The sequence below is a fragment of the Thunnus albacares genome, chromosome 1 (genome assembly GCF_914725855.1).
Source record: "Thunnus albacares chromosome 1, fThuAlb1.1, whole genome shotgun sequence".
Lineage (NCBI taxonomy): Eukaryota > Metazoa > Chordata > Actinopteri > Scombriformes > Scombridae > Thunnus > Thunnus albacares.
The window spans coordinates 13259962-13404140 of NC_058106.1; the positions used below are offsets into that span (position 1 = coordinate 13259962).

The window sequence follows — 144179 nt, forward strand, 5'->3', positions numbered from 1 at the left end:
TTCTGCCTTTCAGTAAAGTGATGTAATCTCCTGAATTTACCAGACTGTTCTAACTGTTCTATTATTTGCCTTTACCCACTTAGTCATTATATCCACATTGCTGATGATTATTTATCAAAAATCTCATTGTGTAAATATTTTGTGAAAGCACCAAAAGTCATCCCTACAATATTGTTGCAATATCGATATCGAGGTATTTGGTCAAAAATATTGTGATATTTGATTCTCGCCCAGCCCTAAAAATGACGATATATACATAGACTAGATCAATGTCTGAGCTTATTCACTGATTTTTTTTGTGTTCTTTGTGCCTAAATATGGACTAAACTTAAGGGAAAGAACAAGTTTTAATTAATTTGTGTTTATTCCTCCTGTTTCTTTCAAGCACCTGACTTAATGAAATCCCGCGGCTATTAATCTTTTGACATACCTCTGAGCTACTTTGTCAGCAAGCCACCGTGAGAGCACAAACTGAGCCTGACATTTGACTAATTGCAGCCATTTGAGAATGATTACCGCTATAATGTATTGGAAACGCACAGCAGCATAACACAACATTCAGGCACCCCTCTCCGTCTGGTGACCCACTTTACTGTCAGCGTAAGGAGGAAGCTGTTGAACCACTAAAAACTCTACTAATTGGAGCAAGGTAAGTACAGTAGTATTTATTGCATTTCAAGCCTTTTTTTCTTTCTTTTTTTACGAGGTCCAGTCTTATCTTCGCAAGGATCGCAGAAGACAAGAACCAATCCATGGCACAATTTATCATCCAGTGCTGCAGGATAACCAAACCCCAACTTATTCCCCTCCCTTCTGTTTCATGGTGAAGCCTTAGAGGAATGACTCTTACCTGTCCTTGGCACCTTGTGAATTGCTGTGTGTTTGATGAAGACCTCAGTCACAGCCTCTTGGGCTAGAATGGAGAGCTCATTACAGCAAGAGGAGACATGTGCATAGGAAAGAATGAATAGAGAATAATGTGCATGTGTGTGAGAGTGAGAGAACGACATAGAGAGTATTGGGTGTAGACTGTGAAGAAAGTAGTAAATATGAGCGATGGGGAAAGCCTCTTGTAAGGTGAAATAAGGGGCACTTGGGGACTCGACTTGTACATTGCACCTGTCTTATCATCATTTAACTCTTATTTGTTGGTCTTACTAAACTGTCAGCAATTCCCTGCCTTCTTGGCCTTTACCTGTAAAATGCCATGGAAATGCTGACAGGCTGCCAAACCGGAGCTGTCTGGAAACGACTGCAGCTGGCTTTTCTTTGAATTCTGCTATTTATTGTCAGAATTAGATGTACATGTACAGAACTGCACTTAGCTGCATTTATTTTCTGTAGTCCATTTTAAATACATATTCACTTGGCAGCAGTTTCCTGTAACTGACTATTTCCTTTTACAACTCACCAGTAACTTAGTATTTTCTGATCATGCTATTCCCCGAAACATTCTTCATCCATTCCTGCAGTCTGTGTCAGTGATGTTTCCTGTAATTGTGTATTTTTCTGGACTGATTCAATTGTCTCTTGATGTATTCCTCGCTCAGCTGAGCATGTCAATACACACATCATTTGTGTGCAATTTAACACAGTATGCAACAAGGTTACATTTCTATGGTAGTTCAATTTGAGGACTCATAGCATTTCAGTTACAATTATTTCTCTCTCTGTCTCTTTTTCACTCTCTCTCAGAAATTGCTTTGGCAATGATTCTGCCATCCTCTGCCTTGCTCGTCATGCCACATTCTAAGTTCACATTGGGAGATATTCCAATTATTGGTCAGGTAAAGTGATGAAAATGATAACTTTCTCTATTTGAGCCTACGTGTGCTGATCAATTATTCTCAAGTGCACTGCATCATGAAATTCTGTCTATCTGTTGCTTTATGATTTTTTTTTTTCACCAGATGTAGTGGTTGTAGAATTATTATGCTTCCCATTGACTTTTAAAAGGTAGCTGTACTGAAGTGTGTTTTTGGTTTCTGGTGGGCTGAAATGCTAAGGACCATTGACCCCAGGTCAGCTAGTGTTAGCCCTTTCATTTTTACAATTAGTTTTACCTTTCATAGATGCCAAAAGTGGACAGTTTGCCACAGTAAAGCAAGTGCGACAGATTTGGAAAGTCACTATAAAGTAGTCAAATGTCAAGTGTGCATACTTTTTTACGTCCGTTATCTGAACTGCACTACCACAACCAAGGTCCAATGCAAACACTAAAAATGATTTGGTAGCTTTATATGATCAAGGCCTCATGGTCGCCTTCTCTTTGACCTATCATAAAATAATTATCGCCTGCTATTACCTTTCTTTGTTTTGCTTGACACACTGTTCAATCACAATGCCATAGTGTATGTGAAAGTGACAGGGTTCTCATTAACTTTAATTACTGTGTGCTAAGTCATCTGAAGGCAGTGTTTTGTCCCAGGAACCGCCCAGCCCCCCACTTGCAGCCACAGGCCCTGTCCTTCATCACCTGTGAAGGTCTAATCTTATCTGCGGCTGTTGCATGCCTCTTCATTAATCACTCCCCAGGCCCAATCAAATGGTGACTGATGGTTGACGTGGCCTTGTCCGGCCATCCCTCAGGTGCTGGGACCCTCTCTCTTGTTGACCAGGGCAAAATGCGGTATAGATCCTAGTAGCTGATTGTGACTGGTGTCTGTGTGTGCGTTAACACAGCGGTGTACTCTACATGGGGTACAAGTTGTGCCATGTAACCCTGTGCCAACTATCCACTGCACCTGAAGTTCAACACATTGTTCCACTGCTGCTGGCTTTGTCTCATCAGGAGCAGTGAGCTCTCAACCTGACTTTTATTTTCTAGCTGTTCAAGTTCAAGCTTTGATTTAGGTACCATAAATGGCCTAAGGTTACATTTCCGCTCAATGACACAAAACTTTCTACTCATTTAACCAAAACTGAGACACCAAATTATCTTCCCACCTCTTCATGAGCTCAAGAAAATTGGCAGTGATGGACTGCCAAATCCAGCTATGTCATGAATGGAAAGGTGTCAGTGAAAGGAGGTTTCAGGTAGGAAAAGGAGGGGGAAGATGGAATAGAAATAGTTTGCTCTAGTAACGGCAGGATATAAATGGCACAAAGATGAAACAAATCAACCTTAGGTAGCCTCAGCCGTTAGCCAATCCATAGTAATCAGTGAGACTGCATTGAGCTCTCCGCTTCATGGACCCTTACCAATCAGCAGAGAAAACAGAGATCTGTCATCTGTTTTCCCCTGCTCACTGATGGACGCAAAGGGCAGTGAGAGTGAAGTATGGTAATTATATATGAAGGGTGGATAAGGAAGGGGCTGGGGGCGTATGTTTGTGTGTTTTAGTGTCATAATCACCTTTTAAAATTGGTTTTGCTCCACACTATTTGTCAGTCATTCAACAGAGAGTGTCCTACTGGTGGTGATTAGAGGATTGATCAGGGATGTAAACTAATACATGCCCACCGGTGATGTCAAGACACAGATGGCATGACTCACTTTGTAGCCTTCTAAAAGAGATTTTGTTAAATCTCGCCTTATAGACATGTCTGGCCAAATGACTTCCAGGGGGATGTGCAGCATCTATTTGTATTGGTCTCCATTAATTGCTGTGACAGTGAAATATAAAATTAAACATCAGGCAATGTATAATTCAGAAAATATCACTTATCTCCTCCCACAATGTGCAGGCACAAGGGCAGTCAACATACAGACAAGAGACGCACATATATACACACATACACAAAGACACAACATCTGTTTTGTATGCAGTGGCATCACAAAATGATCTTCCTCATGGTAGGCAGATGATTTGGCATCGGTGTGCTCAGGTTTTCATAACCTTTGGATGCCTCTCATCCTTGTCCTACAGAGAACCGAGGACAGAGCTCTGCCCTATTAGAGATGAATAATGAGCCTGTTGGCAGAAGAGACGTTGCTAATGTTTTGTCCAAATATCTCAAATCTGTCCCCAATGATAATGTATTCTGCACCAGTGCCAAACAGCTCTATATTTGAAGAGGTGATTCATAGCAGATATGACTTATAAAATCTTTAGACTGGAAAAGGGTGAAAAAAAAATCCCTCTCACGCTGTAATGTCTGGCGGGTGTATAGGCATCACAATAAGGGCTTAGTTTGTTTTCCTGTAATTGATGCTTTGCCTGTGTGGCGGCATTGCTTTGTTTGTTTATGCTAATGGCTGTGATGACCTGTTGGTCCCCAATCTAGCAGGGAAATGGCAGCCAATGCTGTGGGGAGTGAGACATTGATCTCTCTTCAGTGCCTCTTTCTTCACAGGTACTTGGGATTAACTGAGCTAGAACAAGACAAAAGAAAACCCAGAATGATATAAAAATTTTCCATATAACTTCTGGTATATGCATGTATAGCACACCATCTTCAGGCTAATTGATGCTCGTGTGGCTTCTGTCAAGCTGTCTGGTGTAAAAGTGCCTACTCTGCTACCCTCATATCAGGCTCCTGAGGCTCAGTGGTGCCTAAACAGCAGAGCTGTAACTCCCCTAAGCAGTGTTCAATGCAATAACTATTATACAGGAACACACAAACAAAAACAAAGAAGTGGGCTGTTATGGATGTGCATCTCCAAAGTACTTAATAATCCACAGTGTTGCTGTGGCCAGTGGCAGAAGATTGGGCACATCAGAAACCTGTGTAAATGAATATGATCAAAGCAGGGAATCAGTGAAAAATAGCACACATGCTCAGCACATCTTCCTCAATTACCCATGCTGGGATGTGAAAATAACTTAACCAGTAATTCTCAACACAACCAATGTGATTGTGTAATTATATGAGTAACAAAGCTTATTTTTAGACACATTTTCTGCAATTACTGTAATTGCAAATTTGCCCAAATTGTAAAACCTGCACTGTTATGTGAATTGCAATGAGCGTAAAATAATCTTAAAACATGTCGACTGCTGCCAGCAAATGCTTTTAAATTTATACCGGTCTACATTAGCAGGATAGTTTCTTTTATACTTTATTAGTTTAGCATTATGGTTATTGGTGCTGACAAACCAAAGTTCCAAGCTTGTTGCCTTGATCAGCTCTATATAAATCCTTTAAGAACAATTCTGCTAACTGAAACTGTTTACATGAATTTAGTCAAATATTTTAATGATAATAAAAGAGTTAAATTACTTATTAGTTTCACTAGAAGGACAAAATGAAAATATATATTTCATATATGTATATCATATATATAGAGTTAATTACAACAACAAAAAGCTTGTGATTTGGAATTAAAAAGCTGGCTTGCTTGTATATATGCTCGAATATGTTTTACTGCATATAAAGATCATAACGTGTGCTCAACTGCCTGCGTCACTGTGAACACTAATTCACAAAACTCCCTTACAAAACATGGAAGCATTAAATATATTTCTTGAGTAGGATATCTCTGAGTAGAGTATCTCTTTCTGTGTGAATAAATACAATGCTACGACCATCTCTGCCTACTGCGGAAGGTTAAGTCCATGTTAGGTGATCAGAGGCACAAAGGTCAGCTTCACAGGAGTCGGCAAGGCTTTTCCTCTTTAAGACTATGACATTTTACTTTTTCTTTTCAAGCTGGAAAACACAACATTTAGGAAAGTAAGGGTGAAGGGACCAAAGGAGCTGGCTCACAAAGCCGTTCCCCAGGGTAGATTATTGCTCGGTAAAAAAATCTTTGAACAGGAACATTTTCTCTTTCCTCCATCAGCTCTCACTCTTGGACACACGTTTTTTTGAAATGTCAGTTCTTTAGGGCCACAGTTCTAATTTTTGTTCTGCTCAGTGTAAGTAAATAGATCTAACTGTGAGTTTTTGTTCACAGATCCCAGGAGAGTGGCATGCATGCTCAGCAGAGACCTCTCAGTGCAGCCTCCCTCTAACATATTGATCAGGAATGGCTATTGGCCTTAGCCCTGTGAATAAAATGCTGCTCCACTGAGTCCAATTTCCCACTGAGCAACTGAATGGAGAGACAAAACCCTTAGCACTTTTATGTGGACTGCTATTTAGCTCAGATCCTAAGCCTAATGACGTTACTGCCAGACACAGAAAATGAGAAAAATAGCAAATGTCACTTTTGTGTACCCCATATTCTCAGATAACTTTAAATATCTGTTCTTCTGCCTGCCACTCTTATGCTTCAGCCTCCGCAGCAGACCAAGAGGAGATCACATTGAGATGATTTATAAAATCAAGGGCAGGTAAATAGTGTTGTTTTCTGGCTCTTTGCTCAAAGTTGTTTGTTGACATCAAAGAGAGAAAGAGGCTTGACATGTGCATCTAGATACATTTCCCAGCTGAAAGCAATAATCCCCTTGACATTTGAAATAACTGGAACATGAAAAAAGACAATGTTTATACAGATTCAGAGTACAGAATGTGCAGCGTTTTGTATCCACATTATAGGAACAAGCTTTTCTCTTTTTTTTTCCTTATTTTGTGACTTATACTATTGTACAAGGAGGAGAAAGGACCTCCTCATACTCTTCATACTTCACTTCCAATTTTGAACACTTAAAATGTTCTAGTAAAAAGGATTGCTTTTGTAATCTCTGGCATTGTCTCAAATGATTACACATAGGGAATCCATTCAGTATATCTTTTAACATTAGAACAGGCACTAACCTTTTGGTCCACCAGTAACTTTCATCTTTCACTGACATAGTAATCTGCTTTGCTTCATTTCATCGTGTTTTCCCTGAGCCTCGGAATGACTTTAGGTAGTCGAGTGATTTCCCATATATCATTTATTTATTTAGTAATTAATTTATTTGTGTATTAATCTATGAGCTATGTATTTAATATTAAATAATGCACAGTCCTTTTCATGAGATTTATGATAAACTTAGGGCTTTCTCAGTGGTCCTTTGTTTTCTGTTTGGTTGGAATATAGGGCAGTACAGTTTGGGTGCTCTTGTCAGAGACAGTTTGTGTGCTGCTATTTCGTAACAGTTTTTTGCGGCAGCCGGGGTTTAAGAGACCTTTCCTGGGTAGTGTGTGAGCTCCTGTCATCCCTTTCACTGGCGAGGAGACATAGGAAGGGTCCAGACAGTTATGGAGGAGTGAGTGCTCAGAGGAAGAACGTTTGGGGGTGACCGAGCTGGCCAGGAGACTAGGCTCACTATCGCTGTCTGGTGTAGCACAGCCACTCTTGTCCTCCTGTAACTCCTCTTGCTCCTCCTCCTCCTCATCATCGTCACAGCACAACGCGTGGTACAGAATTTTGTCACTGAAGCGGACCCTCTCTCTTGTGCCGGATGTACGAGAAGTCTTGTGGCTGTGCGTGGAGCTGCTGGCCTCCTCGCTGGATGAATCTGGAGTAATAATGCGGGGCCCGTTTGGGATGGGCAGCCCGCCATTCATCTGGGAGTAGACAGAGGCAGTGGTGGGGGGCGGGGTGGGGGTCTGCGTCTGGGTGGGGATAGTCCCACGGCCCAGCTCCGGATGTAGATCTCCTGGTTGCTCACCAGGTCTGCGGGCAGAGGCGCCAGCGGCCTCCAGGTAGCTGCAGAACTCCCAGCTATCAGAAAGCACATCTGCATTGAGGAAGTCCAGCCTGAAGGCTTCTCCCAAACCCCGCTCACTGCTGGACGTGCTGCTGGCTGTGGCCACCGTCCAGTCATCTGGCTCCAGGTCAAAGTCAAAGTCTGACGTTAATTTATCGATCTGACCCACCACCTGCAACAGAAAAGCGAAAGCACAAGAAAGAAGATCTGATGAGATTATGGAGCGCAACAAAGTGCCAAATCGAGTCATTTTAGAGTTAGTTGGACAATAACGTGAGTGCAGGCAGTTTCTGGTCATCGTGGAAAGACATTTTTATATTTATTCAGGTATGACTCACATCAACATTTTCAAGCTGGTGAAAATAAAGCAGCTGTATCTCAAACCATCTGGACTTGTCTGGTTTCCAACTGGAGAACAAAGTACATAGCACAGGCACCTCTGGTGCGATTCTGACATGTCAGTATCAATAGTGGCACAACAAAGTCCAACCACTGCTTCACTTGATGCACACAGGTCATTCATTATTATTCATATTAAAGTAGTGTTACTAAAAAAAATAAAATCTTTTAAAAGCATAACAAATGCAGAATGCATGCTGATCCTAATTTTCACAGATACAGCGTTGGAATAGACTCTAATGATAAAAGTTCACTGTGTGAAAGAAACTTCACAAAGTACTAATTGTGAATCCCACTTAAATATAAATCTCTGTGACAGCTTACCTAGTACTATATTACATGAAATTTCCAGATGCTTTATATCCCGCTGATTTTGACACCCCAGGTGGGATTAACATAAGCTAAGGTTTATTCACAGCTGCTAATAGATCTGTGTTTGCCTTTACAGCTTGCCATTATGCTACTTTTCATCCATAAATCCTTAATTGTTTGCTCATCGTTTTAAAATAGTTTTTATTCCCACCAAGGCCTCCTGTGGACAGGTGTTGTAAATTAGCTTTATGCTACATCAAGACAAAATTAAATATCCCCTGGAATGAGGTTGTAGCATTTACAGACATGTCACAGCTCATCAAAGAGGATTTTTCAGCTCTGAGGGAGAAATCAAGAAAGAGGAACTGAAGAAGCCTCTTAAAGGTGATGAAACAACTTCAGCTGTACATCCTCAGTCCAGTGGATGATTCACTTTTTTTTAGATGTTGTTCTCTGGATGAATGAGTTGAACCTGCACAGACATAGTTTTATGGTACTAACACTTAACCCTGTGCTTTTGATTCTTGTACAGTGATGTATATTTGAATCCCAGTGCTATTGTAATGTCCATGTCAAAAAAAAAAAACAACCCTCAAATATTGACCTACTGCATGGAAATGTATCGCGTAAAAGTATTTCATTTATTGCTACCTCAAAATTAACCTCAATGCTTCTGTCATGAGCAGCCACAGTGTTGAGTGTTTGATGAATAGAAAGCACTTCAGCTGAAATCACACTGGTTTGCTGACAACACCTAAAATCCAAGCCCTTCTATACTTGACATTTTAGCACCTTCAATCAGCATGTTTTGCTCTCAACAACAATCTATTGTAAAATGAAAACACTCAGCATTCATGTACTCTGTAAATGATACATTTCCCCAAACCATTCAGCAATTAAGCCCAGTGTTTTGAACTCCAAAAAGTTTTGTAGAACATGTGCATATGGATTTGATACATAATTGCAGCTGAATAGCAGTGAAAGAATATTTTTTACCCTGAGATTTGTGGAACATGACCCTTTTTTCTGCCTCTGTAATTATTTGCAGTGTTTGCTTTCTGGCTCTTATTACTACAAATGAATATGGTTGTATCAACAACACAAAGCCATATTCCTGCATGAAAAATCGTAATTCAGTCTTTGACTTTAAAAGAGAAGTTATGAGTCTCAGACTTTATGTGAGCATACGGATCACTAAAAGCTCAGATGTTCTCCATTGCAAACATGGAAACTGACATCTATGAGCTTAATGATTTTGTGCAAATATCTCAAGATGATGATTTGAATGTAACATAAATTTGCTCACTAAATCCTTGAACACAGACCTATGTTACCAGCTACACATTAGTTATAGAATAAACCTTTTAAAAGAGAGTGTGGAGGATGACTAGATGCTGTTATTCTCATCACTACTGCATTTATATATCTCTTGAGTCCTTAGGTCTTAACAGATATGTTTGTTGCTGTTAAGTCAAACCACCTGCATTGGAATCTGGCTGTATACATCTGCATGCATAGCACTGGCTCATCTGTCAATGAGCTCCTCTGCAGATCTGCCAGCTGTGGCATCGTACACCTCACGAGTACCTGGACTGTGCTTCTCTATTGGCAGACTGCCCAGAGGGAATTGGGTTGTATGAATGCTCTAATCCTTACTCAACCTGTTTGCTGTGTGATTTGCCGACTTTTTACTCATGGAGTTGTTAATGTAAAATGTCTCTCAAGCCCAGAGGAGGTTGAATAGCTTTGTTTACTTGATTACATAACTTGGACAAGGGACTTAATTTAATCAGTGTGTTAAAAAATTATCTGTCAAATGTATTTTACCAGCCTGCCATGACACCAATACAGATTATTGGTTGGTTAACAGTTATTGCAATGAGCAGTGAGTCATTTTAAATAAATCTCATTTTCATTTATATCTAAAACAGTTTGAGCACAAACACCATGCTGTGAAATGGTGAAGGAAAGGTGAAATTAATACAAAAAATAACATTTCTTGGTTGCCAAACATCACCTTTACCTCTGCAGGGCATCACGACCGTGCTTATTTTCCATTTTAAAATGCATTTCTGAGTATTAGTGGTAAGCTGTGCCAGCTTCCACTGCTGGTTAACCTGACCCCTGCCAACCGTATGTAGGCTAATTTAGCTTGATAACTGTCTCAGCTTGAAGGGTCTGCTGAATCTTTCTAGGTCACAATGCAACACATGTTCAATGCAGCAACAATGAACACTAGTCTATGCTTTTTCTTCCAGTCAGAGAACGTGTGATGAAGGCGCTATGGAGTGAATTGGACAAGCAGATTGCTTTAGCACAAAGGATGAATGAACACATCAGGAACAAGTCATTAACAATGTGCACAATGGGTTTGAAATAGAAAACGCATTATGAAAATTTACAAGAGTCAAAAGTAGAAGGCAAAAGTAATTATGAGACTTTACAATAAAACATCTCATGCAGAAGAACACTATCATATCTGTACATCACTGAGGGAGATACCAAATGTCTTTTTAAGATTTTCCCACAGCGGGGCAAACAATCACTTAAAATGACCAAATTAAGCAGAGTAAACAGAATTAATCCAATGATCTTTCCCTATTCAATAAACCGCTTATGCTAACACTTAATGCCACTGTGTACATACATGTAATCAGACAGAATAAATGAAAACACCTGTGTGGGTGGACAATATGGAGCCCTAAATAACAACACACAGTTACATGCTTACATTGACTGATATTCTCCTCACAGCAGTTGTAATAGCCTCTTACAATATCCGAAATGTAGGCCTAAAAATAGTTAATATAACCAAGTAGGTTTTAGTTTTGAGTTTGAGACCGAGATTTGTTTTGTTTCCTTAAAATCTTAAATTCTGTATTTGCAGCTTGAGGCTGTGATAAACTTCTGGAGTTCTGCTGTGTTTCCCCCATGGACTTTAAGGCACCATCACTCTACAAAATTTATGATGCAGTGATGGCATATCCTTGTGACTGAAAAGACTCCATTTGCAACACAGTTAAGCAGTAATGTATAGTTTAAGAATGGATATAAATGCTGGGGATTTGAGTTTAACTTTAGTCTATATTTTTTTTATTATTTTCCTCACTGTAAATGGTGTCTAGGGCTACTCAGCTACTGAGAACTATGATGATGAATATGACAATATCTATGATTCTGTGTGTGAACAATGAAGACAAACACAAAAATCTTAGCAATAAACCTGCTAGAGTTGTTTTTTCCCCCATTAATATTTTAGAATATGGTCTGGCTATAGTCTAAAGAGACAGAATTGCCCAGCCAACACTAAGCGCATCTGATGTTGTTTATATGGTCCATAAAGAGAAATAAGTGGTATTGTAATTTTTTTTTTCTTTTTCATTGCACACTATCAGCTGGCAGCCATGAGTCAACTGTGGTCACAGCACCTGATCAACACAGAGTTCAGTCATTTCAGAGCTCTCAGAGGTGCTTTAAAAGAGAGGCTGCCTCGGCAGCATCAGGCAGGGTTTATTACTGTACCTCAACACCTGTCTGAGATGATTGGGCTGGGTAATTGAGGGTCAGGCTGAAAGAGGGCACTTGGAGCCTTGTCTGTGACAGAAAGGTACAGTGATGGAAAAGACAGGCAAGGATAATCTAACACAGAGTGATGGTCAGTAATGTAAAAACTCTCCGAAGAGCCTCTCAGGCAGAGTGGTGATTTGGGAAATAGATTCAGTACTGTCCACTATCATTACAAGAGTCCTTCTCACTAATATTCAGCTCCACCTGGTATCATGATTTATTTATCCTGAGTAGGTACCTGTTTCTTTTCCCCCAAGTGAGCGCCTTTCCTCTGTTAATGCTAATTGAAAATGTACTGGAACATTGGTAGTGGCATAACTTATTCCACTACTAATGCTTAATGTGTGGAAAAAAATGCAGACTGAGGTCAAAATCAGCAAATGTGAAAATGTGGGTGTAACTCTGATGAGGAGGGGGACATGTACCATGTAATCTAATCACACTGTTGATCTTCAAACAGATGTTTAACAGGAATAGCTTGTTTTGATGTGTATTGATGATTTTTTGTATGTTATCTGTGTAGTAAACAGATTGGATTACCATCCTTTGCAAATATTACACACGTGAATGAGTATCTTTAACATGTTCCTGATGATCCTAGTGGAAAGGGTATCATATTTCCCAAGTTTAAGCTGTCTTATATATATTCTAGTATTTATCAGCAAATAAAAACAGCTCTAAATTTTTGGCATCTGTAGCAATGCAGTTTGTACATATGTAAAAAATACATCAGGTGCGAGTTACCAAAATAAATGAGACATAACACCCTCACCGGGTTCATTTGAAATGCACACTGTATGAGTGAATTTTCTGTGAATCGCTTCATTACGCTGTGTTCAAGTGGCCTCTCTCCATCTGTTCCTGTGCCACCCGTTCTTCCAGGAGTCATTCTCAGAGTAGACTGAGAGAAGTTTGCAGTGCTTGTTAATTATGCAGCATCCAGCGTCTAGCATGGGTTTGCTTTTTTCATGGGAAAACCCGAAATATGTTCATGGGAGCCATTCAAACACAACACAAGTTTTATTTCTTTCTCAACATGTCACAATAGATTTCCAGCTTGCCCCCATGCAGCATTTCCAGCGCTGGAAGCAGTTTATACCAGTTATAAAGTTTCCGCAATTATCATAATGGCCATGCATGCTGGCATCGAAGTAAAACATTTGCAAATATTGTTTTAATGTGGTTAGCTCCTGCAGTTTGACAGTTCGTCCTTTCTCCGTAGCCCATCCTTATTTCCCCTCAATTTAATTCTCAAGACGTGAAGATGGTAGCATCCAAACCACTCACATTGTGGTGATATGGTTTATCTTATCCCCCAGAAGCTAATTTATCATCCCGGACTTCCTCTGAAAGAACTTATTTATTGGATTCACTAGAAAAATTGTCCAGTGACTCCTAAATCTCTTCCAGACATCTTATTCAAAATTGCATGAAACAGCATTTTGGGAGCTTTTTGAACCTCTTGTTACATACTTAGTATTGCAGATTTGTATGTGAACAACATGCTGAAAATTGAATATAAAGCCAACATTGTTGGCTTGAAAGCTTGGACCACATAACATGAAAGTGGAGGTGGGTGCTCTGACTGATATGCACAAACCAATGCACACACCTGCTTGCAATCTCGACAGGAGTGTGCATGACGATTGATACGGAAGCAGAGTATTTAGCCATATTTTGGCAAAAATATTAGTGTTTAAAATGAACTGTGCACATGGATGGACAGCAGATAAAAGGCTTATGTAGCAAGATTCAATTTTGATGCTGCTTTTCTATCATGATAACTGACCACAGCCTCTGTTCCTCAAGATGGAGCAAACTGCAAATTACTAACAGCCAGGTTTCAAGTGTGTAAAAAGTGAGTGTTTCATACTACAGACAGTACTTCTCTGTAAAAATAAAGATAGATTTTGTGTGGAGTATCACTTTAATATAGCTGCACATTTTTGTCAGCTCTTCAGCGCTTCAGAATCCCATTCGCCAAGCTGACACAAATTGTGTGAACTTTATTAAATCCAGAGGAATTCAGACCACACTTATTATACCTTCATTCTCCCCCATGTGTGTCTGTGAGTGTGTGCCTTAAGGAGACATGGCCACTTCACTGATGATTTGCAATGTGCAACTCAGATGACTGGGTGACACCCTTTCTTGACTGGTGTGCCTGTTGGACTGATAACATGCACATAGGCATACAAAACATCAGAACTACAAATAAGAAAAAAGTCTGTTCTCTATAAAGTGTATAATGTATTTCGTATATTCTTTTAGTACACATTTTCCATCTCTGGATTAATGCCCTGCTGATCATGCATTATCATTATCTTTGCTAACTCTGTGTGCTATGTTGCAGAATTGAAATAACACCGCCCGAATAGGGTAGGTTTAATATTTATGTGCTTGCATGTTTTCATATGTGTGTGTTTTGCTGTCTTCCTTAGTGCTGCTTATGACACCCTGTGACATACTATGGGACAAAAGTTGTCTATATGTTTCTGCAGCAACATCAGTGAGACTTATTCCTCTCTGCTTATTGTACTTGTCAATTACATTGAGTGCGGTTGTGATGTTAATGCAGTTGACTCTGCAGAGGTCCAGTGAGTCTGTGGGCGGGTGACATTACAAACAAGTCAGGGGGACCTGATTTAGGTCAGGCCATCTTGATTGGTGAGATGTGTTGCGTGGTGTTGGCACAGGGATGAAGTGTCCTTTGAAGTGCTCGCTGGAAGCATTTGGTGTAATTATCCTGTCATGAGAGGGGCTATAAGCCTGAGACTTCATTAGGCACATGCCTCCTGCTTTTTCATCTTTTTTCAAAAAACACTCATCTTTATGGAGGCCTTAAAGTGCTAAACAACGCTGTGATGAGCGTAGGGCCAATACCTCCTGACAACTCACTAATCAAAAGCATCATTACAAACTTCACCACATAATGGGCCCCATTTATCCCTTTGGGGCTTTAGAAGAGGTGGGCTTCTGCAGTCCTTGAGGCCTGGGAAATCAACCACTTCCTTAGCCAAATTTAGAAGGTTTATAATATTATCCTGGAGAGGTTATGGGTTGTACAATCAGTAAGGGAGCAAGATGGGAACTCTGTCTTCCAGCAACAGGGAGGCAGCAGATGCAGCATGCGTTGTTGCTGGCAGTGCACACTGATCATTTATTGAGGTTCTCCTTCATTGCTTCTATCCGTGTTGAGAGGCCTAGCGCCAGTAATGACCAGAAAAAGATGGTAGTGCCACGCTACGGGGCTCTTCGTCTGCTTCCCTGAGATAGCACTCGGATTAGACCTGAGTACTGTCAGGTCACATGCGAGGAAAAAGGTGTGCATGTGAGCACAGTCAGGCCACACTGACTCATTTTAATGACTCGATAGAGTTTTCATTAACAACATGGTGTCTTCCTAGAAGGCCAGTGAAGGTCTGAAGTGATTGCAGTTTATCAGAGCACAAGAAATGTGTGAGCGTTTATGTGTATGTGTGTGGTGGGTTGGAGGGTAAACGTAGTTGACCTGTACAGGGAAAAGGGGAGAATCTCTCTGGCAGGGGAGAATACTGCGCTACAGGAACCGGCTCAGCCAAATCCAGCAGTAAATCCCTCACCCTGACACTTCACACTGCCAGTTTGAGTACAAGCCAGACCAGTAAGCAGATAATCAGCAAGTCCACCCAGTCTTAAAAAAAAGAAGAAATTAAAAAAACAGAGTACAGTTCCATAGCTACATGGCTAACCCATGGAGTATTTAATAGTAATAATAGCAGTCCAAATGGTAAATCAATTGACAAATTTTGATCAGAATTGAAAGAGAATTTTAGAAACTGAAAGATTGGAAAAAACAAATGACAAAAACTGCAAATTTTAGGCAAATAGATACACATACACAAACAGACATAGGGAATTTGCATGTATGCTCTCATGTCACGTTACTCTAATTGAAACACATCCATCTACGGTCATGACTTCTAACAATCATTTGCAGTACACCTACATTTATGATTTATTTCAAGTTATTCAAAGAATGATGGAAAGAAAAAATAATGGATGCAGGGAGACGGCCAGGCAGCAGGGAAGAGACAGACTAGCAGGAAAGGATCTACATTTAAACATATTTGCAAATATTACTCAACACAACTTTTTAGAATCTCATTGTCAGCTTTGTTCCACTTTGGTATCTATGAGGAACATATTCATATCTTTGAAAAAGATAGCCTGCAATAAAATGTGTTTACAACTTTAGAGTTGATTTGCTACTCACTCACATAGTCACATTATCATTTATATACAGTCACACAGCCACAGCCATCAGTGCCTTTATCATAAGTGAGGATGAAACTGCAAACCCCCCACTCAGCAAAATATTTTGCTTTTGCCAGCCCCTTCAGCCAACAAGACCGAGAGTTCTATTTGTGGTTGTGGGAGAAATGATCCATGTCTAGAGTTACCATACAAAAGTTATCACTTGCTCTGTTTTTGTAATTAAAAAAAAACTATCTAGATTCCTTTTATGGCTCCTATTACTGTCTACACTGGGCTGGTGACAGATGATATTGCCTGATGGTAGTTTCCATGAGGCAGCACTGGGTTTTATTTCACAATTCCAGGGGTGTAAATGTATTTACACACACACCCCAAAATCAGGAAAATGAGACACAGGTGTAAAAAAAAAAACAAAACAAAAAAAAACTACCCTGAAGGTATACCATTTTTATCAGAGGAAAAAAAATGCTTTTACTGTTCTTGCCCACAAGATTCTGCAGTTTGATCTACCAGCTCTGTTTGTGATTAACAAAAAAAGGACAGCCTGTTGGTGGAGGCTGAGATATGGAAAACTGGACTATTGGTGTTAATCACTCAGGTAGTATACATGACAGCTGCCAGACTGTTCAGTTGTTGACATTACTGTCACTTCTGTCATCAAGTCGCAGTTGTTGCTTACATTTAGACACACTACTTCTGGGTAAGTAATAAAGGGATTGTTTTATGTGTTAACTGCTACATAACTCTGATTATACTGAGGAAAATAATTAAACCTTCAGATCAGTAAATATAAAGTTTTTTTCATAAGAATGAAGGTTCTCAAAAGGCCTGAATGATGTTTTGCGCATCAAGTAATGCATAGGTCATTTGTCAATGATTCCTAAAATAACCCAAATGACCATTATAAAAATGATCCACATCATTTTTTTTTTATCTACAACTATGGCTAAGTTCGGCAAAGTTCAGGCAATTAAAAATACTTGGTCAGACATCATTATCATTAATGCAGTGTCAGAGTTGTACACTTTGTACATTCAGTGATCCTTTCCAAACTCTAACCCTAAGCCTTTTTGCTGTGGTGTTGCAACTTCGCACTATTTCCACCATTGCTACTGAGTGCATGAAAGCAAAAGGTCACTTGTCAGGAAAACATGGACAGAGGTTGTTTAAAGTATTTGAACAAACAACCAATGCTGTTGTTTTGCTGGTTAGGGCAGCCTCTGCATTATGTGCCAAAATTTGTACACAACTGGTGTGTAGTGTGCAGTACTGTAAATATTTTAAGTAAAATTTACTAATAATTTGCACTCACATTAATATGCTTTGACATGTTACCTAAACTATTACATATACAGGCTATATCTGAAGCTGTGTCCCATATGTATCCCATAAGCATGTATTATACATGGGCTATTGTATATTACATGAACATTTCCCTCCTTTCATTCAAACTTGTCATGAACCTGCTGTGTCTGTCTGTAGCTTTTCAGCTGCACTGGTTTACTGTGCAGCATCTTCACATACAGAACTCCTATACCCTGCCAACAAGCGAAAGAATAAATCCTGCACTAAAATGTAAACGAACTACCCTTGTGAAAAAACGATTCCTGCTTGCAGGGAAGCTAACCAATGTACTCTTGGCTCAGGGGCTTGTGTTGTAATTGCTCCCTGTATTAGCATGCTCATAATTGATAATGCTAATTAACTGATACCTAGAAATACATATGTGATTATTGATCAGTAATCAATGTTAATTACCAATCATGGCACCTGCCAGAAATGATTAATTTTTGACTGCTAGGGGGTTTTCATGCTACCCTGCAATCCTGTACTGTTACACAGAGTTACTTCTACGTTTACCTACAAGTTTACACCTTGCCAGTGAAAACGAGTTGCAATGAACGAAGGTTATGATATTGTAACCCTAGTTCTACAAGCACAAGCAGAGCCCTCTACTGGACTCTATGGGTAATACTCTCCTTCAATCACATGTACACAATTGCTGACTGAAATTTGCATGTACATAGCCTGCCAATCAGGACGCACCTACTAATTCCATGTGTCCCAAACAGTATAAAAGGCTGCGCCTCACTGCACCTCCCATCCTGAAACCACAGCGTGGGAGCCGCATGGTCTCTAGGAAGAGGGCCCTGCCTGTGCTTGTGATATTACAATTATCATAACCTTTGTTCTATCTCACACAGGCGACTGGACTCTATGGGTACAGTAGGTGGAGCCTAATGAATGTTCACCCTGCCGCAACATGTCATCAGACTGCCTCACTGAGCTCGACCAGCTATAGGTTGGTCAGCGCAGCCCTCCCTCTACTTTATAACCCCAGCCACTTAAGTGGAGCGGTAGGGGGCCCAACCCAGCCCAGTTAACATGTACATGAACTGGGTGAAACCATGGCCTAACCCCGCAGGGGTCATACAACAGACACCCTGCACACCCCATTCCCTGAGTCATCTTGAATCATGGGAGAATGCAGGTGTATAATTGCTCGGGGTGGGGGGGTGTCAGGTGTAACACAGCTGACACTCACACTGCCCTTTTCACAAGTCCTGAGTTGTACCTGCGAGCACAGATCTTTAAAAGGAGCCTGTCATGTCCAAGAGATAGAACCTCATGAATGGACTCACCCCACTGAACAAGGCCGTAGATGCTGCCACAATGTGTGGAATGCACTCAGACACACAGTGGGGGGGGGTCCTTACCCGCCTGCCTGTGAACTTGGGAGATGCACTCACAAAGCCAACTAGCTAGACGCTTCTTGAATAGGGCATCCACTCCCTCTCCATAGCACATGAACAGTTGTTCAGTGCACCAAAAGGGGGGCATGCGTTGAACATAACATGCCAATGTACGTACTGGGCACAAGAGGTGCAGGCTGCTTCCCTGGCATCCCCATGGAGTGGAGGACAAAAATGCCTCTAGCTGAAGAGTTCTCGACCTAAATGAACTCCTTATGTTCTTAGGAACAAGGGAGTGGTTAGGTCTGAGGGTAGCACCACTGTGTTCACTACGAAGCAGCAAACAGCTGGGTTGAACTGACAGGCCCTGTTTACACCGGGCATTAACATGCATCTCGGGTGATCTGATCCCAAGTGGACAGCTCTAAGTACATCTGTTCACACATATTAACATGCGTCTCCACATGCATCTTGAGTGACCACTTGTGATTGGATCTCACTTCCCCGCTCTATATGCAAATACACATGTACATTATTTCCGTTTGTACCAAATTCGTTTGTTTTTAACCGGCAGGAAGACCCGGTGTCTGTGTACCCTCCGTCCAAAGTTGTGTTCAACTTGTTCCATAAAAGGATAAACAAATATACAATGCATTGTGCGCCCCCTCACAAACACAGCAATAACTTAATTGATTATTTAAATCTCTGACACGCCGACAGGATCGGTCAGGATCTAATGTTAATTAATGTTCTGTGTTCTTCTACACATCCAATAGGTCAGCTGTTACACACAGTCCAGGTTCATACTGTTTGGAGTAAAGCGGCCATCCTCTTGATAAATCTTTAGCTCATTATGTTGAGCAGCACAGCAAAACTAAAACATTTTTTTAATTCACATGAGAAATAGAAAAACAAAATAATGCATTTCTTTATTCTGTTATCAAACAAGTTTAACACAGCTTTGGACCAGGAGACAGCAATGCAACTCCTGTGCCTACTCTGCAGGAAAACAGAGGACATCAGTTGAGTAGGCAGTCCTTCAATCTGGCCCAGGACCCATTGCGTTTACATTGCTAAATGAATGTGGCTACATGCAGCCCAGACCACCTCTGAATGTGGTCTGAGTGATCGGATCTCAATGCGTCCTCAGTGCGTCTTGGGTGCGTTCACACCTGTACCTGATCACAAGTGGACTGTACTATAGGCAACCGTGGTGCAACACGTCTCCCCTAAACCAGAGTCAGGAAGTGTTGGAAAACCAGGAGCACTGCCTGAAGTTCGAGGAAGTCCAAAGCTATGGGAGCTCCCAGGAGGTCCTCTCCTGTCCTTCCTCTGTAGGGCGGTGAGTCCCAGCCACATGTGATGTGAGCCTACTGTGGCAAGTGACATCAATCGCCCTGCCATAGTAGCAACACCCAGAGCCAGGTTATTAATCTGACCGACGGTGCAGCCCAGAAAATCAGCCTGTTCTGCTGTGGAGGGGGCATCCAGCGGTGTGTGTGTCCAGATTATTTTCTGTGGCCAGCTGCATGCATGGAATATTTTCTCAAAATATTCCAGTGCATCCCTATCCTGCACCAGCGGAGGCTGCAGCTTCCTGCTCACTTCCCAGCCAGTCAAGTGAGGAATCAGGAGGGCTGCAAGGGCCTCTTCCAGGGTGGAAGCGGTTCCTTCCAGGATGCTTCGACGCAATGCCAAATGTCCAGGAGAGGAGGCAAAACAAAGGCGGGTTGAGCCAAATGAGCTGGGCTGTAAAAGTCTTAACGAACCCGGATGACTGGGCGGGATGGGAGTGGCAGAGAGAGCCCAACATGCTCCACCACCATGGCCATAACCTTAGGGAAATCATGGCGAACTGAAGTCGGCGGCAGATTTCCAAAGGTCAGTGAAGTTGCAGACACAGATGAGAGGTTGTTATCATCATCCATTGGTGAAGCTACTCAGAGAGTCTCAGCCAAGGTGTCTGGCGGCAGCGGTGGTGGCGGAGGGCCGGATGAAGCGATGAACTCATTTCGCCATGGAGATCAATCTCGAGCTCTGGTTTGCTCTCACTGCAGTGGAGTGAGAAGTCATACAGCTGAAAATGGTCCCACCGTTGCCAGTGTTGATTTGGAGAAGTGCCCTGCAGTGCATACAAGACAGTGGCAGCATCGTGTCACTCTCTGCATGGTCCCATCTGAGGCACTCGAAGCAGAAGAGATGCCCAGCAGCAGCAGTGATGAGACTGGGGCACGATGGTCCAGATGGACAAGTCCATCTGCAGACACGTAATTGGACACATGTAATCGGTAGGTGCGTCCTGATTGGCTGGCTACATACATGCAAATTTCAGTGGTCGATTGAGAGTATTACCCATGGAGTCCAGTAGAGAGTGGAGCCTGTGTGAGATAGAACAAGTTCCATAATAACACAGTAACCCCCTCCCAAAACAACCACTAGCAAACAAGCAACCACCAACATACTGTATGCCTATACAACATTTTTTGAAAAGAATATAACTGATGGTAGAGCATTACTTTTCACTCTTTTACATGAAGTTATAGTGATCATCCAATCATCTTGATACAATATCAAGCATGGAACAAACAGTGATCTAAAATGAAAATGAGTGAAATCAAAGATCTAAATCAACTTAATATTCCACCATCTGGAATAGCACTGTACTGTGCTGTGCATTTCAGTGAACCACAGTTGTCTTTTCAGCTTTTCAGCACTTGTACTATTTTTCCATTTGGGAAAAAACTTGGGGTTAGTTTTCATTGCTGCTCATTGTTGTTGGGCCATTGCTTTGGATGAGAAGTCCAGCCTGAGAGAGCAGCAGCTAACCCTACTATTAATACAGAGCATGCAATCAATATGCCACTGGCATTTCTAGGTTTCCTTGGCCTGCAGCGCTTATCTTAATGTGAGTGTGCTCCCATTTTCTTTTATTGTGTGAACCCATATATCATTACCAACCAAATATGGCCCGATCTACCATGCTGGAGTGAAGAGAAAAGGAAAAAAATTCTACAATTTATTTTTATTTTAACCTTCTCTTGGCCGCCTTATGGCAATGGTAGTAGACCTAAGGAATTTATCTTTAGCTATTTCATTTCTGCTCTGTCTTTTGTCTTTACTTTCACTTACTTTTTTAATTTCAAACAAACTATTGTCTGTGCTAATTATCCCCTTATGTTTGTTGCAGGATTATTCTTCATGAACCATACCATGTCGGTAGGAGATGATGTGCTATATATTAAGGGGTGGTTATATGGGTGGAAGCAGATTTATGTGGAGAGATATTTTCAGTCCTGCTCACCTGGAATAATCTTGAAATGATACACACTTAGTCACATGGTGTATTATCCTGCTAAAAGACTGTGGCCATGAAGAGATGAATCTGGTCAGCAACAAGGTTGCATAATACATTGTGGTATTCAAACAATGCTCAGCTCCTAGCAAGGCAACTAATACAGTATGTACCAAGAACGCCAGCAAATCACCTCCATCAGTTACTGAAGGTGCTATTTAAACGTCACAACAACCCTGAGATTATGTGATTCCCATATTTATTAATGATAACACAGCTACTATGTTCTATCTAGAAATTAAGATGGTATGTTTTCTTATATATTTATTGTTCATGGCTACACCCATTTATAAAGGGTTCATTACATTTACATTATATTTACCTGTTAACAACCTCTGTAGGAACAGTTTTTCTCTAGTGTCATGGTACATCTTCTTAAATACATAATGAAACTTGGGCTGTTACCATCATAAACTTTGGATAACTACAATTGTAACTTGAATTGATGGGTAATAGAGGAGGTGTTTCTAAGAAGTGGTTGCCTACTTTCCTAGGAAGTACACAATTATATTACCAGCCTAAACCGGTCACAACTACACGGTACTTAGTTGAATTGATGGGTAATAGTGGAGGTTTTTGTTAGTGTTTCATCTGTAGTTTCTCTGTATTTACCTGTATTTACCTACTTTTTACCAGTGGTAATTACCCAATAATAAACAACAATTTACCATATATTTACCAGGTAAATACTTATTAATTAGGGGACTGTAAAAGGAAGCGTTACCACTTACTTGTGGCCACTCTGTTAGCATGAACAGGTCTCCTCTGACCTCTCATCAACAAAGCATTGCTTCAGGCCTGTGAGTCAGTGTCTGGAGGAGAGAGCTCTTTAAAATAGGTAGTCTATCTCACCACGGTGGCGGATATGATAAGGTCTCATTTACAATGATGCATTACCCCAAGGCATTATTGACTTGCAAAGTTATACTCAACTTTAAAACCATTAAAAAAAACAAAACATCTGGAAGAAATGAAGACAATAACTGATGTTGCCTCATAAAAACACATTTCATTCTCTAAATATAAACTTCCACAGTAAATTTGCGATCCTTACAGAATAAATAATAATTAATCCTATGATCTTGGACACATATTTAATCATGAGCCAGTTTCTCCTGGGCTACAGATGGGAGAACCCTAAGTAGTGAAGACTTCAAGAGATAAAACCTGTGGCTGCTCTATTACAAAATAATTGGAGATTGAATTTGTGTACTCGTAAAATGTTTGTTTGAGCATTTACACCCAAATGAGCTTTATTTGGTGTGGTGCTAGCAGTTACGAACCAGAAAATGTGCCCATATCTCCGTGAAATCACTCTGGCTTCTGTTACTGTGTTCACAATGTTGTTCTCACACTCAGTCAGTAGAGCACATCAAGGATTGCTCTCCTGATGACATAAAGAGTCTTGACTCCTTTTTTTTGGATAGAATTATTGTTGTGAACATACATACGTAACCATGCTCTACTACATCAAGGAGATACCATTTTCTGCAACCTCTTGGAGCATTTCAAGCAAAATATGTGATAAATGTTATCCTCGCACTCAAATTATATGAGTCACTAGAGAATGCCATGTGTTATCCAATCTTATCATGAGCAGCACTCTTTGTAGCATACTTCAGGCTACATGTAGGTAGTTTAGTTAAAATTGAAATTGTCCAGGTTGCAGGGAGCATTAGCTTAACGATAAGCTCTTCAAATATTATACATATTAGGTTCTTCTCAATGCATTTCTTTCTGCAGAGAGAACCCTGTTTACAAAGGGTGATGACACCTACACATGCAAAACTTCTAACTGAAAACAAAAATCTTGAGTGATGGCGTGCCCCCCTACCCCACCCCTCCTCCACCAGCGTGCTGAAGTAGGCCACAGATATTGGCATGACTCGCTCTCCTACTTCTTTCTCTCAAAACAATTTGTCATTGCTTCCAGGGTTCTGCCATTTCTATCTGTGACAATCTGTGGGGCGGTCGCCTCAGAGAGTGACAAAACCTGTCACAGTGCGTCACTTTCACTCTCTCTTTGGCAAGCGGCAGGACATCTTTGAGTCTGCAGCACCTTTATCAGATATGGCAGTTCCTAAAGCTCTGCCTATAACAGCAGGCAAGTTGGAGGAGAGAAGACAGCGACTTTACAGAGACCTATTTGCAAACAAAATCACTGGGAGACATTCCCCACAAGGCACCATCTGGCTGCCACACGTACCTGCCTCCATCACTCCCTCACGATCACCGGCTTCTCTATTTATAGACGCTCTCCTGTCCACCCACCCACACACTGCATCTTGTAAAACAGCAACCAAAATCTAGCAAACTGAAGAATCTCCTTCAGGCAATCAATCATTAGGGTGACAGATGTCAACATATTTTCCCGTAATGTGTGGATAACATCTTCCCAACAATATGCCGTCGCTAACAATAGAAATGAACAATCAGCCGGCTCCTTGCCAGACCTTGCGGAGATAGGGAGGCCGGCAATGACCTTCTTTGTCATTATCTGAACTCTTCTCCTATTTTTAGCTTGGCTGTGTTAGAGTAAGTAGTGAGATGAGCTATGAAATAGATTGAAGCACCTAAGTGTGAGGTAAAAACTTACTGCGGTGGCTGATGGGGGCAGATGGTGAGGGTACCGGGTGCGATCTAATCTTTGTGTATTCCAGGTTGATACCGGCAGAATCTGTGATGATGTGGGATGTCAGCCGTGAACCACCAGTGGGCTATCAGAGTTATCAATAAACCGATTAGTGTCTCATTTCAGAGGGGAGTTGACTGAATTCTGATCATTGGTATTATGTTATTGAACAAGTATTCCCCAGCGAGGGAATGATATTGAGAGCCCTAACACAGAACACAGACGTGTGCTTGCAAGCTACTCAGGCATTTGCTGCATTTTGATAAGGTCCACAGTGACTATATTTTGAATGCTATAAGAACCCCTGTAGCAATGTACTACTTTGATTGCAATGCTAAAATGTCACATATAATTAAATTGAAGTAAGCAAGGGCTGAAAAATACTGTCTCACTAATAGATTCACTCTGCATCCAAACACAAATTCCCCCATATTTATGTGTGCACTAACATATCCTCTTTCCATTTATGCTCCATCCAAGGTTTTAGCCTCTCTGAGCAAGAACTGACTTTATCAAAATTCCAATGTAAAATACAGCCTTTGAATGTTAAATTAGTCATCAAAATCCAGATGTGCTGGCACAGCTCCCCATTAAGAAGAAGTAACAGCCTCTCTCTCTCTCTCTCTCTCTCTCTCTCTCTCTTTTTGGATGGATTTCAGCCATCTCATTGTGAGAACAATTAGTCAATGTGCATGGATCAGCTCCTTTAATTACATATTGAAATATTACTCATACGCTCAAAAACATTGATTACTTGGAGATTGCCTGAGATTCGTAGAGAATACATATATGTTCCCCTCAGAGCAATACCACAGCATATTTTCCTCCCAACAATTCTCTTGATTTGCGTTTTAATGTGTGTGTCTCTTGATAATTATAGGTTGTAGAGTTGGCAGGGAAACATGGTGGTATGTGGAGAAGCGCTACCTCACTCACACAAGCCCTTCCGGCAAGAGGAACCTGGTAAACAAATCTCACCAAAGTGAGAGAGAGAGAGAGAAAAAAACTATTTAACTAGGGCAATATTTTAATGCACTATTAATATTTTTCTATTACTTTCTGGACTCAGTTTGATAAGTTTTCTCCCCACTGTAGGGGGGGAGAGGTTGTGGTTGTCCAGAGGAAGGCATACCACCAGATAACTCTTCAGGATGCATAATCACAAAACCCAGTTTATTCTCATTTAAATAAAAACCAGTTGTTAAATATCCGTCCAGTGAGAGGAAAATAAGTACAACTCCAGAATGGATGAATCTGGATTGTCAGGCTCATATACAGATGATGCAAATGGGAAGTCCACAGTGGCATACCAGGAGTTGAGTCTATTGTAACATGCATCATCCATCCATCAGATTATCTCCCGTCTGCCACATTCTGCTCTGCTGTCTCGTTTGAAAAAACACATAACACAGTGGAGTTCTCTACCTGCATTCTCCTGGAACATTAAAAGAGCCAATTACCACCAACAAATAAGCAATGTACAGTGAAGGTGAAGGACAGGAGAGGCAATTTTCCTTCCTTTTCTCCTCTCACTTCATCTCTTGTTTCCAAGCTTTAAATTGCCAGTCCATAAACAGTGGGCCCATTGTACTGTGCTGTTGACACAAATTGGAAGGAGTGAAGAATGGAGATGTATTGTTCCATGTAAAGCATATTCATCTTTTCAATAAAGTTGGCATTTGTAGGGAAGAGAAAGTGTGAAGTCAAGCGAGGCATGTAATTAGCAGGTATAGAGGTATAGTACGGGCGCTTCATCGAGCCATCTGTGGGGAGCGTTTGTGAGGATCTCTGCGACTGAGCTCTCCTCGCTTCTTTGTCTTCTCCTGCATTTCTCCGTGACCCTCTCTCCTATATGCACAGCCTGCCAACAAATCACCTCCTCCAAACCTACTGTAGAGCCTGTTTGCAAGTCTGGATGATGCAATGACCGGTGTTCACCAAGCCACCTTCTGATGCAAGCTCCTCGCTTTTCACACACAATTCTACAACGTTCCTGGAAACATTTGAAAAGGGGCAGCATTAATAATACATGGAATCTGTGTCCGTGCGTGAATGTGGCGCCAACCTACAAGTGCAAGTCCTTAGCTGGCCACTGTTTAGACATCTTTCACGGTTTCTCCCTCTCTCTCTGGCAGCCCAGCTTTGATTGATGACAATAAAAGGAGTGGTGAAATCTGAGGGCTGGATGGAGAGATAACTGACTGGCTGAGAATGACTCAGTCTGTAGCAGAGAGTCAGTCTGCTGCAGCCTGGAGGAAAAGAGCGAGACAGGAGAGCAAGAGCGAGAGGGATCGGGAAAGGGAGAAGGTATCACGGGGTAAATGAGGCCTTGCAGTTTGGTAGTGCACATAGCTTCATCATCCTTGGCTCATGTTTGGGAGGCAAACATGACTGGGCGAATGTTGCTTTGTTTGAGAAGAGAAACATCGCTGAAAGTCAGAGTGATGTGACCAAACACACAGCGCGGCCTCGCCAACAGCATTATTTCTAATCAATCTACTGTGGGAGGACAGAAAACACACATACGCACAAACAATATGCACTCACGCAAGAACACGCACCCACAATAGGCACCCACAAAACTACAGTATACGCACACACACACACACACACACACGCTCGTACACACAGCCAATCTCATATCTTCTGGCAGATACTCATACACCCACTCAAACGCATGCATCAATCACTCTGTTTTTTTTCCCTCTCAAATAAAAACACCACTGTCATACACATACAACATATACATATACAGCACGCGCTGAATCAGTCAGACTCCCAGGCTGGCTCATGCTACTTTGATCCTGATGGGGAGCAGTGATTATTCTGATGGCAGCTTGTATATCTAACCTGAGGGTTATAGAGTTTTATTTATAGGCCAACAATAACCCTTAAAAATATGTACTGCAGCCCTGACTGCATCTCTGATATCATCAGGCAAATTCCCTCTCGTGTGACCTTGGCTTTTATGCAGTGAATCTACACGGATGCAGAAAATGTGCAACGTGATCAGGTCAGTCACGGCAGAGGAAAATGCCTCCTCCCCACCCTCTTTGTAGCCATCATTTATGCTTCATGTTTTTTTGTCACAAGGTGATGGCTGCCAATGATGTCATAGTGGCGGCGGGGGCAGTGTGGACACTAGCGTCAGGGGCTTTGGCGTGCTCTCCCTCTTTAAATAGCCCCAGATCTAATCTGCAGACAGCAGCAGAGTTCTGACAGATCCTGCCTCGGTGCCTCCTCCCACTAGGTGACACATTCTTTATTTATTTTTCCTCTCCTCCGCTCTGGTATTCACTCCGTGGAGCACTGGCCCCTCAAGCTATTGTCAGTTCCGTTCTCCTTCCATGTCTGAAAAACCAAATGGATTTACAGGGTTTACTGTCAACCCCTCCCTTTTTCTGGGCTTATGAATGTGGCACAGTCTCTTATTTCCACTCTCTTATTTCTACACTATCCATCCCTTTATGATGACTTGGTCACTCTTCTCATGGGGCCCTGCTGTTGTGGCACTGCCTTTTCTTTGTCTAAGCAAGTCTTACGACTTGACCTCTGTGCAATATAGTATTGTCTCGGTTCAATATAATGCAAGTTAAAAAGGTGGTCCTGACAGTTTCAAAAACAAAACACATTGAGCTGCAACTAACAATAATATTCATCATCGATTAATCTCCTAATTATTTTCTCGATTAGTTGATTAATCGTTTAGTCAATGAAATGTAAACAAATAGTGACACAGAGGCCACAGTGATTTCTTCAGTTTTCTTGTTTCTGAAATGTTAAGATATTCAATTATCTGTCATATATGAAAAGGAAAAACAGCAAATATTTACATTTACGAAGCTGGACCCATCAAATATTTGGTTGAAAAATGACTGAAACGATTAATCAATTATCAAAACAGTTGCAGATGAATTGTCTGACAATCTGCTTATTGATGAATTGACTAATTATTGCAGCTCTAAAAGCAAAGCTTAATAGTTTAACCTTGTTGGCCTCACTGCTTTTCCAATAAGCCTGAGGGAAAGTTGGAAAACCTGCTGCTATATGGATGACGCTGTATGACTGACAACAATTTGGAGCCTCTGTTCCCCGAACTCTTAACACTTAACAAATGCAGTGAACATGATTGTTCCCAAACTGATATCACTATCGACAATTTAACAATTAATACTATGTTCTATGATGTTCTATTCTATGATGTGGCTGCATAGTGGAAGTTATAATCATAGGCTTTCAATTGTAAGCATGCTAATTAATTTTTTTATTGTATCTACAAGACTGAAATAATGGCAAATGATACAATATCCTCAACCTTTTCTTATCTAATACTTTTGTGAAAGGTACTGAATCTGTAGCTACTCAAAGCTACTCTACCTCTGGCCAACAATAAAAAATGATACAGCTCCAATGTGAAGCTCATGCATGCTAACGAAACCTTCTCATCTCTTCAATTAAGGTTACAAATGTATAATCGTGCCAAAGCAGTATGTTATATGCCTCAAAAAGTCAAACCATAGGCACTGTGTTAAGACATAGTTTATCACCAGCTTTAGTAATAGTGCTCCAGTGATGCATTGAATCACCACAGGCTCTATCACATTGAACTTATATTTTTCACTGGAGACAGGGGGATCTCACTATGTGGCAATAAATGAATGTGGCTAAAAGAAATACATAATTCATGGGAAGAGGGTGATGATACTAATTCACAAAGATGGTTAATAGTGTTTAAAATAATGGTGCTCGAGTGGCCAGCACCATAGCTGACTGTTGAACCCAGTGTAAAAGTGATGCAGTTCTTCTGTTGTTGCTGGCTCCAAAACAAATGGCATTAAAGACAATGAGAAAACCCCAATTACCTCAGGTTCCCTGTCTTTGCCTAAATGTAGATTTTCTGGTTTATGACAATAACACTAACAATTAATTCAAAACATCCCCTCTGAAACCTATGAGTAACATCACAGATGAAGTGTCCATCTTTGGCTGTGATTCTGTTAGGAGTTAACACTTTTCATTATCCAAGAAAATGCGTAGCCCACCATCAATAATTCCTGATGAGTCTAACCTCACGACTGTATGTATCATGACTCTTAAGCATTAAGGCACAAGTAACCACTGCACCAACAGAAAACTTCAAAGCCACGGGATAATCCTAAGGCAGCAGTCTCATCATATGTTGGCTTGCATAGCCATTTCAATGTAAATGCTTTGCATACCACCCCTCTCTACACCGCTCTGACAAGCCTGGAAATTAGCTAATATGTAATCCCACACTATATCTCTGCTCTGTGTTCTGTATTCCAGTGAAGGCAGCAGCTGTGTGGACTCTGAGAAGAAAACAAGGGATATAGTTTTTACTTTCTGATGCTGTGTGATGACATGGTGAAATCCATTTCTATGAGATATTCTCTCGACCCTCCTCACTCCATGCACAATTAATTTGATACAAGCTAGAAGCATAAATCCTAGATGATTATGCTGTGTTCAGGACAACAGCAATGAATATTTTCATCTTCTCAGGACTCAAGAACAGCAGGAGACAGGGAAATTAGTTTTGTTGTATTATGTAGATGCTGCTGCATTTTGCAGCATCAACAGGATTCAGCGGCTGAAGTGTGTGCTGGTGTGTGTGTGTGTGTGTGTGTTGGGGGGTAAAGGTTATTAAAGAAAAAAAAAAGCCACAACTAAACATCATTTTATGTTTATATATTTTTAAACCAGCCCATGTTTTTTTTTTTCCTCCAAAAGAAATGATTACATTTTAACAACTGCAGGTGTTCCATCTAGGGTTTGTTGTCATCCTTTGTCTCCTGAGCGGTGATCCTGTGAGGCGAGACTCTTTGGTAATGATCAAAATGTAAATGTAATTGTAGCAAACCCCCCTTCCTTTCCCCCCAGAACACAAGCACAATTAAAAGCGCGCTCGTTCATGCTGGAAAGTGGCCAGCTGTTCTGGGTTAATAGATGGGCTTGGCCAGACGTCTGCGAGGTGACCGCTAGCTGGCAGCCTGCTGGATAAGGTTGCAGATTGTAAGTGGACATGTACTTCGCTTCCCTCTGTGTGCAGTTGTCACTGGAGATGATGAAGCACACTGAATCTCCCCCTTCTCTGTCTTTAGCTCCCTCATCTAGCCCTTATTCTAACCTTCCGAACCCTTCTTTCCCTCTCCAAGGCCAAAACAAGTATAGCGCTGACACAGGGGTAGCATCATCCTAGCCCCCTGACTTAAGACCCCAGAGTGGAGTGTCTCTATTGACTCAGAGGAGTTCAAGCACTAAGAGACCATGATAAAAAGAAAGAAAGAGAGGAGGAGGAGAGAGACAGCAGGAGCCACAGACCATGCCCTTTGATAACCCATGCCGCATCTCTGAGAAAACAACACACATTGTCACCAGCGCATACTTAGCACTGCTGCGTGGACTGTTCTGCTGTACTTTTACATTACACTTCTGCATGAAACCTGGAGTTGAATCAGTGCAGGCACAGGCGTGATCGGCTTTGACCTGGAATGACATGAAATGGCATGCTAAAATATGTACATTGCTCTAAATATTCACCCAGTGTGTCCCGGTTACAGCTATTTCTTATTTCAGCACTGCTCTGCTTAGTGGTTTCATTTGGCATCTGCTCTCATTTCCAGAGCAGAGGAAAAAAAAAAAAAAGAGAGAAAAAGAAGAGAGAGCAAGATGGGGGTTGATGTGCTCGGTCAGCCACAAATGTTACTCTAGCTTTTCCTGTAGTCTTTGGAGTGGAGCTGTGTTATCGATGTTGAACAGAAATGTTGGTCATAAATGAGCTGTAAAACTCCTGCGGACATATTCCTTCATAAGTACGTAGGAAAGCCTCCCATATAAGCACTTAAGGTAGCATGAATTATCAATGTGTGAGTTGTACTGTATGTTTATAAATGTCAAAGATTGGAACATGCCATGTTTGATTGACATGTTTATATATAAATATATATATAAAGGCTACCATTAAATCATAACCTAATTCTACAGTATTTTTTTTAGTATGCTGTGAAAAGTTTTTCTACATCGGCAATGTTTTAAATATTGCAGTAAAATAGCCTCTATTGTGAATATTATATATTTGATTGAGAAGCACACAAAATGCTGATTTTCCATCAACAACTCAAACTCTTCAATTATGTATATGAATATACCATATCTACTCAATAATTTACTGTATATAGTCAAACAAATCACTGATTGGGCCTCAAAAGTGTTCCGTCTCTCTAATGCAAAATGGACTGAAATCAGAGTTGGTGAGCAGGGCAATAAATAATAGGTAATGTTTGCAGAGTCTCTGATAGTTCCCATCAAAATGCATATGAAATATTCATTTAATGGGTCACACTTTATTTGGATAGTCCAGTAGTGAAAATTGGTGTCCCATTAAGTGGCTTTAATGTGTCACTAAAATGCCTTGAATGTTTCAAATGCTGCTCATAATTGCATGAGAAGTAGACAATATATCTCTGGGCTACAGTTAAACTTGTGGCCAGGGTAAGTTCAGTAGAACAGTGTCCTGAAAGCCTGGAAGCTTTAATGCAGTAGAAATGGAGGAGGGATACAGGAGTATAGGGTCTCTTGCAACTCTCTCATTGGCTTTGCACTGGCCTGATTAGTATTCTATCTGCAGCACAGGACACTGGTCTAAATTTAACCAATAAAAAATAAGGAACTGGACTGACCCTTCCAGCTCTGAGAGAACAGAGGAGACCAGACTTGAACTGCTCCTACATGCTGGAGGACCGATGCTTGTGTTTTTTTGCCTCTGGCCACAATTCTGGCACTTGAGCAAAAGTCCTGTGTCTGGGCTTGATTGGGTGCTTCTAATGACATGCCTCAGTGCTGCTGGCAGGGTGCTTTAGGCCCACACTTACACCAGCACAGCCTTACTACTGTATTGCTGGGATCCAGCTCGGAGATGGCACATCAATAATACTTTAGTCTCTCAAGTTGCATGGCATTAGAGAGGCACTTTAATCAATGGTATGAATAAACATGAAAACAAACATGTATCTCAAGAGCCCTTGTATGCAGAATTGATATTGAGATGCCTCCTTCTGTAGCTATGCAATTAAGAGTTGGCCACTAATGAAGGAATGAATAGGGATAAATAGAGAAAAAAAAAATACAGTCACATGTCTGATATGTAATATGACAGAGGAGCAGTAGCTTTTAGTTCTCTCTATTGTCACTCTGAAACTGTCACTAAGTGCCCTCAGAGCATAAAAGGCAGATGCTCCTGCAATCACTACAGTCCACCCAATTCATTAGCCTCCAGATTTCCAGCACTGATCTCAAAAACTCACCGTTCTGCTTCGTGTAATGAAAGTGGCAATAAATGGATGGCTTTGTGGGGAGCGAGAGAGAGAGAGAGAGAGTGAAAAAAGAAAGAGCACGCATCTATCAATTAAATGACAGGGGCAGAGTGTGTGTGGTGAATTAAGAGAATCCGATGGCCTATTTTTCCTCTCTCATTGGAAATCATCAACACTAAATACAGCGATAGCAGATAAAGGAAGGAAATCCAATAACGTATGAAATGGATGGAAAATACAGCCACTGGCTGTCACAAAAGTTTACAGTGGGTTTGTCATCAGAAAAATTCTCCCCTGCTTCAAAATGGAGTATCGCTGTTAATAGTTGCTTAGGCTTGCTGTGGTGCGGTCCGTGGCAGCTTGCTGGAGCACCTTTCATCAAATAAATGATATTTCTAAATTGAACTGCTATGCCAGATTGTTTCTTTCTTTATTGTCCTCAATATTGTGAGCACACAGCACCTCCCACCATTTTCTCCAGCAGTTCTGAAGCATGAAGCACTTCTGACAGTTATTTTGACAATGTGGTGTGAAAGGAGGGTAAGAAGAGGGTGGGTGGGCTGAATGACGATGTTGTTAGCTGTGCCAGCGCTCCTTTTTCCTTCCTTCCTTGAAGCTTGTTTTCGTCTTTAATGGCTCGATGCCCCTCAAAGAAATGATACCCTAGGCAACCTTCAATTGTTTTGCTTTCTTTCTTTTCTTTTCTTTTTTTTTTTTTTTTTTTTAAAAGATGATCAGGCTGAAATGATCTGCTGCTCTTTTTCATTTGTCAGTCCAAGATAAAGGACATGCATATTCAGAGATGTCCATGAGTAGAAAATAAAATCCAATTTATGAATCTTCATGGATCAAAGATTTTAGTATCCAGAGCATTTGAAGCCAGTCATTCTAATATAATATGGTGGTATGCACACCTCATTACAATGCAAAACTGTTGACATTGCAATGCTGGAATGCTATTTATTTAAATATGTGTTTGTTTAGGGATGTAAAGCTTGGTTGAACAACATAGTGGAACAGTTGGTGTGCAACGGCCCAGATACAACAGTGTTTTGATACCATAGATGTTAACCAAAGTTTAGTTTTGTAACTTCGGGCTTTGCAACAAAGTTAGCTCTTCCTCAAGGATACTCGCTGGTATCCTCGAGTCAGAGATCAATAATGCATCCTCTGCCTCCACTAGCCTCGCTGATGAAAAAAAACCCAACATATTTGTGAAGTAAAAGTAGCATTTATTGATCTTTGTTACCCATTTTTATATGTTTAAGTGCATAAAAGCAGGTTTGAATTCATTACTCAGACTGCAAGCAGAGCACAGCGCAGCATGGCAGGTCACTGACCATAAGTTTGTTAGTTTGATTTGATTGTATTTAATTATTGGGACAGTGTACAGTTTTTAACATAAAGATGCACTTCACTGGAGTTAGCTCAAAGCTAACTAGTATAAACAAATCTAAAGAGAAGCAAGGGATTCATCTATTAATCCATCCATGTTGGTTTAACATAAGTCAGGGCTATAACTCATTAAGACAACCTGTATTCAAAACCCCAAATGAAAATAGCGATGGCGTATAGGTGACTTGCTACTCCTTCCTAAGCTTAGACTCATAAATATGTATAGTGCTGAGGCAGGCAGGCAGGAGTGGGTTGAGAACAGCATGAGGCTCTGTTTTGCACTGTGTATATCTAATTGCCTGACCACCAACAGTTATTGCCAGATTCAAATCCAACACTAAATGTTTCCTGAGCTGTTCTCCACTTCCCAACCCCATAGCCAACCTCCCCGGGGTGCCGTGTAGGCGGGGCAAGCGGCCCATTTACCTGTGGCGAAGAGAGGCCACAGTCAACCTTTATCAATCTGTCAGTCAGGCAGGGACTGTCAGAATGAATTTCAAACCATCAAGCCCCTGCTTCCTCTCCTGCACAATTTGGCTTCAGAACAGTTTTCCAAGTGCCAATGTAATGTCCATGCAATTAGACTGGGGAAGAGGTAATGGTGTCACCCTCCTCCAGGTGTTTGGATGGGCAGCATCTGGTCAAGCAGAGGAGAGGGCGTTTGACAGAGTGAAAATTCCCACAGCATGCACTCGTCCAGGGGTGCTGTTCAGTCTTCACATAGAGGTGTCAAAGCGGCAGATTTTTTTTTTTTTTTGGTCTTTTTTGCTGCAGGCATCAATTAGTAGAGATGGAAAGCTTTGTGAGATTTACATTCACAGCTATGTTATGTGCAAAGGTCACGCTGTCTCCTGATTGTGTCAAAATGGAGTACAGAGAAAGTTTTCAAACTAGAAGTCACTGTATGTCTCTCACTCTATTTTACTCATCTAAAGACACATGACTTCTCTGATGAGCACACGATTTTCAGAACTTCAATGACAAAAAAGTAGTACTAAATATAGAAAAGAGGTTTATCTTTTGTTATTAAGCTTCTATTCAACACTTTGTGTGAAGTTCTAAAACAATCATTAGGAACAGCATTGACTAAGAAATGAAGCTCTGCAAGGATGAGATCCGTTCTTTGGAAGAATCAAAGTGGGCCATCATAATGGCAACTTAGCTGTGGATACAAAGCACTGTGGGACTTGCTCCCAAGCAGAAAGAGAGGGTACATTGATCTGAGCAAAGTGGTATGATAAGAAGGGAAATTAGGTTTTCATTTACATAGAACATGTGGGGGAAGTATGGCTTTCGTTCACAGGCTTGCCAAGAGTTTCCCTAATTGATTTGGGGACGTTATTGTGTCTCAAAATGCATAATTCTGCATAAAGAGTGTATATGCTGCCTGCCTAGACTGCTGTGTGTGTTTATGCTGTGTTGTCATGTTCACAGCCAGATCGATATTTGACCTCATAAATTGTAGGTTGACTTCAAAATAATAATAATAAAAGAAAAACTATTTTTTAGTGGTCGCTTAGTTATCATAATTAAAAACATATAGGCATGTTTCAAATTAGCAATTAAATTAGCAGATTTTAGTGTCTAATTTTCACATTCATTGCACATTTTTAAATGAATGACAACACACATTATGTGTTAATTATAGTTATTTAAATATCTTGCCAACACAAAATATAATCTAAGTGCTACTGACATATAATAGTGAGACACTGTTGTCCCAAAACACTTCATACATATTCAGATTCAGTCAGTTTGCAGTGTCAAAAGACAAAAATAGGGAATTTATGTTGTTTCTTATTCCTGCTGAGGGTCAAGTTAGTATTGAGCCATCCTTTTTGTTTCAACATATGGTTACATATACACCTATACATATGCAATAACCATTATATGGTTTACATATGTAATAGAAATTTTTGTCTTTTTGTTTGATATTAACCAGTCATCTGTTGTAGGTACACCTCTTTGCAGTTCCTTGTATAATGCAGTAAAGTCAGAGAAAATGGGGTGGAAGTGGGATAAAAATAGTTTTTCATCTTTGGACTAATTTTCCATGTAAAAAAAAAAAAAATACATCGCAATAAATGCCCCCAAAAGTGCTTTTTAAAAATGGTCTTGTGTTTTTAAATCAGAATCCAATTTGAATACTAATTTCATATGTGTACTTTCTGGAAAATGATGTCTTCATTGTATGCTGCACCTATGCCCCTCCATTACATAGAAAACCCTTTTTTTACAACATATTACATTGTATTATATTTCTGAATAATGTCATCCCACATTATGTTCTACACTAATATCTGAAAAAACAGTACATCAACTTAAAAGTAAGCAAGCGGCTCTCCAGTTGATGTATTGTGCATTTTTAGTTTTTTGATGTAGGCATTGCCCTTGATTTTTTTTCCTTCCTTCATAATTCAGACATAAAGATGTACTGAAAACAGTGTGTGCCACCACAAATTTAGCTACTCACAGCCCATTTAATATTGCCTCTATTTAGGTCATAGCAGATGTCATTGACTAAATGTAGACCAAAGCTATTTTTGGTTGTTACAAATGACTCTGCAAAGCAATAGTGACACAAGACAGATGGATCTGATGCTTTGTAGGGGCGAGGGACTTATGAAATTCCAGCATCAGTTAAAAAAAAGTGAATTCTTAAAAAATATAAGCACACAGATGGATAAAGAGAAATCTTTTATGCTCCTTTGTGAACCCTTCCAAATATGTTTTGGCTAACAGTCAGCTCCAAGTACAGACGCAGGAATGACAGGTGTTAAATACTACCAGTTTTTTATTGTTGTGCATCTGCGACTGACTTGCAGCCATAGAATTAAGAGATGAACTGCTGACCCTCTGGCTCATGCACCCCGAAGAGGAACGCACTTCCCCCCCCTGGCCCTGTGCACACGGCCCCAGTTGTGAAAAAGAACTGCTGTCTGCAGGCCAAGAGATAAGCCTTCTCTCTGTCTACCTCTCTTTCTTTCTCTCTGTCTCCCTCTTTCTCACTCCCTGCCTCCCTCTCTTCCTCCTTCTCCGTCTCATCTCTTGATTCTCAATCTCTTAATGTTTTCCCTACACACGCACACAGACACCAGACTGCGACGGCCATCGGATGCCCTGCTGTCCTATTTGTTTTGTGCTGACAAAAGCCTCCCCACTCAAACCCAACAATGGATGACCTGTGTGTCTTCACCCTCACCTGACTCCGAAAGTCCTGACGGTGGGCAAACCACTCCATCAAGCTGCCCTCTTTGCCAACGTGAACAGCTGATTCTAGGAGTTGTAATTCCAGCTATGACCTTGATAGCTATTCTGGAGGTCACCATTGCAGCTACACTCTGCTCCATTGTTCCTTCCTTTCTTCTTCTAATCCATGTCAGAGGCTTTAAAGCAAAACAAGGACAGGCTCTAAACATTAGGTCAATTAGTCACATAGTTTGCCTTTTGGCAAGTCACAGATGCACACAGAATTGGTAATAAACCTCTAGCTGCATATTAGGCACTATGATTTATGTGGTCGTGCCCGAAAATTCCCCTCTGTGAGGGTCACTGCAGTCATGATTAACCTTAAGTCCTTGGTCAGACACAATTTGTAAACACTTATTTCTTCACGCTGGACCACACGATGTATTGACACCACACTATATTCATTGACAACTGAAACTCTAACTTTATTTTACTCTTGTGCATACAGAAATGATACCATATCCATATCTTATTCCATCCGAAAAGTCATTCTTAGTATCTCTATCAGCCATATCATTTCCAATGAATAACCTGTGCTCACTCACTGGGAGCCACAAAACTGTGAGTCATAGTTGAATTGAGGACACCGGAGCTGCTTTATTTGTCAGACTCTTCAGCTCCTTCACACATTACTTACCACACACAGCATGCAAATGTAGATTCTGCTTTGTTAATGTGAATACACTGTATGCATGTGCATTATTGTGGCTGTACATGTGGACGGACATGTATTGCATGATAACGATGACGCAGTTAACGATTACCTACACAGGCTGTATTGAATACCATACTGCATGGTGCGTTTCTGTCTGTGAGCTGAAGAAAGTGATGGCAGCACTTCTTACAGTGAAGTCAGTCAATCAAACTGTATTCATTTCAATTAAGCTTAAAGGCATGACCTCTTGCAAGCTTCAATGGGAAGGTTGAAGATGACCATCAATTTGATCTTTAAAATGGCTTCTTGTGTTGATCTTTATCTTTAAATTGATAAAATAAATCATGCAACTGACCTTGTAGTAGTGTTATAATTAGAGGTTTAATTAATGCTGGAAGGATTATCCTTTGCTCTTGGACAGCCTATTCGCCAGAAACTATAAGTCCTTGCTCACAGTGGCCAAATAGTTTTTCAATGAGGGCCTAAAATGAAATAAGCTGGATAGTATAATGCTGAGTTTTATTGCATTGTATCCTGCTCACTTTATTACTAGTTTTAGTTGATATACAGCCTGACTTTGTATGTTCCTTAAATTCATCCAATTAATTAACTACCTGTTGTACATTACATGTCATTATATGCCATACATTTTGTCCACTTTATATCACTTGAAAATCTGTGATTACTTGTGTTTAAATTGTCTTTGACATATCTTTGTGTTGGTGTTATCAGACAACTGCATGGTCATAAAATAGATGGGCATAAAAACTAGCTAAAGAGGTTAATGGTAATTCCTTGGCCGTTAGCAGTTTGAGACCGTGGATCAGATCATTTTTTAATAATCATACAGCCATCTGATAACAGAAACAGCTTCCCACAGGCCTCCCACATGCGATCACTGACAATTGTGTTTACTGGAGCACAACAATAAGCATGTAGCCACTAATCAGTGTGCCCATGTGACACAATGATTCACCCACAAACAGTATTTTAAATAAATTGGAATCATGTGTTCATGACAGCAGGGGATACAAATACAGAGCACATTTTCCAAAAAAAAAGTACAAAAGAGAAATGTAAATACTACATCACCAATACAGTATCATTATCAGGAATCCATGCAATATCATATATTGAATACTGTATAAAGTGAAAGAAGCATCAGCATAATTTTCCCCTAAAATATATGGAATGACTGGCACAGCACAATATTGGAAACAGAAGACAGTCCAGAAGGTTATTAACCTTGGGGGTTTGCTAATGCATGCTCATCAGTAAATTCTATTTTTTTCTCCATTCTGCTTTTTGCATAATTATCATTAAGATTTTTCTCTAATCAGAACCTGCAGCACACGGTCCGCCGCAACTCACATCAACCTGAAGTCCCATCCCCAGTTAATATCCTCGAGAATAATAGCGTACCAAAAAAGTCTAATTATATTTTTCACCCTCATAGACCTTGCTGTATCATCTACTTTGCATAAAAGTCAGAAATCTTAGGCTTCATCATCTTGGCCATAAACTGCCAACTGCACAGGTGACTGCGCAGATGACAAAAATATTAATCACCCAAACATTTTGTTGACATGTTCTGTCCCTGTCTGCTCTTAGCTGTGTGTCTGAATAATTATGCTGTTCTCTCTGCTGTGCGTTTTTCATCTTGGCCTGTCCTGCATTAGATGGTACGTGGTCAAGTGACAGTGGTGGCCATCATCCATGCCGTGCCACTGGCAGAGTGCGAGCAGCCAGTGCAAGGCAACAAGAGAAAGAGAGAGAGGGAGATTCCAGAAACATGGGAAGCTGTCTTTGAAGATACTCGACATGGTTAAATGTTGTGGTTTTACAACTAAGACTCAGAGATTTTAAAGGTGCTGCCCTTTACTTGGAATCACAGTGGCCATGGGGAAACATGAAAAAACATATCATTATAACAAAGGTCACTTATAATCAGCTGAGCAAAAAGCTTTTTGTTCAGAAACACAACCTCCGCTGAATTCACACTGGAAGTATATCCCATTATCATGGCCAACTTATACACCTGCAGCCTCAACACCTGCTCCTCCAACACTTCCTGGCCCAAACCTCGGTCTATGTTGGATGGACGGCTTCCCCCTGGATACCCCCCCCCCCTCCCTCAACAAAATCTGACACTGCCAGTACCATTTTCAAGCCAACAACTACACACAGAATGAAGAAATGTTGCAAATGAAACAAAAACATACCAAAGCAAAGAAAATGACAGAAATATAGCCAAAAGTCCTTTATTAAGCTTTTATGCACCCAACTTCCCACATGCAAAGAGATAGGGGCTTCTTGAGTGAACAGGTGTTATACCTTGATGCGACTCTGCGTGTTACTCTGTTTCATTTGGCTTGTTTTCAGTGTGAATGTTTAAATTTTATGATTCATGGGTTTAGTACAGTTGCCTATGATGCATTTTTGCAGAATTCACAGTTTTCTTGACTAGATCTGCAATGCTCAGGTGGCCACATTATGACAGGGTAATGTCCATACCAAAAACTCTAAACTACTAAAAGCCTCTGAAAAAAGATTATCTTAAATATTTATTTCTCAACTGAATATTCATGACTAAATAACAACAGTCGCAGTTTGGAGAAAACATCCTTACTATTATGTACTTGGAGTTTAACACTCCAAATCTTAGCCAATCGGCTTCATCAGGACTGTTTGGCTGTAGTTCGATCAGATCTAGTTGACTGCAGTGTTCGAAATTAACGTTGTGCTTCACCTGCCAAGGGGACTGGTAGATGAAAAAATCCACTGGACAAGCTTATTTTTTACTGGCCAAAATAATAAATTGCCTTTTTGTGTCACATATACATTTGTTTCAATACATTTCATTGAGATAATAAGGTGTTATGTTGAATATCAACTTAAAGAAGAGGCCAGAGCAAAATTACCATAAAATAACCCAATAAACATGCATTATAAAAGCATTTTAGTATAGTCCTATATTTTATATTTATCAATGTGGTACACAACGTTGTATAAAAAAAAAAAAAAAAAAGATTTCATAATACCAAAATGAGCAACATCTGCTGATCCAGACTTTCATTTTGCTATTTTGTACAGTTAAAAAAACTTAATATGCAAGACAGTTTTGTATATCTTACAGGTGAATCAAGGAAGTTAGCCAACTAAAACAAATATTTGTAAGGATTAAAGTTCTCCGTCGCTATGATGGATTTCTGTCATTTGAATTGAAAGAGAGAGAGAGGGAGATAAAGAGTGGTACCTTCCCATTCATTCTCTATCTCGTTTGTGGACTTCAATAGTGTGTTACCGTGTGCATGTGTGTGATACAGACCAGTATGGAATATCTAAACACAGAGCATCGCTCAACTTTAGCGAATAGTTCTGAGTGACAGATCAAACATTCCACATGACGGAATAACAACGGTAATATTGTTGTTGAATGTTCAATCAGTGAAAACGAGTTAGATGCACATAAAAAGCACATATGGTATTTTATTACATAACTGTTTTGGTACAAACATTTACCTACAAGTGTGATGGATAGCCTTCCAGGATTTACTCGCTAAACGGAAAATCTACTCACGTTAGGACTGATTGGTTGAATGGCAACAGAAGCAAACAACCCCACAACTGTCATCATATTTTGATTCAGATGTTTCTAAATTCTGATTGGTGCACAGAAGTACTAGACATCACTTTTTTCCAACAGAGCCCAAAAAGTTCTAACTTTGGCACAAATTTGTGTGTTTGTGTAGGACCTGATCACTCATCGTAAGACGCTGATTGAGAAAATAGGTTTTTAGGGCCTTTAGAATTGGTAGACTTGTTGCAGACTACCAGTCTTTTCTATTGTGAAATTTAAATGTTAACTCACATAACAAGGGAAAACAAAAATAACTGATTTATTCAATAAGACAGGTCCAGCTCAGGACCACGATGTAGATTAGCTACAACACCCTGGGCCAAACTCAGACACCCTGCTTAAATATTCAGACAGACAGGCTCCTCACAAAGTGAAGTAATTAATGACATTTAAATGTTAAATGGATGTCTGTCTAGTTGGCATTAATTAGGTGGATTAGAAACAAATCCCAGTAAGAGAATCTAATGTTTTGGCATTTCTAGAGTCTTGGCAAGTCATAGCAAGGTGCATTACCTCTGTATTAGTCTATTATTCCCAACAAAAATGTATGATCTTGCAGTCACAATAATTGGTTGAATGTAAATTTGACGCGTGAATGACTGCAAATTCAACTAACCTCTACATGTGCCAGAGCTTGCAATTGTGTCTATTTCTTGCAGTATTTCATGAATTGTGGTTATTGTGAACAGCTTTAATTTCAAAAGACCACTCCAATATGCAAACACTTTCATACACTGAGACTTTATTTTCCCCTAAAGTTGCCTTATATGGCAGGTTGTACATTGCCCCAAACAATCTGTGCAAATTTAAATTTCAATGAGCCATTTTTAACTCCATAAAACCTTAAATCTAACCATTATTTATTGAGCTTCTTGGGAACAGGGCAAAATTTCCCTGAAGAACAGTCAACTTACTGACTAGCTCTTAGAAATACTAACTTTTAGAACTTTTTGCAACAGAAGGTACAAACTTTGGAGAAAATGAGTTGAGATGATTCAAACAGTAGAAAGCATATGGATGAACAACTACGGGTGAAGAACATCCATATAATGTTGAACCTAGTTGCTGATTGGAATTTGAATTAAGAATTTAAACCAGTTTTATTTATAGTAATTTCTCTCTTAGCAACTGTTGCAAATTGGTACAGTATGGCTGTCTAAAGAACACCACAGCTGCTCTAATCTGTGCCAGTAAAATAAACTATTTCTTATTAGGGTTTATTATAGCAACCTTATTGAAATTACTTAAACTACTTGTTTCACTGAAAAATTGCTTCATTGTTCTAACGTTATTTCCACTATCTCTAATGTGCAGTATGTTCATCTTTAACAATTTCTCCACAGAATTTGACTTTTTTTTAACATTACACAGTTGCCTCCACCCAAATTCTGCCATAGAAAACGAAGTGAAGCATCATTCTCTCTAACTGTGTGCTTTTGTCATGGTGCTATAGAAGTCACTTTGTGAAGATTAAAGTATAGGCTAGTATAAATGTGAAGTAAAAATGTGAAAATGTAAATATCCATAAAACCCCCCGAACCTGCAAACACTTGCAGTGCACATACCCGAGTACCATTGCTTTTGCAGCAATGCAGATGAGATCATTAAAAAAAGTTTGCAATGTAGAAAAGATTCTTAATTTGCTGTTTTGCTGTCTGCCCACCAACACAATCAATAAACAGTCTGTCTTAAGTGAAGACAGGACAACCTAGCAGATGTGCCAAAATTTATAGTCTCTTAAAATGAGTTTTCTATGGTGGTGTGTCCTTATTTTGTCCTCTGTGTGTGTTGTTTTGCCACTACACAAAGAAATTACACTTGGGGAAATAATAAATTGAACTTGGTTTAGTAATAAATTACCACAGTCTGCACTAACTCTGACAACTTCCTTGAAGAATCACTGGACATTTGTATTTTGAGATATACTCAGCACAAATGTACTTTAAAACAAGGTAAACAGGTGGCACAGTTTCATTCTACATAATACCATGAAATGTTTTATGAAAAGCTTCACACACTCTACACTCTAAACACAAATACACCCTATAATAAATGACAAAGCCTTGTACAACTACACTGCACTAGTTCTACAAGTTGCCAGGGCATATGCTAATTATTATAATTATGTTGAATCACTGACAAATTTTCTACCTCTGACTTGAATTCAGAATAATATAGTTCTGCAGGAGGTTTCTGTTTCATTAGATTTACAATGAGCTGTTACAATAAATCGGTATATCAATATCTAGTATTTCCAACTGCTCTAGCATTATATAATAAAGAACCTTGTTGGAGAACCTTTATACTATACAAAAAGCTTTCAGGATGGACATACTATGTGCATAAACTTGAAATCTCTTTAAAAGCCTTTAAAAAAGGAGGGGGCCAGGGGATACAGATGCTTGATTGTGTGCCATCTCAGTTCAGCTATTTCGGCTGGTTAACACTGAACAATCTCATTCGAAACTGGGTTGATTTATGATGCATCACAGACTACGGCTAAAAATAAAAAGGAAGGACAAAAAAAGCCTCCTGATGATCCCTCAGTATAACACAGTTCCAAAGATTGTAGCTGGATTAAGCTGCTGCACTGGTGAGTGGGTAGGCCCGCGCTGCCCTGAACACTTTCACAGGCTACGGGAATGGAGGAAAATGTAGCAGCTTTTGAAAATCAGATCACATTATTAATTTGTATTTCTAATAACGTGCATTTGTACTCCGATTAAAAATTTGTCTGCACCTGGTAAAAGAGACAGTCTGACGGCCTAATAGAGAGCAAGCTGTCCCTCTGCGTACAGTATGCTTTGACACAATGAAATGATGTAGCTATTCTTGGAGGCTGCTTGTGCACTTCGATGGATGCCATTTTTCACACCATTAACTACAGCCTACTGGTTTTATTCACAGCACAGAGATAGGCCAAAACAATCCTAAACACGCCCACGAACGAGCACAATTGCAACAATTGATCTAAGCTGTTCCACCCAGTCTGTCGCAATTCTGTGCAGCAGGAAAAACCATTATCTCCATCCACCCTTCATCTCCCTCTCTTTCTCTGTCTCTTTCTCTCTTGCACACATTCTCTGTCTTTCTTTGCTTTGCCCTAAACTCTCTTTTTCATCCTATTCAGCTCTATCCTTGCCTAGGGACAAGCAAAAGGGTTCTTGGCTGAATCACAAAGTACAAACATGCATGGTAAAATTTTTCACATATTTATTTGTAACCATCCCAAAGTAGGCGTGTTAGTTGATAAAAATCAATGAGCATGACAAGCGCAATTTTTGGAGTGTTTACCTCAGCAGAGGTCTAACCTAAAGCCCTCATTACAGACTATGCTGAGTGCAGGGTTCGCGCAGGGAGGCAGAGCTCAAAGGGCCAGCTAATCCAGTGGGTCTTACAGGCATGATGGGCTAGTCAATATGCTGGAGCTGCATCCTAAAGAAGCTGGAGCTCCACAGCAGAGCCAGGTAAAAGAGGCTCAGGGGAATGCTTTGCGTGGTGCAGTTTTATTCTCTCCACAGCTCTCAAGGTTAGATGCCGCTAAAGTCTTAACCCGTTGTTTACTGCTACTCCCTCCCTCCTTAGATCCTGCTGTCCTTTCAGTCCTCTCTTCAACTCTTTCAGTCTTCAAAAGTGCTTACTTTTTAATATGGAGATAGGAATTAAAGCCACACAAGATGTATAAATATCCCCTTTTTTCATTAAAGCAGGGATGGGTTATATTTGTATCTGTTAGTCAGTCAGGTCACCATGAGCATGACTGTGGCCAGGTCAGAAATGTTTTAATGACTTCAATTAATAGATGATCAGAGAGTCTAACTTGAATCCTGAAGCATTATTTCATCAGTCCTGAGAATAATTGAGCGTCTGATTCATTCCAAGAATGGACAAATTTATGTGGAGTTCAGCTCAAGGCAGCAACACAGGTGTGAAGATGGCAGGGTGTTTTGTATTCAGCGAAGAATAGATAAGGCTTGGGGTACCTTGTTCTTGTTGTTTTCCTGAGCAAAGAGAACTCCGCTGGAGGCACGTCACCAAGTTTAATTTAGGAATTTAATTTCCACACACAAAAGAGGTCAGGCAAGGAGGAACAAATTGACAGACACAGCAGGCAGGTACTTGTCATTTCTTCCAAATGGCTTTTAATGAGAAGAAACCCTTTGGCCCAGGTATGTCAGGTTGAAGGGTACTTTCTTCTGTGAGTGGCTGCGCTAAGCGTTAAGCGCTGCCCACTGAGTGTTGTTGGCCTGCAAGGACAGCTGGTCGGCATGTTCACATGTTGGCGACTTCATGGGCCAAACCCTGCCTTAATCTGAAGTAAATGGATTCAGTGGAGAACAGGCTGGGCCGTCCTCGATGGAGATCACTGGGCTGTGGTCAGCTGGGCTGTAGACCCACAACACTGGCAGCCAAGTTGAAATGGTTGCTTTGTGGGAAATGATCCACTAGTACACAGCTTTGTGACTGATTGCAATTTCTGATTGTAGACATTCATTTGGACAAAGAGAAAGTAGCACAATCTCCTGCCAAGTGATATTTAGTCATGTCAAGTCATCTTTAATAGTTAATAGATTAATTGTTTATTTATTTATAATCTAATTATTTCACCATGTTGACACATTAACTGTTTTGTGAAATGTATTTGTTTTTAACTGTGCTGCATTTTATCTATCGTATTTTTTCTGTATTTTATTCCATTACATGCTACTGCAGTGACACATTTTGCCCACAGGAATCATCAAGTGTCCTGTTCTCTGGTAAAAGGAATAACCATATCATAGGATGATAGTGTGTTTACCAGTGTCCTCTAGGGGTGTAACGGTACATTGGTTCGTCCCGAATTTTTCAGTACAGGATATTTGATTCAGTAAGCAACTTTCCTTGGTTTGTATGCTTTGTGACCCAAACAATTACTGTCAAAATAATTTTATAATCCACTTATTCCAATGTGCGGAACAATAATCTTTTGGCAGTGCATCACTTAGCTGTAGCATGCTCATGGGTATATGCTGGTTGGCTTAGCCTGGTTACCCTGCTAACCCATTCTCATGTGGTGTCGCTGCCGTCGGAATGACAAACAAAAGACCACCTCTTCCTCCTCCCATCCTCCCATGACATTGACTGAGTGCAACACATTATTAAAATATATGCCGTTATCCCTGTATTTAAACAACTCTCTCAGTCCCCCTCCCCTCTCTGTGACAGTCGGTTTTTCACTCCACTTTTGAGTGAAGCTGTTGGGAACTATAAACACATTTGATTTCCAACGTGGTCGGACAACATGTTGTAAGAACCAGTTCTGAGTGACCATAAATCATCATAAAACAGCTGTCAGCAGGTGTCCTGACTCATTGCACGAAACAGAAAGGTTCTTTTCCTTTTCCACTGCAGCACAACTAAACTGTTTCAGTAATAGTTATGGCCAATGAGCCATTGTTGGATGATTACATCACATTGTTATTTCCAACCTTTTTTAAAATTCTGTTTTGTTTTCTCTGGTGTATAGAAAATGTACCAAACCGTGACCCCAAAACCGAGGTACAGACCGAACTGTGAATTCTTTTTACCGTTACACCCCTTGTGTCCTCTATATCGTTATACCTCCTGAGTAAAAGTGTTAGTGATTACAAGCGTGTCCCTCATGGTTAAATGTTGAAGTGTTTTTGCTAGGCAGTTTTCTGCTCCGTGCCCTGCTCAGCAGCAGCAGCAGCAGCATGGGAAACACAGAGTGAGGAGAGGATATGGCCCCTGCAGAAAAAAAATGGCCCTTTGATTTTGGTTTTGGTCTCCCTCGGGCTGCCTCTGGGTTTGAAACAGATTTGGTTCAGTGCAGAGCGTGGTAGCCTCAGCAGAGAGCGACTGTGGTTCCCCCCTCGACGTGGATGTGTCATAACTGGTTTCAGTCTCGATCAGGAGACACTGCTGGCTGGCAGGCTGGCTAACAGGCTGACTTATCTGGGGCCAGCTGTTTGGATAACTCTCCCACCATAGCAGGCTTTAAACAATGCAGCGTTTAAGCATGCCTGAGACATGAAAGAGCACCACACGGTAGCCTTTCTAATCAGATCGTTTACATAGCAGTTCTCTTTGACAGACTCCATTTTAGCACAAATGCCTTGATTTGACAGCCAGGCCAATGGGATCATGCAGCTGGTGAATAGAAAATGAATAGACCACCCCATTTGTGCCTCTGTGTCTGCCATGGCGCCCAAGGATGACTGTATAACTTAAAATTGCTCCTGTATATATAGTGCAGGACTAAGCTTACTCACAAGCTAAAACATGATAGCTGTGATTTTCTGTAGATCAAAAGCATGCATGACACACTTTTAAAAATCCATTATATAATTCTAAAACTTCCCAGTGGCCAGTCTCTTTAATAAAGCTGTTATTCAGTACTATATCCCTAAAAAGCTGACGTTTGAAGGACACCGTTTTCACGTGACACCAGTGTTTTCCTGCTGTCGCCCTCCTCTGTCTTCACGCCTGTAGCTGAGTAGAAACAGTGAGCCAGTCTCCAGCATTATGATGAGGATGTGCAGATAACTACCACAAGCTCTCCTTTGGCTGACTAATAGAGGCTAGTGTCCTGAATGTGCTGTACTCTGCTGTTGATAATTGCTCTTTGTCAAGCTTATATTCGTTCCTCTCATTCGGAGCTTTATTCTTCGGAGTCCTGATCGTCTTCATGTGTTCATTTGTCTTGAACTGAGTACAGACGTGCCGCATCGTCTGCTCCTCGTATGATTCTGCATAATAGGTACATCGACATAATAACAGTCCCTGTTTGGTTTCATATAAAGATGTGAAACTCACTGCCAACCCCTTCCCCCAATCCATGCCACTGCCTCTTCTCCCCTGTCTCAAATTTTCCTTCAGCGCTTCATTAAATTCTTTCAATTTACCACTCTGTATCTCTCTAATAACCAACATGAGTGCACTCTAAGTTTCCTTAGTTGCCCCCTTTCTCAGTGAAATTCAGTTTTAGCAAAAGGAATAACACAACATTTGAAATTTCAGAGGGTGCTTTATATTCAGTTGGGTGCCATTTTTTTCCTTGTTTATCCTCAGACTTGTAAGTCCAAGGTTGACATGGTGCCTAAATGAATTACTTCCTCTAGAGTTACCACTCCTGCCAGTAGTATTATTATAAATGGAATAGTTTATCAGTATATTACCTTCTGATGTCCTTCCTTTATATCCTTCTCATTTTACCTGTCATGAAGCCTGTAATAGGATTCACAAGTAAGACAGGCTGCATTTGACTGTAAATAGCTTTTGAAGGGAGCAATCTTGAAAACCTTGAGCTCTGTTTTTTGTTATTTTTCTTGACATGAGATTTACTTGCTGACAGTGTACTGCATTGAGGTTCATCAACAGTGAGACTTTACATACTTAATTTAAAATGGTCTCTATGTAACTGTTTTATGTATAGTAATATTGACTATGTTCATTCAGTACAATACCGTAAATTCATAATTTTAGAGAAGGCTTATCATTTCATATGCTGCAACCTTTGGGTTAAGTAATCACATAGAATAGTTTGCCAAGACGTCTGTTGATTTTACTTTCAAATGAGAGAAGATGAATTTAGGTATCAACATACCTTCAACCAAAGAGGAACAACTACTACAGTTTTATTTTTGTATTTGACTTAATTGGCTGCTATATTAATTCTATGGAATGAAAATGAATGCAGTTACCACTGTACCAGGTAAAATACAAAATCAGCTTTAAGTACCCTGGGACCAGGGTACTAGGAAGGAAAAAAAATTGCTGTATGCTGTGAAGAGTCGACTGAATAAGCTTGACATCCTTAAATGGGAATTTCCTTAATATTGCTTTTTAATTTAACATTCATCACTTTTCGTTTTTCAAGTTCCCTTAAAATGGCTGACTCTTTGCTGAGTGTCTAAAATTTCAATAGGCATAAGCATGCAGAATGTGAGATTATTAGTGCCATGGGAAACAATGGGGAATGACATGCAACAAAGGTCTGCTGGCGGAATCAAACCACAGACGTTGTGGTTATGTGGCATGCATCTTAACCAGCAGGCTGCTGGGGCGCGCCAGTGATTAAAGTTTAATGGCAGACATCTCAGTAGGTTCACCACAGGGTCCGATTAGACTGCACTGAGTGTTCCCTGTAGATATGCAAACTCTGGTAAAATGATATTTTTGGCAGCATTGAGGATGTGAGTTGGGCCCATGTCCTCAAGGGAGGGGATGTTTAGCAATGAGGATGATGAATTCTGGCAGACAAGAAAGTCAGACCCATGTGTGACCCCTTTTTTCAGACTCCTGAGCCTTTAAGAGGAAAGCAAGTTACTTTAGGTTAGAATGGGTCGAGGCCAAACAAATTATCATTGTTTTCAATGTGCATCTTATTTTCTTTGTTTATACGATCTTGATGACTGTATTCAACATTTATTAACTTAGATTAATGATGTTTGTTAATAAATATGATCTAGTCATATAAAGTCATTGGGGATGTATCATTCTCATGTTCCAAGGATGCAAAATCTGTAATGGTACAAACTGTTTTAACTAAATTGGACATCCCCCCCTCATGTTAAACAGCAGCTCTAGATGCCTTCCTCTGGACTTCTCACAAGCCAAGAGAGTCTATAAAATTTATTTAAAATGTTTTCCGTGTCACTCACTTTTGAGCATGTGGATGTGAGATTCCCTTTGGGCCTTGTTATAGTTTTCCTTAGCACTGCAAATATTTATCAAATAAAAGCTACAACTACTCTGCAGAACGTCTGAATTTTAATTGTTGCTGCATAAGGCTATGAAGACCACTTAAAAACATGACTAGAAAATCCTCCCAAAATTCACATTTCTATTCATGCAGAGGTATGAACTAAACTCTGTAAATGAGCACTGCAATATACAACATATGCACCTTTTGAGGCAACAGACAAAACATTTAAAGTAGGATTGTATTGCAGTGTGACTAATCAATGGTTGAAATGAGGTGTTTTAATCACTTTTTGGATTCAACTTTTGACCAATTTGCTGTGTGCATCTAGTGGACAATGACACTGATCTGGAGCTATGAAAACAGTATCAGAATCAAAGACATAAAGTAACAGACCAGCAGTGTCTTAATTTCTGAGCAGCCATGTCATTTGGAGTATCATCTTTAACTCCTGAGAGCACTGCAGTATCTCCTCTTCCCCAAAGACCTTGTGGGTGATAATCAGTCATTACTGCTTCTTCACTGAGTTATTTATTTCACTACATTCACACGGCGATCCATCATTTATTTATGTGACAGTTGTTATCTATTATGTTGTTCGTTTCATGTGGCCAAGAATGAGAGATTTTATGGAACATTAGGCTTCCATGCATCTGATGGTGCTACACTGATTCTGTTTCTTCATCTCCCTTTGATACAGTCTGCAATCTCGCAGGTCAGTTAATTGCAGGATATTGATACCAGCATTATGACTGCCACTGCAGCTAATATGATTCCTAGCCATTTCAATATGTGGGATTGTGCTCTCCCAATAAAAAATGACATTTGAGCCACTGTGCAGAGCCCTCTGTAATGGGGTCTGGGATAAGAATGGTAATATGCGTTGGAGCTGGCAGAGGCACAGGCTGTGTTTTTGTTTATAAATAGCTCCAGCCAGTATTATTCCACTTGCAGTTGTCCCATAATCATCAATCACTCCCGCGCGGGTCGGCTTCTCCTTCTCACCAGAGAGAAGGTGCACTGTGAGCTGTGCCCTTGCACCTCCAACTGTGCAAGTACATAAAGTAGAGCGTGGTGAGTGGGACAGAGCTGGGAGTATGGGAGAAAGGGTGGGGGGGTGGGGAGGCGGGTGGGGAGGGCCTGTGAGTGTGCTGTGTGATGGAGTGAGTTATGGCAGCTTCGCCACGGCTGTTCAAAACCCTCCTCTTCCTTCAGGTCATTACAGTATATGTACAAACATCCACCATTTCACTTCTTCTCCACATTTAAAAGCATACACACACATACGCTCGCTCTGCATCCCTGATCAGATGCAGGTGGGAGTCTAATCATGGGATGCGCATGGAGGATGTGGGATGGGTCAGACACAACTGTTTGCTCTGGTTTCATTTGTCTCCGTCTCGCTATCTTCCTTTATCTCTTTCTTTTGGAGGAGCTTTGCAAGAAGAGCTCGTAGCTTTGAGGACACTGCAGGGGGAAGATCCCAACAAGATGATGAGGGCCTTTTTATACTCTCACACATATGAACAAAGTACTCTGATTATCATCTATCATACGCGTTTTTTTTCTCACCAAACGCATTATTTTAGCCCACGTACTTGTACATGCAAGGATAAAACATGCACACACACTGTTTCTTTCTTTGTTCATCCTTGTTCAAACATACTGTACATAAACACACACACACACACACACATGCAGATTCCCAGCGTTACCATGGCAGTTTCAAAAATACAGTAGGAATCCAGCTGATCCTTAACAAAATGGTTATATAACTATTGCGGTGCTAAGTCTTGTATCTTATTCAAGCCTGCCTCTGTGTTTCCTTTCAGCCTGGCTTTGCTGCTTTTCAAGAGCCCTTTACATCTACTGTACCTCCCACAAGACACCACTGAACACATGAAGGACATTTGTATTGCTGACTGTTTGATTGGAAAAGGAAGACAGCTTCGTCACGGTTGTAATCAACAATATCCTCCTGCTACAAAAACAAAAAAAAAAGTGAGATCTCATCACTTTCGAATCTTAATCAAAATCTTCATGCTGTGAAAAGAATTTTACACTTAATTGCATCCTTCTTGAGACGCACACCAACCTGAAACCCACATTCTCTCCGTATCTCCGTCTCATATTCCCCCTATGTTCCTTGCTAAATCCCCAAAAGCCTGATATGTGTAAGCTGATTTTGAACCTCACCTCCCGGAGTTCCTTGGCCACATCCTTGAGCTCTTTGAGAATGCCGTCCAGCTGGTCAATCACCATCTTCATGTGGCTGCGGATGCGTTCTCTCGGGCTGGGGGTCTCAGAGGTGTCCCGGGCCGGAGCTCTGCTGAGGGACATCCTTTACAGGGCGACGTGGGGCCAGTGGCCAACAGGCTGAGGGCGTGGGGGAGCCGAGTCGGGGTCCATGTCTTTGGCTACAAGGAGCCTCAGTGCTACTGATCCGAACAGGGGCCCCGGCCACGCAGGGAGACCTCAACATCTTAAAAGCACCTGGGCAGCCAAAACACCTTGCCTCGCCCGCACACTCGGCACAGGGTCACACTCTGACATCCATGCCTTCTGGTAGATGCGTCCAAAAACGAAGAGAAAATGAGCATGGGAAAAGTCAAACGCAGTAAATCCATGGAAAAGAAAGAGGCAAAATACATGGGCTAAAGCTGGTATGAAACTCTTACATAATCATGTTGAGCCAACTCATCTCATGTGTCAGTGTGTACGTTTGAAATTGTTCCCGAGGAGATGCTATTTAAAACGCCTGTCTATACAGGGAAGAGACTTTTCCCCTCTTCCACTTGTCCTGCGCAATCTTTTTTACTTGTGAAACACAGTAACATAATAGCAGGCTAACATAGAAAAGTGAAAGCAGAAAAGGGGTTCATATTGACCCCTCTATAGAGTAAACTATCCAACATAGATAGAAAAATAGAATTCCCAGCAGTGGCTCAAATTTGAAAATTCTCGTCCACTACGTTATTGGTTGCCAGCAGTGACAAGATTCGCCTTCTAAAATATAGTCCCTCAGGGAAGGCTACTGTCTTTTATGAGAGAAAGAACAGATCCTGTTTGGAAAAAAGGGGATATTCCTCTGTGCAGTGTGGCGTTTCCACCTCAGGAGGACAGGAAAAATTAAAAAAAAGGACTCAACAAGAAACTCACATCAAAATAAACTTCGCTTCACATCCATCTTCTTTGCAGATGATGACTTAATCATGTTGTCCTTCGCTTCTTGTCCGTGAAAGGGAGGAAGGTAGGTGTGGGTCTTTTCACAGAACGTCCTATCTCTCCCCCAAAGCAGGGCTTATTCCAGGTGGCGTGGGATCAGAATGAATTGATTTCTAAGCCAGTGGAACGTGACTTGTGATGAGAATTTGTGGAGGGATAACAAAAAATCATGGTTGTCGATGAAACACAGTTACAAAGAGCTGGAAGGCGAATGAGAGCACCTTCCCCTGGAATTTGGGTGGCAGCTTGTCTTATGCAACGATGCTCCTCTCTCCAAGTCCTCTCACAAACACTGACCCACAGCAGTCCACAGGGGTGTGCCCAAAAACCAAGGGAGCAGAAAGAGAAAAGGATTCTCTTCTCTCCTTCAGTTGTTGCTAAGGGAACCCGGTCTGCCTCCTTGTGCTGTGATTGGATAATTATTTTACTTCTTATCCGTGTAGTGTGTGTTTTCTCTGTGGACTCTTTTCAGAGAAGCAGAAAGCTCTGTGCCATCCAGCAGGACGAGATAAATCCCATGAAAGCTTCCCAGAGGAGCCCCAGAGAACAAGCAGGGGGGAGAGCTTCTCGCCAAATCCGGGGCAATGCCACTGCCACAGGGTGTGCTGGCCAATCACACATGGCACCTGGACAGATGGGAAGGAAAGCAATCACTTATTCTCTGATGTCTCATCCTCCCTTCCTCCATATTTTTTTTCGCTCTTTCTCTATCTCATAGCAGCGTAAAATGCAACAACAATAGAGTGGAGGAGACTCAGAGAGGGACGGAGACAGGCAGGGATTAACTGCGTTGACGATTTTTAGCTGGAGTTAAAATGCATCTCTTGCTTCACCTCCACACACACACACACACACACACACATACACACACACACACACACACACACACACACCAGGACACACATCTACTCACCTTTTCTGTGCATCACTTTGCTGTTGCTATGCCCAGAGCTCACTGTCCACGCACAGCAGGATCATTCAAGCTACACACAACCTGCTGGTTGTTTAGCAGTCCCTCTGTCGCACATACTAACATCTTCTCGCCGCCTTTCTGTTCTCTCTTCCTCTCTTTCTCCCTCTGTCTCTCTCTCTCTCACACACACACACACACACTCTCCCTCTCTCTCTCTATCTCTCTCTCTCTCTCTCTCTCACACACACACACACACACACACACATACACACACACACAAACACACAGTTTTCTCCCTCCCTCCCCTACTTACTGTCTTGACAGAGAGAGAAGCTTCTATCAGCAGGGTTATTTCACTCTGAGGCTGAGGCTCATCAGAGGAGGAGTAGAAGGGGAGGATGAAGCTGTGGAGGAGGAGGAGGAGGAGGAGGAGGAGGCAGGAGGCATGAGATGGGAACGATGAATGGCCCTGATAGCACTCTGAGAAGAGGAGAGAGGAGGCTGGAGATGACTAAGAGCCAGAGCGGCAAGGAGTGCTCCTGCTTCGGATCCTGACGCCGCGGTTGCTACCATCACTCAGATAACTGTGCCACTGAAAACAAGCCACCCGTCATCCCCGTCAGCGTTTGCCTGCATCAGGAGGCAGTAGACAGAGCGGCTGAGCTGTAAGCTGTGTGCAGAGCTGTGTGATTCCTATGACAGCCTCTCCTCTCTGCCTATCTGCCTGTTTCCGTGCCTCTCCCCCCTCTCTGTCGTACTTGCTCTTGCTCTTTCTCTTTCTCCGGCCCCCGTCTCTCTCTGCCCCTGCGCCCTCACTGTGTCCTCGCTGACTGCCGGATGAAGAGAAGCTGATGCCAGAGTTTATTGTGGGGCTCAGGCTCCTGCCAGCACCACTCTGCTCTTCTGCTCCGCTCAGTGGAGGAGGGGCTTGGTGCGTTAAAGGCACAGTGTATCGCTCTTCTCTCTTGTCCTCTCCTTCGCTGGCGTCTACACTCCCTCACTATCTCCTCTCACTGTCTATCTACCCTTTGTCACAGTTCTATCGAGGGTGTTATCTCTCTCTTAAATCAAGATGAAGTCTTCCTCTGCCGCCAGCCAAGCAGTCTCCGGGGACAAGGTGTCCAAAAATCCCTGGCTGTTACATCATTAATATACAAAGCAGGTTGGTGTTTGATGACCTCATCTGACTAAGAGACAGAAAAAGGGAAGGGAGGGCCAGTATGACTTTTTCTCTCCCCCGTCCTCTTCATCAGGAAGTTTTTTTTTTTTTTTCAACACAAGACACAGCCCTGCATAACCCCACCAGAGGCAATCACCCTAATATGAAATTAGTTTTCCAAAGGAGATAATGTAAGAGTAAAGCAAATTCATAATGACAACTTCTTGAGCAATGCACGCCAGTTTCCAGAGGGTTTTGGCAGATAACTGCACTGAACAGCCAGAGGCTCAGTGCATTCCTTAGCATAATTGTAAAGAAGAAAGCAGAGTGGATTCCGGTTAGGTGGATCTTCCATGCAGATGAATTTGTTCTTGTGTCCTCTGTGGTTTCTACTACTAAGATCACAGGCGTTATGCTGATGCTGTAAGGCTAATTGGGGGAATATTCTGCAGTATAACAAATTCTCTTTTGCATGTTTTCTTTGATTAATAAATGATCGAGTTTGGCTTAATAAAGAAATGCTTCATATTCCATGTTATGCTTTCCTAAGTACAGAGTCAGATTGTGTCATCTTAGGACTTCATCAAATTTTTAGTATGTCGTCATATTCTAAAGTACATTGTGGCTGTGTGGGATTAGGGGACTGTAATGGGATGCTGTGCCTTTTCCTTGCATTTACACACAGCTGGTGCAGCATTGCACAGACATCATGCTTCTCACAAACTGCTCCCTGCAAGAAACAGGTATCCTTGAGCATGTTTCCTTTGTAGCTTCACTGCACATATGGGAGGCTCCCTTCTTAGAACACAGCAACAGTTTGCAGCACATTTTTTTGTGTCATTTTCTTTTTTTTTCTTGACATTGCAAAATACCTTTTGCTTGGATATTCATGGTGTATTTAATAGAGCTGTCCTTAAAAGAGAGAGTATATACTACTAAATGACCTCTCAGTGGAAAGGCCCAGGTGCACAGCACAGATAGCTCCATGTCAGCGATGCCTTCATTGGAAGGGAATTGGATTATTTCTCCCTGTAAAATATATTTTTGTTAATGCTAAGGTCATCCCGACTTGTGAGTTTTACTAGGAATCTGGAGTGAGTCCAGCAAAATATTGGTTCCACTTAATATTTCTGCCTTGGATTTATTGTGCCATGCCGTTTATGGAGACGTTTTATAGAACGTAATTTTTTTCTAGTTGGGCACAGGCTCACAAACGAGCACAAAGATGCATAAACAAACACACACGTACACATAGGCACACACAGACAAAGACCCACAAACACACACATCAAATACACACACATAAACACAAGTCTGGGCATTCCATATTAGTAATTTGGTAACATAAGAATAAAACCCAGGAGAGATTTTATTTGACTTGTATTCTTTACCTACCAATAAGCCATCATACTCCTACTTATTTGATACAGCAGGGATCAAGACTCTTTTTTTATTATTGTCTTTTGGCTACCTTCCCTGCAGTTTCTGGATTCACAGCCACTGATACAGGATGTGCACAGGATTTATAATATATATTTTTATTAAAGTGGAAAGAGACCAGCACCAACAATCAATACAGATGCTCCTCCCTGTCTCCACACAGCGTACACATGTATGATTACAGGGGTGGAAAGAATGCATTTTGGAGCCTTTTATTAGATATATAAAAGAAACACAAAACACTAAATAAAATCCATTATGCCATATTGAAAACAAAATAATCAAAATGAATTGGTTATTTTTCTGTTTAATCGTGACACCTTACAAATAAATCATATTCTTTGTTACAAAAGCCTGCACAGTCTGAGCTGGGCTACTGATCTTTGTAGCATTGGTTCAAATTGGTGTCACCATGTCCTGATGAAACGGCATTTTGCTTACATTTTATAGATTAATGTTTGAAGGGGTGGGACATAACGCCAAAATCAAAATTGCTTAACCAATGGGATGTGTTAAGAAGAAAATTGAGTTTTATTTAATGCGGCTTGGAAAAGAGAAGTTTACAAGAATTGTTTATTGGCTGGAAGTTGTATTTACTTGACATTCTGATGTTGAAGAAACTAAAATAAACAGTTTCCAGGAGGTCAAAAATGATTTGTATGAAAAAAAATAGATGGATATGAGATTTAATGATATGAGCATTAAGTTGCTTTACACTGACGTAAAAATGAATATAACAAAAGTAAATTTGCACTCCACTGTGAAGGGCAGGCATGTCGCAGCTGCGCATTATGGGTGTTGCAACATCCACACTTTCACAGAAACATCATTCCATCCCCCCACTTTTTCCTGAGGTAGTCATTGATGAATCTAAAGTGACGTCCCTATACATGAAAACCTATTGGTCAAGTTAGATTGATTGAAAGGCCACCCAACCAATCACAGCCATTTGACCAATCCACCAGGCCAGGGAAGTTTAAACAGCTGAAGTATGGCAAAGTTACATGCATTCAAAACTGGTGCTTCTGTCATTTGCTGCTGGCTGTGATAACAGATTAGGGAATAACAGATCAAAGGTATGAAACAGCTATTTAATACCAGGCGATAAGGACAATGTTGCCCTTCATTATTTCTGGCTCTGGTTTTGAGCAGAGTACTGTTTTTGTAATGTGAAAGCTGCTGTGTTCTTGCCAATTTCACCCACTGACACTGGTTTTGAGTAATGGGTATGGTCAAGTTGGACAATGTAGCTCAGTTTCCATCTTGTTGTGTATCAGGGAATAATATAAGAAAAAAGAGAATTTAAGTCTTATTCTTTATATTTTTGACACTAAAAAGTCTAATGTCATTGCTTAATACTATGATATGTGAATGCTGGTGAATATAGTATCGTGGGGTGAAGGGCTCAGTGCTACAATGTACATTTTGAGCTCAATATTATTTGCATTTGGTGGTTGAAAAAAATGTAGAAATGTAGGGCATTCATTTTGATTTGGCATGTTGTGAAGACTAGAACAGGGACGTTGGGGGTTGCGGTGCTCACGTCCCACCCCTAGTTCCCCCACACTTTCAAAATCGCTGCTGAAGGGTCTGTAAGGGGCAGTTTTTCCCCCACCCTCAAGCGCTCCCAGCACCCCTCCTCCAGCAATTCATCACTCTTTCCTCTTCACTAATTAGCTCCTATTCAGTCCTCAATACCCTTGATTCCCTTCGCTACTCAAAAAGCTGCATAATACACAGAAGCTCGTGCTTAAACCAAGTGCATGTTCATCAGGTGATCAACAATTCAGAATGCCCACTTGTCTGTCTTGTTTTTTCACCAGCGTCAATCGTTGATGCCATAGCCATCACCAACATCACTCTCACACCCATCTTTGAAATTCAAGGTGGAAGTCATTTGCATAAATGTCTGACACACATCTTCACCATGTGCATAATTGATACATCTGCCCCATTCTGACCTGTAACCATCCATTCCCAACAGAAGAGAGTTAAGGATCTCTCTGGATTTGAGGGTGACTAGAATAGACATATAATACATGACAGAAAATACTCTTAAAGGGGAACACCACTGATTTTACACAACAAAGTCTTGTGGAGCCCTACTTCATATGTGAAAATAAGTTAAGGCCTTTTGTGGCAGAAAAGGGAGCTGCACAAAGCAATTTATCAGGCAACTACGAGTTTGAAAATGAAAAAAGTCAGGGGGTATGGAGTTGGAAACACACCTGAATATCCAACCAAACTGTCTGTAATTGAAATGCATCGTGGGAATGAAGTTGCCAGGTTTTGGCAAGGTAGAAGAATGAAAAAGATGATTTCTTTGGTTCTGCTGCATCGATTTTGATACTTTATTTTTAAAACTGTCCATTGCGAGTCTGACGATGTTGAAGGAGTGCAATGCTAAATCAGTGGAGTACTCTTTTAAACAAACTTAAAAACTAAAATACAGATAGAAGTCACTTGTTAGACTACAGAAATCTACCAATGCAAAACTTATCCAACTTTCAGCCTCCATAATATAGTAAACGCTTGTTTATTGTTTGTCTCAGAGGTGGTATATGTATGTTGGACTTTCACAGTAGCACATAAACACTGTCTAGTGGTAGAAATCCTTCATCCATATCATCATCAAAATCTAATTAGTTAATTCTTGCGCAAAGGGTTGCCTGTCCTTTAACTTTCAGCTAAATCTGTTGTAATATTTTGAGATATTTTCCAAACAAACATATGAGCAGAGGAGGAAACATGAGACTTCCCACACACTGTCAAGGAATAAGCTACAATTTGTGGCATTATCCCTTTAATTAATCTGAACCCATTATGCTTTCCCTCTCCTGGCCATTGTGTGGCACTGTGGTGTAGTTGTGACGTGTTGCTTTTTCTCTGCTATGAGTGTGTATTAAAATGGTGGACAGACAGAGAAAAGTTGCTTGCTCTTGGTATTCAACAGATGCACTGAAATATTTATTGTTACATGACACGCCTGCTGTGTGAAGAAGTCACATGATAACATGATGCAGAATCAAAGAAGGATTAATTGCAGTTTTTAATGCACATTCAACACATATCCATGAATAAATTAAGAGATGCTTGGCAGTCACTTCATGTCTAGCATGATTTATTTAAAAGTATGTATAATCAAATGATTTCCACTGATAAAACGCTCTCTCACTAAGAGGCTTAAGTATTTTTTCCATATAATCTCTGCCATCATAATTCCATAGTTGAATTTTGGCTGATGATTGATTTGAATGATGATTTATGAACCAAAAGAATTGGAAGGCACATCTGGCCTCTACAATATGCATGGCTTAACATAGACATCATGCCCTGTTTACGATTCTGATACGGTCCTTGATTTCACACAGACAAACAGTAAGGGACAGAGGGCTCTAATGCCCAGCCTGTCTTACAACGACACCAGTCTCTCCTCTTGCCTGTCACCTGACCTTTTGATATTTCAGTCGGTATCCTGTGCGTGTGTGTTTGTCTGTTGGGTTTTTCTTTTTTTTTTAGCAGTCATACAGCATGCAGAGGAGCAGAGGCTGTCTCAGACCATAACACCCTGTGATGGATCAGTGCTCTTACACAATGAAATGAAGCCTAAGTGTTTGATTGATTTCTCATTTACTTTCCTCACCAGTGGTGGAATTATAGCCCTTGCAGCAGCACTGGGGCCCGTGGCCTGAGAGGGCCTGTGTGGTCTCATTGTGAAGAGTTGGCTTGTATCATATTCAGTTTGTATGTTTTTGAGATGCAATCACTCAACAGTTGTCAGTCCGCGTATTGTGGATCAATGTGAGCTATTTAGAGTATGACATGATGGGAGAACGCAAACATGTGCGTGTGTGTGAATACAGCCTAAGCTAATAGTGAATGGCAATTTTTGTCCACCACTGGTTTTTTTCTACACATGTAAAGGAACTCAAAACAGATTAAAATATAAATGTGTCATGACACCAAAGGTATTTGAGCCCATTTATCCTCTTCATCAAGTGAAAGAAGCTATGTACATGTGAAAAAGGAAGTTTATCTTGAGTTTGTTCATTTACAAACGCTTTAGTGAAGTTAGCTTTGCAAACAAACGCTGAAACTGGAAGTTTACTGCAGAAGAATTCTGACTGAAGCTAGCCATAAAAATAACACCTATCAGCCAGTGGAGACAGAGATCCATTTCCAAATCAAAACTGATCAAAAACCACTTCTCAGGCATGGATGACAGTCTAAATTGACAAATCATAACTACTGAGAGAATATCATAGCATGGGACAGATATAAATGACATTGTTGAAGATTTTGCCCAATGTCAAGTGAAACAAGAGGCGACCGAATGCTTATTTTATTTCTGATTGGCCTGTTAGAGATCATTTCAAAGAATGGACGTTACCTCCTGTGTCTGATGTAGGCTGCTGCTCAAAACAGCAGTATTACTGTGAGCAAAACTATACAATGTGTGTTGTGGTTCAGAATACTGCATCAACATGCCATTATGATTTTGGCTATTAATAACAATTGAGGTACAGGTGTTCCTCAACAATAGTTGATCTGCTGAGTCATTTATTTGATTATGTGTGTGGATTATCAAATCCTACATGTTTGCACATGCACTTCATTACGAGCTGTCACTGTGAACCAAATTCAGGTGCAAATAGTTGTTTTTTTTTAACAACAGCAGTGGCACAGGGAAAGGCGCGAGTTTACAGTTTGTCCAAACTGTAATAAGCACCTCTGGATTTCACCTCTTTTTCTGAGCTGAATTACTATTCCCTCCCAGAACTACTGCCAATGAAACAAGTGCCAAACATTGTCCAAAACTAGATATAAATGTTAACTGAACAAGGTGGGAAGAGATGGTCACTAACCTAATTTATGCCTAACTAATGCCCTGTTCATACATACAGACTCAAAGTAGCAGGTGTAATTTGCATATTCAGCTCTGATTGGACAATTATTGTGTCCCCTTGTCACTATACTGGCATACAACATAGACACTTTACATTTCCCCAGCGATGTGTTCTACACATCATTTCCTGCTAACTCATTAAAGTTGCATCATGTTGCGTGAAGAACCATTGACCACCACAATTGGCTTTTCTCACATTTGTTTGCAATGCTTTTACCAAGGTAATAAACTCAAGTAAGATTGGTTGTCTCCTGGGTTGTTGCTCCTCCACATTGGAGGAAATTTGCATAAAGTTGAAACTCTTAATTTCTTCAGGTCACGCTGCAGAAAGACTTTGGAGTCTTGAATTGCAGGGGTGGTGCTGGGATGTCAGTGGGAAGATCCATTCAGAATGAATGGCAGCCTAACATGCCTCTAGTCTTAATAGGAGGGTTAGTCAACACTGCGTATAACTGCTTTATATCCTTCCTGCAGTTTGCCATTGCAATGCTTTTAATGTAAAACAGCCACAAGAAGTGTATATCTCCCATTAACACCAGTTTAACAGCATGAACCCACACTTACTTTACTGGGACACTGCGATTGAGGATGGGGTTTGGCACTGCTTATTGTGGGTCAGTGTGGTTATCTCCTGCTGTGAGGATGCAGGAGAAATAGAAATGAACCCAGCATGCTAAGACATGCTGTGGCTTTCATTATATATGCTTCCACTGCCCTAAGGATAGAAAGCCATATGCAGTGAGAAACCTGAATGCATCAACATTCTTCCATCAATAACTGCCACTGGTTGATGTATAACTTGTTAATTTATTTATTGTTGTGCTGGAAATCCATGGTGGTGTTGTATTCACACACCCATCTCTCTGTATCTATAATGTAGATTGTGTTTATGTATTGCACTAGCTGGCTTCTGTTAATCAAGTAAAAACAACAATTTAGGATACACATTATTTCCCATACTACGATAGAAACCGTAGTAAAGTAAAGTTTATTTACGTAAATAGACTCTACATCCTGTCAGTTTAGATGGCATGGGTTAAGGACTAAGTAGCTTCTGCCATCTAACACCTGAGATACTTGAGGCAGTTCGGAAGAACCTTAAAGTGCAATACCACTGGCAACCGCTAGATGCTGACTCAAATCTACTCCCATTCAAAAAGTGTCAACAAATACTAAGTCAATAATTTTTTTCAATGAATCATAATGGTTTCAATTGCTAAATTCAGGTCCTCTAATAAGTGTGCTGGCAGTCATTTTGGAAATTATTGCTCTGTTATTAAGATTTGAAGAGTTATTGTAGACTTTGATGTCTGTGGTGTGGGTGTCGATTGACAGCTGTGATTGACAGTTCACTCACCTGCTGCTCTCCTGGACTATTATTGGACTATTGTCACAGTATTTCAGTAAGTTTTATGGTACTTGATTACGATACTTGCTGTGTTAGCAGCATAGACTGTAAAAAATATGGACATAGCCACCGTAGTGTCACCCATTGGTTTCTGAAGAGTAGTTTTGAAGCTCAAAGTGGGCGGTTCTGGCCGTCGCCATCTTGGCCGTGCCTGACTCTGCCTAACTCCCGGCTAATCCAAAATGGGTAAAGATATAGAGCTGAGGTGGGCTGAATGAAGCCTGGTTGCTGAAACAAGCCACCTAGCGGCTTGTGACTTGTCACTCAAAGCAGCCACGTCCTTAATTATGCATAACTTTATGGCTTAATAACATTTAAACAAGTGAATTATAGAAAAATTCACCCCCCCAACAGTTGTCATGAAAGGGGAAATTGGCTATAGAGATTTTTGCATCTGACTGGCTCTTTATGGGGATTGACTCACTTTTGGAGCCAGCCTCAAGTTTCCAGCCCCAGAGGTTGCCGCTTGGTTAGCACAATTTAGCAAAAGTAGCTAAGGTTAGCCCAAGTATGCACTACTCATTGCTCTCAGTAAGCTAACGTTTGCTTCGGTCTGAGGTAGCAGGACCTGTTTCCAAAGGTCCTGGCTCCAAATGGAAAAGATGGTGCAGATTGCAAGCTGCAACTCTGGGCTTCAAACCGTCTCCAATGCAAAATAATGGGTTACATCACACCTTGCTATTATCTATATCTATTTTTATATATAGTGTATGGAGATAAACCTTTGATATTAATTGTTCAATACTGTAAATGTGAAGACATTTACTCATATTACCTAATAAGTTAACAGTGGACCTGTAAAATACTTGGATGCTTTTGGTCCAGTTTGAATCCTGCCAAAATAGTTGGTACGATTAAGTCTGATAGCTAGAATGTACTCATGTTATATGTTCATATTTTCCTGTGAAGGCAGACATTCTTTGGTGCATTGAATCAAATTCCCTGATTATACTTCTGCACGAGCTGCTAAGAAATATTGGATTCATAGCAACAGTAGAAACTGGCTTTATGTTGTAGTGTGGAAGGTAATAGAAAATTGTACACCATCAGATGTACATCATGTCAAAGCAAAATCCAGCCTTTGATCGAGAACATAAAGAGGGGAGGATAGCAGAGAAATTCAGAGCTGCAGTTCATATAAAATATGTTCAATATAAGGTTATGCAACCTATATGTGTATACATTATTCAGCAGTTGAATTTGAAATTACATTGTGCGAGCTTTGTTGTTGGTACATGGTAAGCACCGTTTTTGACTACTGTGGTGAAGTGATTGCTTAGTTCAAATAAGTATTTTTTCACCATCTTATGTTTGCAATTTACAGAATTAATAGAAAGTTCCATAATTTACATCATAAACAAAACCAGTTGACACCTGTACTGTGTGTCAGTAGTCAGTGTATCACACAGTCAAATAGGTCCTGTCATTTTAAAACATCTAAGCCAATTATGTTAGAGTGCTGTGAGCAGTTGCATCATATTTCTCACTTACACATACACACACAAACTCTTTTTCCTTTGTGTGTGTGTGTGTGTGTGTGACAAGAGTTGCTAATTTGCAGGTGCAACTATCATCCCCACTCTGCTGAACAAAAAGCATAGTGAGTAGTAACCATCTCCAAATTTACATTAGCGTTGACAGTTGGCATCTCTCAAACGGGCACAGCACTTGAAACTGGATGAGGGAATGTCACTCAAAAATTATTCTCAATATTCATGCAAAGCAGGGAGATTTTTTACAAATCCTCTCAAATTGTGCTAGGAATAGGACATAAAGGTTCAAATTCACAGAAAGATTAGAAAAAAAAAAACAACAAAAAAACATCATCCATAATAACATTTAATCCCATAGTGTTTTTGCGCTGTTTGGTCATATTACCATGAGCCAGTACTTTAACAGTCAGCCCAGCTTTATCTGTATCTTTCAATCTCTTCTCTCCTCACTTCCCCTGCTTGTTCACTTTGCTCAAGATGCCCTCTCAGTCTCCTTGTGAAATGCTAAGTAGTCGTCCTCCTTTAACCCTGCCCTTCTCTCAGAAGCTAAAGTATCTTTGGTGTGCTGTTTGCCAAGAGCTATAAACAAGTGTAATAGAATTGCAGTGGGGTTAGCTGAGATAGCCAACTGTGCATCTCCCATCACCCCTGGCTCCCCAGCCGTGTGCTAACAAGCCCAGCAGCATCATTGCAAATTCATAACGAGTCGCACCAATGTGGGTCATCTCTGCTGCCTCTACATCTTCCTCGTTGCCCCTCCTTCTCCCCCTTTTCCTCTCCATACTTTTTTTTGCATACCCGTTTGTCTGTTTGACAAGTGTTATTTGTCCTAGCTGTGCTAGAGACTTAAACAGATAAAATGTATTCTCCTGCAAGTCTACCTCATTCAAAGGGAGGGTAGAATCATCACTGATGTGTTACTTTGTACAAGAAAGAGCTTAATTAAAGAGAGTTCTCTAAAGTAAGAGATTTTGGAAAATGTATTTAAAACAGATCTTTTGAGAATTACTGCCATTTTCTTTTGTTTCAAATCTGTTTGATTTGTTGTGCAACATACTAAGCCCTCGGTGTCCTCAGGGATTCAGACATTACCTCTTGAACACCAGTGCGCTGCTGTTGTGACAAACCTCTTATTTCCACAACAAATTACCTAAGCTGAAATGAAATTACTTGGTGATACAAAAAGAAATGTATGTCGACTATATGTCATGTTTTTTTTTAATCAGTCTCACATACTATTTGCATGACGGGCGTTAAAATGAGTCCTGCCATACAGAGCCTGTAATGTAAATGTCAGTCACAAGACAGCAGATGGATCTTTTCTGTGCTAAGAGCCAGCATGAAATCTGTCACTCAATAAAAATACATTAAAATGTATAAATTCTTTACTGTGTGCCTCTGCTGTGCATTGGATGATCTGGACACCACTGGTATGCCAACATAAAATGTCCACTACTTCCTATTTAGCAAGAATTTAGTTTTAATTCTTGTGTTGTCAGTGGTGAAAAGGGAAATGCTGTACATTAAATGTACTCCTGGTTCCACATTACATATGACTTTGCTGTGATGCAGATCAACCCTTGAGACTGTTTTCCTAATCAGCATTGACAAAGTCCTCACAGTACATCAGACCCAACCTTCAGGTGCTGGCTAATGATGCCTTTTTAATTCCTCAAGAGGAGTCATTAGTTGATTCAGATATTTATGGGGTCTGAAGAGGAAGATGCATTCAGGCAGAGGAGGGGAGGATTGCTCAGATAAATGTGCCAGTGAAAATATGAATATGAAAATGTACTGTGATCCAGGGGCTGAATTATTCAGCTCAATCCTGATGCCTACTGCCACTCTTGTTTCATTGCCTAAGGCAGCCCAAGTTCCTCTCTCAATGCCATGGACTGGAAGAGAAGTAGATAGAGAGGAAGACCACTATCCTCTAGTTAGCATTTGTACAGGAAGTCAAGATCTGGTGTATGGACAGAGGCAGCAAAAAATTACTCGAATCAATGGATGGAGGTCATTCTGCAGAGTAACCATGCATTTTACTGTGCAGTTGCTGTTGTCCTAGATAGTTTGTGATGAGAGTTCAGATTCAGATTCATGAACTGTATGTAAATCTGCTCAAGGCATGCTGCTATCTACTCCTGAATCGTTAATAATTGGTCTGCAGTACAAATCAAACACAACCCATAAATGTATTTATTCCCTGAAATTAAGTTAATTAATCCTCACACATATCTATTTACATTCATTGTGGGTAAAACCAATAGAAAATATTAGTTTAGGACAACAAGACAATAGATGAAACAGAAAAAAGTAAAAGTATCTGCATATGCTCCTATACACCAGCATCAGTTTGTCCTTTGATTGACTGACAGGTTGCAGCTGCAGAAATAGAAATCCAATTAAGAACTGCAAAGCTGTAGAGGTAGTTTGTACCAGAGCACATCTCAGTATACCTGTAGTTACTGGCTAATGATGATTACAATATAACTTATATTCATTCATTTATGTGTGACCAAATGAAGTAGGAGAATGAAGTAAGCCTTGTATGTCAGATTGGATTTTTTATGTACAGAGAACAAGGCAACTACATTCATTTATTTGGGAATTTCAACTATTTCAGGTTTAGACAAAAAATATAACATTTAAATGAAAAATATGAAGATGCCAAAAGTAACTCATGTAAACACCTGTTTTTCAAAAGACCATTGTTTTATAAATCAGTACAATATTATTAGAGTTATATTTCTCTGAAGTACCAGTTGAAGTGATGAAGTGTCCAAATCTTGTTCACTATAAAGGTTTGTACAGCAGGTTTTAGGCTGAGCAGGGCCTCCACCCTCCCATTCTCCCTACGCTCATCAACATAGACACATAGACAGAGTGCTGTGCCCCCCTGTCCCGCCGGCCCCTCGTCACTGACTCATCACAGCCTCTCAACGTGTGTCAAGCTAGCCAGTGGTCTCCATCTGTCTCCCCTAGAGCCAGCCAGCCATGTCCATCCTGGAGAGTCACACAGGCAGAGAAAAAGTAATTCCCAAGACAAAGTGCGTTATGCCATGCAGCCGTTCCCCTTGAAAATGAGAACTCCATTTGGGGAGCATTGGTAGTTTAGCAGGCAGGCCGGTTGCCTGTGTCAGAGAGGCTGGGAAACATGGCCCTGGCCACGCAGTGCGAGAGCTGCATGGCTGTAGATAGTGAGAGGAGATTTGTCATCCTGAGCCACATGCTGACATGATGTTCGGCTTCTTTAATATAGAAGAACAAATGTACACAAGCTGAAGAAAATACACATGGAGACACACACAGGCACACACTCAGCTATATATATATATATATATATATATATATATATATATATATATATATATATATACATATATATGAATGTGTGCACATACATATACATGAATAAATGTGTGTTTATTAACTTTATTACTAAGGCTATGCATAAAGATATTCAAGGTATTCAACAATGAGGCCAACAATGAGCATTTGTAAATTAAACCAACTCAGCAACACGTTCAATCTACTCAAATGTTCGTTTCGTTAATACTTAACACTCGTTGAGGAGACTCACAGCTGGCAGTTTTGGAAAACAAAGAGCTCTCACTTCATGAGCTACCCAGCATCACTTATACTATGTCTCTTTCTCTTTCTCTCAGAGCTCACACACAGAGCTCACACACAATAACTCAGCGGGTATCCAGAGCGAAAAACGACAAAAACATTAGTACCCACTGTGTGTTGTCTTTCGGGATTTGGGATGGAAAATATCTGAATGCATGGAGCAGACATTAATGCCTCCATCCACAATACTAATGAGGGCATGACAGTGATAAGGAGCATAGGACCAGAAAGCATGTCGCAAATTCTGCTGAATGGTACTGTTCATGCTACATTTTTTTAAGTAAATGTGGATGTACTTTTCATCATTGCAGACACATTAGTAATAAGTTTAACTCAAGCAACAACTACCTCGCCTGAGGCTGAAGCTAATGCAGAAGAACCTTAAATTGCAATGTCACCAACAGCCACTAGATGCTGACTCCAGAGAATCCCTGGTTCTAATTTATTCCCATTCCCAAGTGCCAACTTCTCCTAAGTCAATCATTTTTTTCAATGAGTCATGTTCTCAATCGTTAAATTAGGGTCGTTTAATACGTGTAATACCTCTAATACTGGTGGTAACTTTGGAAATTATTTCTCTGTTAATAAGATTTGAAGACTTATAGTACCTTTGATGTCTGCCGTGTGGGTGTTGGTTGATAGCTGTGTTTGACAGTCAGCTCACCTGCTGCTCTCCCCGACTCTGAGACTCGCACTGAGTCAGACTGTTGTCGCAATGTTTCGGTAAGTTTGATGTTACTTGATAACGATTATTAGCAAAATTAAGCAAAAGTAGCTTATGAGAGCCCAAGTGTGCAGTGCTTAGGTGTTCCGCTCGCTTCGGTCCGAGGTAGTGGGCCGTGTTTCCGAGTGTGAAAGACAGCACCTGCACTCCTTATTTGGAAGGTCCTGACTCCAAACAGAAAAGATGGCGCTGACCATAAGCAGCAACCCTGGGCTTCAAACCAGCTCCAATGCAAACCAAAGGATGACATCACATTTCACCACAACCATCTTTATATGCAGTAGTAAAGTATATACTAAGGATGTACCCGAATATGAATATGTTATTGAGCAAAGCACAAACATTGGGTTTTTTACGAACACTTATTTCATACAAACATTTTAAAAATATTTGTTTTTGTGAAGGAAAAAAAAAACATGTTAAATACCAGCACGCAGGTAGGTTACATCGCTGTCTCAGTCTCTCTCCTCTGCTCTGCTGTTGCATCTATCAGCAGGTCTCAACTAGGGGAGTCACATCCACCTGCTACATGATGCACATTTCCTAATTTGGACATCACTCCCGAGTTGGGGTGTTCCCCACAGATAAAGCTGAGCTACTGACACAAGCGAAGTGCTCTCAAGGGACTCTCCATAACCTGTTCTTCCCCTTCTCCTTCCCACAAAGTTAGGTTGTAAAAAATAGGCAATAAATGAAAAGTGCAAAGCAATAATCACCTTTGAGGTTCTTCCCTACACATTACACGGTGTGCTGTCTCTGTGTTATGGGTGTATAAATAGGTAGAGGTCTGTCTGCACAATTGCAATGAGCAAGGTTTTTAGCTCAGTAGTCAGCACAGTCGTCTATGATCTGGGAAACTCTTTCATAAGATACACTTATTTTAACACTTTAATATCCTAAAATTAAAAGCATAATAAAAACAAAAACTGTACTTTTACACCTATTTCCATGTTTATTCAAATACCAATACAAATATAAATAATTTCTGCACATCCCTAGCATATACCATGGATATAATATTTTATATTATACCTATGGTTTAACATCTGAATCTGTAGTCAAGCAGCCACTCTCTGTTTTATCTCCTAAAACTGAGCCAGAACTGTAGCTTTGTTGATAACAAGCTAATGTGGAACCATCGCCAAACCCTTGGCTGTAATCAAGTCACTTGCAACGACCATGCCAGAGCCGGGAATCTCTGGATTTTGTGAAGATTTTGGAGCTTGTACAAATCACTTTTGCTTGAAAGTGTTAGCATAGTGGTAGAAAAAAGTTTCCATATTATTTACAATTGAGTATTTTTCAAGGCCTGTATTTTCTGCTGTGACCTTAGCTAAGGCAATAACTAAAGAGAAGTCTTTTTGCTTGAGTAAAATATATCACAATTTGATTAATCTCTGCCTACAGCTGAGATTGTCAGGGAAGATATAGGGATAGGGGTTAGAGAAATGAGGAGAAGGAGAGAAATTTTTCACCCAGAAAAAAATATCAATGCCGCTTGCACAATGACAGCGGTATAAAACACTCACCACACCCTTATCAGTGTTCTGTTTAAAATTAATCTTGTAGCCTTGATTTATTTTCAAAGGCAGATTTTCTTGAAAACTCTCGAGGCAACTGAGGTGGCATTGGAAAAGGTGACATTACCTCATCCCACCGGTGGTGTGCTTACTTACTTGTAAATCATATTTCAAGGCAGAATACAAAATTAAATTACTTATTAAGATGTTTTTGCAGAACTCACCCAACACTGTCACAGCTTGAATGTTTTTCTATAAATGATGAAGAAATTAAATCTTAAAGCACAAAGAATGCATGGCAATACACACAGAAACATGGATACATACACACCTGCCCACATGAGCACTGCAGCATTACCTTGTCTTTCAGTGGGTGCTGTCATTGTCGTCATGGATATATTCATTTTTTTCTGATCTGTTATGTAAGTAAAACTGGCTCAGGGTTGCGCTGAACTTTTCACTCTCCTGTCTCTGAGTATTACAGATCACTGCAAAGGCAGAAGCAGAATGTGAATATCCTTTTTTGTGTTCCCTATATATTCACTGACCCCTGTTTTCCCATATCAGGAATATCCAGCGCCTTGTCTCATTGAAATTCTCCTACACATAACTGCTTACCAATTGGGGATCATTAAATTTTAAGAGCAACACTACGGGGTTATCCGAAACTGGATCATGCCGTGAATGTGAAAGCCCGAATGTTCTCGCTGTTACTTTGTTGTCAGTCTTCTAAACTAACACCTGAATCTCTTGACAGGCACTGCTGCCTTTCCTGTTCACAGTCCTCTGTGTATTACAGCTTGCTCAGTGATGATGCTGATGGTTTTTGTGTGGAACAAGATCAGGCTATAAGGGAATCTTGCTGACACATGGGATAAAACCAGTTTTTCTTTTGTCTAATAATCTCAAGGAGGGGCCATTTATTATAGCACCCTATGAATTATATATATATATGCTTTGCATTAATCACGGACCTCTCTGGCTGAAGGTCTTCTCAGTTCAGGTTTAGAGATGGTTTATTGTGTTGCACAGGAACTAAATGCATGCGTGTGTCTGAGCATTTGTACTTTTGTGAGTTTGTTTGCATTTTTAAATATTGCTTTATCTCAGCAACATTCCCTCTTGAGAGGAAAAGAGAGAAAGAGAAGAGTGAAGTGATACAGAGTTCCATTATATGTGGTGGCTGAAGGCAGCCTATGATGACTTGGAAGTGCATGAAGGCCACAGCTGTGAGGAATATCAATAGCAGGGAGACAACAGTGTGATTGTTTGCTGGTGTGTGTGTGTGTGTTCATGTTGGTGGCTGCATAGTGAATACATAAATTTCTGTCTTTTCCTGCATATGTGTGGCTGCGTATGTCTGGATGCATGCAAACCTATTCACATTCATGTATTCAAATACCCCTGTATCTGCTGGTATGTCTATCTGCGTGTGTGATGAAGTGTGGGCGTGTTTATTTGTACTGTATGTGCAGAATTATTCTTCATCCTTTATATATCACTTGAGGGCCAGGCTCCCCATGAAGACAACAGGGGTCCTAACAGGGTGCAGTCACTCAATGCCAGAGTCTGTCACTCAGCACTAGGACTCCCTCCATCTCCTCACTGCTCATACGCTGCCCTCTGCTCAGCTGTCTCGCTGACCAGCAAATGATGAGAAGTGACAGCCAAGGACAGCTCTGTGCTCAGCCACAGCCTTGGAATTGAGTTACCATGCAAAGTAGCAGCATACCCACAAACACACACATGCACACACATGCACACACACTAAGGCAGCCAGAAATAAATGTCCACAGACAGGAGTGTGTGCATGCAGGGCTACATGGTCAAGCACATGCACTTGTGTTGTGAAATTATCATTAATGCTTTTTATACTGTAGTAGCAAAAACTGCATTAGTATTTCAATGAAAGTGTGTCTATTGTTATACGTATGAATTGAGGGCAGTGCTGGGCAGGTTATATGAAAAATATTATAAATCGCTCATTACATATTATTCACTAAAACGTAAATGCATTACTATACTAATTACTCATATACTCTTCTATTTAACAGATGAGGAAATAGAAAATATATTTACTGACCATCAACAGTTACACTTTGCCCCTGTGAATCCACACAGTTCTCCAGAAGTCCCGTCCAAGTTCACACACCTTCTAACTCTGGAAAACCCAGCTGATGCCCAAAATAGATTCACCAGCGGCTTATGTTATTAAGTCAGCTAAGCTAGCATGTAAATAAAACAACTTTTGAGGCACCTAGACTTACATTTTTCAGAGGCTAACTGCCTCCCCACACCTCCAGCTCCAGGTACTCCAAGCTAACAGGTCCCAGGTCAGTCTCTCCACTGAGGGAGACAAAATTAATATCAACTGTCTAAAAGCTGACCCCTAAAATGTCTAAGTAACAGAGTGTTACTGAGATTAGTAATGGTAATGTAATCACTAAATATCAAATTATACTATACTATAATACCATGATAAATATATTTTTTACATATGAAAATTAAGTCCAGTGCCCCCATTTTCAGAAAAATTGTAAATAAAAACCACATTTTTCTCCCTTCTCACACACACACACACACACACACACACACACTATTCAATGGGTTAACCAGCCCCAAGTGGGTGACACAATCAGTCACAATTAACAATCTAACAAGGAGGACTTGACAATTACACCTCCATACACAATGTTATTGTTGTCATTTTCACTGGAAGGTCTGTCCTCATTCTAACTCTGGAGTGTTGAACTTAACATCAGACATCTGTGTACTTATATATCAATGGCAGTGATAAAATCACTTCAATCAGGCCTTGGTAATTAGATAAGCCTACAAAATACACTTAGATTTGATTATGTGTCCATCTATGTGGACCCTGTCAGATCTACAGTATATTGAAGCTTTCCTGCAATATCTATCCTGGCTGTTCAGGTGAAATGTGCACAGATATGGAATGATACTTTCACTAAACACTCCAATAACCAAACTATGGTTATTGGAGTGCAGATATTTGTATGCATTGAAATCAACAACAGGAGAGGTCTGCATTTATTTTGATGATGCATTATTGATCAAATACATCCCTCCTATTACTTTGGGACAAAACATGTGGTGAGGTGAATCTTGTTTTCGAGTCTCCCAGGTGCCAAAGTGAAACTAATGAAACTATCTTATTCATAATGAGACGGTGCTATGGGTCTTTCAAAGGCAAGGCTGGTTATATTAAAAATTAATCAGTGAAAAGAGCCTCTTGTACATTGAAGCATGATGCATTGCTGGACTAGTAAAGCATGCATTATTAAAAAAACAACACAGATCACATTTAAGCAATCTGAGGAAAGTGCAGACCTCACATTGGTGCAATTTAGTGCTTGTAGTGCTAAATACAAGGTGACAAAACAGATGATATGGTGAGCAAAATGCAGTAAAGTAACAAATTAATAATTGATGCAGACTTTTGTTTCCTGTGGTGAAATGGGACTTTGACTTTGTAATTTTACTTCCTCATTATAGTGGGATTGTGTAATTCTAAAAGCCAGTGCAAATTTTAAGACCCAAGGGAATTGTTGATACAGACTTTAATGGCAAAATCTGCAATACCTTTGCATACGCTTTACAGGACAATTTAAGTGGAAGCTTTATGAGACACTTAATTTGAGCCGTGTGGGCAGTCCTGAAGATTCAATAAAAAGAACAAACCTTTTACTGTAGGAGAATTGTGCATTAAAACAACAGGTCCATTTCTCAGAGACAGGAGAAATGAGAGGGAAAGTAAATGGTAACCTCTGCAGTGAACAAAGGCAACAGCCTTGAGAAGGGTTCCCCTCTACAGATGGCTATACTGGGATCTTGCAGAAACACTGATACATCTAGACATGAAAGTAGTGAGTCTGGGATGACTTCACAAACTTTGATGTGCTCCAGCAGTGGCTAGCTCCCCAGGGCAGAAAACAGATCGCGCCTCACACAAGCTGGATTGCGTGAGGCCAGAGAGATGCTTGGCCTTGGTACACAGGAGATGAGGCCTTGAGGGCTGAAACACCAAGCAACAGACAATGATGTCCTCTACCCGTCTCTCTTCTCAAAGCCGATTAGAGTACTGGGGGCCTAGGAGAAGTGACTATATCATCCATGTCCGTCTGGAGACAGCTTTTTCTCAGCCAAACCTCCAGACACAAACTGACAGAGCTCTGAGGGATGCGGCTAAAATTACACAGTTTAGGAAACTTTGCATCGATGTAGAGTGGTTAACCTTGGAGGAGGAGGTGGGGGGAAAGGGGGGGTTGTTTATTGCCTCAATCAATCAGTCTATATATTGACATATAAAAACGATCTCAACAAAAGTGCAGGCAGTTTTGGTTTTGAGAAGAATGTGTCTGAAAGCTGGTTATATGTTATTTAAGCTCTGTCAGAAGGAATGACAAATGTGCACAATCAGAGTGGATCGCTATTGAGGTAATAGCCAAGTTTTATATTTGAGTGGGATGAACTCATTTTTCACTGACACATCCACTTGCCTGTCACTCACGGATATAGCCATCATCCTCCAATAGAGCCAAATATGAGAATGTCCTACATTTCTATCTAGCTATATGGCTAGCTAGCTCTAGCTGCTATCTGTCTATCCGATTGTCTGACTCTGTCTGTCTGTCTGTTTATCTTATTTGTCTGTTTGATGTACTGTATCTATGTGGAAATAGCTTGTGAAAATGAAAGGGCCCCTGGTCTTTTGTTCCTTTTCATGCTGTTTCGAGAGCTGAGAGGAACAGCGAAAACCAGTCTGCTTTGTTAACACTCCAATCAGGGTTGCAAGCAGAAATGAAAATATGCACCCCACGCTCACTCTTCTTTCTTGCTTGTTCTCTCTAACCTTTATCCTTCTCTTTCTTCCTATATCTCTCTCACCTACACACAAAAAATGCTGCACTGTGTAGGTCCACCGTCAAACTTTGCACACCATTATTACATCATTGAAGCACGTCAATTTTTGAAAAAAGAAATCTCACTTGAAATTTTCCACATGGACAACTCATTCCTGACATGTAATTAGATTGAGGAAATATTGGCTCCAACTTGACATATATAATCTAAAATGCCCCCCGGCTACGTAGCCTGTCCACTAAGACTATATTCATTTAAAGTACAGATAGGGAGAGTATAAAAGCGCTCACTGCAGGGAGCTATGCTGCCAATTGTTACAGGAAATGACCAGTTGGTACAGAGAGAACTGTCAACCTAATCAGACTTGAAAAAAAAAAGCATAGTTCACCTGACAGACTGACAGCCACTGTCTGGGAAAGGTGCTGCTGTCAAACTATCACTGCTTCACCAAGACACATACCCCATTCCCTGCATAATATTTATAAAAATTGGTGTGAGTTATTTTTTGTTTCATATTAGGCTAAAATTATCATATGGTGTACTTTTACAGACACCTTAGTTTCCAGCAGACTTTACAGGCTAAACTACTCTTCTACGTGGTGCACTGCACTGAAATTTACTTGGCCCAACAATCAGAATGAGCACATATCTTTTGCCAGATGTCAGAACTCAACTCTGCATTCATTTTTCTTGAGTGCCCACAGACACGATATCAAGACGACAAAACTATAGTTTAGAAATACCCTGTTTCCGCCTGCAGCTCCAATCAGTGAGTCAGTGTCCTCCTTGCCTTCCCGGAGTTGTAGCAGAAGGTAATCTCCTTACCAGTAAAATGGACTGAAGTTTACATATTTTAATTACAGACCTACAGAACAGACAGAACTTGGTCACCCTGCAGCTCCATTATAAATGATTAATATTAAGAAGATGATTAAACACTTTTTAAGTGTGCGTGCTTATGAGGAGCAAATGTTTCACAGAGTTCAATTTAAATGTTATGTAGATGCCTACAGTAAATTTTGTCTTTTTGATTCAGCTTCTAGCAGTATTGTTTTGTTCTGCTGCCACCTTACCACCAATTCAGATTCACTTACTGTTAATCAACTTTCCTTCAATGTTGAGGGAGTTTTACAGGAAACAATAAGTGGCAGGAGTAGAGTGCATGGCCCGCTAATGGGACTATTTCATTCCATTTAAAAGGGCAATATTCAGCCCAGCTGTTTAAATAAGCATTGCTAATGTACCTCAGGGGCCTGGCGATGGGCATTATCTACCAAACAGAGCTCCATCTGGCAGAGCCGCGCTGATTTTTATTTTTATTCCCTACTGTTTTCACTCAGGTTTTGTTTTATAGAATACGGGGCAACCATACCATAGCACTGCTGCAGCATGTAGTTTGAAGTTCACAGGGGTTCTCCTCTGAACAAAGCAATGTCTGAGCTGAGCCTGATGTAGTTGTTTCACCGACATGCCCTCTAAAAACAAATCAAGACTGTCTTCACAGTCATTCAAGCACATTTGTGTACACTGAAACCATGCAAATCAGTGACTGGAAACAACAGGCAATTTCTCTAAAGACTGAAATTTGCCTTCCACAGGAGATTTTGGTTGCCAGCTGGGGAAACATGGATGAGATTGCAGCCCTCTGAGCAAGGTATTTAAATGAGGCTGCCACATCTGTGTTTGCTCGGCTACAGGGGGTAGATCTTGCTGCAAGCCAAGGAGCCGGAGGCTGGGATGATGAGCTTGTGAGGTCTGTGTTCAGCTTGGTCAGTTCCTCTCTGACTTCAATCAGATTCTCTGTTAGAGGAATTTAATTTGCATCACACGCCTCACCGGTCAAGTCTCCCATTTTATCAAAGCATTTTCAGAGGCATCACCCCTACTGGCTACTCAGCCTGGTCTGAAACGCACCTCAGCATTTAAGCTTTAAGATGGACTCTAGTGGTGAAAGCAATGCCTCAGCTATTTTGTTTCAAAAGCGAAATATCATTCTCAATTTTTTATGACTCCGTGCACTGTACATTGTGTCTCAGCTCAGTTACACAGGAAGGCAGACACAGTGTCAGAATTACTTAACCCACTGGAGAGCTGATTTTGACCCAGTCTGTCAACCCAGTCAGATGTATCCGTCCTCCATCTCCGCCAGAGTCTGCCTATCACAGAGAAGAGGCTGTGTCAGGGAGAAGCACCAGCGTCAACTAACCTAATTGGACATGAAATGCTATTAGCCCCCTAGCTACCGAGGTTCATGTTGATTGGGGCCTGTCATTACAGATTCTCATCTCCTGATTGGGGATAGGCAAGCATGGATTATCATCACTGCTTGAGATGATGCTAAGTCGCTCTTCCTGACAGCTGAAATCTGTGCACCTTGGCCCCATCCTGTGTTCCATTATGGTGATATATGGGGAAGGGCAAGGTTTTACCAAACTCCCCCCTGTTTCATACATGCAATTCAACCCCAGTCTCCTTCATGCCTTCATGAAGCGCCCATCAAGCAAGGTATCACGAGGCAAGCACTGGGTGATCAGCTGATTTGTTCTGTGGTCATTAGCTTGGAATAACCACTGCAGATGGTTTAAGGGCCAGGTCCAGTCAGCTGTAGAAAACATGTAACACAGCTGTCTCTTGGTCCTACTGATTGCTTGAGCGCTGCATTAAACGATCAGCGTCACTGGTGCAAAGCTGGCAAAGCACATGAGCAATGATAAAATAATAATTGCCATGTTGGCAAAGTCCTTTTTTTTCTCACCTGCATCTTTTTAGTGATTTCCTTGCTCTAATTAATCCACTTGCACTGGGTAGGTAGAGCACTGGTGATTAATGCAAATCAGGTTGTGCAGAGCAATTTTGGGACACTTTTCTGTTTTTTTCTGATCAGAACACCTCTTTACCCAAACAGAGCCTAGTCACAAAAATGTACATATGTTCTGTATGTTGAGTTTTGTCTCATTTTGATATTTTCTATATCTACAGTAGTACACACTTACAGGAAAGGCCTATCAAAATACAACTTTGAATGTCATAAAGGCACAGTCCTTGTTGACTGTTGCTGAAATTACACATTTTAGTTGTTTGTTTGTTGTTGCTGTTTTTTTTGTTTGTTTGTTTGTTTTTTACAGTATTTGCATTTTTGTGTGATGTAATGGTACTGTACTTACTGACAGTAATAATGGAAACAAAAGTAATTCTGCTACACTTGTTACTGTTGTTGCACCATTGTTCACATACAGGAATTTTAGTGCCCCCTGAAAAATAAATCATTTGCCATTAAAACCATGTATAGAGTGCTATATATTTAAATTTGAGGTGCTTTTTATGTGCAACATGCAACTCATGCAACAGTCTTCTTTTTTATTGAAGCCTGCCCCAACTTCACTAGAATTGCATTTGGGTTTGGTTACCAAACATTATTCAAATTAGCTTGTCACATCAACATACATCTTTGTCCCACTGCAGTGGCTGTGCATGCACCCAATTTCTGTAAATTAGAGGTAATCGTTTAGCATAGCTGTGGTTTCACAAGTGTGTGTACATAGCTCCCAGTGTGTAGGAGAGTTCAGAGGGGTGTTCCATCAAGCTGGCTAACGGGATAGCTTGGCTTATTTCGATAAGCCTCACTAATTTGAGTGAGAGATCCGTTCCATCACTGCAGCTTATATGAGTCCCAACTCAGTAACCATGGTAAATTAGTCAGCAGAACTAGCCTGCTCCGTGGTAGGCTAACGGTCAAGCTTAATTTAGCTGTGTCAAAGAATGTCCCATGAACGGAAACAGACTCTCAAAAGATGGTTCCATCAAGTGTCTTTTCGCACTCGCAACCCTTTTAATTAAAAGCTTAGCATTTATAATTTAAGAAATAAAAGTGTGCCAGCATTATTTTGAAGTTATTTATTTATTCATTCATTCATTTTGTTCAAGCTGTGAAGACAAAAAGAAAATTAAATAAAGTCCAAAGCATTAACTTCTGCTGTGTTTAAAAGTATACAGTGGTAACTGCTTATAGTGATCACAATTACAGTGATCAGCTGCTTATATGGATCAAAAAGCTCGGGACAGAATCATTCCTGTATAACATTTATGCTGCTTAAATAAGGCGCCTATAGAAATCAAGTAGTCCGCCTAAAGTATTCATTTTGGGTTTCTTCGTACATGACAACATATGGAAAAACATTTTAAGCCACGTAAACCTATTTTTGTACTTTACTCTCATGATAAGTGGCTGCTGCTGTGTGCACACTTAAATCATGACAGAGACAGAAAGTCATTTTCTCTCATTGACAAACATAGTCTCCCCGAAACTTATGACAATAAAAGGGGGGGGGGGGGGATTTAAGTAAATTTCACTGCTATCTTCACCTGAAATAAGGAACTTGTCATTGGCAGAACACAAGTCAGAACCCATTGCTTCAAAAATGTGTGCACACTGCCTTTGAAATAGCTATACTGTATTATGAAACAGTCATTAAAATTCAGTGACTTTATATTCATGTAGGCTAATTAATAAACAAATGTCAATTAGATGGTATTCTGCATGACCAATAAAGAAAAAGAAAAGGTTATAATAAACATCTGCTTATAGTGATATTTGACCAGGACAGACGTGATCACTATAAGTGGTTTCCACTGTACTTATATCCATCTCCAGTTTCCAGTTAATTTTTAACTTTCAGTGATGCTCGTAAATGGACATCCTGTGAAAGAGAAAATATGTCAAAGAGTATGATAATGTTGGTAAGTTGGTTCTCTTAAGTTGCCTACACCATAATTTTAAATATACATCTGATATTATCTAGCCTAGTGATAATATAACCACAGTCTGTGATCTGAATGCTCATTTATTAACAAATAAAGATAAAACCATGGACAGGAACAAGCACTGCTCTTCACTCATCAAGCCGGATGCAGGGATTGAACTGTCAACCTTCTAGTAATAAATTCTCTCTTCTAACCTTTAGGCTTTCACTACCCACCCGCAGGTATACATTCAATCTGTCATCAATGTTGTGCTAAGTCATCTCCTTCACCAGTTAATTGCAGCAGTATTGCCCTTTTTGGTGAAAACTCCTCTATATTCTTCATATAGTTTCATCAGCTGGTTTGTTCTGCTGCAGAGAAGAACACCGCTCTAGTTTGTCTTCTTTTTGCGACATAGTATCGTCTTTTCGACAATTGACTGTTCTGGGCTGCTTATGTACTCTGTGCACGTGCACACTTCAAGCTTATTCCAGTCTGGTTAGACTTAGCGTTGACTAGATGCAGCTAAGCTGCGTTAGTGGAACAGCTTGAGCCTCAAGTGAAAGTTGACGTTAATTCTAGCCAGGCTTTTTCAAGTAAGCGCAGCTTTCTTTAGGTGCATTGATGGAACACCCCTCTGGTCTGAAACACTCCCAAACAGCAGAGGAAATAAATCAGGTTCTTTCACAGTAACTGTAGGGGGATAGTGCTAACTATGATGCGTTTTAAACATTAAAACACAAATGTATTTCTTATTCATTTTTCATAATGCTGGTACTTGCTAACTAAACTTCAATCATGTGAAAGATTGGATATATTTATGATGGGCATAATACTGTCTATATGTGGTGCGATTTTTTTTTTTTGATAAAGGTTTGGTTGAGGGTTTAGACTGCCTCTACATCTTTTTCGTTGTTGTTGTTGTTGTTGTATCTCATTTTTTTCAGTCAATTTACTCTTCCCAGGTAACCAAGTAAACACAGCTTGTTAATTTGTAGCTTTAACTGTGAACTAAATGACACTGAAGGCAGTATGTTGAGAAAATACATTTCTTGCTCCTAGCTTGTTATGACAGAAAAATTACAAAATCATTACCCGAAATACAATTTAAATGAAAAATGCAACAAAATTGCAACCGCAGCCCTGACACATCATTATGCATGGCAAGGCTAATTGAAATAACAAAATACTTTGAGGCCAAAATGAGACTATTATTGTCTGTTAAGTACATAGGTTGCTAGAAAAACACTAGAACAACAACAAGCTGTACTTGAACAAGTTGCTCAAAACCTGTAACATGCAGTATATCACTCTGAAGGACAGCCAAAGGGTGTGTGACTACACAACCACATTTCTGGCACAGATGATTTATTCATCCAAACTTAGATGATGCTTTGTTGATGTTGTGCACAAACATATAGAAACATGCACCAGTTGCTTTCTTTAGGACACGGACTGCAGCTGCAGTGAAAGAGCTGGCCCTACATACAGACACAAATTAACATTTTATACCACCTTGTACTGAATTCAGTGGTGGTAAGAATTTCCTTAATGGCAATAGATGATCTCATTTGAAAAGTATAAACTTCCACTAGAAAGTAACACACTCGGCACATTACATTTGGTCCCAGCCAAAAAAAAAAATAATGTAGCTATCCATTTCATTGACATATATGTAATGTCATCAAGTGATAGACAGTAGATTTGATATTTCATCCTCTTAAGTCTTGAGTCTGAGTCGAGTCTTGAGTCCCCAATGTTCGAGTCCAAGTCCAAGTGCGAGTCACCAAAGAAGAGTCAGAGTCGAGTCCCCATTACCTGAGTCTGAGTTGGAGTCATCAAGATTGAGTCTGAGTTGAGTTCCAAGATGGGCTCCAGTGCTACACCATTGAAGGGCTGACATCCAAATAAAAAAGGTCTACATTGAACAAAAATGACACAGCTGTGATTTCATATTTATATTAGTGATGCACCAATTGCGATTTTCAATTTGATGATTCTGATTTCCAATATTTTAAAAGTCTGACCTACCAATTACGACTTTTGGTGATTCCGATTTTCTTTATAAAGATTAAATAAGATTTTTTAAATTTTATTTTTGTACTATTACAAATTACGAGCTTTGTGTCTTCTTCACTCACGCTATAGAATTTCCATACCTAACACGTGTGTGTGTGTGGCTGTAGTGTCTTTGCGCTGTGTGCACGACGTGCATGTTGTGTGCGCTGCTGTGTGTAGCGTGAACCATAGTGTGGCTATGTGCGGAAAATTTGAAAATCAGATATATATTACTTCTTTATCAATTAGCAAGTTTGAGTCCTCATCTTCAACTTCTGAGTCTGAATGCAGTCAATGCTTGAGTCAAGTCATCAGTGCTCAAGTCCGAGTTGAGACACAAGTCCTAAAAAATCAGGACTTGAGTCTGAGTCCTGGACTCAAGTACTACAACACTGCGACAATAGTGATATAACTATGCAAAATAGTACCATACAAGGTATACTGTATGTTGCCTATACCCGAATCAAAGTGCAACAAAGTTCATAAAGTTGAAACCAGGGCTGATTTTACTCAAGCAACGTGACATGCTGCATTCATACTAATGCATTTGAGGATTACGGTCAGCCACAGTCAGTCATTTACATTGTAGAGCATATTGACAATGAAGACTGTCAAGCATATGGTAATAACAGACAAAATATATTTAACAAATAAAGAAAGGTCTGAAATGAATATTTTAGCAGTAAACTAAAAGAACTAAAACTATGGAGCTTGTTGTTGTATAGTTCTGGCTTCATTTTGTTTGTATTTGCTTCTCCTTATATTTCCCCTCTGGCTGGTGTTGCCTTTCTTTGAGTTCATGTGAGGAGTGATGCATGGTGACCAGACGGAATAATTACCCAATTTCATCTCCATTGTGCTGGACTGCACAGTGCTTTGCTAAAGCCAGGACCACCAGAATAAAGACCAATCAGCTGACAGATTAGGAAAAGTACAGGGTGAGCTGTGGTAATTTATTTTAATCTTACCTGGACAGTCCTGGCTCAGAGTGTGTGTGTGTGTGTGTGTGTGTGTGTGTGTGTGTGTGTGTGTGTGTGTGTGTGTGTGTGTGTGTCAGCTGAAAGACTTTAGCATCACTCTGATAGACAAGTGACATAATCTCTTGATAGATCGGGTAGGTCTGAGCTAGGATGTTGATCATCATGACTTAGTTTTGTCTGTATGTGTGTGAGAGAGTGAGAAAGAGAGATTGGGGAGTTTATGCCTGCGTGTGTGTGTGTGTGTGTGTGTGTGTGAGCCAGCGCTCCACTTGGGCATCAGAGAGTGATGAGCCATAGAAAGTATTAGACATGTAATCAGTGGGGCTGTTCATCTCTCCATTTGGGTGAGTGAAATCCCGAGGGGCAAGTGTGGAGTGTGGATACCCCCCTGAGGGCCCAGAGCACCGCAGCCTCCCATGCCTGCCTCTGTAGGGCCTTGTAATGTTCACACAAGAGAGGATCTGATGCAACAAGAAAGGCCCCTACAGAGTAGATTTTCTTTCATATCACTCTCCTTCCTTCTGCATCTGCTCTGCACTGCAAACAATCTTGCGCAGTCTCTTCTGCTTTGCCCCTTAAGACTCACTTCCTATCCCCGCTTGTCTCTCTTCACTTGCAGATACAGCTGACTTCCTGTTGGACCATTTCATTATGCTGTTGTTGAATATACTGCAACCAATTGTGCCAAAGGAGTTGGTTTGCCTTAATATGAAAATCTGACCTCATCTTGCCGAGGTCATGGGCAATAAACACCTGACAAGAGGGTGCTCAGACAGAGCTTCAAATTCTAATCTTCTCTTAGCACCCTGTTGGTTCGCGGTATTACCAGGGTCAGCTCGCTTCCTCCTCCCAGTGGTCAGTTCCAGCCAGAAAAGTGTAGAGCATTTTATTTCCATGCCTCTGCCTTTCTCGCTTCTCCAGCATCAGATTTATTGATATTGACCTTTTGCTGAAATTAAGTGTGTAGATCCCTGAGCAGCGAGAGCAAAGTTTAAACCAATTAAAGAGCACTTCACCAATCAGCAAGGCAAGACTAGAGCTGTCTCGCAGCCTGGCCTGGTGAAATTAAAATCATTTGCACTGTATCAAAACCTGTTCGCAGGGCAAACAGTGCCTAAGTAATCTGATTAGGTGAGCTATCTAAAAAAGAGCAAAGGACCTCCTCGGGTCTCTAAATATTATGATAGTGATGACAATAAAGAATCTGCAGTCCCCTCCAGGGACCAATACAAATATTACAAAATGATTCCTGTGTTGCTCTCTGAATGCAAAACAAATTTAATTACTGTCAACATGCTGTTAAAGTGTATGCATAATTGTTTGCAATCTAATGTGTTCCAAGTGACTCCTTACTCTCTCTTCAGATGAACTGAGGAGAGAAAACACTGATAGTTAAAAGGTGTACTAAGACATCAAAAGAATCCTCTTAGATAATATGTGCCTTTCTGTCCATCTGTTTTAAGCACATTTTGAATTTGCACAAACTGGAATGGTAATGACAGAAAACAATATTTTAAAAGAGCTGGTGAATTAATTAAGAGAAGGTACAGCAAAAGCAAATGGACACAGACATGAACAGTGCCTCTGCATGCTGTATATGCTATATGTATTTATATATACAGTATATATATATATATATATATATATATTCGATGTGTGTGCATGTGCATGACAAAAACCTCACACAGAGAAAGAATCACTGTGGAAGCAGTGCCATCATTACTCGTCCGTTCAAGTATGTCAACGTTTTGTTAATCATGTTCATAAGTGAGCATAAGAGGAGTGTGAAATTGACAGGAGGAATGGTGCATTGTTTCAACTCTCACCTACAGTCATGAGCTCTGGGTAGTTATGAATGAATATATGAATATGAATAATATGAGAATAATATGAGAATTACATCATAGTTTTAAGTTGTTAAAATGAGATTCGAAAGGATCTCAATAGTAGATTTCTGCTTTTTTGCATTGAAAGGAGTTGAGGAGGTTTGGGCATCTGGGGTTGTATTTACAAAACACCCTAAGGCTACTTCCAAACAAGTCAGGAGAAAGTCCTTAACATAAGGGGTGTGTCAGTCCTAACTTTAGATAATTCATAAAGCCTTTCAGCACTAAATGTAAGTATGAGAGGAGTTAGACGTAGCCCAAAGGACCCCATAGTTACTAGGACCTGCTGCAGGTAATGAGCCTCATCACGTCATTGTTTTGTAACAATAATAATAATAATAATAATAAAAATACAGTTTGCAGCACTGATGAACATGGATTATCTCAGCTGTCTTTTAGAATTATTCATCAAAACAAAAGCGTGCTCTTCAGACCACAATTTGTTCGACATTTCATTAAGTGTATATGAAATAGTCAGCGGTAAAGCAAGTAAAGCGGACTCCATGGCTTTCATTGGATTGCTGAAATAAATTTATGCTATACAATTGGTTGATTTAATATAGTTTAATTTAATTTCAATCCAATTTAATTTGATTTATTTGAATTATTTATTTAATTTCATATAATATAATTGAATTTGTTCCTTGTGCTCCTCTGTATTGATTCATTTATTCTTATTATTTTAGTATTTAACATTCCCTGACACAGACTGGTCACCTGTCAACCACTCACTCTACACATAGTGAGAATGTTCACTGATGAAATATGATGTCATCCATAGCAACAGCTGGGTTACACACACATCTGGGTTACCATTTTCAGCCTACTGTCACCCAACTAGGACCTCGAGTAATGGCTGAAAATGGATGAATGGATTGATATTGAATTTGCACTCAGCTAATGCTAGAAATAAATGCTGCTCTGTGCTAATATAGGCTGCTGTTTTGGGATCGTTCTGCGCACTAGTGGTCAAAATTCAGCTTAATGCAAAAGTGGGGGAAAAAATCTGATATGCGACGTTAGCCCCAACATAGATTATATGTCAAAAGCTGTGGGGAAATGTGTCAAAGAGATAAGAAGCGACAATTTAATCAAACTAGATGCATCTTATTCTACATGATGGTTTAATGTCAACTGAAAAAAAAAAAACATACAGTACTCCTGTCTGTTATAAAGTTCATTTAAATGACTTCTTCAGTTCTCATGATAGCAGTATTAGTAGAGACATTACAACTCCTAGCAAATGACAACATAAAAGGCAACCTCCCTACAGAAGGCACCAAAAATGCAGTGCCCTCTAACCGTGATGTCTCTTCCCCAGGTGGCACCCTCTTTTGTCTGGGCCAGTGGCCATTTTGGAAAATGTGGAGGCAGTGTTGTTATAGTAGTGTTGTAAGCAGCAGACACCCCCCGTCGCCTTCTCACTCTGTGGTTGGAGTGCTGGCTGAGAGCCTAGCAACCACTTTCCAAAATAATTCTGTTAGTTCCCATTTTCACTGCTATGACAGTCCTTGTTGTCTTTGAAGATGAGGCCAAGCTCCCGTGTCCTTCATGCGTGTCACTCTTCCCTCGCACATCAATCTTGTCTTTTTAATGTCATTATCCCTGTGGTGTTTTTAAAGGCTCCTGCCTCCGTTTTCTTAATATAGATCCCTCTCTGTAATGGCTCTTGAACAGTCAGAGGAGACTGGTCATTGACATCCTTTACTATGGATGCTTTTGTCGCTCTTAGTAAGTCCAGTACTATATGTGCATGGACATATATACAATTGTGGTCCTTTTTTTTCTATTTCTATATTGCCCTGTTTGTTCATCTAGGTATAGTTGAGCAAGTTTGAACTTTCCTATTCTGCTCTGAGGCCCAGCTGCTCCCCAGGTGATGGCTGTGTGTGTTCTGCATACAAACAAACCTGTCAGTCTGAAAGACACGGTGTACAGTTCAACACAGCGCCCTGCTTCTGTCAGAAACAGAGACGCCTTTACCAGTGCAATGCAAACAGAGGAAAGAACAGGGAACTGTGCCTTAAGTGCATTTTGATTGCAAATGGGGTCCGAGGTTGTAGTAGAATCTTTTTTAGGGGCAGCAGGGGTGCTCTGCTCAACAGCGCATCAGCAATGGGGCAATGCTGTGTACCCAACCACCTCTTGTCATCAGACTAGCATGGCCTGGCTTATATATGTGCATATTTATATCCATTTGCATTTATTCATGAGTTTATTTGTTCCCTTTCTTGTCATGATAAGCTGACTTTTTGGTGGTGGACTTGGCTGTGCATAATCCAGTGGAATTGGATCTTTTTAACTCTCATTTTATTTAATTTATTTTCATATTAATAATGAAAATAACATTATTATTTCCATTTGTATTTCATTTCTGAGGACCGTGTCTTCTGACAAAATATTGAGCGAAAGGGTCTTCAGTAGAGAGAGGCCATTTGTATCTGTAGGTTGTAGGATGGGAAAAAAATGAAACTGGAATGAAAAGCAGATTTTTTTTCTTTTCTTTTAAGTTGTGTAGCAGTGATATTCCAATGTGTTAAACCTGTTTCCCATACCCAAACATTTGCAAGAAAATAGTTTACAATTTAGAAATTCCATGATCAGCAAGGTGTACCTACACAAAAAATAACCTGGCTAGAAATTAATCAGCTGTCTATAAGGTAAGTCACTTACCAGGCACGCATGTAAGGCAACATGATTGACTTAAATGCATACTATGCAGGATTTTCCTGAAAAAACAAAGTATGGATTTATACAAAAATAATCCCTCTAAATCATCACGTATGACTCACTAGAGGTGTGTAGCGGTATTTATCTTATCTTTATTTTGTTATTATTTTGCTGTGTTTGGGACATTTCTGGGCGTCAACCTTTGGACACTGGGTGTGTAGCCCCCAGCCAATAACAGCTTGCAAGTGTGAGGTCTGGACTTTATAAAAATGTAGCGACCAGGTTACATTGCCGTGTCCATCTCTCTCCTCTGCTCTGCTCTCTGTCTCTGTCTCTGTGTTATGGGTCAAGCCGGGGAGGAGGGGCAAACTTTGAATGCTGTGTTTACAAACACCAACGGATAAATCCTACATAGTATACCTTTAATTAAAGCAAGGCAGTTATGAGAGACACTAAAGCAGCAGTGGTAGGCATCCTGTAGAAGATTAAACTACCAATCATTTGCTTCTCGCCCAAAACATATTTAGACAACATTCTGTGATTTAAGTTAAGGCAAGATCATCATCATCAAGGGTACCTTGGCTGATCAAGCTAACCAGCAGTCATAGCTTATTCTTACTTTAAACCAGCTCTTCTCAAAATGGTCCCCAGGCTGATGCTCTAACTGGGTACTGGATCACTATGGAGTTATGTTTGTACCTCTCTGTACCTCTCTCTGAGCACTCTCAGGTTTGCCTGCACACTCGACCAACGTGCAGGCATGTCAATGATGTCTTCTACTAGATGACAGCAGACAAAGACACATTGGCTCCATGTAGCTCACTCTGAATACAGCACAGAAAAAGCTTTAGTGATCAGGGTTCACTGAAGGTTTCAGGTCCTAAATAAATACAGCTATAGGCAAATTTAAAGTATCCCACTGCAGTAGGTATAAAGTGGTGAAGGTTTTGTCCATCAGGAATTCATGTAACCATCTTTTTCCCAGTATCATACAGCTTGTGTACATTATCTCTACCAGGCGTAAGCCTAATATTTTTTGTGCATATTTATGACTGTATGCTCAAGGATCTCTTGTGGTTGTAGTGATTCACAATTGTTGAAAAACCCATTTTATAACGCACTTTATACCGCCATTGACTGCTGTCTCCTCACTCTTAACCAGCCAGTAGGGAACGCAAGTGTTCAACAACTCCAGCAAAAGGCATTTCTGGCAATCTGCTAGGCTACAGACAAGGCTTACCTAGTCTGTTGCAGGCCACAACACTGTTTTTGTTAACTTTACTGCCATCTTGACTGTAAAGGAGCTGGGAGGAACGATTGAGTCCGATTCAAATCTTTGTTGGGAGGGGAGAAGGAGGTAGGGAGGGGTTTTTATTTTGTGTGGTGTGTTAAAACAAAATGTTCTAAATAAATAATAATGTTTCAATTGAGAAGTTTGGACTTATTGTCCTGTTTATTGTTACCTTATTTAAGTTTATACAGTTAGGCGAATGCATTTATGCATCTTAAAGAAAACTGAGACTATACATGCCCCCAGAGACACATGGCGGAGATCTGCACTCTACTAAGTGCACTCTTCTAGTTGCCTGTTGAGTTATACTCTCACAGCATGCAGTCAGTGAGGATTAGTCTGGTGCAGGGTACTAAAATATAGGCTGCAGGCTCTAATGTTACAGAAACGCACATACACTTTTGTTTACAGAAACAGGCGAGACACTAGCAACAGCAACAAATGGAATATTTCATTTATGATATCAGTATTTTGATCTGGCTTGCAATAACATTGGTCTCTAACTCCAAGGGGTAAAAAAGACATCACAAGGTGGGACACTTAGCTACCATTAACCATAGGTTAGCTAGCTAACACAAATTAGCTAATGTTAGCGCTTGTTCCAGCAGACCTCTGCCAAACCACCATACTGTTATTAAGCTGGTTAAAACTTTACTTAGCTCAGTTCTATGTGAAAACAAATACAGAGAGAAACAGACTTCCATGTGGTCTGGGAGTTCTGGCTGAATTCATGGAAGCTAAAGGTGTAGGTCATGCCAGGCATGCAATGGCTTTGTGGCGGATGTTGGGTCAGGAAGAGTCAAGTGACCTTCTCCATAGTATGCAAAGTATATGAAAATCACACCCCCCATAGCCCCTCCTATCAAACCCTCCCCTCCATGCCAAACAGTGACAGAAAGTTGAAATTGAAAACCACTGTCACTGAAAAAACCCCATCGGCTTAAAAATCACTGTCAGCATTAAAAAGACTGACATTGAGAAAAAAATCAGAAAATTGTCATTGACAAACACATCAGAATTTAAATAATATCAAAGTGAAATGAGAAAATACAACTTTTTTCAATATGAGTATGTCAATGCTAATGTTTCTTTTGTCAGTTCAGGTTTTGTTTTCAATGCCAAATTTTATTTTCAATGCCAAAAGTCATGGTTCCAGCTCCATATGAGAGCTCACAGAACAGAGATGTTAAGAGAGAAACACAGACACTGAGCAAGTATCAAGTATCAGAGAGCACAGAAACTGAGAGGGGAAGTGAGTAAAACTGAGTGAAACGGTTACAATATATGGATATTAGCAAACATGGAAATAAATGTTTTGGGCACATAATAATTTTGTTTGCTCAAATTAAATTATTCTTTGTATGATAATTATTTTTGCACAAAATCAATTTTATTTACTTGTCCCAAGCATTGACTGTATATAAATATGGACGTCATGACAGCTCCCCAAAAGTGAAGCCAAAACATCTTGATCGCTCCCTGGTGGCTGGCTGCAGTATAGGTCATAAGTCCCGCCCCATTCATGTCAACAGATGAGACATGAGCCAAACTAAAAAATCAAAGTACATGTCAAATACATTTTTCCCAAAGATGGTTTCTGTCATTTTATGTAGTTATTACTTGAGGATATAAAATGGACTGTGGCGCCATGATTGACAGCTGTGACAGCCGCTCTCAAACCTCCGTCAGGCAGTGGGATGGCTGAGGAGGCGTGTCCTGTGGGCTGTCATCCCGCCACCTGACTCTACTGCGCAGACCCTGGCTCCAAATACCGTCACACAAGCAAGATGGCAGCTCTCAAAAAGGAGAGATTTTGGCTTCACTTTTGCATAGTGGTAGGAAGTGGCAACATATCGTCCATATTTATATACAGTCAATGGTCCCAACAGATGCTCAGGGATGAGACACAAATATAACTCCATAGACCGCTTGTCGTTGGTCTCATGTTCATTTAAGTTAACAACTGCAATTAATAAACAAGGGAAACATTTTAACTGTTCCTACAACAGCTACAGTTAACCTTGAAGGCAACACTGAGGGAAATTTTTAAAAAAGAATAACAAGTGCAGGCATGTGGAAAAGTCAGTCTGAAACAGCATTCATTTGGCAACTAACATCAACAAAAAATAAAAGAATGTAGTCTGCAGCATGTCAGCAGCAGCAGCTGTGATGTGAATTGACAGAGCCCCCCTCTAAGGTATACACTGTATTTCTGCACACACACATTTGTCTAATTTAATGATTGGCATGCTGTCATGCTGTCTGCAGGTTACACAATTCAAGATAAGTGGCCTTTTTAATACAACAGCACAAGTATAGCTAAGTGCAAAATTTTAACTGATTCTAGTGTTAATTTACTAATTCTCTCCCTATCAAAAAACCTAAGCCTTGGATAGATGAGCAGACCCAGTGGGAAAGGAAAGCTGTAAAATACTTTCCAAATTGGAATTGCTGAAATAATGAGATTTGATGATATTTTCCTGCAAATTCACAAAGTTTAGGCTATTAACACACCATGATGAACTGCCTGCCTGTGTTGAACAAAGGGTGGTTATTTCAGTTTCTCTGATAGGCTGATGATCATACTGTGTCCACATTCTGATGGGCATCTACTGCTGTTTTAACAAAGATATAACATCATTCATTTTGTCTGTATTCAAAAACTGCAGCTTACCCATTAATACGCTGTTGAAACCTCTGGGGAGGTACAGCTGTTGCTAACAAAAACAATTATTATTGTTATTAATGCTTTGACAAAAATCATATTTGAATCAGGTAACATCCCTAGTTGACTGTTTTAACTGCATGATGCCATTACTAAACATGTAATATGTACATGCACCTGCGACTGGTCATTATGAACTTTTGATCCATGGAGGTTTTATATTTGTAAAACTTTCCTTGAGCCGAGAAAAGCGATTTAAATATTCGTGATGTCACCACAATGTAAAGTCTAGCCAAGCAGGAACTCGTGGGCGGGGCCAGTGGGGGAAACACTACTGCGCATATTCAGTGGGCACAACGCGGAAGCAAACCCGGAAGCTAGAAACTTTTTTTGGCGTGTGCGCCAGCTGAGCAATTCCTATAGGACTGAATAGGCACCTTTTTTAGTCCGGTATCCAGCTCTTATAATACATCCATGATTCAATGTAGATCACACGAAATTAATGACAAGCGGGGCAGACAGCCCGTAGCCCCACTAAAGCGTCATTTCATATTTCACATACTGTACAGAAACAATAAACCAATGCAGCTGGCCTTGCTTTGACTTTTTGGACTTGGACTTTTTTTCCTTAAATAATCATTCTGATTAAAGAAACAATAAGACTTTTGATTTCTTACAAGCTGGATATTTTGTAGGATTTAGACCTCTGTATACTTACCTCTCATCTCCTGTACCAGCTCAGTATCACACCAAAGTGTGTAATACATCTGCTGATCCACTAGAGGATACCGTGTCAGTGTTAGGTTTTGCCTTGCCTAGGCGTGAATAGTACACGTGTGTATACTCAATGCCAACAACTCCATAGCGGCCATAGTTATTATGATCTGGACAAGTTATGCAGTTCAGATGACATCTATATAAGATGACAAATGTCCTTATTAAGAAAAGGTGAGTTGGGTGGGTGGCTAGTACTTAGCTGCAGGAGAGCACTTTTCACTTCCCGCTTCCAACTACGAGTTTCAGTGTTACGGCCTAGTGTTGTGGGTGTCTGTGTGTGTTTTTTCTCTCCTGTATCTCTCCAGGTTCTGCCCTGCCCTCCCTACTCCTGCAGTGGGTGGTCGATCACACCTGTAATCAATTATGATATCAAGGCCTGGAGCTTAAAAGCTTGACATGGACATTTTGGGGGACTTAACAGTCAGTTTTCTTTAAAAACCATGATTATGACTGTCGTGGTGTTTACTGTTGCCATGACAACAAAGGTTGCATAACTTTAAGGTACCTTTAACCCACACACCGTTTGAAGTGATCATTGAAGGTGCCATGTTGGAAAAAGCTCCTAACGTACACATGTTGACTTGTCACGCATAGGCAAGGCAAAACGTGACACTGACACGGTGGACCGGCAGGTGTATTACACGCTTTGGCGTGATACCAGGTTGCCTGTACAAGAGGACACTGCTTATTTGATGTCAAAGAAGGGAAGAAAGGATGGAACTCATTCTTTCAGTAGTGCACATCAAATAAAGCAGATCAAAGTCAAACATTAAGAACAGAAATTCCTCTCTGAATTTTTTCACCTCTATAAGTGTGTGTGTATCTGAGTCTGCCTGTGTGTCTATGTGTCTGTTCTCGTGTGCTTTTCTTTTGTTATCTCGCTGACACTGACAAGGAAACATCAAAAAGAGATGCAGTGTTGCTTGAAGATGTTTTGTCTGTCACATGAAAGTGATGACATCTATTAGTCTTCTGTTAGAAATCACTGTATCCCACTGTACTTTTTATTTTGTACAAGTTATCAAACTACCAGTACTTGTGAGCGTTGTGTTTCCTAAGGTTGTCAAAAATTTTAAATTCACTCTTGGCACCACTTCTCTTTCATCCCAAAGTCCTAAAGCTTGGCATCTATTGCAATCTAATGCAAAGCAGCAGGATGATTCAGTTGAATGTTTACAACCTTCTCATATAACATTGATCGACGCTGCATGGCTGCACAGGAGGCTTAGTACACACTCTGTATGCTCGGCGGTGGAGAGCTCCTGACCTTCTATTGACAGTTCTTATACTGGGTGTCACCTTGTGGATCAATTCCCCCTCCACAGTAGAAAACTGAATGCCACTCCACCTCTGGGGAGTTGGCGTACACAGCATGTCAAAATTCCATATGGATGATGAGGGGGGGGATGGAAATCTAATCATTCCCCCAATGCTCAGAATAAATCTGCCTGCAAAGCATTATTCCAATCAAAAACATAATCTCCTAAATGTTTGTATTCATCAACCCCGTCACCTCTGCTAATCCGCGCCTTTGCTTACTTCTCATTGGCATCCTGGACCTAAATGCTGCTTTCCACATAGAGTCATGAATATTTAACATCGTTGCTGACTCATAGGAGAGCGATTTTCATGCCAGCACCTAACAAAAGATTTCCATTTTTTAACATGTAAATATGGCAGAGACAATTACAAAGCAACAACAAGAGGCTTTTATTCCATCAGTGATTCACAACCCTAATCCCTCCTCTCAGGCGATTTGTCCTCCCACTGGTAGAGATTGAAAATGTGACGTGTCTCAAGCTTATGGCCCAAACTGCCATACCCTATTCATACAGTATTTGTTTATTATTCTGTCCGACCTTTATTTTCCCTTGGCCCCATGACAAATCGTGTTTAATATGAAATGTCTTGACTGATATACAGTCCAATGTGTTTTGAATTCAGAGTGTACAAAGCTTTGCCTGCTTGTGTATTCTTGTATAACATTTATTTTGAGGGCAAGTAAACAAAACTGCTCATTCTGAAGAAGAGGGAAAAGTTTCGGAGGCGGAACGGCTGTGAAATTAAACGTAGAGGGATGTACCAATACTCATGAGTGATCTAAACCCACAAGAGGTGACTTTTCCAGCTAAAGGGGAAAGATGAGAGAGTAAGGCCAGGCTGAACCATCAGGCCATGGCCTCTGTTCATTATCCCTGAGTGAGCTCCAGTTCCCTCATCAGAGAGGCTCTGGAGGCCATGATTGATCACCACAGGCAGCATTACATATACTAAAATCCACAGGTGCACTCAGTGGTCACCTCAAGTGTGACAGTAGTCATGAGTTGCCATGAAGGACTATTAGAGAGGGGAGATTATTGTAGCCTGGTTATATTAATGGGGTGTGAACCATTGTCATTATGGAAAATGCTTGTGTGAACGGTTTTCAGATCAGATTTTTAATTTTGATCTAGTGCGCTAATGCACAATGTCATGCATTAGTGCTGGCTCCAAGGTCCAGTAAATCATGGCCAGTGTGTCAAATAAATCTTGACATAAAGTGCAATCTTAAATTTATAGTTAAAATTAAAGACTGTGGTGATGATGATAATATAAGCAACTTTGCATGGCTGTCACTGTTATGACCTTCTTTATATTCATATGTCGGACATTTTGAACTCAACAGTTGATAAAAAAGGAAAGGGGTGTGTATCTGAATAAAAAAGGTATAGTTGAAGTAAAATATTTATATATTTAAAACTAGACATACAGTATGTCTGAATATCTCTTCTAAAGATTTGAATTCATTTGTTTGCCTTTGTTTGTTTTAATTTAACAATTACCCACATGAGTGTGAGCATGATTTACTGGCTATCACAGATCATTTGTCTGTGAAACTACTTTGTTGTTTCCTTAATGAGACAATAGATTTTATGACACATATTGAATTCTGTTGTTGTTTCTTCATTTTGCTCAGGGTAATTCCAGTGACTGCAAGGCATTAACTAGGAAGAAATACAAGATGTGGCTCTCCACCAGCTGTTTAGGATGCTACATTCTCATGCTTTACTGTATACATTATGCAGTGCATCATCCTGCAGTGATTGAATAATATAAGTACCACACTGTGTCACTGCTACAGTGATGTTACTACTACCAGCTCTAGAACCCACTCCTTGCAAAATATCTTGCTCTGCCTTGCTCAGAATGACCTTGCTCTACATGAAATATAAACATTATCCTATTTTTTAAAATATATGATATATATTTAAAAACATATATAATTTATCATAGTGTGCTTAGTGTCAACACATTTTCATTTAAACCAAAAGCTGAAGTGAAGATCCTCGGATACTGTATTTAAAGACAAACAAGTCAATTAAACCTTCAGAATATTGCTTTTCCATCGCACATTGATACCCATTGTGAGCACAGTTCACATCAATTTGTGATAACTTTATAATATAATGCCAAAAAAAACAACTCAAAGGGAAAATAATCTTAGGGTAGACGGTGAGGAAAAGGCTATTTTGTTAGTTAGGAGCCTTTCTATGCATCAAGCAACACCAACTCCAAGCAATTTGCATGCTTCAACCTTCTTCACAACACACATAGTTATAAAACTATTTCAGTCACTCAGCAAGAGCTAAAATCCTCCCTAAACTCTCCACCAGTGTCAGAGTGTTACAGTCACGAAGACCAGAATCATTTGCACCCTGGATAGTTTAGTATTTCTCTGTTCAACAGTACAAGACAATGTAATAATCTACAATTGAGAATTGGAAGCTGAGGTATGTGGTCTTCTTCTTATATTATTGATGACACTGTGGTCTATAGCTCCTGACAGAACAGGATGAACTGGTCTGCAATGAACCTTGTAAAAGAGTCAACGACTTAGCAATAATCAGTCTGAACTGAACGTCAACCATTAAAGGTATATCAGCCCAGGGTGAGGAGAAAAGATATTAAATATGAATCAATGAATACTGTAGCAGGGACCTTTATTCTGAATGGGGTACAAAATGGCTGAGACCTGCACTTCAGCTTGAGATTATTACAAATATATGTGTGTGTGATATGTACTGATATACTGATATATATGTACTGATATGATCTGAAAACAATGTAAATACATGCAAAGCTGTGAATCCACACACATATACAGATAAATTAAGTAATTAATTGGAAATACTTCTTGTCGTCCCTTTGTGAAATGATCTGAGTTTGTTTCCAAAAGTATATACGGCTTGTTCATTTGTAGTTGTGGTTACAAGGGAACAACTTCTTCTTCTTCTTCAGCTTGTGTTTGAAATTTTCTGCATTCACCTTCTTCATTTTGTACATTTTTAGTACTAAAAAGAGCTGTATTATCTTCACTTGATCTTGTTCCCCATCATGTTCTTAGTTGTTGCTCTTACTGGATCTGCACCAAGGCTCACGACCTCCATCGTTGAAAGGCAGGATGGATTGTCCCTGTCCCTCCCCTTCTTTTTCTCTGTCATTCTACTAAATAAGGCGCAAGTGTGGTTCAAATGCTTGTCCTCTTAAAGGGGATACTTGCTCATTCATTAAGACGCAAAGCTTGAGGTTTTTTCCAACTAACTTGATTGACAGAACAGCTCTTCTCTCCCTCCCCCTTCTCTCTCTCACCTGTCACAGCACTGTTCATCCCACTGACATCCCACCAACTCTCTCACCCCGGATCAAAAGATTAAGCCTGGGAGGACAGCAATTGCTCTGCTTTATCTGAGGTTTAAGACAGCAAATAACCAAAATGTAAATCACAAAGCAGATATATGAAATGCTGAGATGATTGCAATAAGAAGATACTTTGTTAGCAGTTATGCTGCAATTATGGTGCTGTATAATGTCTGATATTTGAATGCCTAGACTTTAATCATACTTACAGTGTTTGTAGGAAATTTAGAGCAGTGTCAGAGAGGGCATAGTGAGTTGAAAAAGCCATCATGAGGATTTCATTTTCCAGTTAAGTGAGTCACGTGTGCTAAAACAAATGCACAAGTGCTGTATAGGTGTTAATGTACTGAAACTATATTTACCCATCCTCTAGCATCAAGGTGCATAGCAGTGCCACTGAAACTACAGTAAAATTTGAATTATATTTGTACACTGACTTCACCTTGTTCACAGGTGAACAGTATGTAATGTAATGTGTCAGATTATAAAAAAACATGTTTGTGCCAGCCAAGACTTTAAATTAGCAGTGCAATGTTTAAAGAAACATTTTAAATATTTAAAGCTGCATTGATTGATTTTTTTCTACTTGAGGACAGCAGAACAACCTGAAAACATAACACTGATATATTATGACCTGATAAATTTATTATTTACACAAAGCAACGTTATGCTTTATCTGAAGTTGTGTTTCAGGCAAACTGACAAATATGTTAATTCATTATTGGGATTACAATATGTATGTTTAAAATGAATATTAAAAAATATTAGTAATTTAAATATATTCACTTTCCTTTTAGCTCTGTTTTGGTTTCCACCAACTCCTGGGGGAAATATGTGGCTCTGTAGCCACGAGATGTGCCACTATGTTCACCAGCTAGTCACTAACTTTGGAACTTTTTTGTACCTTTTGTAACTTTTGTGGGCCGTAAAACAAACAAACTTCTTCATAGAGCTGAGGGGTGTAATTCACTGTGTGTTTGTTACTACAAGTGACCCTTCTCACATTTGGTTAATACGAAAATAGTGATTAGTGCAGCATTAACAGCTTTAATGTGAGAGTTTAAAAAGACACAAACTATGTTCATGTGTGAATCACCAAAAAGTAAACACATCTTACAAATGTTCTTTTTCACTTAAAGAGCATTCTGAGAGCTGACCTGCTCCAAAGTTACTATGCTACATAAAGAAATTACATGATATATTTTCACAGTCACTTTTGCATTATTGGAATAAGGAAAAAGCATTGTAACATATTAGGGAGTATATATTGAAAGACACCTGATGGATAGTTTGAACAGAATGAAGGCCTGTTGGTTTTTATAGAAAATAAAACCCTTGGTGCCACAGGGTCCTGGCCAGTTCCAGCCCTGGATACCATAAACCATAAATTTCTTCTGCCGTGGCACCATGTATACATTTCACCATACATACATATTATTCCATGCTTGTGAGCTCACTAGAAAAAAATCTTTGCCAAGCAGGGAATGATATTTGCATATCACTGAACGGTGTCGTCAAACGCTCTAAATCCACAGCTCTTGATCTTCAGGATCTTTGTTAGTCGCCAATTTTCATGGGATGTGAGGCTCAGCACATTCTCAACCACATGAAAACAGAGCATTAGGAACACGAGCGTACTTAGAGCAAGACATACAGAACAATATGCAATCATTTAGACACCTTTCATGGAACTGTTCAACCTCTCTTTCAATAGCAGTTCTCTTTGTCACCTAGCTGCTTAACTAGTTGCTCATAGCAGACAAAAGACATTGAATGTTTAATCTTTTGGCCTCTTTCTGGAGTTCTAAGAAGCTGTTTGCAGTACATTATGTACAACTGTCTTCGTATTTGGCTTTAAAACATTACTCCAATGCCAGGCAGATTAGCTGCAGATTTGGAAAGGTATTTGTGAGGCATGGGTCTGGACAACCAAAGTAGCAAATATTTGTTTTTATATGTTTGTTTGGCCTTGTCTAACCTTTCAGTTTATAGTTTTGTTTGTTTGTTTTTTGGCACAAAAACCAGAGGCTGCAGGCAGTGTCCTCATCTCCAGCATGGCTAACATTTTCCAAATGGAAAGTAGCTAATAATTACTCAAAAAGTATGGGTGAATACTTTGGGTTATGGGTTTGGGTATGGTTTATCAAAGTCATTTACATATTGTAAAAAATACGTTACCTGAAGGAAGGAGTTTCCTGAAAACTGTCCTGGAAATCATGCCTGTGTGTGTGTTTTTCATGGGTGCCTCGATTCATTTGTATGTGCTGTGACATGCACACTGCATTATTGCTCTTTCAGCTGTTGAGTGTCGGCTTCTTACAGTAATCCCAAGGCAGGCAAAAAGCAAATCAAAAAAAGTAAAAAGTCAGCTTTTTTATTTTCAGTCAGAAACACCTCTTCACTTTGTCGGTGGATGCCTACATTTGTGTGTAGTGATGAGATTGATTGTGTGAATAGTGAGTGCTCAGCAAAGGTCTTGATGGACAAGGAAAAGGGAAATTTCCAGTGACAGAGTACAGCAGATTAAAGATTAAGTGATGGAGGCCTGAATGGAGAGCTTGGACTTCTTGCTGGATTGCAAAAACTTTAAATAGCATCTGATATTTAAAACGGAGTCTTTTGTTCACGCAGGAGCAAGAACTTCTACAGCAATTCATTATGATAGGCTATACAGAGAGAGGGGGCCTTGACAGTGCTACTCACTGGTATTATAGTGCAAGTACTGCATGAACTCTCATTCATGCTTTTGTCTCCAGCCATCTAGATTACCGTAACTCATTATTTGCTGGACTGCCCCAGAAATCCATCAACCGCCTCCCACTTGTACAAAATACTGCAGATAGGGTTCTTACAAGAGCTCAAAAATATGAGCACATTTCCCCAATGTGCTCATATTATCCCACATTTCCTCCTTGTTTTTAAATCACTGAGTGGCCTTGCCCCATCTTACATTATCAACCTTCTCACCCCAACCCAGATCTGCAGACCAGGTGTTTCTCTCGGTCCGCAGGACAAGGCTGGGGACAGAGTCAGTTTACAAAGCTTGCTTTTATACATCTAATACAGTGTGTCTGCACTATGTTCTGTCTGTCTAATGAAATGGTTTCTGTAAATACTGACTGCATGCTCACAAACTAGTGTAGATTTTACATTTTTATATATTTTACATTGTTTTCAAGTACAGCTGAAAATTTAAATTAGATTCTGAGCCAACAGGTATCATGTGACAGAAATATATGGAAGGAACATTCAATGAGAGAGCTATAGAGGAATACCGAGACCAAGTAGAGAAAACGCTTCCTAATGACAAATACTCATGTGAAAAAAAAGTTTGCACTGTAATATCTCTGGGACAAGAGTATCAGAGGTTTCTTGGTGAAGAAAGCAAAGAGCAGGATACTATTGGTTTGACAGGTTTATAAAAAGAAATAAGTCTGAGTATCTGTAAGCCTCAAGCCCTGTCAGCTGCAAAGGCCTTTGGGAGGAATCCTGCAGTGGTTTCCAGATGGTGTATGACAGACCTCACAGAATTCAAGATCAATGGAGTCCCATGCCATGTATTAAACTGTGATGAATCTGTTTTGCAGGACTATTTTGTTTGTAAGAAGGTTGTGTGATTGCTTGATTTATACTTTTGGGACATTCATATCAAGTTAGTTCTTAAGGGAAACTCAGTTGCAGTGGATCAACAAAGCTTACAATCTTTTGTGTGTGTTTTAATTTTCAATCTAAGAATAATCAAAACATTGCATACACTAATTTTACTCACTTTATTTAATTACAATGTTTTGGTATACACCGTTTTGGTATACACAGCAGCACCAGTCAGCTCAGCAGGTGGTGACAGTGTGCAGGATTCTTTGCTTCTTCTGGAGTTATAGTCCAATGTAGCTCAGCTTAACTATTTTTAACATGGTGCATCAGCAGCTTATGTGTTTTGTCCACATGTTTCTCTTTCTATAACTGGGAGACCTTTTCAACTTGGGAAGAAAGCCTTGTTTTAAACAATGGTAATCAGCACTGAAGCAAGAAATACAGTTGGGGTATATGTCGACATTATATCAGCATGAAATCGAACAGATTTGCTTTTTTAAAAAGTTTCAATTTTTTTGTCTGCTATTTCCTATTTTCATCAGACTTTTTTTCAAGTGATACATGTAAAAACAAATGTGCAGACAAAAAAAAAAAATCTGTAGTGTCAACGCAGTCTCACAATCTGTGTACAAATAACACAAATTACATGCAGTGTATATACCAAAGTTCAATTTTGCGTGCAGGGGATATGCCACTTTAATGCTGCATTTTTAACCTTTTCAAGTGTCATTTAACTAACTGGCTAGTGCAACCTACTTAGTGATTACAGTGTACTCGAATATGTGGACCAATATCTAGATTCGCAGGGAGGGATTGGATGTAGAATAAGAAGGTATGACAGACACAATAAGCAACTGGAGTCACGTTGTGATTTAACTTAAAATATATTGAAAACCTTTGCTGTAAACAAAATAAAAGTTACCGCTCTAAGCCGGCATTCTAGCATTAATTAACCAGAAATTACTGTATTTGCAACAATTATTTTCAGTGCTTCACAATAAAAGACAATAATGTATGAGAATAAAATGAAAGGAAAATAAATTGTCCCTGAAGTATAAGTATACCTTTGGTTTGGTTTTCAAGTTTAGTTGTGTCCTTCGTTGTAATCAGTTCAGTTCAGCTAGCTTCAGTCAGATAATGTCATTTCAAGTCAGTTTCAGTTCAGAGGTGCACTTATTTAGTCAAAAGTCAGGTGGAAGAGGTGAGCTTTAACACTCTTACCACACTGGGGTAGTCCAGGATGAGAATGTGGGAACTGATGGTCTCCTCCGGGCAAAAGGTTCAAGAGGGGCTAGCCATCTCCCTCATCAGGGAGAATCCAGAATCCAAATCTAATTTCCAAGGGATCTCAAAAACCTTGCCTGTACAGAAACAGGGCTATTACTATATTGATTCATGAACCTCAATTCTCTCATGGCCATAATGAATATCAAATCAATATACTACTTGAACACAACAGTGAGTGGATGATTTAATTAATTTTAATTGTACAGCATCTTTCTTTTAATATTTTATCCCTTTTTACATCAATCATCAATTGGTAGCTTTTAACCATGAATTATGATCATTAAGCATGTTAATCATTTACAAATTATATGTATTTCATGTTAAATATGAACTAAATGTTTTTTAACCGTATTTTATGATTAACCATTTTAACCATATTTTAACATGTTTCTCTTCAAATCATGAACTGCAACATCATATATGCTATTCACACTCTTACATTCAGGGTTGCACATGAGTACACACACTAAGTAGCTTCTTAAACATATTACATGTTATTAACACTCATAACAATCCAGTAATGCTATGCAGTGACAAAATAAAATAACTGAGCTATAAATTATATTTCTGGTTAGCTTGTTAATGCAGAGATATGATGTACTAACACTTACTTAACAATGTCAAGTTTGCATAGTGTAAAGGAAAACACCCACTTAACCTGGCGCCTATATCGACTGACAACACCAGCTGATTCTTGCTAGCCACATTAGCACAACTCCGCTAACCCACCAAGATGTTGCCAACAGTGATCAAACTCCAGGCGCACAAGTCCATGGTTAACCTCTCATCTCCTGCATGTATCTTCTGAGGGTACACGTGTTTTATACAGAAATTATTCACTATAGCTCACTGTATATGGACTTTTAGCTCGAGTAGCTTTGTCGTGCTCATACTGTTTCTGCTGCTGTGCAGTCAACTTACTTTCTCTAACCAATAGAAAGTCTTCATTTCCTGATATGACCAACAACAACTAGTCTGAGCAGAATAAGTTAGACTGACCCAATTTCAAGCCATAAACAAAGTTTGAGCTGAATTAATGACATACTGATGAATAAAAGAAAATAATATTGGGAATAAAATAATATTACTGAACCTAGTTCTCTACTGGGTTACACTAGGTGTAGGCACAAAACGCAGTCGGTTAGGGAAAGATCATGGTTTGGGGTAAAACACTAAAGCGCGGTAAAAATGTCAAAAATGCCAGATGTGATGTTAAAAATCTCCATTAAAATGTCCGCACATGACTGTAAAAATATTTGGTTGGTTTGTTTTTGTTTAATTTTAGAAAATTAAAGTGTTACAAAAGTGTTCATGAATAAACTACCTTACAAAGGAGGTCCCCACACCGGGTCTCGAACTGGAGTCTCCCAGATCATAGATGACTGCGCTGATTACTGACCTAAGATTTTTACTCATCACCCCTCATCGATTCTTGCTTTGCACTTTTCATTTACTGCCTATTTTTACAACCTAACTTTGTGGAAAGGAGAAGGGGAAGAACAGGTTATGTAGAATTCTTTTAGAGCACTTCACGTGTGTCAGTAGCTCAGCTTTATCTCTGGGGAACACCCCCAACTCTGAGAGTGATGTCCAAATTAGGAAATGTGCGTCATGTAGCAGGTGGATGTGATTACCCTTGTTGAGACCTGCTGATAGACGTAACAGCGGAGCAGAGGAGAGAGACTGAGACAGCGATGTAACCGACCTGCGAGCTGGTATTTGACTTTGACTTTTTTCTTCCTGAAAACAAAAATAATTTTTAAAATATTTGTATGACACAAATGTTCACAAAAAACCTCCCACTATTTGTGCTTTGCCGAATAACGTATTTGTATTAGGGCACACCCCTAGTAGGTAGTATGTATGACATCCTTTGTTGGAGTACAAATTTTTGAGGGTACATGAGTTGTATATACTGTAATTTTCTATATACTTTTGCATATATGTAGCCTATATATAAAATCAATGTATATGTAAAATATGGAATGTAAGGTTTTCTACAATTTAATTGATGGCAATTTGCAATAGGTGTGTTATGTCATGTGTGTTTGTAGTATGGACTTAAGATGGTGAATTGAAAGGTCACAGCAGAAAATAAAAAGTCCCTTAAATGGGAGCTATTTGGTGTGTAGATCTCTCTGTTCAACTCTGGAAAGAAAACTTAGCCAGATAAAATGTTTGCAACTTCTCACTGTTTCAAATAAGCATGAAGGGAGTAGAAAAGAGTTATAGTGGTTATAATGGGCAGCCCTGGTTTCAAATCATTTTTTTTACATAGCCACTGCCTTGTGGGCATTGAAGCACTTCCGATGACTGCTGGATGACCGTAAAAGTCCTGGTTGAATAAGCAAGTCAGTTTATGAGTCCCAATGAGCATTGTGTGAAGAAACAACCAGTTATAGATCTAAAACATTCAGTTGTTTATGTCATGCGGAAAAAAATGTTCTCAAAAACAAAGTTGAATTATTTATAATACAACTGTATAGTTTGTTTTTTTTTGTTGAGGAATATTGAGGATATTGTTCAAGGTGAACTTTCAAATCTGTTGAAAAGATACTCCTGGAACCCCTCTGCTATTCTGTTGGGGTGGTCAGTTGTACTGCAATAAAAAGACTATGTGCTATTAATTAAGTGAGGATGATGAAATGTTTTTCAATGTGATTTCATAATGTGAGAAGACCAATAATCAAGTAAACACAAACATGACCATTCCTTTTGATATTTCAGTGTGCGATTTTTCAGATCCTTCAAAGTTGTGTATGTGATATTTCACTACAAAAAGTACTGCAGTTTTGAATTTTAAGAAGGATATTCTGTTATGCTATATAGAACAAAATAAGAGGTCTGCACTCAATCATTTTCCCCTTTCCTTTAGACTGCCTTTCTTCCTCCCCTCTCACAATCTCATAGTCACAGAGATGTTGAAGCAAAATGTTCTTAGAAACCTTTGATATTAGTTTCCCATGGCAAATAAGAAGGTTATGTAAATATGGATGAATTGCTGCTAAAAAAGTTTGGCTCCATGCAGTGATAGGAACATGTGACCTCTCTGTTGTTCTCAGGATAGCTCAAAGGCCCCACACTGTGGTGGTTTTTCTGAGCCCCCAACCCCATGTAAATTTATAATGCATATTGAATGCATAAGATGTTTGTGTTCTGCCTTGGGATGCACTATGTCAAAGGGTGATAGATTTTCTAGCCATGCTATCAGTATAGCTTTAGGGATGGCAATGTCAATGGGTCCACCACTCCAAACTAAAATATCTCAATAACTATTTGATTAGGAATTTCTTTATATACATTCATGGTCCCAAGAGGGTGAAGCCTGCTGACATACTTGATCCTCTTCTTTTCAACTGCTGTACCTCCACCAGCAGGTTGACCACTGGTTTTCAGTGACATATCTTGACAATAATTGGATGGATTGCCATGAAAGTTAGTACAGATATCAGATGATAAACCCCTATGACTTTGGTGATCCTGTGACTTTCCCTTTAGTGGCAATTAGAACATGTTAGCATGCTAACACACTAAACTAGGATCTGTTAACATTTCACTCAAAGTACCACTGTGCCTAAGTCCAGCTTCACAGACCTGCCAGCATGGCTGTAAACTCTTTGCTCATGTTAGAGGGAGGATAAATCAAGTACAGGGTCCATCCGATTATAACCTATGCAACAGATATAAGTTAGCATGAATTAGCACAGCATGTTAGAAAGCAAGGACTTAAGGTTAAAAGCTAAAGTTAATGCAATGTGGATTAATTGTAACACACCACCTCTGTTAAGTTGAAAAGTTGAGCTTAAGCCTAGCTCATATTATAGCCTATCAACCAAGCAAAGTTATTAGTTAAAGTACTGTAGTTAGTTACTTCTCGGTGAAATAAGCAGTACAATGTTACAGTATCACAAAATTGCACAAAATATCCAGCAAACATAATAATTACTTTGGTAAAAATCAGACCACAACACTCTTGACAGTTAGTGTTCATCAGATTAACATCTGGGCTTGACAATACATGGAAATGCTCCAGCCTCATGTTACATTTGTCATGCCCCCCATCTCCATGCTTCCACCACCTCAATGCAGTTCAAAGTCATGATATACACACAATATGAAAGAGTTATGGACATCTTTATAAAAACACAGATAGTATAGATTTTGTGCTTAACAAAATTTGAGATTTTCTTGGTAGATGCACCAATTTTGTGTCTACCGCTGAGAAACAAGCATTGGTAGGGTTTGTTATTATGACCATATTTCGGTTTAGTATTTGGTTCACTGCTACATTCCTGTGGCTGCCGTGGGCTGCAGTAGTACACAGGGGAGAGTGAGCAGTTCCGCTTTGGTTGCTGTGTTGAAACAGAGCAGGCTGCATTGCCTCAGGTAAGGAAGCATGGTGGTGCATTTGCATTTCCTTAATATCCTTATTGGCATAACTATGCAGAGATCTGTGAAAGGCGTAGAACGACTATTTGAATGACTACAATGACAGTTTAAACCTCACTTACACTATAATCTTTGTCTGGAGAGGATTCTATGATCAGGTGCAGCATTTGATTTTGAACAAATCTATACAGAGTGTTTTGTCATAAAAATGTGACCTATTTCTCTTATCAGCTAATATCTGACATGAGGGATTGTGGCTGGAATTGACTGTGAGATGAATTAAGCTCCAATCTTTTTCCATGTGTTATATGAACTTTGATTAGCAAAGATAATGAGCACATATTGTCTTTGCTACAGCATGATTGGTTTGGGAGTCTCAAGCATTTTTAAAGGCTTCTGACTAAGTATGCTTAGTTTGCAGATCTGATGTGTGACCTAGTTATGAGAGAAAATTCATCTGGATTTACAGCGGAATTTAATGCCTCACAAAATGAGCGCAGTATGGTATTTACTATTTACTTCTCACAGAGATCACCATTTTAATATTCTCCGCATCAACAAGCTATTTAAATGAATTCGTTTCACAGCAGTTTTCATCACATGAAACCTCTATTTCTTAATGTTCCCTTTCCTTCAGCAGTCTTTTAAGTGATCTTTAAGTTGTGTCTCTTAATGTCAGGTCTTGTAACACTGATCATTTCTAAGGCTCTTTAGATGCAAAGCACTGCCAACACCTTTTGGGGGTAAAATGAGAAAGGAGATTGCAATGGAGTCTGTCCCTCTCCCCGGGGACAGTAAATCCATGCAGAGCGTACTTGTCTGGAACTCTCTTTGAATACAATTGAAGTGTTCAGAATAGCTTCATCTCAACTCCTCGTCTGAATGTGTGACAGTTAACATATTCTCGTTTTCATTAAAACATAGACTCCATGTAATGAAAATTGTTTGTATGAGATACACACGAAAAGGTAAACTATTACCATTTCAAGGACTGAACACAATAAGTGTCCTACTTAAAGTATTGTTATATTCAGAGTTACATGAGCCAGAAAGCTGCTTTCATCTTCCACATGCCACGGACACTTTGTCAAAATATGATCACTTGGTCTATTATTAGAGCACTGTTTTGTTGGGAAGAGTCTTTATTCATAGAATTCAGTGAGAAAAAATCAGGATTTTCCAAACTGCAATAAAAAAGTATTTAGTAACATGTGCTTCATCATGTGCTAAGCATATTTATTACATTATTACATGCTGGGATGTCCCTGTGGAGCTTTGAGATGGTTAATTTATGTTAAGTAACTTTGATACTTTTAATTCTGATGTGCTTGCACATTTTCCCTAAAAACAATCCATCAATTGATTTTATGGTTTCTCTGCATTAGAGACTATAACTACTATCATAAAGCAATTTCACCTCCCATGTCTAAAGACCCTCTATAGGAGTAATTAGCTGGAGACCCCCACCACCACCCAATTATCTCATCAATTAAGTTTCTAAAAGCAAGTGAGGACTTAATTAGGAAAGTGTCTATATTGGTAAGATGCTCTAACCCAAAGCTGTCAACCCCACAAGTAATGAAGCCATCCAGTGGGCTTTTCACCCCATTCCCTGAGGTCTGGACCACCATCTCGTCTCTCTCACCCTAATGAAATCCCTCTCTAAATCCACTGCTGTCCCCTCTGCTGCTCAAGTAAGCCTCACTACCTCACTACCAATACCAGTGATGCACTGGAAATCTCTTCAATTTCAACAGGGCTTTTGTTGTTGTACCTCAGGGGTCCAAGAAGTCCTTAACTTATTCTACACTGTAAAATGCAAAAATCAGATAGAGGGCTCAAACTAATCAAAAGTAATTAGCTCATGGACTGCATACAAAGTTGCCCAAGAGGCATACATACATTATTGTATAGGCACATATAGTCAATTTATGTGCTATGCAACTCTGTGCACATCCCAGTAACAGAGTAAAATGACGATAAAATCAATATGTGCTTAAATTCAGCTGGGTTTGCCCAGAACCTGCACACATAAAGAAGTGCTATGGTATATTCAAAATCCAAATGCATAGCCATATTTATCGATTTGCACTTTGCACTCCTGTTGACCTTTAATCAGTGTAAGCTTTAGCTATCTCAACTCTCAGCTGATACACTATGCATGTTCTCACTTAAGTATTGACAAGCATGATTTGAATGGAGAGTCCAAGGCTGGATCAATCAGTCCTGAATAAATCAGCACTTTATTCAGCTGGCAATAAACTGATTCAAGACTAAAATATTTTTTGGCTAGGTATCCTTGACTGCTTGCAACCTGTGGAAGAACATCTGTGTTGCAAATGAAAAATGACGAAGCGTTTGGAGATAAGATACAGTTGACATGCTGTTTTGACCTTTTGATCGGGGATTCTCAAGGATTGTAGAATACAGAAAGCTTTTCTGCTTGTAGTACGAGGCTACATTAAGCCTAGAGTTGAGTGTTCACAGAGAAAGAACAGAGTGTGATGTACATACTGAACATAACTTCATCAATGTATAATAATAATGGCTCATTATGCTCAACATGAACCAAATGGAAAAGCTGAAATTGAATGTAATTTCTGTTTGACTCAGGATTCAGAAATTCAGACTGGAGATTTACTGTATCACTTTTATGTACTCAGCAGATTTGCTAAGGAATATGCTCACAATTTCATACAAACATGGTAATGAACAACAAAAGCAGTTTTTTAAAGCTTTATGTTGAATTAGCATTTTTTATTGAAATCCACAGTCAGTTTAATTGTTTATCTACTTAGATAGTATACTCAAAGAAAAACATGCCCATGGCCTATAGTCATCAAAGCCACAATAATGGTGATATTCCTTCTCCATAGTACATCAGTAAGCAGACAAGAATGTCAACAGACCTGTGCAGGCCCATCAAAGTACTACACATTTTTCATTTATAATAGACAGGGAATCAAAGAACCCACCCTTCGAACTCAGAGCCAGTTACACAATGTCTTCTGCTGCCCCCACTTCACTATCTGTGTGCCTTTCATCCCATCCTCTTGGAGAGGGACAGCGGATTCTCTTTCTTCTGCTCCTCGGCCTCTCTGTTTGATCTCTGTAATTCAGCTAATGAGGCTGGGCCTCTGGCAGGCAGCTGGCACACACACTAAAGGCAGCAGCAGTGAGATGTGCCCCTAGATCTCAGTTAGCCACATAGCGCCACCCCATCTGACTCAGCAGCCAACTCAGAAACATCCAGGGCCCCGTTGAACAAGGTGGAAGAATCACACTTAATTACCTGCTGTTGGAAAATCAGCAGAATTTAGAAATAATGGAATCTAGGTCAGCTTGATCTCAGCAGCAAGACTAGAGAGAGCTGTGAGTTGTACCTATCAAGGCAATGCTGGCAAATTCATTTCACACTTAATTTTTTTTTCCACATGTTTAGAGTAGTGATTAATCTTGTTTTGCCACAGAAATGGAGGACTGGGCAATTTGTTTTGGATGATGAAGTAGTGCTGAAATGTTCTGCTGTAAAGAATAATTTTCATTACATTGAAATTTTCAATGCACAGTCAATTGTTCCTTCGGTCACGCCCCTGTTATCAAATAGGTGGTGTTCCCATCAATTCAACTTTGGCACATGTCAGCACCAACCTACATTCTCTGATAAAATATAAGTTATTTGTAGTGTGTAATATGAAATGTGTCAGACAGATTTTTCTCTGGAGGGCTGGAGAACATCTGAGTCAGCGGTCTTTGAGACAAATGTAAACCTCTCAAAAATGCTAATCTTTGATTTCTTCCAGATTAGTGGGACTCGAGCTGAGCTGTAGATGCAGAAACACAAGTAGCTGGCGGCCATGCTGCTTCTGTCTCCTACATTAAGCATCTGATTATAAGGAAACTTGATGCTGTATCCTCTTATTGTTGGTTTAAAGAAAAGGACAGTCTTTGGTGATGGTACGAAAGATGACATTTTTTTAACCCAGCTTTTTTGTGAGGAAGATTTATCACCATTGTTTGTATGTAGTTGATATCTAAATGTAAAATTCTGTATAGATTGTGAGGGGCAGCTGATATTGCCGGCATACCATTGCAGGCAAGGCCCAGGTGGAGGCATACATGCAATATACACTATGATTTAAAAATGAGCAACTATGTCTTCTAAGAAATCTTGTTGGCAGTTAGTGTGTATAGTTTGTAGTGTTAATCTCCTCACATAGCTCCAATGGTGTCGCTCACAGCAATGAAAATAAACAGCGTATCCATGACAGGGTAGAGGATGATGTGTTTATTGTTGGCGCTATTAATGCCATGTCTGTTTGTGGTAGTCATCTGACCTGAGGTTTGTTCACTCAAAGTGAAAGCTTTCAGCCTTTTTGGAGAGAGGGTATAGGAGCCATGCCTGCTCTGTGCCCCGCTTGAATGCCATGTCCTGAAGCCAGGCGCAGATGGCATGAAAGAAACCCTGAACTGTAGAGAAAAAACCCAAGGCATCCACCTGGGGGCTCGCAGGGTGGCATCATGGTGGAACAAACTCAATGTTCACACCACCAGTATATCCAGCTCTGCCACAACTTGGGGCTTTTTGAGTTCTCGAATTATAGCACTCTCTGCTTTACTTTCTCTGCTACTGTAGCAAATTCTTAGACCACAGGGAAAAGGGAATATGATGGACATGAGTCAGCATATATGAAATAGCACAATGTACCTGCTTAATGAAGATTCTCCCAACAAAGCATTCACAGGTGTAGTGAAGAAGTACAACCAGCCCTCTGCGAGATCACAGTGTTCTAACATAGAGTCATCAAAAAGTACACTAAGTTGGCAAAGAAAGAAAAACATTTCATTAATGAAGTCATTCATTTGTTTAATCAGACATGACATGGTGGTCTATATTTACATATTATTCAACTGAGAAAATATTATGTCAGAGCCCTGAGCACAAATGTCATCAAAAGCGGAAATTTGAAATTCCAATTCTCTGCATGAGAGACATCGCCAAAGGGAGTAAAATGGGAGGAGCAACAAATAGATAATCTGGCAAAGCATTTACTCAGCAACTTGCCGCAAGTCTTAGGTGACATATCAATCCTGTTAGGTGGAGACTTCTCGCAGGTGTATGTTTGTGTAAATGTCCCTTAAAATACAAAACAGCCAGAAAACTTGGACTGTGTGATGTGAAAGAGGATGAAATACAGTTCCAGTGCCCTTCATGCTCATTTGTGCTATTAAAGAACTTGAATAACTATATGTATATACAGGCGGGGCTAAAAATGTGCATGCTGCCACTCTGACATATTGAATATCACAGTGTTTCAATGTTTAAAATTAGATTTAAGGTTAATATTAGAGGTCAGTGTATCATTTTGTCTTAATTTAATTTTGAATGAAGATACTGTACTTATGTAACATCCCAGAAAACGTAATGTTGCATAGTATAACAGTGATAACAATAAACCATCCATGGCCATGTTTAAAGGACCAGTGTGTAGGATTTAGTGGCATCTAGCAGTGAGGTTGCAGATTACGACCAACTGAATACCCCTCTCCCTCACCCCTCTCTTTCAAGCATATAGGAGAACCTAGCTCACAAAATGCGAAAAAACACAAAGCCAGTGTTTGGTTTGTCCGTTCTGGGCTACTGGTGGTGCATGATGGACTCTGTGGAAGAGGCCCCACTCCCTATGTAGATATAAGGGGCTCATTCTAAGGTAACGAAAACACAAAGATTCTTATTTTCAAGTGATTATGCACTAATGAAATATGAATATATAAATACAAAATATATAAATACTTATGAATATTATAGCTCATTTCTGCCAAGAGATCCCCCTAAATCTTACACACTGGTCCTTTAAGCCTGCACAAAACAAAGTGATGTCATCCTCTGTGCATCTAAAAAAGTCCTACATCCAAACAAGCACACAAAACTAATTTAAAACCAAATATTATAAATATATAATTATAGATGCTAAAAAGTAGGTGCATTGTCTAAACCACTAAAAGTTTTGCTTCCTGAAGATTTTTTTATTCAGGTCAAACAACATCTATTAATACTATGTAAAAGGCAGTTGTTGCCTTTGACTCGGGCAACAGTCAGAGCCCTCTCATTCTCCAGGGCAAACTAACAATAGTTCAGCTCCTGTTCAGTAATTTGGTTGCACAAAATACACCTCCTCCCGAATCAGAGGGGTGACACAGCCAAGCCTCATGGGTATCGGCCTGGCCACCCTCCCAGAGAGGGATCCGGCTTTCCTAGTCCATTATTATTTCATGAAGGAAGGGTTTAATTGCAGAGCTGCTTCATTTCATTTTATTAGATTGTATAAGTGTACTTAATAGCAAGCAAGCAAAACTTTATTTATATAGCACATTTCACTCCAGGTGGAAGCACGATGTGCTTCACAGTGCGTGAGCTACCACGGAAGATGAAGCCACAAAAACTATGTGGATAGTGTACAAGATAAAACATAAGACATAAGTAAACACAATTAAAGCAAACATAAATAATATGTGAGTTAAAAAACATTAAGAAAGTAGGAATAAAATAAAATAAAATAATTAAGACCATCAAGTGACCAGTAAAAAATAATAATATGAATTAAAACCATTAAAAAAGTAAGAATAAAATAAAATAATAACTAAGACCAGCAGTTGACCAGTGAAAAATAATAAGACATGTGAGTTGAAAACCATTTTAAAAAGTAAGAATAAAATAAAATAATAATTAAGACCAGCAAACCAGACTACTGAAAGGCACAGCTAAAAAGGAATTATTTCAGTTTAGTTATTAAAGTTAATAAACCGGTGACTGTTTGGGTGGTCTTTTTCAGAGAAAGTTCCCCACTGTATATTTTATTATTCTATTTGAAGTTGTATATCACACTTCTAGACTCAAGTCATGTTTTGCCCTCTGCTTTGTATTATACTGGAAGTCTTGTCCTTGCACCATGTGCATCAGTGTGTCGCCGCAAAAATGTCACTGATAGGTTCAGTATTTCTGTACATTTATCATGCTCAGCGATGACAGTCTCTTTAATGCAAATTCTGAAATTTAATTAAATTGAACTGACGGAGTTTAGTGTGGCAGCAGAGGCAGCAGTTGTGGGTATGTAGGCGTGAAGACCCAACCATACACAGCCCCACAATAATGAGTTGGAACAGGACATCAGTGGGTGTGGTGTGAAAGTGCTGAGCAGGGAAAGTGAAGGTGAGCCCCACAGGACTCATTTGAGAGGAACATGGTGCTGAGAGCAGCTCAGAAGCCACACAAAAAAAATCACAATTAAACATAATTACAGCTGGAAAACTGTGGGCAAAGGGGCTCTTTATCTGCCTATATTGCCTCAGCACTCCACTGTGCCACTAATTGCTACTCTCCTATTGTGCATATCACTTTCTGCGCCACTTGCAATATATTGTTGAGGTATGCACAAGGCATACTTTTAGTGTGCTTTACTTCTTTGAAAAATGAACAGCTTTAACTGAAAAGCTTTTGAATTTATTTTGTTTGCTCACAACTAAAATGTGTGTGTTTTTTGGGTTTTTTTTTGTTTGTTTGTTTTCATATCTGTCCTTCACCTGCACAGTAGTGCTGAATGTCTGCGTAATATCCTAGATGGACCTCTTGGTGAAGAGGTCTTAACATTGGCAGTCCTCAATTTGAAAAAAATAAGGTAAATTGTAAATAAATAAATCACTTTCAAGGTGTACCCAGCAGTTGTATTTTAAATACATGTAGAATACAGCAGCATGGCACTAACACAACCATGGCAAGGTCTTCGGTTTCCGCTGCAAGCTTTCATGCTAAAAATGTCCACCCATACATCCCCACAAGGCACTTTGGACAAAGCCATCCACCACATGTGGTGAAGTGTTATGCTCTGGAAAAAATAGAGTCGATATACAGTGTGTGTGGTCGGTATATATTTGTGTGGGTGAGTGTGTGCATGTGCAAGTCAGCCCTATTCATCTAATGGAATGACAGAAAACTCCAGGGCTCCATACTCTATACTGTACAGTTGTCATGTACTGTAGCCATTACATTTTGTTACTTAAAGGGCCTTTCAGCTCCTCTTGTTGGTCTGTCATTTAGTCCCTGATACTGCTTTCAGTTGTTCACAGCTACTACAGTCAACAAGTCATAAATATACATACACAATCACACAAACTTATGTTTTTTTATATCTGTATTCATATCTTATGATTCTTTGACAAACTTGTAAAATGTCTGAGTGTGCTCATTATGCAAGGTAGAGATCAGGCTTGCAGTGACTGTGACAATCCTTTAGATATTTTGCAGTTACTCTTTACATGAAGTAGGCTGTCTCAGTGAATCCAGGTAACAGCTATGATATTATTTTCACAAATAATCTGGAATTCTGATATGGAGATCTGGAAGGAAGACAAATAAATGAATAGCTTCAAATATGAAAACCTTTGCAATCAATAAAAATGGATAACAGTAATACATAGACATTATCATTCTTCCTGACCAGACATAGACTATGCACAGTAGCTGACTGTTTACTATCTGACAGACAAACAAACATACAGCTTTGCAAATGTACACTCTCACATCCAGTTTAACACCCACAATAAAGTACTTCAGATACAGTATAGTTCATTAACTGTGATGCTGTTTCATTCACTGTGATAAAGAGCAGTGGTTGCAGTCAGCAAAAGGTTTGCAGTGGAGATGTCTTTGCTAGATGTGTGTTACTCAAAAGGAGGAATTTACTCAGCTTTATTCAACATGCTTCTTGTTGTATTCAATCTCTACCTGCATCAGAAACTGGAGGGAGCAAACACAAACTGACCAATCACAGTTCTTGCGGTCTCCACGTGATATCTCTGTAGCCAGCATAACCCTGGCATGCAGTTGCATTTTTGAAGAGTTGCACGTCAGCTACCGTGTAAATGTAGCTATGGAGCCTATGCACACAGCTAAGATTGTAATAAGATTAGTGATATCCTTTAACATCACATAACACTATCATCATAGTGTTGCAATACAATGGCAATCATTAACAGTTCCCTGTTTTCACATTTTTTCCCATAGGACCCTGCTGTCTGATACTATAATGGATAGTTTTGATGGTTAGAAAAATATATTCAAGCCCATTTCATGCATCCACTTTGATAAACTCTGTGTGTACAGTATATTTTACTATTCATGTACTTTCTTTATCCACATTTTATTGATATCTTACTTATTGCTTTTCTTATTAATCAGATATTTTTCTTTGGTCTCGCTTTGTCATTGTTTTCCCTGTGTGTTTTGTTACCCTGACCCATTTGCTCCCCTCCCAGCAAAATCCAATATTTGCTGATACGCTCCCTGCCTCAGTCTCTGTAAATATGTTTTCAAAATCCCATTGATGTGTTTTTTTTTTCTCTCAGCGCAAATGGAAGGCTTGTAATTAGATTGATTATTTTAATACATCTAGACAGAATTAAACCCTGCTGCAAAAGAAACTCAAATTTAGAAGTCATGAGCTATAGTAAAGAGTTTCCCATTTCTGTGCCATGCAGGCCTCAGAGACAATATTTCTATGGACTTAGCATTATGCATGCAGCAGTGTTGAATGAATAATGTGCGTGCCTTTGGTCTCCGGTCTTCTTCTGATCTGAGGCGTTAGTGACATAAATCCATCTGTCGCTTGATGGAAGAAAATGTAAATCTTGGACCCCTTTGCATATCGTGTCTAATTGGCTTCAGTCTTCAAACAGCTCTGCCTTTTAGATGAATCTTTATCAGATAGATAGTCTGGCCCTCTCATTTAATAACCCTCTGTCATGATCTAACCACACCTCTGAATATTTGCATCTAAACAATAAGGTGCTGTCCACAGACCCAAATATCTTGCATATTCCTACACACACATCGTAGATTATGTATTTCATTTAACTCATAACTCCAAGAGCGTTTCAGCAAATTGCTATTTAAAAGAAATGCAATTGATTAAAAATGTCAAAATACAAAAAACCCGACCCTTACAGATTTAGTGTTGTGGCTAGTTTTTTTCTGAGCTAAAATTGTAAACAAATATTACTGTAATAATTGGTGCAATATTCACCTACATGCATACACACCGAATCATGTCCTCTCCCAAATGCTCCCCTTTGTCTGCTAATGCTGGCAATAATGTTTTGTAAGGACAAAATTGGTACACAAACATACATGGAGATACAATTAACTAGATACTACATGTCTTTTGGACCAGTTAGGAAAAAAAGCTTAACTAAAGCTTTAAGCAGAAATTGTATGTCCCCAATCATTCAAATAGAAAATTACACATAATTATAATAATGACCATGATCTTTCCCTTCCTTCAGTCAAGTTTTAGTTGCCATGACATTTTTAATTTATTTTGGGGGGTTGCAAGCCTTTATTGCTGTCAGTTGAGGGAGAGATGAGAGGAGAAAGAGATGGGGAATGACATTTAACAAAGATCTGGACTCGGACCTGAGCCCCAACCCTACAACCCCTAACCTTAGGGTCATGGTCCATGCCTTAAATCCATACTATAGATCACCACCCCTTTGTTGCCTAAACATATCCAAACTTAACCATAGAGGTTGTGCATGACAGACAGGTAAAAGCAGACAGACAGGGGCCAATCCACAGTCCCTATTTTCATTTTTTTATTTTAGAATTTGAGAATAATTAAATATAAGTACTAATGTCAGTCAAAAAATCAGCCTTGTCTTAAAAACAGGCTGGGGACATACTGTGATCCCAGGTTTCCTGCAGGGAGTTTCCCATCTCCATCACTTTCATAGCACTCAAGCAGGGAGAGCTGGGAAATTAAATATTCCACTTCATGGTTATAGAACAGCTCAGGCCACTGCTCATGGTTTAGCATTCTTTAATTGCATCAGGGAAAACTATGCAATGTACATTTTGCTCTTTAACTTCAACTCATTGAGCGTAATGTATATATTAGTGTAGGCAGGTGAGGGTGTCAGTGCAGCTACAACTGTCAGCATTACTACAAGGTAAGAGAGATTGGAGCAGAGGATCCCCAGAGATATAGAGATGTCACATAGAGGGCTGCATGCTTTATTGTATAGCCTTTCCAACTTTGCACATGAAACCTGTGTACTTAGTAGGTTTGTTCTACAATAAATAACATGCATTGGTTTTATATGTAAACATGAGAACTAATTAGCACCAATTAGATGATAACTTACAGTATCAGCTGCCATGTGAATTGAATAAGTGTATAAAATGAATGCACCAGTGCATGCTGGTCCTGCTTTCTGAGAGTCTGAATGCCTTTATCAGTGTTCATGTATAAGATATTTTTTTCAGCATATTCCATTGACTACCAGCTGTGCTCTCCTCACCATTTTACAGAATATACAGTAAAAGGGTGAACTAATGTGCACCCACACATCTTGAAACAGCATTATGGCCCTTAAGAGGTTACAGGCCTAGTAAAAAAAAGGATGGTTATCCATTTGTGTGCTTTGGTCAAGTGTTGAATTTAATTCACTTATAACCTCTACTTAGAACTATTTACCTAGGTCTAGTGCCCATTTAGAAAGGAGAGGGGGCTTAGTAAAGCAATAAATTTAAAACCAGTTTAAGAGGGGTTGGTGAGTGAGGTTCTGGAGTGGGCAGTTTGAGAGACCAGGTCTTGATCATTTAGACTTCTCTTTCCCCATTTGTGTTATGAAGGGTGCACAAATGGGCCTAATCCTTGTATTACGTTCACTTTTTGGACCCTTGGCACTGTTTGGGTCAAATTGACCCGGAGCATTATTGGGGTTTTAAAAACAATACAGAAATAAAAAATTACATTAATATCTGCATGCAATATTTGCATTTAATATCTGCTACAACCCATTTAACAATGGAAGTGTCATTCATTTTTTGTGATAAAGTTATAATTTATGTAAAAAAAAAAAAATCCACTATAATAAAGATCCACTGGGTGGCATAAATCACGCTGAGTGGGGGGACTCTCATTGGGGATGAAGACCATTCCATCTGGCCATCCTTGGACATATATGTATGTTGTGGGACTCCTTCTGGTGCATCATCTTCAAACTCACTTTCATACTCAGAACTTATTTCTACATTATCCTCATATTCTAAAACATCTTCCTCTTCCACTTCACTATGTGTCTCACTCTCTTCTAATATTAGCTCCAAGGCCCTCTGAGCAGAGAATCTTTTGCTCATATTGCTGGTGGAGGATTGTAGTTAAAGTGACCTATACACCATAAAGTAGAGTTATTTATCTGTTTTGTCCCTCCCCCGAGGTGCAGATATGAGGGGTACAGTATGAGAAAGTTTAGAATGTTTTGGAATAACATTGTGCAGGTTCCCACTCTACAGAGGGTAAAGAGAGCAGGAAAGCAGGAGCAGACGGCTTCCTTGTGCTTGGCTTGTTACACTGTAGCAGGTGTATGTGTGTGTACATCTCTCTCTCTCTCTCTCTATCAGTGAGTGAGTGAGAGAGACAGTGTGTGTGTGTGTGTGTGTGTGTGTATGTATGTGTGTGTCCATGTTTATGTGTGTCTGTGTGTGTATGCGGGTCAAATTGACCCAAACATTGTATGAAGGACATAAATGTGCGGGGGATTGTAGCATGTGTAATCAATGATTTTTTTTCAGGTCTAAAAATTGTATACTTGTATCATTTTTCTTTCAGTAAAAATTTGAAATGGGTCAATTTGACCCGAACACCACTTAAAGGTTAAGAATGGCTACTGGGCAATGCCTTGCACCTGCTTCCCAAAGGAAGCACTCAAATCAAGCCACGTTGAGATAGTAGATGTGGATGGGACATACCAAGTAGCAGTGGAACACACTGTATCTACGTACAGTGGCCCATGCTACAGCTGTGCCACAGGTAGAATATGCACTGATGGCAGTGGCACAGCACCATGTAGGACTACAGAAAACACCAACTGTCACTTGGTAAAGCTCAGGTGTTCTGGCTTGAAACATACAAACAACTAGTCTGTTTTCAGATGGTGGGTATTTATTGTACAGTGCCAGTGCCAATTACTAGTTACTGCTAGCATCCCTCATCACCTCTCCATTTGGAGTAGAGAGAGTTCAATCATCTTGTCCAAAAAGAATAGCAGAAAGGAGGCAGCAATGTGCACAAGTCTTGATGGAAGGTGAGAGCCTGCAGCCCCCTTACCCTCTTGGCAGAAATCACTGCCACCAGGAAGGCAGTATTTTTTTAATTCAGTTTATTTTTGCAAGTTTTTCCCACCAACTCCCTGTGCACTGCAGTTAAGTCAAGTCAAGTCAATATTATTTATATAATGCCAGAAGTTATCTCAGGGCACTTTTTACATAGAGCATGTCTAGACCATACCCTTTAATTTACAGAGACCCAATATTCCCCCGTGAGCAAGCACTTGGCGACAACAGCAAGGAAAAACTCCCCTTTAACGGGAAGAAACTCGAGGTTGCTTTCTGTTAAAGTCCTCGTCATTGCTAACTCTACTGGCCTGAAGAGGGTGCAGACAGCCATCTGTTTCTTCTGTGACACATGGTGTCACCAGCCGCTCCTTTAACCTACCAGCAAAGAACGTCAGTGAGCAATAAGGAGAACTCTCATCTGCTTTCCCACCTGTTGCTACAGCCAACTGTGTTTGCTGGAACGCACGGTCAAGCTGGAGGCATGCTTGAATCAAACCATGGCTCTATGCATTGGTGGACAAGGACTCCACACCCATGCGGCCCAGAATATGCTTCTCCTCCTGTTTCTGCATTTTCTGTGAGTGAAAACAAGGAGAGGGAAAGCTTACAATCGAGCCCAACGCCTTCAATGGGCCATAAATTGTCTTCCAAGGGGAAAGGAGATATTTCCCCAGGGTAAAGAACATCAGACAATGGGTGGTCTCCCTCAGTGAAGAGAGGTCAAGGATTGCCCATCTGATGCAGTGTGAAAAATCCTGCAATGACGTAGGGGTGTAACATCCACCCTGCTCTGTACAGCTGATCTGCTGCCAGATTATCCATCTCTGGTCCATAAACTGCCCTCAGGGACAATAACCCTGGGTGTGCCCATAGCCACAACATTAGGGACAATCTTGCTGAGCGAGAGGAACCTAGACAACCTTGACTGTTAATAATGCAGATGCAGCAACCATCCTCATCAACATCATGTTGGTCCTGGGGATAGAAAATAAAATAATGTAGGGCTAGATGTGCATCCCCTTCAGGTCCAGCACATAAGTGCAGAGCCACTTTGTTTCCAACACATGTGAGCAGCACCAGTAGAACAGCATGGACTCACTGCCTTGGGAATCCACTATTTGCAATTTTAAGGATTCTTAGAGAATATTTGGAAATTTACCTCACCATAAAGGAATTACCGAGTTTGAATTTTGTAACCAAAGCAAACTAAGACACTCTTTTTCAATATAGCAATATAGCACTTCTTTTCCTGTAAAAAAATCAAATAGTCAGTGTGCCCTGTTAGCCTACTAGTTGTAGTACTAGACGTATTCCACATAACCGCAATGTCTGCAGTTCAATTCCAGCAGTGAGGATAATCAATTTATGCATTTATTTATGCATTTGGTGACTATAAAGCAAAAACACTCATTTATGGCAAAAATATGTGCATGTATGTACATAGTCATATTCTTGCTACTACTACTCTTTTGTAGTTTTATTTTATTTACACATTACATTTACATTTAAAACCAACAAATGCAATAACAATTCTTAATATTGAATTTTGTCCAGTGGCACTATTGATTCTTTCAGTCTGTCATGCCGCTCCATTTGTACCTTGTAGGGTTAACACAATTGGGCAGACATTTATGTGTAGTTACAGGCAATTTAAAGTCTCAAAACCGTCTCTCTTTAATGTCTTTGAATTATGGGAGGAAAGCCACATGGACAAAGGGAGAAGATAGAAAATGATGGGGCCAGGAATCAAACTCGGACCCCTAATGCTGAGAGGTGACAGTCCTAACCTCTGAGTCACTATGTCCACTGAGTCACCCATTTCTAGCAGTTCAGTTCTTCAGTAGCAGCATCTCCTTTGATATATGTTATTTCCCACTGTCCTCACAATTTACTCATGTTTTGTTTAAGTGTAGCCATAACTCTGAATACAGGGAGGTACCAGACTGAACTTGAGCAAAATGGGCTTGAGGCACTCATAAATGATGTGTCTGCAGTTTATTATATCCCTAATACAGTGAAATAACTGCAATACCCTTTGGAAATTGTAAAGATACAAATAATACCAAGTTTGGGAGGAAAACACCAAATTAGCATTTATTGAATCATATCCAGCATGGGTTAGATAATAAAAATGCATTTACATACCTGGGATGCCCTGGTGGTATGGGGGTAGGGGCGGGCCATGGGCTGTAGGGTGCCCCCGCATGAGTTCAAAAATTCAATTCAATTCAATTTTATTTATATAGCGCCAAATCACACCAGAATTTATCTCAGAGAGCAGGTCTAGACCATACTCTTGGGACCTTTATTGCACTCTCCCCCTCTCTCTATTCTCTCTCCCTCATTTCCTGTCATCTCTCTCTACTATCAACTGTCTAGTAAAGGCATAAAATGCCAAAAATGAAAAAAAGGCATAGTGTAGACTTTAGTTGGCATCACACAAATATACTGTGATATTATAAATAGCAACAATGCCTCTATTCAGCTACTTGCATTCTGTTAAATTTTGAGCATTGCATAAATTACCCACAGTATATATCAAATTAGGTTTGGAGTTGCATTAAGTTGGATGTATATAGTCTAGTTTCCAATGAAGCAATATCTGACTTTTCTGCCACATATATGAATTTAGATGATATACAGTAGATAAAGCTTTTTGACAGGCAGGTTTATTATTCACCTAAGCTGCCAAAATATGATATATATGAAAATATTTTTATAGGAAAAAGGAATAAAATGCTGTAATCTTACTCACAAATAAGGGACTCAAAAACAGTTTTTCTTAGACTCCTTGTGGCCAGAAGCAGACTTTGGGTATTGTGAGCAGCTCCCAGGTACAGATGTGATTTACAGTATAAATATGAAACAGGGCATTGCTTAAAATAGTAAGCATACTCAGCAAACTGTCACTGAATTCTTTATGTTAAATCAATATGTTCAAGTGCTACTGTGTGGCTCTGTTGTTTGTGTATAATGTAGGACAATCTACATTTATTAATATAAAAACCTGGTAATAACCAGGGCACCACCCCCAACTATGCCAGGAGGAGACAGTGAAAGAATTTTTTTATCAATCCCACGTCTTAAGTATTGTTTAATGATACAAGGATCTAACTCTTTGCTTTACATTGAGGCCACAGACAACGACATACTGAGAAATGCATATTTATTTAATTAAATTTATTAACAAGTGAATAAATGAGGTATCAATGCAAATAGATAAAGGAATAATCAACCAGAATCAGTGTAATATGTTCTAAATGGCGAATTATAAGTTATGAATGACTGATGGTGAAATAACGGAATGATAATGTAAACTATCGGAAAATTAGCTGAGGTAATTTTACTAACCAGCTTCTCTAAGAATTTGACTAGAGAGTTCAATTCAAATGACATCAACTCTTTAATCACAGAAGCAGATGGAGAGAAGGAGAGGTTCTATTTCGTAGCGTTGTCCTCCTCGTGAATGTTGCTGGAGCCTTAAGACACAGTGTTGTTTTAATGGTCTCTTCTGGTGATTTGACTAATCACCACAGGGGTTAACCGTTAAATGGAGGCGACAAAACCGATGTAGTATGGTTGTCTCTGGGAACACAGTGTTAAAGATGTCTTGGTCCATGGAGGAGCGGGTCGTCTTGCCTTCAAGTCCCCTGACTGACTAGACTGTCTTTCTCACTAAATAACTCAAAAAAACAAAACTATACTTCAGGTTACTAAGCACAAAATAATTTCAACATAAAGTTTGTTTCACTAGAGTAACACTACCCATAGCTTAAAAGAAAACTAAGTTAACCTAGGAGGTCATGTAATATGAGAAAAAAATTGCGGATAAAGTTAAGATCACAGAAGTCCTAAGGGAAGCAATGTGCATCTCCTTGGAGATACAAAAAGGAAGAAGCCGAGAGCAGAGGCTAACAAGTTATTTTATCCTGGCCTCTGGCACGTTTCACCATGGTCATTCACATTTAAACATAAATTACATGGTTCAATACATTACTCCAACATTCAGAGACAACACAGGTTTATAATGAGGTGAACAACTTGATTAGGTTACACAAAAAAATTAAAAATGCAGTCTTTGCTGACTATATTTCCTATTGGTCTATCATGTCTAACATGGTCTCATACCAAAAGGTTAAACAGAAATCAGTTCAGTCTAATGAAACATACTATAGTTACTGAACAAACCTACTTTTAATGTTAACTAAATGCTATTTTACAACTACAAGCATTAATTCTTCACTTATCAAACTTTTGAAGTTCTGGTACCAAGTAAATATAATGGTTAGGAAAACACAACTGCAGTTTATCACACACATGCACAATGTCGTTCCAAATTATATTTCTACTGGACAACTGGATATCAGTTCTTTACAACACATATCAAAATAATCATTCATATACATATAATTGCTACTACAAGTCATATAGAGTTTAACAGCAGTTTAGTGAATAACATAGCCAGAACATAGTGTACATTTTTACAGAAGGCCTCTCTTCGGTGTTCAAAACTTTACTAAAAGTGACCACTGTAGGGAAATGTTGGTACATGCAATGTGTAGAAATTTAATCTATCTATGATGTTTTAGCTATATTTTATAATTTATTTTGACTGGCATTACTTCGTGACCAATAATATATAGGTTGCAAGATGATTATATCCTTAATAAACACTGAATCAAACTTTGGCTTAAGAAACATAGCAAACTCAAGCAAAGTATTACTTTAATTTACAACGGGTGTCTGGTAAATGTTCTTATCTGAAGTCACACCAGAGTGAAAATCCAAAGGGGGAGGATAAGTGGGTGTGTGTGTGGGAGGGAACATCTATCAGCAGGTCTCAACGACTTGAGTCACATCCACCTGCTACATGACGCACATTTCCTAATTTGGACATCACTCCCAGAGTTGGGGGTGTTCCCCAGAGATAAAGCTGAGCTACTGACACACGCAAAGTGCTCCCAAGAGACTCTCCATAACCTGTTGTTCCCCTTCTCCTTTCCACAAAGTTAAGTTGTAAAAAATACGCAATAAATGAAAAATGCAAAGCAAGAATCACCTTTGAAGTTCTTCCCTACACGTTACACGATGTGCTGTCTATGTGTTATGGGTGTATAAATAGGTAGAGGTCTGTCTGCAATGAGGCGATGAGTAAAGTTTAGGCTCAGTAGTCAGAGCAGTCGTCTATGATCTGGGAGACTCTACCTCAAGACGCGGTGTGGGGACCTCCTTCGTAAGGTAGTTTATTCATGAACACTTATTGTAACCCTTTAATTTTCTAAAATTAAAAGCGTAATAAAAACAAAATCAGGATTTTTAAGCCCCCTTCCACTTTTATTCAAATACAAATACAAATAATTTTGCTGCCTCAACAAATACAGATACAAATACAAATACTGGGCTCTCTGCACATCCCTAGTCCAAACTCATCAAAATAAGCTGATGAGGTTAAATTGTGATAAAACAGTCTCTTTTTTCCAAGGAAAAGTCTTTTAATCCAGTGTTCTCTGAGATTTGAGGAGTTGATGAAAGAATGTAACTGTTTGTCTTAGCCTGTGTCGTAAATCCCACTTCCTGACACAATTGGGGATTCTCTGGAGGTACAATAGGAGGTGGATTGTTCTGTGAAGAGTCAAACTGACACTTTAACGTTGAGAAAGGACTCTCAGTTTACCTTTGAGGGAATTTCCAAACCAAAAGTTGAATATACATGCATATTCTTGAGGTTGAAGGTTATCGTTGATTAAAACCAGACCAGCTTTCACAGACATTATCAAAAGAAAAGGAGGGGCACTGGATCTCCTACAATATGAATTTTAGTGCTCAGATTTTTAAATAGAACACAGACCCATAATATGAAAGGCTATATTTTAATTTGCAAATGATAGTGTGCAGTGTTTTTAACACCTGCAGTAGGTCAAGCCTATAGAAAAGGCCAAATGAAGATGTAAAATTTTTTTTTTTGTTTTTCAAAAACATTTTTGAAAACACAATAGAATAGCAGCAGAGTAGCATGCTGTAAACTAAAAGGTTTGATATAGATCTGTTGTTTTCATAGCAATAGAATTATTGCAACAAAATATTCCCAGTGTTCTGTATTTACTCCCATCTTGCCTTCAGCCTCCATGTGTGCTTGCATTCTGCTGTTTACCAGGTCCTACTGTAATAGCATGCCATTGGACAATGAATCAGATAAAAACAGATGTGTTGTATGCAGTTTTATTTATTCAGTTCAGCAAGTCCTATCTGAAGAGGACGCTGTTTTATCATCCAACCTTCTTCATTCAACATTCCTTTAATAAATACTGGAAGTTATGGTTTATGGAATTGATGTCAGGTATGTGCATGTCAACATCAATATGCAATAAAGTTTAGTTTTTGTGTTTCCTGCTCACTGCATGTTTCACACACTTGCACTGGTTGTAGATGACCCAGATTGAAAAAATATTCAGATTTCATGTACCCTACCCCAGGGAACTGAATTTTTCATTGTGTCATATGGTCTACATTCATGGGGGAAATGCAGGCAAATGAGGAGACTAATGAGTGCTTTTCACTCCAGCTAGTATGTTACTTTCCTACTGATAAGTGAAGGCATTAGGCCCTACTTGGGTCTTTTCTAAGAGTAATCAGCAGTTTGGAAAAGCACTGTGTTTAGATGGACCCTATACTAGCACTGTGACAATCCTATTAAGAAAACACTGTGTGCTGTTAGTGTGACGCAAATTGGCTACAAGTAGTCTGGCTGCTCTCCAGGCATGACTCAAGGTGACGGCCGCAACACAAAGGCACAAAGTTACTGTCCAGATCAATACAGGCATATTGAAGGCATAGGGCATATAGCCATTTGTTTAATGTGGTACTCTGTAATGAAACTAAATAGAGAGAGTAGTTACACAAGGAAAAGTGATGCCAGACCAACACTGTATGATGTTTGTATGCTGCTCAGTCAAGAACAAAAGAGGCAGATCACAATCATGTCTGTTCCCATCCTTTAGCCAGACAAGAGATCCCCAGCAGACATAATCACTTCTCAGATATGTCATGAGAGACGGGCTCAGTGGGCAACAATACAATACACCGAAACACACACAGAGGCACTCACAAACTCACTCTCTTTCTGAAGCATTGCAGAATAGAGATTGAAAGCACAGATACACTTATATAAGGGGTGGTGGTTATATGAGAGGTAGAGCAGGTCGTTCACACTAATCGGAAGATCTGCAGTTCGATCCAAGGCTCCTCCAGTCCGCATGTCGAAGTGTCCTTGGGCAAGATACTGAACCCCAAATTGCTCCCAAAGGCTATGCCATTGGTGTGTGAGTGTGTGTTTGAATGAGCATTTGAAACTCCTCCTGATGAGCAGGTTGGTACCTTGCATGGCAGCCTCTGCCATCAATGTATGAATGTGTGTGTGGATGGGTGAATGTTGGCATGTAGTGTAGTGCTTTGAGTGGTCAGAAGACTAGAAAGGTGCTATATAAATGCAGCCCATTTACCATTTACCATATGCAGTGTTTTAAGAGGCAACAATGACTGAATAGACATACTATACTTTAAATTAAAGGGAGTTTTTTTCACAGCTTTGATGCATTTCCTGCTCTGTATGACAGTCTGGGACCCTGTAGAGAAAAACCCCAGACACCACAATAGAGAGAGAAAAAGTGCCGGGCGAATAATGGTATCGCAGGTCAATGTTTGCGTCATGAAAAGAATTATAGTTCATATCTCTGGAGCTACGCTCATGTTCCCCTTTGTATTCAGTTCTTGTTCACTTTCTTTTATCTTTTAATGCAACCATTTGTCTCATTGTCTAAAAGTGTGGCAGAAAAAAATAAGGCAGCATCCCATTTCCTCACAAGGGTGAATAAATCATAGATTCTAGTCAGAATCCTTCACCACACCTTCCTCTAAATCCATGTGTTAAATCTGTGGCCAGAAACACTGCATCTTTTTGTAAAATATATATACAAGTTTAACAAAATAATCTTTCAGTAATCAAAAGACAGTTCACCTTATCAGAGAATATATAATTAATCTTTTGATTTTGACAAAACAAGGCTTTTCCTCAGCAGTACATGAACTTGACTGTGCCTAAGTGGGAGGAGAGGCACAATAGAAGGCATGTCAGTCGCAGTCAAGCAGTACAAAATAATTTTGGTGTCAAGGTTTTCCTGGCTTTGTGCTTTATTGTGGAGTTTTATCAAGTGAAGTGTCCATGAAATCCTAATACAATGAGATTGTCTTTAGAACTTGACAAGCTCTCACTCTTGTGCCACCACTGCTGGTTCTGCTTTGTTGGTGCACATAGTTGTTATTTGCCCTATTTATTGACTTTTGCCATCATCCAACTGTTCTAACTTTTTATTATCACTTGGTGTTGACATGTCTTGCTTTTTGAATTTGTATATTCAATACCTTAGTAATGTGTATGTTTTATCAATTTGTAATAATATCCTCTGACACAAGTCTCTGGCATGAGGAGATTCATTTTTAAATGGTGTGTAGAGTTCAAATGAGCTTAAATTCACAATTGTGCAGTTTGTTGCTTGTGATTTAAGCAATGTGATTTTTCTACTTTATAACTTTGACATGGTGACAGCTCAGAAATGTTAGCAAAGATCTGAAATCCACAGTAGGTGTGAATTTTCATGAGGGATAATTTGGCCTTTGACCTTGACTTTGATGATTGACTGCATGAGTTACAACCACAGACACCAGAGTGAATATCTTTTACAGACTGAGGAATGTTAGATTATTTACCTTTGCACACTATTCCCTGTAGTGTATAAATGTAGAAATATTTTGTGTGTTATTGGATTTAATTGTATTGCAATTGCCAGAGGTTGATGAAATAATTATAATAATAATAATTAAGGAGATAACCATTAAAGTTGCCATATCTTTACATAAATACATACACAGTAGCACAGATGGCTCAGGTTGTGTTGCTCATGCTGGAAATGTTTCAAATTCCAAATTCAGTTATTTGTATTTGTCTTCTTACACACATGTGACTGAGGGCAAAGAATATACTGTATAGAGCATATTTGTGTGTGCTTTAGATGCATGTATGTATACTGTGTATAAAAAGACTGTCATCAACAATTTTGGATGCATATTTGTAAACTGTGTCTCCTTTTTATTTAACCTTGAATATTCCAGAGATGAGGTGCTTACTGAAATATTTAAAGACAATTCAAGGAAAAGTACAAGTACGATGCCTTCAAGGCATCAAAGCAATTTTATTCACAAAGAAATTAGTTTTCTTTTTTTTCTTTTTTCTTTTTTTTTTTTAACTTCCTGAGGCCACGGCAATATATAAGTGTGTGTTCTTGCCTGGTAAGGGCTGAAAATATGAATGTTGAGGACATTCCTCAAATAAAGTAAAATACAAACTCTTTTAGAAAATACTCAGATGTTAACTTACTAGCCATAAAACTTGAGCTTATGACAATTTTTATAGCTTTCAATATTTGGAAATAGTTTAAGATAAAGCACAATTGGACACTATGTAGATCAGCTGAAGCTGTACTAGCCAAACTACAGAATTTTGTACAAACTCATTAAATTACTTGGAGATCTATTGAAATTTTATAATTAGCTATAACTAGATGATACCAATAGTTGCGTAAAAGTTAAAACTGCTATAATTAATGATTTTTTTTTATAAATAATGGATCTCATGACAACTTCTTTGTGAAAGGGGTCGCTCATACCAATGAACCCACAGAGAATTATTGCAGACTCTGCAGTTCCCCTCAGCTCCACGGAGCTTTATATAATATTTCAGCTCATTGTTCTGGTTTTCTGGCCCACAACTTTACTGTTTTGGTTCACCCTCAGTGCTCCCCTTGCATTGTTTTCAACCACAGAAGGCAGCTGTTTTCAATGACAAAGCTCCAAAAACCCACTGGCCAGCACAAACGGATACAGATACAAAGTTATCCACTAGCTGGTGAAGAACCTCTTGCAGCTAAAGAGCCAGATATTTCCCTCTGGAGTTCACAAAGAGCAAAGCAGAGCTAAAAGGAGAAGAAATATTTAACTTACATGAATCAGGTGCCAAGAAACATGACTCAAATGAATGTTTATAATACTCCAAATCTGCTGGGTGTGTAAACAGGCAACTGTTTGCTTGGCAAGCAAATTACTATTACTACTACTATAAGATTGTAGTGGACCCAGCAGAAGAGGACATTTGAATAAACTTCATGGAGATAGATTACTTCAGGAATTACGGTCATAAAGTAGTTTCTTGTGTATGTTGCATGCTGTCTCTTGGCTTTGATGACTGATGTGTGTTATCTTAGCATGATTATGGTAGAAAAACTTGGAACTGATTGTTGAATTATGAAGAATTGACACATAATTGCAGGGGTTTATGATGTGGAGCAGCAGATGCCTCCTTATCAACTATGGCTCTTGGTAATTTCACACTGTACTAAATTTAATGTTTGCTAACTGAGATACAGTATCGGAATTATTCCAGACTAATAAGAATGAAATGCAGTACTTTACTTTTACTTTGTTGCTCCCCACAAAGAAACACTAAACTCAGCGCAGGAGTGGGGAGCCATGATACTAATGTCCCCTCATAACTGCATTTGATCTAGAGCCTGACGCCAGCCATTATGAAGAATCTACTATATAAGGACCAGCAGGGCCAACTGCCATGTGGCCAATTCCCTAATACCCACAAGTGGGATTATTATCTAGTTAGGCACCTTCTATCTGTGTAACTGGCACTTGCTGCCGTCTGGCACCTCCTTTGCTAGGCACCTCAGATTATGAGAGGAACATACTACCTAGTGAGCACCTGCCATGTGTTGGCCATGGTGCTTGCTGCCATGTGGCCGTTCCCATGCTAGGTACCTCAGACTGCGGGATATGATGTGCAGCAAAGAATAAAAACCTGAGTCAACAGCTTGTAGCAGACAATCTATTCTCCTCTTCTCTTCTGTTAAAGTAGCATGATAGAAGGTTACCAACAGTACATGGATATAAGCTTGGATTGGCAATGAGTGTAGTTGTGTGTAGCAGCAGCATAAACTGTAGAAAAATGAGCTCAGTTGTTTAGATCTGATTAATTTAAAGAATGGGCGCAAAACAGTATAAGAGCAGAGAGTAGCTATAAGCAAAGATATGCCCAAAACCAGCTCTGTCTGACTGCAACTGAACCAACAGCAGGTATGGCAACTGCCATCTAAGGAAAGATGCTTGACTTATTTCTTATTTTGTCACAATTTTACTATTTATTTAGGTATGCTACTTTATCATTAAATAGGAATCAGTGTATTTTAAAGCAGTGCATAAGCAGTCATGATTAACTCTCTGACAGGTTTTTGTCTAATCAAAAAGAACTGTGAACCCTATCATATTGAAACTAGACAAATATGGAGGACTAACTGATCAGAATAATATCATAATTACAATCATTATGGTGATCTGGGCTCAAGGACCCATTTGGATGTAGGAAACTGAGTGGTTGCTGACAGACACACTCTGATATCCCAGGCTTCTAATTTCTTGGTGCCACGTGTACATCACACATTGTCTTAGACTGCAATCTATTCTGAATGAAAGGCTTTCATTAAGTCATCCAATAATGAGCCTTTTTGTCAAGTACAAATGCCAAGGTGCTGAGGGAAGTCATTCAAGGGCACATTTTCCATGCAGTGTCAATATCCTGTTCTATTTGCCCAATACTTAAAGAGAAAATCCAGATATCCAATACATATTCCTCTAGAAAATCACCTAAAAAGAAATTGGCATGATGTGTGCATGAGTGTGTGTATAGGTGAAATTATGGGACTGCAATTTGAGAATATAGATAATTTCTATGGCATTTGTTTATGTGTATACAAAATGTGTTGTTTGCTTGTGAACTATTAGTGTATTTATTTTTATTCTTCTTCCTTTTCATGCTGCTGATGTGTCTGTTTCTCACCCGTGTTCTTTTCACAGTATATATTTTTAATTGACCCCACAGGTCTAGTCACATGCAAACAGTCAATTTGCACTGTGATGGGGTTTTACCACATCTGATCAATACACCAATTCCAGCAGGGTCTCTGACACTGTCTGTCAGCAGGTCATCTTGTAGCTGTGATAGCACAGCTCTGATTTTCTCTTTCTGTAATGGAAAGGCCACATGCCAAAGAAGTAATTAGCCTGTTGGACAGTTAAAATTCTGCAAGAGAAGGTCTTCAAGGCAAGTCCCGCTGATGGAGGCTTTGTAAGAGTGCAAACCTCCTGCTGCATGAGGACAAAAAGACTATTGAGGAAAGCTTGATGTAATTTCCCACTAACTTTGACTGACAGAACAATCCTTTCTCTCTGACTCTGTCCGTGTTTTTTTTACCTTTTACATTGGATGTCTAATACTGTTACCAGATGTTCTTTTAACCATGTTATTGTTGTCATCATCTGCTTATATTCCATACATTGAGAATACCATAGTAGAATAGTGTAGAGAAGGATGTTGAACACTGTAGTTGTTTTCCCAACATCACCCTAACCACACCCTGGGGCAGCTGAATGCGAAGCTGACATACATACAGTATGTGCAACAGTCTCTACTGCATCATGGGCCGATGTAATATATTACTCCTCTGAAACACAGGGGAGACAGAAAGCACAGACGTGATGTGCATGCAGCTGAAGTTTGCAACAGAGAATGTCCTGAATTATTTAACACCAAACAAGGCCTGGGTGAGCGCTGAGGATAACAGTTCATTTAGGTAATGCATGGTGAGAGCACTGTCAAATTTTCCCCCAGATGCTGTTTTAACACCTCCAAAAGAATAAAAATATAAAACCCACACTGTGTACTCTTGCAAAATATTGTCTAAATCATTCAATGTGAGGGGTTCCCAAGGGCTCTGAAATCCTTGAAAATAGGCTAGTTTAATAAAAAAAAATAGGTCACTTTTATTACAATCAAGCATTATCAGATTTCTGACTCTTTCTTGATAGACATTAAGCTTTATAAGTGTCATTTTAATTTGAACTCTTGCATCATGATAGCCTGATTTACAAGATAGTGTGGAGTTTATGTCATTACTATCAATTCTTTTAATTTTTAGATGGAAGAGAGGTCCATTTGTTAAAGGGTTTGCATACAGCCTCAGTTGGAGTGCAGGATCCCTGCTGCGTGTGTTACGGACTGAAAAAGCTATTTAGTACCATTCCTGTGCTATATATGTCCAGCAGGGCATCCCTAACTAAAATAAATGATGTTTTATGTCTGGGGCTGCGCTTGCTCAGCTAGCCATGCTTTGCACCGTAAACAAGCCACAAGGCGCAATAAATCCCAGACTAAGATGTATTTCCTGCACAGACAGCACAATCCTAATCTATCCTAATACACAATCAGGGGATATCAGCTATGTAGGGCTCCTGGTGAATCACCACATTGGACAGTATGCGAGAAGGAAGGACAGAGACACAGTCAGAATGTAATAGCTAAGTGTTTGTATATGTGTGTTTGCATGAGTGGTGTGCATGTTGGTTTTTGAGTGACAGTGGGCGCCGTTGCTCAGTGGAGATGCGTTTGCTTTAGATGTTTTTTTCATCTCTGCCTTTCATGTGGAAGAGCAGCATACTGCCCAGTGTGTGAACAGTATTGTCTCAGCTTAATGTTTGCTCCCAGCGTAACCACATCTTCAGCGCATGCTGTAAAACACCAGGGGCTTCACAAAGTCATTTTCTGTCTCTTATGGTACAAATTTGCGAGTGTGAGCATATTGTCTTGCTTCATAAGACACCAGTCAACCCGCATTTTCCAAGTGTCAGTAAAATAATTCAACTCATTAGGCTTCCAAGTCTTATCAGTTGTTTATGGAATCACAAGAACCAGAACTTTATTGGTGGGTGATTCCCTCAGGCACTCCTGGCTTTTATCAGGGCCTGTATCTCTGTATCTTGTGTTAAGCTTACTGTCATCAAGGAGCCCTTTCTCATCTCCATCCACAGTAGTTATCACTGTCCCTATTAACACAGAGCACCAGTGAAAAAAAAACAGCAGCCTCCAACTGATCTTATCAAGGTCATCCCCTGGATAGCGCTGAGGAAAATAAAACAGATAAGAGATCTTCCATAACTTAATTAGCTTTTTATCACACAATGCAATTACAAAATTGTCAAGCCGTTGGTGTAAGAGGCCAGGAACACTTTGAAGGAACTAACAATAACAAAGTGGTCAATGCCACTGGGAGAGCAATGGCCCTTTTCGTCTCTTCAGCTAAGGGCTGTAACTCAGTACTGAGGGTAAATCAGAGAGAGCAATGTGGTTTATTTAGCATCCGTTGAGTAATGGTAGCTCAATGCAGAACATACCATTCTGGGGCCAGAGCACCCACTGAGATGCTGATAAGAGAGATTAATGGTGTTGTCTGAGTGGCTGGCATACGATCGGTGCTTGAGCAACCCAAATGTGTCTGCTATCTAAAGCATCTGTATCCCTGCGAAGCACTGAGCTGGATGAGGCAAAAGGACAAGATGTCACATGAATAAATAAAGCGACAAGAACAGGAGGGTAAAACAGCCCTGTGCCCGAACATTCTGGTCAATGCACAAAACCTGCATTAAGCCAACACATGAGGAAGAGACGCAGAGATGGAGCGAAAGGAAGAGAAATTGGTATAAATGTATAAATAAATCAAAAGGTTAAGCAGAGAAAACAGAGAGTTTGAGTCACAATCACACTGAATATGGAAATCTTTTTGTAAGTGTGCTCAAAATTTGCATGGAAATTGCATTTGGGTCCCATGCTCTTTTGAGTGTGTGTATGTGTGTGTGGTGGGTTGTGTGTATGTGTGTGTGTTGGGGGGGGTCTATTATCACCTTTTTAATCTCACCACTGCAGAGAATCACTCTCTGGTTCTGGATGCGATCTGCTTTTTCTAACATGGACTATTCAAGTTTCACCAAGTATGCCAGCTTGTTTCACTGACCAAAACATTCCCAAGCAATGAATGATCAAATCTTTTTATTTGCAGAAGTAAAATGAATTAATTTGTTTTCAACAATAGCTGAATGTTAGATTAGAAACATCATTCCAATAGAACATTTGTTTGAAATTTGTTGTTTATTGCACATAATGCAGTTTCTCCCTGGAACAGTGACTTATAGCTCAATGTGGTAGGTTACATGTTCCCTTTTTCCATGTACTCTTTGTTGATCAAAAAGAAGAAAAATGTTTGTTGGTCACAGTACCTGGCCAACTAAGTTTCATTGTTGGCTAAAAAAATCCAGTCAAACTATTCTTTACGCTGTGTGCAGCATTGAGTTTCTATGATTTTCTCAGGGTTAGGAGCAAAGTGGCCAGCTCAACAACATCTGGGCAGGCTGGAGAGGGCGTGTTTATTCCTCCACAACAATGAATTCCAAAATGTCAGCAAAGTCAACGGAACTAGTCTCAGACTTATTGGACAAAAAACAAACCAAAAAAGTATTCTGTTCTATTATTCTCTATACTCAGATTAAGAGAAAATCAATTTTCCTCCATTGTTCTTTGGTCTTCTGTTTACAGTTTTAGTAACTGCACTATTAATTGCAAACAGGCTCACAGGCAGGCTGTTTGCGCTTAGCATAATGCTAAGATTGTATCAATACATTGGGTAATCCCATAGGAAAAAGTGTGACAGCTAGCAAGAGTTAGCATGAAATTAACAAAACACTGGATATGCCAAAAAAAAAAGAAAAAATGCTTCTATGAACACATACTTTACCAAAATGCTTCCAGATTCTTACATCCACAAAAAGAGGCATTACCAAATGAATAACATTATGGGGAACTTTAAATTGGACATGGCAATGCTAAAAAACAATACACACCTACAAGAAGCTAACATAGCCCACACTGCCATAGAATTCTGATGATGTTACTTTACAACACTGAAAATAATCAAACTGCACTGCCTTTTAAAAATAACACAGGACAGGCATTTACATTTACATGATTCCAAACAGACTTTGACCGAATACAGTATGTGTGATTTGAACCAGCAAACTGTGAATAACAGGGAAATAATGAGATAGGCATCCGGTAGTGGTGATACTGTCTCATTGGGAAAGTGATGGCTAAAATCTGAAATCAACTCCAATATGAATTAACACATAATGACATAAATAAGACTCTCATAATAAAAGGACTTCTGTGAACACACATCGCTGTGTGTCACATTGGCACTGTTGTTCTCATTGAGATTTGCAGTAGCATTTTTCATATCAGTCATACATGGTTGTTTTGTGAGGGCTACCAGCCCGTTGCTATGGTGTGTCAATCTCTGACACAAGCCCCCACTACCAATGAGGAAGTAATGTCTGTAGCTATGGAGACAGACTGTCACGGCTTGTAAACAAGATGTGTGATGTGAGCTCTGCACCCCACTGAGGAACTATTTGGCAGGAGCTAGAGCTATTTTATTACTCAACTATAGGCTATGAGTGATGACACTGTCAAGAAAATAAAAAGGTAATATCAAAAGAGAAAGAAAAATTCAAATTGTCATTTTCTTTCATATTAAATTGAAGTTGATTTTCTTCTTGCACCGTTGTCTAAACACCTGACCAGATGTTTTTGACTTATCTCCTAGAAATGCAAAATGGTTCAAATGAATATTTCTGTGCTACAGTACATTGATATCAATAGTAATAATGTTAAGTAGCATTATGACTATAATACAAACTTGCATTGTGAAAAAGGTTGCACTCAGTCAGCCCCTTTGCACTTTGTATAACATCATGACAACATGACAATGTAGGAAACTTCCCATCAAAGACCTAAAATCTGCAGCATGTCTGTGAATGCTTCTCTAGTTTTGTTTATTTGTTCTTTTAACTCATCACGTGGTCCAGTCAGAATTGGTCGTATCTGTGTGGCCAGCTATAGAGATAGACGGGTATCACCTTTTTTCTTTTTTGTTACTTTTGTTCTATCAGCCCTCAAAAATGCTTATGGAAATATTGGTCATGCTACTGTTTTTGCTACACAAACATTCAAAACCAGTTCAACCTCTTTTTAAAAGTATTTTTTAATGTGGGCAGGTGATTTGAGCAGGGGAGAAGACCATCCTTGACTTTTTTCATGGAGAACAACAATGTGGGGTGGAAGTAGAGAAGCTCTGGTAAGCAGTGAAGCTGCAGACAGTTTTGAGCTAATGTAAGAAATGTGCCTTGCAGTTTGTTTCAGAATATACAGTTTTGGCTCCACAGCCAGTTCATTTGATGGACCAGTGGCTTAATTTACTGAGAGAAACAATGCAGCTCTGTGTTAAAGCCCTTTCTTGTTTCTGCTGTTATCTTGGATCTGACGTTGCTACTGTTATAAGTTAAGTGCTAGTTGTGCTGATAATGGGCTGTCCCACTGCCACTGGCAGGAGGATGAGCTTTGTCTCTGATTGATCTTCACAGTATGGAGACCTCAGACGTGACATTGGCACCTCTTGAATGCTCCTGATTGATCACTCCCCAATGATAACAATACATTTTCTTCTGCACTGTAACTTCAAGTAGATGTGGTGGAGTGTAAATTTAGTGTACATTAAAAGACCACCCATTTTCTTGACAATCTGCATCCTGCAGGATAGCAGATAATTCAGAGCCAGAAAACTGTATATTATTGATTTGAGGGAAGTCTATAAGTGTCCTTATCAATACTTGAGACCAGAACTGCATAAAGGACGCTCTATTTAACCAGTTTGCCTTACTTAAAATCTGCTCAATACACCAGATGAGTGGTTTTATAGTTTACAGTGCCGTAAATTATTTCTGTCATGTTTTAAGCATACAGTATCCTGTAGCCAAATTGCTACCATATTTATCAGTCCCTTCCATGCTCTGCGCATCCATTGAGAGGCCCTGATTACCCTGATGCATTATTCATAGTCAGTGGGTTTTGGTTTACTGTGTGAAGAAACAGGGTATAATTTAAAGGGCGGGGAATCGAGGCTTGGCTTGTCTTGGAGTGCAGTCTAAGGAGCATGTTGAAATGAAACCACCCTTTTTGTAATCTGCCTGGCATTTATCAGCAGGATTGCTCTAATGGGGATGTCACTGGAGGAGGAGAGGAACCGTCTCACTGGGCTTCAGAAAAGGCACCATGATGGAGATGGAGAGCCGTGTAAAGATTAGCCATATCTCCAAATGAGACCTCCAGTCATATTAGAAAAGGGAAATTGTGTTCCTTAATCTGTGTCCTATTTATCATATTACGCTAATGGCTGTATCCAGGCCATAAAGGCTGATGGCTTGTTGGCCTCACTCTGTAACTGATACAGGATCAGTCATCATGATTGTCCAGTGACTCACTGTAGGCACACAGCTGGTAGGCTGCAGGGAGATGATGATGACAAATTGATTTGCGTTGGTGGTGCAACCACAACAATCTGACTGATTGGTTTTAAAGAGCTGTGTGACCGTTTCTACTTTGTAGAGCCTTCCTGCTGCCTTACATGTATAGTGACCTCCTATAGCTAGTTTTCATCAAAACAAAATGTTAATTCTGCATCCTGAAGGGATATTTTGCAGTTTTGTTTTGCCAAATTTGGTCAACGAGAAAGAAGCCTATATGAAGGTGGAACTAAAGTGGGATGAATAAGCTGTAACAACCTGCAGCTGACTGTGATAGTGCAAGAAACCTGTCAAGCAAGAACATGTAATCCAACACCAAGACTGAATGAAACATGTTATTTGTAAGTGGTGTGAATCTATACAAAGTCAACAGAAGGATGGAAATTGATGTAAAGAGACAGGTTCATCCTAGATATATCCTAGATATGAAATGTCTGCAGTTATCTTGACATCTAGTGCTGAACAGAGTACTGAGTCTGGATTAAAAAGTCGACTGGAAAATTTGTTGTTGGCTAAAAACACATGAATTAATCGAGGCGAAAGTTCGCTTTGCGCTCAGTTGGAATACACCTCTAGGCACTTAAATATTTGCTTCACCACTCAAAAATAGTGGTTGCTGCTTGTTACAGACACGCACAGAGACACAAGCAAACACATGCACCTATAAACACACAGAATCCCACTCACAGACGTACAGTAGTAGCCTGCACAAACATAAGTGGACACATACCTCAGGCAAAAAGGTGATCATTGCAATGTCTGTGTTTCAAGTCAGGTCGAGTCACTTTTATTTAAATAGCACATTTAAATACAACAGGAGTTGACCCGAAGTGCTTTTACAGTCGAGGCAGATATCTGGCTCAGGTATACATAATTAAAGGAATAATGCAAAAAAAGACAATGCAGTAATACATATAATGCATAAAAGGCAAGACTAAAATAAGAAGAACATAAACAACTAAAATGATAAAATTAAAATCAAAATAATGAAATAGGAAGTTAAGAGAAACTGAATAAAATCAACAACAGATTGAAACAGTAGATTGAAACAGTAAGAGGATGTTAAAAAGAGAGTTGACTTGACAAAAACAACCTGGGGCAACCTCAGACTAAACTAAAAGCAAGAGAAAAAAGGTGGGTCTTTAAATTTTGATTTAAAATGGTCAGTGGTGGAACAGGACTTACTGTGGGACAGGAGAATATTCCAGAGTCTGGGAGAAGCAACAGAAAAAGCCGTGCCACCTTTGGTTTTAAGGCATGAGTGGGGGACTGAGAGGAGTTTTTGTGAGGATGACCTAAGTGACCTTGGGGCAGAATATGGAATTAACAGATCAGTAATGTATTGTGGAGATAATCCATTTAGGGCTCTAAAAACAAATAGTAAGATTTTAAAATCAATTTTGTATTTCACTGGTAACCAATGCAAGAGAGTCAGAACAGGAGTGATGTGTTGTCTTTTCCTTGTTCCAGTTAAAAGTCTAGCAGTTGCAATTTGAACCATTTGGATTCGAGAAAGGTAGTCCATCCAAGAGGTGATAAAAGCATCAATAACTGTTTCCAGGTCCTTATGAGATAAAAACGGCTTTAATTTGGTTTTAAGCTGATAAGAGCTGCCCTTATAAACACAACTTGTTTGTTAAAATTCAATGAAGTGTCTAAGAAGACACCAAGATTTTTAACTACACTGTGCAAATTTGCAGACAGGGGACCAAGCTTAAAATAGCAACAGAGCTAGGAAGGCCAAACATAATTACTGGAGTTTTGTTTTCCTAGCCATCCAGCATTTGATGTTGTTTAATCAGGTGTAACTGGTAGGTAAAACTGTGTGTCATCCACATAACAATGAAACAGAGTATTGTATTTCTCAAAGATAGAGCCAAGGGGAAGCATGTATAATGAGAATAAAAGAGGCCCTAAAATTGAACCCTGGGGGATGCTACATTTCTTTCTCTCAGGTAGGCTGTAAATCATTTTAACACTGGGCCCTGCAGATTGTATCAAATGCTGCGCTGAGACCGAGGACTAAGATGGCACAAGAACCAGAATCAACAGAGAGAAGAATATCATTATGTACAGGGGTTAAAGTGGGATTCGGCAGGTGGGGGAACCCCAAGCAGGGAAAAATGACTCACCTCAAAATAACTGCCAAATTGATTTGTAGTGTGAGCTCTGGTACACTTGTTTTCTTTGTGGACAGGCTATCTGATCAGCTGAACTTATTTTAAGCACCCATTTCTTGCTGCTACTACTTGCTGTGCTGCATTTGAATTAACCAGATAACTTCAACAACACATTATGTACATTAGGGGTGTGCCCGAATACAAATATGTTATTCGGCAAAGCACAAATAGTGTTTTTTTTTTACGAACATTTATTTCGTACAAATATTTTAAAAATTGTTTGTCAGGAAGAAAAAAAACAAATACCAATACGCAGGTTGGTTACATCACTATCTCAGTCTCTCTCCTGTGCTCTGCTGTTACGTCTATCAGCAGGTCTCAACAAGGGTAATCACATCCACCTGCTACATGACACACATTTCCTAATTTGGACATCACTCCCAGAGTTGGGGGTGTTCCCCAGAGATAAAGCTGAGCTACTGCTAAATGCGAAGTGCTCCCAAGGGACTCTCTATAACGTGTTGTTCCCCTTCTCCTTTCTACAAAATTAGGTTGTAAGAAATGGGCAGTAAATGAAAAGTGTAAAGCAAGAATCACCTTTGAAGTTCTTCTCTACACATTACATGCTGTGCTGTCTCTGTGTTACAGGTGTATAAATAAGTGCAGGTCTGTTTGCACATTGGCAATGCACACACACCTTCATAAAATAGTTTGGTCATAAACATTTATATTAACATATATATCCTAAAATTAAAAGCGTAATAAAAACAAAACTAGATTTTTACTCCTATTTCTACTTTTATTCGAGTACAAATACAAATATAAATAATTTTGCTGCCTGAACAAATACAGATACAATCACACATTAACGTTAGTAATGTACATTCTAATTGGGAAAATCCGAATTTAAGGGCACTTTATGCTCCTCATACTAGCATTGGGACCAGTGTGGCGGAGCTAAAATCATCCTCACGCCCGCACTGAAGTGCAGACAGACCAGGGGAGGAGGGCTCTTGTTGGGGATTCCTGACAGTCATCGGCTGCACCGTCAGTCAGGGCAATAAGTGTGCACTGGCTATCTCCCTGGCCTGCACTGCTTGCGATGTCAGGACCCCCTGCTAAGGGGGTGTCAGCCACTGTACCGGTAGCTAACAAGACAAATAGCCAAGTTGCACATAAAACAGCTTGTGTGTTTGGTGATACTTGTCGAGCTCTGTTTGAAACATTGCATTTTAAATGATTCTGTACTATGCAGAGCTCTAAAACCAGACTTGAATTTGTCAATTTTGTTGAATGTGTTCAAGTAGGAGGAGACCTGGGAGAAGACAACTTTTTTCAAAATCTTAGAAATAAATGGTTAGAGATGGGCCTGTAGTTTTTATGGTCATTGGGGTCTAGGCTAGGTTTCTTTAATAGGGGTTGCACAATGACATGTTTAAAACTGGAAGGATTGGCTCCATATGTTTAACAGCTATTAATTATAGCCAAAATAAGGGGGCAAAAATTTCCTTGAAAAGGTGTGACAGTATAAAGGGACAATAGGTGGGATTCATATATGAGACCACCTCAGACAGCTGGAAGGATGACCCTGGTTGAAACTGCTGGAGGCGACAAACTGGATGATGTGGCTCTGAGCGATCAGAGTCTGGGGGTGAGATGTGAGATCTTACGTTGTCAATTTTGTCGATGAAGAAATTCAGAAACTTCTCACAGGTTTCAGTAGTGGAAGCAGGGGTAGCAGCAGCAGCAGCAGGATTTATGACACAGTTAATTGTGTTGAACAGTATTTTAGGTCTGTGGGCATTTTTATTTATCAGTTCAGCATAATATTGCGCCTAAGATGTCTTATTAGAGCTTTGGTAAAGCTTTAAATAATCTCTTAAAATTTCGTATGAGACCTGGAGTTTGTCTTTTGTCCCATTTGTGCTCTGCCCTCCTACAAGCTCGTCTAAGTGCACGGGACATTCAGCCAGGGGGTACCAACAGTGTTAGCCTTGGGTCTGTTTAGTTTTAAAGAAGCTACACAGTCAGAGTGTCAGAGCAGGATGAGTTGAAGAGAGTGACTAGCTTCTCATTGTCGGTGCAGGAGGGAAGGACATCTGAGATACGAGGTAAGTGAGTGAGCATGAATGTGTTGGAGAAATGTGTGGCTGTGAGTTTATAGATTGGACAAGGGAGTGGGGCTGGGAGGGGGTGGGAAGGGGACAAGACAATGTGGATTCAAATACAATCATAAGATGATCAGAGACACTAGTATCAACAATTTCAAGGTTGGAGACGAGGAAAACAAGATAACACAAGATATAGTGTGTGACCCTTCTGATGTGTTGGATCCGACACTAACTGACACTAATTGAATGAGATTAAAAGAATCCACAAGGCATAAAAACTTGTTGACCATAGGTTTTGATGGGCAACAGATATCAATGTTAAAATCCCCTACAATCAACAGAGCGAGAGGCCATTAAAACTCTTGAATGAAATTACTGTTTTAGGTGGTCTGTGCACCGATGCACATAGGAAGGGGTAGTAACATTAACCTTTAAAAGTTGCAATGCATGTGCAATGTTTTATAGCATACAAAGTGCCTTAAAAACAATTACTGGTACAATACATGAGATTTAGATTGATTTACTCTGCCTAAGCAGTAGCAAGGATGTCCAGTGTTGTAATATTTTATGTTTGGAGTAATTTGTGAATGTTTAGTAGATACATAATGTTAAAATACGCAATGTACTTATTTGCACATTTCTCCACATGCGCTATTTGTTGAACAGTGTACCTTGTCAATGTTGTCCATTTATTGAGGCAAATTTGACAAATGTTTAACATGTTTGCTGTGTTTCAACACACTTTTTCAACACTTTACTTTGTGGACTGTTATTATGTATATCTGTACTTGGACAAACTGAAAGTTAGACCGGCATTGTATTGTCATTGTGGCAACTGATAGAAAGACTGGCAACTAGGTTTAAGTCAGTTCATTAATCAAACTCTCAGTCTGATACACAGACTCACAGTTGAAAATTCCTCATTATTTCTCCTTATACATACAGTGTGCAAAAACAGTGTTTTATTATACATCATTCATAATTTATATGAATATTTGTGGGGGGGGGTTACAGATTTCGGCACATAATGCAACCTCTGATTATACAACAACACGATTCTTATCTACATTAACTAGACTGAAAAACAAAAATAATCTGTAGATAAGAATGACCTCATGAGAATGAAGATCATGTAGGAACTTGCATGCATTAACATTACGATGACATTCTGCAAACACCTTAGTCGGTCACATGAATTCAAATTTCCAAAGCAAATAAGGTGAATGCTACTATTCAGTCACATTTTACAATGTGAAGCCATATTTACAAGTGTAATGCCTGCAAAGATGAACAACAGCACATTCGCTCTGGGCATCACAAATTGAGGTGAAGAGTTGAAAAGGTTTCAACTTGAGTGAATTTTTCGTTATTTGGAGCTGTGTGACTTCATGAA

At 39.8% G+C, this 144179-nt stretch overlaps 1 protein-coding gene across 2 annotated transcripts; it reads right to left on the reverse strand.

Moving 5' to 3' along the window:
- Positions 1-6342: 6342 nt before the first annotated feature.
- Positions 6343-56493, reverse strand: insyn1 (inhibitory synaptic factor 1). 2 transcript variants are annotated; one of them, XM_044337014.1, is made up of 3 exons: positions 55163-56493; positions 52908-54562; positions 6343-7695 (listed from the first exon to the last, which is right to left on the reverse strand). In XM_044337014.1, the coding sequence occupies exons 2-3, from the start codon at positions 53049-53051 to the stop codon at positions 6874-6876; spliced, it is 966 nt and encodes a 321-aa protein (XP_044192949.1). In that variant the 5' UTR covers positions 53052-54562; positions 55163-56493; the 3' UTR covers positions 6343-6873. The 2 variants fall into 2 exon arrangements, with proteins under 2 accessions (XP_044192949.1, XP_044193034.1); XM_044337099.1 differs by lacking the exon at positions 55163-56493 and adding an exon at positions 54850-55042.
- Between the last annotated feature and the right edge of the window lie 87686 nt (positions 56494-144179).

Bases quoted from the DNA above. Each gene is read 5' to 3' on its own strand.
- insyn1 (XM_044337014.1), bottom strand. From the start codon at position 53,051: ATGTCCCTCAGCAGAGCTCCGGCCCGGGACACCTCTGAGACCCCCAGC. The intron at 7,696-52,907 runs GTGAGGTTCAAA...TTTCTGTTGCAG, and splicing joins TGGCCAAGGAACTCCGGGAG to GTGGTGGGTCAGATCGATAA.